Genomic DNA, 144,179 nt, shown 5'->3' with positions numbered 1-144,179 from the left:
TTGGGTCTGCAATAGTAATTAGGAAATGGTATGTAATAATTAATGCATTGCATGCATGATTTGGATAAAAGCTTAGTAATGACCATAAACTGACCATAGAGGGCCACAGAACCTTAGGGATCAGGTCGACCGACGCCGAATTTTTTAAGGTATATGCTCAAAAGACCTAGACTAACCTTAGGACTCCCTATTCTTCATAAAAATATGCCCTGTTGTCTTAAAATTAATCATCATATGTATAGGGACAGTCTCATTAGAAGAAAAAGGCTGAAATGCCCAAATTGGCATGTTCAGTTGACCGAACTTCTACACACAGAACTCTTCAGTCAACCGAACCCCCACCAAGACAACAAGTTGAGCCCTAGGTCAATCGACCAAATATATATAGGCAACGTCCTGGTCGATCGAACTCCCATGTGGGAAATGCCAACTGTACGGTCAACCGAACCATGTAGTTCAAATTGACTTGGTCGACTGAACCACGTGGATTTGGAAAATTGCCTTTGAAACCTTCAAGTCCGGTCAACCATTCTTCTAGTTCAAATTTCTCCTAGTCGACCGAACCCAACCACTCGGTCAACCGAACCTTAAGTTCGGTCAACCGGTGATCTCGGGTTGTTGAGAATTATCAAGGTTAAAATGCAGTTAAAATTTATTATCCTCAGTTAAACTTTTCAAAAATGACTAATATGTCCTGAACAGTTATAATTTTGGGGAATTCTATATATATCCCCTCATTTGCAAAAATTAGTCAATAATTAGCAATCTTAATTAGCAAAAATCCGATGAAATTCGAAAAATCCTACTTCCATTTTTAAGCCTCCTACACTCATTCTTACTCACTTTTATTACTTAAATCTCTTTGTAAGTGTGTTTGAGTGTTCTTCTCATAGGCTTAAGCTCTCTCTTGTTCTTTATTGATTGAAATTATTTTATTAGAGAGCAAAACTTCAAGTTTCCTAGGAGACTTTGTTAATAAATCTTCCTTAGGAATACTTCATTGAGCTTTTGGGTTTTGCATTGTCATTACAATACTCAAGGAGTTCAAATTCGATTTTGATTGCTAAAAATATTTTACACATCATTTTCAAAAATATCTCTTGTGCTTGGCCTTGAGAAATACATTTTGAGATATTTGCTAGAGTGCTAAAAAATCTTTGTTGCTATATCGTTTGTTTGATATCATCATCTTGACACAAAAAAAATAACTTTTTACAAATCATATTTAAATATCTCTTGTGGTTTATATTGAGAAAAACATTTGTTGAGATATTTGAAGCATACTTATGATCTTTGTTGCTACACTGTGATTGAGAATATTATTTTGACACAAAGATCCTATCACTTACACTCTCACATATTGATTACAATATTTGCATTAATCTTTGAGAGTACACACTAAGGTTACACTGATCTTATCTTATCATATTATTCGGTAGTGTATTGATTACATTAGTACATAATCTGCTTAGTTGAGAAGCATATTGGTTGTATGCAAATTTTATTGTGAAATCTATTGTATTCCAGGCGTGGCCTGAGGGGGCAGTAATCCAGCCCGGTAAGGATTGGTTGTTAAAGGTTGAGGTTAGGCCTATGTTAATTTGACCTGATTGTAAAGGTTGAGGTCAGCCCTGTGCTAATTGACCTGGTTGTTTAGGTGTCATTCCATCCGTTAAGTGAGCTTATAGTGGTAATCCTTGTGCTTATTAGTCAAGGCAGGGACGTAGGCAATTTTCCGAACCTCAATAACATTTCTAGTGTCGTCTCCTTTACTGCTTTATTGTGCATGCTTAGTTAAATTTCTATTGCAGTTTAAATTTCGCTGTAAATTTACATTGACTTATTTTACATGCACTAGAGTAACCTTAGTCTTGTGTAATACTGTTGTTAGTGGATTGACCTAGGGGATAAAATTTTTAAATACCAATTCACCCCCCTCTCTTGGGATTGCACCAAAGCTAACATATATTCCCTCTCTTGTCCTTCAAGTCTATTGCTCCAAAAGGGAAAACTTTTTCAATTGCATAAGGACCTATCCATCTTGACCTCAACTTACCCTGGAAGAGTTTTAATCTTGAGTTGAAGAGTAGAACCTGTTGTCCTAGAACAAACTCATGCCTAAGAATCTGTTTGTCATGCCACTTCTTCGTACACTCTTTGTATATTTTTGCATTTTCATACGCATCACCTGAGAACGCATAGCGAAGATGCTCAGCGAATTGTTTCAACTCTAGAGATATAGGTTGTTGCATCTTTTATCTAGAAAGTATAGAATCCGTCCTTACTACCATAGGTTCTAGCCTCCCCATATGTTGTTTTGTTGTAATCTGCCTGAAGGATCATTCTAGGTGATTAGCCGGTACATCTTTTTGAAAGGCTTTTTCTACACCTTGTTGAATGACATCTACCCAAAAGCAGGTGCTTGGATCTTTAGGGAATCTCATGGCCTAGTAGATGTTGAACATGACGTCTTCCTTGTTTATTCTCAGTGTTAGCTCACCCTTTTGAACATCAATTAAAGCCCTTCCAGCGGCCAAGAATTAGTGGGACTTCTTAGTCTTCTTCCACATCTAACACCACAAAATTAGCAAGAAAAATAAATTTATCCACATTTACCAATACGTCTTCTATGATTCCACGTGGATACTTGATGGATCGTTCTGCTAGTTGCAAAGAAATGATTGCTTGTTTCATCTCTCCAAGTCCCAATTTCCTGCAAATAGAAAGTGGCATAAGATTAATGCTAGCACCAAGGTCATATAAAACTTTATCAAAAAATGAATTTCCAATAGTGCATGGCAAAGTGAAACTCCTTGGATCTTTTAATTTTTTAGGCAATTTCTTCTGAAGAATAGTGTTGCATTCTTCAATAAGCTTCACTGTTTTGAACTCCTCCAACCTTCTTTTCTTGGAAATGATGTCTTTCAGGAATTTGACATAGTTTGGCATTTGTTCCAAGGCATTTGCAAAAGGAATGTTTATGTGAATTTTCTTAAAAATATTCAAAAACTTAGAAAATTGCTTATCTTGCAAAAGGAATGTTTATGTGCATTTTCTTAAAAATATTCAAAAACTTAGAAAATTGCTTATCTAATTTTTATTTTTGAAAACGTTGAGGATAAGGAAGTGGAGTAGAGAGAATAGAAGGATTGTCTGGAAAGGAAATTACTGGAGGCATGCCCGTATCTCTTGGTGTGTCATCCACAATCTCGTCTTCTTCCACTTTATTCTTACCTTGGCCATTATTTTTAGATGTAGGTGTGGACATGGTTTCCTTTGATGGTGACTTCTCAATTTCTCTTCTACTCCTAAGTGTGATGGCCTTGCACTGTTCCTTTGGATTCACTTCTGTGTTGCTAGGAAAAGTTCCTCTCTATTGGGTATTAATGGTCGTGGCCTGTTGCCCAATTTGCATTTCAAGATTCTTCATAGTGGCTCCCATATTGCTACAATGAGTCTCAATGTTGTCCAACCGTGAATCGGTCTTTTTAAACCTTGCTTTCGTCTCCTCAACAAATGATATTATGGCATCCTCAAGTGACATCTTCTTCTCACCTTGATGACTATCAAGTCCTGGAGGAGGTTACAGCACATTCCTTGTATTTCCATAAGACAAATTCTCATGATTTCAAAGCCCTAGATGGTAATATTGTCACAAAGGATCACCATGATAATTGTAGTTCTGATTGTTGATGTATTGAACCTGTTCTTGACTCGCTCCATTGCTCGGATCTTTTCTACTTGTAGCTGCCACATATTCTACACTTTGTGGTATCCTCTGAGTTGTCAAAGCTGAAATCTGATGGGATAGAGAAGCAACTTAAGCTGAAAGGGTAGCAAACGGCTCCAATTCATGAATCCCAACAACCTTCATAGCCATAGTTCTTTCGGTTGGCCATTTATAGTAATTTAAGGCCATTTCTTCCAAAAGAGCAGTAGCACCCGCAAGTGTCTTTGACATCAAAGTTCCCCCAAACGCAGCATCAACTAAAGCCCGATTTTTCCCATTTAACCCATTATAGAACATTTGAATTTGTAACCAATCCGGAAATCCACATTGTGGGCAACATCGAATCAAATCCTTATACCTTTCCCAAGCTTCATAGAGTGATTCAAAGTCATATTGCTTGAATTGACTAATCTCACTCCTAAGTTGAGCTATTTTTGTAGGTGGAAAGAATTTAGCCAGAAATTTTTCTACCATTGTCTTGTGTTGGAATTGGTGTGATCCCAAGAGGGGGGGTGAATTGGGTTTTAAAACATTTTTCGCTAATTTAAACAATTACGCCAGTTCATCACAGTTCATATCCCATTCAATATTGAAAACGTGTACATACAACGATTAAGTTATCAGTGTGTGCGTACATACATGTGTGCTGCATATATCATTTAAATTAGTTTTGTATGCATGCAAGATGGTTATAACAAAACATGAACAAGCATACACATGTTGAAATTTAAGTGCAGGAATTTAAATAAGATAGAGAGAGAATGACACACAGATTTGTTAATGAGGTTCGGCCAATACTGCCTACGTCCCCGCCTTGGGCATACCCCCCAAGGATTCCACTAAACCTACTCACTTAATCGGGCAGAGCAAAATCCATTTACATCCTCTCCTTACGGGGCGAGGAAAACCCCAACTCAATTACTAGGCTAAGCCAAACTAGTATCACTTATAGGGCTGAAGCTCCCCAGTTCAATTTTTTGGCTGAACCGAATCGGTCTCACTTACGGGTCTGAGACTCCCCAGTTCAATTCCGGGTTGAACCCAACTGTTACAATAAAAGCATTTTTTTTACAAATAAAAAAAGCTTCTAAATACAAGCATGGATGTACACATTAAGCTCATAAAAATGTTTGCACTCTCTTATGATATGATTTCAGCTCTGTAGAGTAAAGGGTGTTTATCTAAATAATTAATGCACAAATAAAACATATGAACAAATAAAATGATTATTATGTTCTCCAACAAAATAGTTGCAAATAAAAGTAGTTGGAGAATTTGGAGTTTAAGTTCAAAAGGATTTGTGCAATAAATAATTTCTCCCAAAAAAAATGTTTATCTAGAAAATTAAATGCTTTTCTTCTTATGCGCATCGCTCCTTTGTGTTGCATGGCTGAGTCATATCAAATTGGCCTCTTCTCTCTCTTTTTTTTTTTTTTTATTTCTATGTTGCTCCAACCCTCCCTAAAAGCCCACACGCATGGCCTTTTCTTTTCTTATTCTCTTTATTGTTAACACAAATCTGGCCCACCATTGCTAACTATTCAATTTTGAATTTCCAACCCAAAGCCACTAATTTTGACTTTTCAAAATTGAATTTCCATCTAAATGCCTTCTCAGCCCACGCTGCACTCTCACGGCCACCTTGATTTAACTTTGAAGCTCGCTCTTTGCACAATATATATTTACATATGTGTGTGTGTGTGTGTGTGTGTGTGTGTCTATATATATATATATATATATATATTCATAAATATATATTTTTTAAAATGTCCAAGAGAGCTTTTGGCGCATACTTTTGGTGCTCACGTATACGGCACCTCTTCATGATTACGACCCGCGTAGTGCATGCGACGTCTCCTTGTGTAGAGCACAACCTCTCCCACATTTTTTTAATTTCCAGATTTAATTTCCAAAAATTTTCTTCCTTTTCTTCAAATCTGCAATAAAATCAAATGACCGTAATGAGACCTAAAATTGGAAAAAATTAAATAAAATTAGGTCAAAGTTTAAAGTTAAGAAATGTTAAATTATTCTAATTTATGCCCCTCATCAAAAACAAAACCACCAATTTTAAAGGAAGATTTTTTATGGAATTTTATTTCAATAACAAATGCAATCAATAGGGAAGGTATTTATTTGAAGCATGCAAATCACAAGGCATGCAAAAAAAATACACATAAATCATGGAGTCTAATAGAATCACTATTGTGCAAAATCGAAGTAATTTTCGTAGACTCCTCGCCCCTCAGGCGATATCTGGGGATTACATAATCCCAATTCATCTTGTTCCTTCTCATGGGGGTGTGCACACACATGCAGATATAGGCACGCACACACACAAAATAAAGCGAAAAGAAAGGTGTATTCCCCAGAGGGGGGGTGAATTGGGATTTTAAAATTTCTTCGATTGATTCTTTAAATTATTTTAATACAAACAAAGGAGGTTTTCAATTTTAAGTTCAGTAGAAAATTAACTTTGTTAAAACCTTTATAAATGAATATAATAAGTTGAATATCTTATTCGGCACCTCAACACAATCCAACCAACACAATCCACACTAGAGAAAGAATTCAGCAATGCTATCAAAGTTTCAGCACTTTAGTAACTCAAAGTAGAGTTTGAGAATGTATGCTTACTGATAAAAAGCTTTATGTTCATGAACATGTTTTCTCAATATAAACCACAATTCAAACTTCCAACAATCTTCCAAAAACTCAGAATTTAAATAAACTTTCAGTTAATTAGTCTTGGGTGTTAACCAATCAACGTACTCCCTTTAAGGTTTCCGCAATTTATATTGATCAACCAACGTACTCGCATTCGATTTCTACAATCCCAAAATCAAATTAAACCTTAGTTTATTTAATTTCTAATTCACATAGTGTATATGATCAAAAAATTAAAATCCAACCACGCAGTTAATATAAATAGGAAATTAAATAAGAGTAGGGAAGAAAGTGAGATGAGAGTTTTTACAAGGTTCAGTTTTACCCGCCTACATCCTCGCCTTAGGCTAGACCACCCAAGGATTCCACTATAACCACTCCTTTACGGGCAGGAGCAACCTTACAATCTCTCCTTCAATAGGCTAGAGTACACCTCTCTAAACGATACCCCATGCTTGGTCCAACAATGATTCAAGAACCTGAACCATTTACAAAACAAGAACAAGTTTTGGTTTACAAAGACACTCTCAACAAGAGCAGATTAGTGCAATAATTAAGCACTGAAATATACTTCAATTCAAAATAATAATTTAAAGAGTTTGAAGCCTTTAGAAGTATATCACCACGAGTTTTCTTTCAAGATTGAAAGAATTCAATATAGGCTCAGAATTTTGTAAGAGATTCCTAACAAACCTCGGTGGAGAATTTCAGAAAGTAATTGCACAAGAGAGCTTTTGAGAGTTTTGAGAGCAAGAAAGCTTGATTGTTGTAATTGCTTGGCGTGTTGAAATCCTTAGGTTTAAGGGGTATTTATAGAGTATATAAAGTGTATTTCATATTCCCCAAGTGTCTTGGAGTGTTTCCCAAGTTTTCATAACGTTTAGAATTCAAAAAATCAAATTTGGAAACTTCCCGTTATTTTTAAAATTTGAAATCTCAAAGAGTCGGTCAACTGGAAACAGAGAGTCAACTGCCTGGATAGTTAAAAACACAGAGAATTTAAAGTCAGAAAGGAGTCAGTTGACTAGGAAATAGGAGTCAGTCACTTGGATCTATTTAAAACACTGAGATTTTCAAACCCAAAATGAGTTAGTCGACTAGGAACACACGAGTCTATCTACTGGGTCCTCTCGGGTTGTTTCAAAATTAGTTCAAATATTTGTCAGTCAACTGGGAGAACCTTGTCAGTCGTCTTGAAAGACCAAAAACTGATTTTTTCAATTTTGTTTCCAAATTCTTTTTGCTCTTTTTCTTTCCCCAAAATAATTTAAGACTTTTGAAAAGTATTTTCCGGGGTTTTTCAAAACATGGTGTCTAAGTCAATAAATTTTCTAATGAGCTTCAAACCCAATCAAATCATCATTTGAATCAAGTACTTACACAGAGACTCTTTTAAGACATTAAAACATTTCAAGCTTTGGAGTCTTCATGCTTGTTATTTGTTGAGTCATTTTAGTATTTGAGCTTTAAATCTCTAAGCTTTTAGAAAGTCCTCTTTGATATTCATGCTGTCATGATCTTCAAGCTTTCATATTCCTTTCCCATGGAGTCTTGCAATCAGCTTTTGTATTCATTTGGTTCATTTGAACTTGAGCTTAATGACTTGATTCCTAAAGTTTCATCACTTGCAACAAAACATGTTAAGTGACCTTTTATTTGTTAGCATCAAAAAAAGATTAGTAAGCCATGTTAGGCCAACAATCTCCCCCTTTTTGATGATGACAAATAAGGAGCAAATGTGAGTGAACCTTGATAAGGCTCCCCCTTACAATAAGCATATTTTTAACATTGTTTTGCAAGTACAATATATTCAATAGTATCAACTTCAGTTTTATTTATTTCATATCATAATTATTTCAATATAACATCATATTTCATAAAGCCAATTTTGCTTTCAAGTTTTGCTAAATATCTCCATTTTGCTCAATCCTTCTCCCCCTTTTAACATCAATCAAAAAGAGAAAAATAGCAATTTAAGGTCCAAGTAGACACAAAGGCAAACACACAAAATGATATTCATAGAAAGTCATAGGTGTACATAGTATCATAGGCAACTTGAGATACATACCAAAAGGCAAACTAAAATACAATCCGAGAAACATAAACAAAAATGAATACATATATAAAAAGTAACAAAAACATTGATAAAGTTATGAAATTGATAGCATAACAAGATCATCAAACATTAGCAGCAGCAACATCATCATCATTATCACCAGCACTATCATCATTTCCTTCATATTTTTCTTCCTCGAATTCCTCATCTAATGCATCATCACTTGGATAACGTGAGGAACTAGCTTGATAATGTTCTAAAAGGCTAAGTCTTTGATCGATGGAGGAAATATGAGATTGAAGGTAGGAATGACTTTCTTGAAGAGATTGAAGTCTTGAACGTACATCACTACTAAAAGTGGTGAACTAATGATGGAATGGCATGAACCATAAAGGAGCATCAGGTTGTGGTTTAGGTTGCTGTTCAGGAAGTGGAGCTTGCTCAGGAGTTGGCCTAGGTGGTCTTCATCCTCTCAGAAACCAACCCTGGTCATGGTTCTCATATCTCATCTATTTAAAAGTTGTAGAATTTAAAAAATCATACCGAGTTCTTTTGATGAACAACTCATTCAGACTGATGATACTAAGATGAGAAAACTACATATTGAGGATGCCTCCATAAGGAAGAGTGACCCAATGAACTTCCAACCTTGTCCACATCCATTTTAAAAGCAAACTGGACAAGTCAAGCTTCTTCCCTTTTAAAAGGCGCCACATGATGAAATAATCCACATATGACATGTAATCATGTGGTCCGATATGAGGTGTGATATTGTAGGTTATGATTTTCTAAAGAATGTGAGCTTGAAGGTTCAGCTGAGTGTATTTTGGAGGAGTTCTGAATTGATCGAGTGCTTCTACTATGATCAAAGGTAAGAATTCCTTGAGTGTGAAGCCTTCGTCCATAATCCAAGTACGAGAAAGTGCAGGACACTGAAAGTCACCTCGGTCAATATGAAGAGTGGAGGGCAAGGTTTGAGGAGTTAAGAGAATTTTAATGCCTCTAACTTCGGTGGAAAGAACCAATTTATTTTGAGCCATGTTGGCATAGAAAATCTTAAAAAGATTAGGGTATATCCCTTTGCTTGATAGACTACAAGATTTTTCCAACCTATAGCCCTGAACATTGGTAAAATATTTGGAAAATCAGCTATAAAGAAAACGATGTCGAATACCTTAACAAGTATCAGATCAGTTGCTCAAATATGGATACGATACCTTTGCTTGGCTTAAGGAGTAACCAGCCATTGATCAAGGTTATCTTCTTCTTGGCCGAAGATAGAACCTCGATTGGTAGCCCATTTAGTTCTCGACATATTTATGAATGAATATCGATAGAAACCCTAGAAATTTGAAGGAGAAGAAGTGGGAAGATGATTTTCAATCATTTGGAGGAAGGATTTTGGGTTTAGAATCAAAGGGGAGAGAAGAGAAAGGTTTCAGGTGAGTGGAGGAATAGAGTCCAGTTGACTGGAAAAAATAAACTTAGGGTTTTCGTGCTAAAATTTTATAAACCATGATGATCCAGTCGATTGGGTCTCTTGAAGTTAGTCATTTGACTCACAAATAGAATGAAATTCAGTAGCATAGGGGCTTGTCAGTCGACTAGGAATTCAAACTCAGTCGCCTGACTCCCTAAAATTTTCAATTTTTCTCCTTTTCCCTTCTTGTATTCTTTCTAAACCAATTCCCTATTGTGTAATAGTCCTAGTTCTCTTCTAATTGATATAAGTCTTTCTTCTGGAAGAGGTTTCGTGAAAATGTTTGCCCATTGCTCGTTTGTATTTATAAATTCAAGCATTATATCTTCTTTTTGCATGTGATCTCTTAGGAAGTGATGTCTTATGTCAATATGTTTAGTTCTTAAGTGTGATATTGGATTTTTAGAAATGTTTATTGCACTTGTGTAATGACTCGGAAATTATAATAATTAAATAAAAGACAAGAAGGAAATTTAAAGGGGTCAAATAGGGTTCATCAACGAATGCCCTGGTTTCGTCGACGAACTCCTTGAAAGATTTTTGGAAGAATTTCAGTGTTCGTCGACGAAGAGAAACCAAGAGGAGGTGTTTCAGACCCATTGGTTCATCGATGAGATCCTTATCTTCTTCGACAAACTCCCTTCTTCACCTCGTCGACGAGGCCACATGTCTTGTCGATGAAGCCATGTGGCCAGCCATCTATAAATATGCAAAAGTCAAGTTTTGGACGAAAATATCAATTCCTCTTCTTTCTCTCTCTCTCTATAATTCGGCTGCTCTGACTTCTCTCTACGTTTCGGCTCTGTTTCCCCTTGGTTCGATGATTAGAAACTACCATGATGATCTTGGGGAGATTCCCTACAACTTAGTCGGAGTAAAATTTCGATTTAAGAAGCTTGAGCACCTTCCCAAAATCAGCGTAAGTAGGTTATTTAAGGGTTATTTGGCTTATAGGTTTTCCTGAACCCAGATTTGGTTTTATATGTTGTTATACTGATGTTTGGGAGGATTAAATTTGGGTATTGTGAATTCGAAATTTTGAGGCTTATATTACAGGCAAGTTAGGGAACCTAGAGGGTGTTCCCAAGAACTCAGGCAAGATGATGAACAGTTTATAATTCAGGAAATATAAGTATGAAAATTATTTTGGGTTTTTAGTTGATTGACAAGGAAATATATAAGTGTAAAATTTCAGGATTCTGGAATTATGAACACCATGGGTGTGAATTAGAATTAGCAGACGAGCTTAGTTTGCCAAGTAAGGGAAATATGCTATGCCAACTGATTTATAAATACTTACCAGTAAAATATGATATATGATTATGGGTGTTTTCAAAGTAAGAAAATTATATAGTTTTATAGATTTCAGTATATGTGTTTTATTTAATTAATTGTGTGGCGTGAAAAATTATTAGTACAATACAGAATTTATACAACTTTTATGTTATCGGGATTTATATAGTTTTACAGAGTTAAAATATTCAGTTTTCTTAGTTCTATGAATATACAGTTTATACAGAAAACATGAGACGCATTATTAAGCAGAATTATGATTTATGCAAATTTATGATTTTTACAGCTCATACAAAAATAGGAAATTCAGTTCGAGTAAACCATGATATACAGATTTTGAACCATAACATACAGATACTTCAGTTTATTCAGATCAGTTAATTATAGCGTTATGGTTATTTCAGTTAAATAGAATCATGGTTAAATAGTATATAGAAATATCAGTTATATAAATATATATAGTATCAGACCCTGATGGACCAGGTCAGTTTTCATAGCACAATACCATTTCTATTTCAATTCAGAGTGCAACCACATATCTCAGATAGTATGTGGATTTTCAGCAGTCGATCGTGCCTTTGTTGTGGACAGGCTCCCCGTCATTTAGGGTTGAGGTGGCCAATCAGGCTAACGGAGTTTAGTTGACTTATCCTGGTAGGCCAACCAATGTTAAGTCCTGCCTACCGGCCGCACAACCCTATCATGAGGGGTTAATTTATGACTTTCAGTTATCCATCTAGGGTAGTTTCTCAGTTACAAAAACCATAGTCATACCTATAGATATTAAAAGTATTTTGAATAGAATATTCAAGAAAATAGTTTATGTTAAGCAACATAGGTGTGAGTTATACTATGTTTTATTTATATGTGTTTTCTCTGACTCAATTGTTTACAGCACACTGTACTTTTAAATAAGATATTACAGTTATGCAAACTCATCTGCCACACATTGGTAATAGCATTTCATCTTACTGAGAGTTATCTTATCCCCGTAATTTATCACTTTTCAGGTAATCCAGGTAGGTGAACAAATTAGGCATAAAGATAAAGGGGATCTTGTGCCGCCCATTCTGTAGGATGAGTATTTTTGGAGAGACATTTTTTAGCAGTCCCTAGGTGATTGGGTGGGGCATTTTTGGTAAGATTTTGTATGTATATTTTGGGGAAGTACTGACATCTGGTATTGTATATAATGTGGTTATATGCATTTTTGTATTCCACTGCATAGGTAAAATATGGATATACAGGTTCCACGGTCCCCACTTGGACCGTGATGATGTTATGGATTATATTACAGGGTATCAAAATAGTGAAACTTTACAATATATATATATATATATATATAATAAAATGGCATGAAAAATCAAGTCGTTACAATTTGGTATCAGAGTTTAGGTTGTTAGGTTCTGTAGACTTTAGAGTACAGCGGAAACAATGCTAGAGTATTTGAAAAAGGATTTGAGGTTTTGTTCTATGGTCTGGGTACAGGATTTTCGTAGTGGTTTCTATGTCTTTCCTAGGGTGATGATTTTAGGAAAGTCATAGCAAACTATTGTCGGGTCGTGTGTCTAGGTTGCAGGATTGAATTTTGAATTAAGATCAAGGAGGGCAAGTTAATTGGAAATATGAGATTTCATTTAGATGAAATATATTAGATATGTATGGGAGAAAGGGTCCTTAAACTACGTTAATTGTCTTTTCAGGATGGACCCTAGGAATAGCAGTGCCCAAGCTAGTGGTAATGAGGGCGCAAGATCCTCGAAGGTAGGTGGAGATGATTCAAACGTTGTTTTGCACAACGTGGCTCAGCAGGTTATGTTTGGGATCGTTAGGAACTCTAGGGTGCAATAAGGCCCATCTGCAGGCCCAGGTTGTACTATAGAAAAGTTCATGGAGATAAATCCTCTAGCATTTACAGGAGGAGCTGATCCTTCAGTTGTTGAGAATTGGATACAGGATATCAAGAAAATTCTGATGGTGCTCCAATGCACAGATGAGCAGCAAGTCATGTATGCTACATATAAATTAACCGGCGAGGCCAAGAGATGGTGGACAGCTACGAGGTTATTGGAGGAGCAGAGACCCATACCTGTGGCTATGACCTAGAGCTAGTTTAGAGAGATATTTTTTTATAGATATTTTCCCACCACTATCATAGATGCTAAAGTACAGGAGTTTCTGAATTTGTCCTAGGGACAGATGACAGTTCAGAGGTATTCGGAAAAATTTATCGAGTTGTCGCGCTTTTGCCCTTATATCATCCTAGATGAAGCTAAGAAGGTCAGGATGTTCGAGAGGGGTTTGAGGCGGGACATTTATAAACAAGTGGTAGTTCTTAAGGTATAGGATTTCTCTGAGTTAGTAGATATGGCCACCATCGTAGAGGAGAGCAATCAAGGAGATGCAGGAACATTGTGCATAAAGAAGAGGTCTATTCCCTCAGGTTTTCAGATCGATTCTAGCCGGGGCCCATGGAGAGGAGACCAATATAATGGAGGTCAGAGGCAGATGACAGGACATCGCAAGAATCAGGGTGTGCAGACCTACCTTATGTGTCAAACATGCGGGAAGAAACATCTGGGAGAGTTCCGAATAGGGAAAGACGTCTGCTATCGTTGTGGGAGACCCGGCCATATGGAACGAGCATGTCATGGACCACCGATCCACGAACCAGCTTCCAGACCATTTCGAAGTGATTATCAGGCGCCCCGTGGAGGCCAGCAGAGGAACACAGCTCTGGCGAGGGTTTATGCTTTAATGCCAGGAGACACCGAGGCTGCCGAAGATGTTATTACAAGTACATTTATTGATTTACCATATAAAGCTGTTGTTTTATTTGACTCAAGTGCCACCCATTCCTTTGTGTCGTCGAGATATGTTAGAGTATCTGGGGTCGAGGCACAGTTATTAGATGTTGAGTTGTCAGTACCTACACTGACTAGATCAGCAGTGAGATTTAGGAGGGTACTTAAAAACTATCTAGTGGGTATTCAGGGAAAAGGGTTACCAGTCGATCTTGTGGTCTTAGACATGCAGAGGTTTGATGTGATATTGGGTATGGACTAGCTGGCAACTAATTACACCAGCATTGATTGTTATCAGAAAGAAGTGATCGTCAGACCCCCAAGTGAGCAATAATTCAGGTTCGTGGGTTTGCATGTGCATGCCTCGCCACAGTTAGTGTCATCTATTCAGGTAAAGAGGCTACTTCAGGATAGTTTCTAGGGGTATATTGCTTACATTAAGGAAATGTCAATGGAAGAATTAAAGCTTGCTGATATTACAATGGTCAAAGAATTTCCAGATGTTTTTCCAAAAAAATTACCTGGTTTACCACCCGATCGGGAGATTGAATTAGCAGTGGATTTACTTCCTGGTACGACGCCAATATCCAAAGCACCTATCAAATGGCTCTAGTTGAATTGAAAGACCAGTTGTGAGATCTGTTGGATAAAGGGTTGATTAGACCTAGCATGTCGCCCTAGGGAGCCTTGGTACTGTTTGTAAAGAAGAAAGACGGGACTATGAGGATGTACATAGATTATAGACAAATAAATGAACTGATGGTCAAGAATAAATATCCTCTTCCCATAATTGATGATTTATTTGATCAATTTCAGGGAATCCAGGTCTATTTCAAGATTGACCTTCGGTCGGGTTATCACGAGGTGAAGGCTAGAGCAGAGGACATCTCGAAGATAGCTTTTCGAACCAGGTATGGGCACTACAAGTTTTTGGTGATGCCGTTCGGATTTACTAATGCACCGGTAGTGTTTATGGACCTAATGAATCAGATGTTCCACCAGTACTTAGACTAGTTGGTTGTGGTATTTATTGATGATATAGTGGTCTACTTGAGGAGTTTTAAAGAGCACGAGAGTTATCTGAGATTAGTTTTGCAGATATTAAGAGAAAGGAAATTGTTCGCTAAATTCAAGAAATGTGAATTCTGGTTTAGGCAAGTCACCTACCTTGGGCATGTGATCTCTAGACACGGCATATCAGTTGATCCGAGCAAGACAAAAGAAATAGTGAATTGGGTGAGACCGAGAAATGTTCAGGAGGTTAGGAGTTTTCTTGGTTTAGTAGGGTACTATAGGCATTTTGTAGATGGCTTTTCCAGATTGTTGGGTCCTTTGACACGACTCACGAGGAAAAATGTGAAGTTTGAATGGACCAATGATTGTGAGCAGAGTTTCTAGGAGTTGAAGCGGCGATTGGTTACTACACCGGTGTTGTCTATTCCATCAAGAGAGGATGGATTTGTTATATATAGTGGTGTGTCCCAGAAAAGACTCGGTTGCATGCTGATGCAGCACGAGAGGGTTATTGCCTGCGCATCTCGGCATCTTAAAGAATATGAAAAGAACTACCCGATGCATGATTTAGAATTAGCTACAGTGGTGTACGCTCTAAAGATCTAGAGGCACTATCTTTATGGTGGGAGATGTGAAATCTTCACTAACCATAAAAGCTTGAAGTGTTTCTTCACTCATAAAGAATTGTGTTGACTCTACGAGTCCAATCCACGTTTTGATAATGACAAATCACTTGGTATTTGATTTGTGCATTGAGTTTTTGAACATGAACTATATTAAGCATGCACGGAAGGACAACAAGTCATGGAAACCATAAAGTAAAGCATACATATTTTTGCAAGATCCATGGAACTCAAAGAGTACGAGAATCAATATGCAAGTGGCAAAGTTCAAGAACATCATGGGAATGGTTACTTAGAACTCATGTATTTACATTTTCGTATGATTTAATTTGAGCCTCAACATATACCCTAGAATGAATTTAGGACTCATGCATTTCATGAACATCATTAGAGGACTTTCATGGACTTAGAAATATTCTTAAAACCCTGAAAAGTATTTTTATAAACGACCCAAGAATGAGAGCAAAGCAAAATTTTAAATTAGAAAATAAAAATTTAAGAAATGGCCACTTCGGTAGCCTGAACTCAACCTCAGTCGCCTGAAGAATTTCTTTAGGAGCCTGAAGATTAAGTTTGGTAGCCTAAAGAATTAATGGGAAACACAGAAACTGTCCGAGGAACTTTGGTCGCCTGAACTTGGAACTTCAAGTGCCTGAACTTTTCACTTCAAGAGCCTAAACCCCACTTCGATTGCCTGAACTTGCCGGAAAACTTAAAATCTGATTTTTATTATAAGGACTCACGAGCTATTTCCTTGATCCAATGGTTAATATCAATTCTAAGGGTAAGACACTATATATACTGAATATCTAAACCCTAGCATGTAAGAAAAAGAGAGCCAAGATCAAATAGAAGAGAAGAGAACTTTGCTTGAAAGAGAATTAAGAAATCTGAGCGTAAAGCTATACGATTGCCTGCACTCTAGCTTATATTCATCAAGCTTAGGCAAATCTACTCCGGAAATCAAAAAGGGGATTCATTTACACAACTTTATTTCTTCTTGGTATTGAGGTTTGGTTGATTCATTTAGCATTTCCAAGAGATTCTCATATCAACATCTGTTATTGAATACCTTTAGAGAAGTTTGGTATTGAGTTTTTTCATATTCATATAAAGATTGTTTTTGACAAATTGAATACTTGAGAAAGTTTTTATTTGGATATTATTTAAAGAGTAATCATTCAAGTGTGTTCAAAGTTAAAGACGTGATATTTTGGTTACTTCTAAACTAGTTGATTAGATATCCTAAGAAGTGCATAACTATATCTATACATATTGAAGGTAGTTTCTAAAAATCATATATTAAGTTTTTGATCCTTGGTATTCTCATCATATAGATACACACACACACACACACACACACACACACATATATATATATATATATGGGAAAATACTACCAAGAGATCATTGAGAATGAAATCTTGAGAGAAATATTACTTTTGACAAAGTGTGTGTCAAATCTTTGCAATCTTCAAAGTTGTTTTTGTATTCAAAGATTTAAACTAAGTTCTCCAAAGTAATGATTTATATAAATATTTTTGGGAGATTTGATAAAAAGAATTTTGTGTGTGGAAGCATATCATACATAAATGATTACATCATTTCATTCATTTTGAGCTTCAAGTTTAATCATATGTTAATGTATTAAGAATTTGAATTGCACTCACTGGCTTTTGTTGGAAGCAATTTTGAGTGTTTTATAGATTCATTATATTCACAGTTCGGCTTTTGAATCGGGGCTTGAGGAGAGAGTTATATCTCTTGTAAGCAGCGGAGTAGGAGGGAGTTGTACCTCTTGTAAGTAGCGGATTATAAGGGAAGCTCCATCCCAATTTAAGGAGCAGGGTTTTTAGTGAAATCCTTGAGTGGGTTGCTCAAGGCGAGGACGTAAGTCGAGTTGGTTGAACCTCAGAAAAACTGTGTTTGTCTTCTCTTTTCCCTTAACTCTTTACTTTCTGCACTGCATTATATTATTTGCATTGCATGTGGATGTTGAATTACTTTACACACAATTAATTGGGTAAAAAGAACTTATTGATAAAATCAATTTAAGTTAGTTATAAATCCCAGCAATTGATTTGGTAAATATACAAATAGGGATTAAGTGGTAAATAGGTTCAAAGAATTTTAAAATTCCCAATTCACCCCCCTCTTGGGATTACACGTTAATCAACATTTGGTATCAGAGCAGGTTTACATAGACTTAATAGTCAATTTGTAAAAAGATCACTTGGCATATATCGGTGTAACTCCATTCGATGAGGGACACTCATCCACTAGACCACCCATTTTCTGTGGTGTAAATTACACCTATTGGAAACGTACGATGAGCATATATCTATTGAACGTAGATTGGAAGGTTTGGAAAATAGTGACTAAGGGTAATCATATTCCCATGAAAGTAATTGATAAGATTAATGTACCTAAAACAGAAGATGAGTATACTAAGGAAGACTAGAAATCAGTACAAATCAATGCTACTGCCATGAACTTGCTTTTCTGTGCAATAGACGTAAATGAATTTAATGGGGCAATGGCATGTAACTCGGCTAAATAAATTTGGGAAAAGTTAGAAGTTACATATGAAGGCACTAAGGAAGTCAAAGATAGTAGGATAGACATGCTCACCCGTGAATATGAAGCATTTAATATGATTGTAGATGAATCTATTCAATCCATGTATACTAAATTCACACACATCATTAACTCTTTAAATGCTCTTGGAAAAACTTACCCTACTTATGAGTTGATCAAGAAAATACTCAGGGGACTACCTCCAGTGTGGGAAGCGAAAGCTACGGAAATAGCAGAAGGAAGAAATCTCAAGGAGATGTCGATGGACGAACTCATTGGATCGCTCATCACCTATGAGCTGGCAATAAATGAGAGGAAGAATGAGCAAAGCAAAGCTAAGAAAGTCACAGCACTTAAGGCATCATCAAGCTACTCAAGTAAAGGAAGTGATTCCAATACAGATGATGACATGGGCTTGCTAACGAAGAAGTTCGTAAAGTCCTTGAAAAAGAATAAGAAGTCCAACAAAACTCTAAATCGGAAAAGGGAAAATCTAGCATGAAGAAAAAGAAGGAGGATCCGCCAACATGCTACAGCTGCCGAGAGGTTGGACACATCAAGCCTGAGTGCCCTAAACTAGGGAGAGCCTCAAAGAAAAAGACGAAGGCGCGGAAAGTTGGTTGGGATACACATAGTACTAGTTGTTCAGAATCTAAAACCAGTGATGACGAGGTTGCCAATCTGTGTCTAATGGAACATGATGACCTTGAGGTACAATCATCATTTTCATCATATTTGTATTATTATAGTGATTGTGAAAATGAAAATGATATGATTTCATATGATGAACTGAAACAAGAATACTTGTACTCTATTAAAATGCTTGAGAAGAAAACAAAAAAAATTCTTAGTTGAAAAGTAAAGTCAAAGAACTTGCAAGCTTACTTGAACGTCAAAATGAATCTCATATATCTTTCATAAGAAATAAAGATTTGAAAATTGAGGAGTTAGAAAAGGATTTGAAAGATAAATCTGAAATTATTTGTAAATTTACGGAGGGACAAAAAAATTTTGAAAAGCTCCTAGGATCTCAAAGAAATTCCCTAGAAAAGGAAGGGTTTGGTTTTAATGAGAAGGAAAATCTAAAGAAGAGACATCTTTACATGGGTTATTTTATAAGAGAGTCAAAGTCATTTGTTCCAACTAAAAATTATCATAGAAATACTACATGCTTTAAATGTAAAAGGTTGGGCCACATACAATTTGACTATCCTTTCAAAAATAAAGATGTTAAAATTAAGAAAGTATGGAAGGTAAAAGGAGAATCTAGCACTAACCCCCCTGGACCCAAGAAAATATGGGTACCAAAGTTAGTTGTTTGATTGTGTCTTACAGATATGTTTAAGGCCAGCGTGCTCAAAAGATAAATGGCATATGGATAGCGGATGTTCACGTCATATCACCGGGGATAAAGCGAAGTTCACATCCATCACACCCAAGGATGAAGGGTTTGTCACTTTTGGAGATAATGCTAAGGAAAGGATCACAGGTGTAGGTAAAGTTGGTAATAACTAATTATTAATTATAGATGATGTTTTATTAGTTGAAGGTTTAAAGCACAACTTATTGAGCATAAGCCAACTATGTGATAAAGGTTACAAAGTATCTTTTGAACATGACAAGTGCATAGTTGAACACGAAACTGATAATAAGATATTGTTCACTGCTAAACATCATGAAAACATATATACCACAAGCTTTGATAACTTAACTTCATAGAGTGTGACATGCTTATCTACTATAAATGAAATTAGCTAGATTTGGCATAGGAGACTAGGACACGTAAACATGGATTTAATCTCAAAACTTGTTAAGAAAGAATTAGTTAAGGGACTGCCTAAGACTAAATTCGTGAAAGATAAAATCTATGATGCATGTCAACTGGGAAAACAAGCAAGAACAAGCTTTAAGAAGAAGAAATAAATCTGCACTACTAGGCTACTCCAAATGCTTCACTTAGACTTATTTGGTCCAAACCCAATTCAGAGCTTAGGAGGAAAATCATATGCCTTTGTCATAGTTGATGACTTTTCTAGATATATATGGGTACTATTCTTAGGCCACAAAGATGAAGCATGTGAAAAATTCATAAACCTGTGCAAGAATATCCAAAATGAAAAGGGATATGCAATCACTAAAATTAGAAGTGATAGGGGTAGAGAATTCAAAAATCAAGGCATGGAAGACTATTTTAATTCATTAGGAATTGCCTATAATTTTTCAGCTCCTAGAACACCACAACAGAATGGTGTAGTTGAAAGGAAGAATAGGTCTATACAAGAAATGGCCAGAACTATGCTTAACAAACATAAATTACCTAAGTACTTCTAGGCTGAGGCAGTGAATACCACCTGCCATGTTCTAAACAGAGTATTGATTAGACCATCTCTTAATAAGACCCCTTATGAATTATGGAATGGCCATAGACCAAACATATCATATTTTCATGTCTTTGGCTGTAAATGTTTTGTGCTTAGAGACAATGAGCATCTAGGAAAGTTTGATGTGAAATCTGATGAAGGAATCTTCCTAGGGTATGCCTTAGATAGTAAAGCCTATAGAGTATATAACAAATGAACATTGAGAGTTATAAAATCTATTCATGTAGTGTTCGATGAGTCAAATCCCTTCTCTAAAAGAACTAATGAAGATGAAATTGAATTAAACAAGGAATTTGAAGAACTATCCATTAAGATTGATTCAGAAAAGAAAAATGAATTTAACCATTCGTTGAAATTGATCAAACTGAAAATGAGGTTAGTAAACCACCTAGAGAATGGAAATATATAAAGAATTATCTCATAGATCAAATAATAGGTGAATCATTACATGGAGTAGCCACTCGATTCACTTAGGAATATGATTTATCACATTGCATTTCTATCTTAAGAAGAACCTAAAAATGTGGGTGAAGCTATAGAGGATAAATCATGGGTGTTGTCTATGCAAGAAGAGTTAAATCAGTTTAAGAGAAACAAAGTATGGACACTAGTTCCCAAACCTGAGGATAAATCAATCATTGGAACCAAATGGATATATAAGAATAAGAAAGATGAACATGGAATAGTTGTGAGAAATAAGGCTAGATTAGTAGCTCAGGGATATAATCAAGAAGAAGGTATAAATTTTGAAGAAACATTTGCACCTGTAGCTAGAATGGAAGTCATTCGAATGCTTTTAGCATATGCAGCTTTTAAGGATTTCAAATTATATCAAATGGACGTTAAGAGCGCATTCTTAAATGGTTACATAAATGAAGAAGTGTATGTAGAACAACCCCCAGGTTTTGAAAACCACAAGAGTCCAAATCTTGTTTATAAACTAACAAAAGCCTTGTACGATTTAAAGCAAGCTCCTAGAGCTTGGTATGAAAGGCTAAGCGGTTTTCTATTAGAAAATGGATTCATGAGAGGAAAGATAGATACAACTCTGTTAATAAAGTCTATGAAAGATGACATTCTCCTAATTCAAGTATATGTAGACGACATCATATGTGGGGCTACGAATAAAGAATTATGTGATGAATTTGCCAATACCATACAAAATGAATTTGAGATGAGCATGATGGGTGAATTAAATTTCTTCCTAGGACTTCAGATCAAACAAACAAAACATGGAATATTCATAAATCAATTGAAGTATATTCAAGACTTACTCAAAAAGTTTAATATAGAAGATGGAAAAATACTAGGTACACCTATGAGCACTTCATTGAAATTAAATAAAGATGAATAAGGTATACCAGTAGATGTCAAACTTTATCGTGGAATGATTGGTAGCTTATTATACCTGACTGCCAATAGACCTGATATAATGTTTAGTGTATGTTTATGCGCAAGATTTCAGTCTGTACCGAAAGAGTCACACTTGTTAGCTGTTAAACGAATACTTAGATACCTAATAGGAACCGTGGAAATTGGATTATGATATCCTAAGTACACATCTTTTGATATTATCAGCTATTCAGATGCTGATTTTGTGGGTAGCAAAGTGGATAGGAAGAGCACTAGTGGTACTTATCAAACCTCATATTATTTCTCGTGAGTAGTGCCAGTGGACCTGATAGTTTAGAAAAACCTACTACAAACTGGTGGTAATATCCTACTAGACCTAAGAAACTTATGATCTTATGTACGTTCTTCAGGCTCACCTAATCAACTACCGCTTCTATCTTGCTCAGGTCCACTGATATCCTTCTCTGGACATTACATGCTCCAAAAATGGCACCTGCTCTAACCAGAATTTGCATTTCTTAAACTTCACAAATAGCTTCTTCTCCTTAAGTACCTGAAGTACCAACCTCAAATGAGTTGCATGCTCCTCAGGACTCCTTAAATAAACTAGGATCTCATCAATGAATACCACCACGAATAGATTTAGATACTCGTGGAACACCCTGTTCATCAAGTCCATAAATGTTGTAGGAGCATTGGTCAGTCCGAAAGGCGTAACCAGAAATTCATAATGGTCATACCTAGTACGGAATGTAGTCTTCGGTACATCTTCTGATTTCACCTTCAGCTGATGATACCTAATTCACAGATCGATCTTGGAGAAGACCTATATGCCTTGTAATTGGTCAAACAGATCATCAATTCGTGGTAACGAGTATTTATTCTTCACTGTTACTTTATTAACCTCCCTGTAATCGATGCACATCCTCATTGACCCATCCTTCTTCACGAATAACACTGGTGCTCCCCAAGGTGATACACTCAGCTGGATAAAACCCTTGTCAAGTAACTCCTGTAATTGCTCCTTTAACTCCTTCAGTTCTGCTGGGGCCATTCGGTATGGAGCTTTTGAAATCGGTGTCATCCGTGCAGTCAACTCAATAGCTAACTCCACCTCACAATTAGGAGGCAATCTCGGTAAGTCTTCTAGAAATACATATGAGAACTCCCTTACTACAGGAATATCCTCCAATTTAAGCTCTTCCCTTGGCGCTTCTTTCACAAATGCAAGGTACCCCTAGCATCCCTCCAAAAGTAACCTCCTCGCCTGAATAGCTGAAAGGATCCATGGTGCAAAGTGCACACACGATCCTACAAACTTGAATTCTTGCTCCCCGAGAGGTCTGAATACTACCTCCTTTCTATGACAATCGATACTTGCATAACTGGTCTCTAGCCAGTCCATTCCAAGAATGATCTCGAAGTCGTGCATATCAAAAACAATTAAACTAACCGGTAGCACTCTCCCCTGAATCGCCACTGGAAAATCTCTAATCACCCTACTACAAACTACTACTGACCTTGACGGTGTAGCCACTGCTAACTCGGCACCTAATTACTGTGCCTCTACCCCACATAATTTGACAAACACCCGGGAAATGAACGAATGCGTCACTCCTGAATCAAATAATACAACAGCTTTATTTGAAAGCATGTAAATGTTACCTATCACTACATATCCTGCATTCTCAGCGTTGCCAATAGTTAAGGAATAGACCCTCATCTAGGTTGTACCCCTCTGATATCCACCTCACGGTGCCTGACTACCTCCCTAATATGGCTGTTGTGGGGGTGCTTTGCATTACGGCGAGCAGCAGTCTCGTGCCATATGCTCAGGTTGACCACACCAGTAGTAGACACCTGATCCAACCATGCACTTCCCTAAATGCCGCTTGACATAAGTAGGACAAGCAAGGTATGATGTGGTGCCGTGAGATGCACCACCACCCATCTCTCATTATTAGCCTTCGCCACCACCATACCTCTTCCAAGGACCCTGCCTTGCACCTATATAAGAACTAGATGGCATTGGCCTCTTCTTTGAAATCTAAGCCTCTACATCCGCCTACAAGATCGACTCTGCCAATCTCATATTCCCGTTCTAATTTTCAAGTTCCTGCCCCTTCCACTTAGAAACAAAACCATCAATGGATTGTCGTGGTTTTTTGAACCCGTCGACTGATCCAAAAAAACATAGAAGTTTGTGAAGGAATTTCCGCCTCCAAGCTTATGAAGCAAGACTCAACATTCCTATTCTACCCGTTCCTATCTTCATATACTCTGGTATAACCTCCAAACTTCGTCTAACCAAGTCAACAACACCTAACAACCTAGTTAGCTCTAATACCACTTGTAACGCTCCAACCCTCTACATGGGCCCGGAGTGCTACTAAAACATAACATACACGTCTCTCTGATACCATACATATACAACCCGCCCAAATAAGGGGAAACGGGTGTTCCATACTGATCATCATACACATACACAACGAAAATTACATACTAATACATCCAACACTTACCAGAGTTCTAACTATTTCCCACATACATACATAACTAATTTCATATTCTGTTATTATAATCCCCAAAATAATAAAACTACTGTCTATGTCTCACCAGCTCTAACAATATCTATCAACTGTCTAATACCAGCCTGGCAATACGCTAGACTCGATCCCTCGAACGACCTAAAACATGATTTGTATAATAGGGTGAGACACCTCTCAGTAAGATGGATTATATTACTATCAGTGTGTGGCTAGCATGGGTTGTCGTGTACACATATTACTGTTAACTTTTAACTAGCATTCTAAAAACAGTACTGCAATATATTTGTTTGGCAAACCCATAATTTCATAATAAAATATTTTTGGCTCAATATAGCCCATTCTATAGTAAATATGCTCATATATGCCTAGAAGATACAACCCGGACTACTGAAATAGTGTCGTCACTCGTTCACATACTACTATGACTTGCTTCCCCCTATGACGGGTTATGCAGCCCATAGGCTGGACATAGCATATAGTCGGCCGACTATAGCTAAGTCAAACTACGTAGTAAGTATGATTGTGCCTACCATATACCCAAAATTCTGCATCGGAAGGGTCACCCGGAATTCTGCACTGGATGGGGCCCTAGAATTCTGCATCGGGGAGTACTAGCCAGGTCTCCAATCGACTATCCAATACCAACACTCTCTCTAAGATGTATGGTTGCTCTATCTCCCAATATATAGCTATGGTACCGTGCTCATAACATAACATCATATTCACAGGGTTCCAAAATCATATATGGCAATTTACATCATAAAATTGAAATTATAATTCATTTTCATAAAACTGTATAAAACATAAATTGTTCATAATTCTATGGAATATTTGTCATATACTGTTTACTAATGTCGGCCCTCATCTGTCAATCATAACCTAGCCCCTGACCGTCATATCTAATCTCGGCTCATAGTCGTTACAATTCAGTATTACACAAAATCTGTTCATTCATGCCAATTAAAATTGTACTCATACCACACTATTTTTCACCTGGTAAATCATAAATAAAATAACTGCTTGAGAAAATAGACACTATGCTGAAAATAGGGGTATGAGTATCTCCAATTTGTTATTTTACTAAAATATAGATAAGTAGTTAAGTACAGGAAAAACAGAGATAATCAACCCTACCGCCTTTCGTTCGTATTAAAACACGCCTACGGTTTGAAACCCCAAAATTTCAATTGGTGAAAACGTTCAGAAATTCCAGTACTTTAATCCAAAAATATTATATTTAAATTTAATTAGTTGATTTCGAAAATAAAGTCTTTTAACCGAACCCTAGGCTCGAAAACCTAGGAAAAGCCGTAACTATATATATATAAACTTATCCAGTATTTCAATCGGTTAAAACTTGCAAAAGTAACTAACATAATATAATCCCCTTACCTGTTTTTGAAAAAGAAACTAAAATGGACGGAAAACCGAAACCCTAACTTTTTCCAACCGGCCAAAAGACAAGAACCCACTAGCCTTGAGGAAGGAGAGCCAACCGGGAGTAAGAAAGAGCCCGAACAAGCTTTTTAGTGACAAAAAGTTGAAACCCTAGCAGAGCAAAAAGAGAGGAATTTGAATTTTCTAAAAAAAATGAGCTCACATCTATTTATAGGTGAGTAGCACAGGAGAAAATCGTCAACGGTTTTCCTGAGATGGACAAAACCGTCGACGGTTTGGTAGTTGACTCGCCCATTTGATTGAAAATCGTCAACGGTTTTTCTCACATTCCGTGAAACCGTCGACAGTTTGGGTTCTACTAAACCAAAATCCCTCCTTTTCTTTGATTTTCCTTTATTTCTCTCTTTTATATTTATTTCCTTTTATTTTCCAGGTTCAGGTTACTATAGATTTGAACATCAAATTAACTAGGGCAAAGACACATTTTTTTATTAATTGTTAAAAAATTATTTATTTGTTTTAGATTATTAAGATTATGTACAATTTTTAAAATCATGTAATTGGTTTTCATGTCATAAAAATTTATACACTTATTTGAAAATCTAATATTACAAGTATAAAAATGTATTAAAACAAGTTGATTATATAAATTTGAATAAGCTCATCAAATTTAGGTCCTATCTAATTAAAAATGGAGTTAGATCGTGTTGGCTTCACAAGGCTTAGAATCTTGTTTTGATGATTACAAAGCGAAAGAACTTAACATATTTGGTTAAGTGATGATTTAAGACTCAAGTGTTCAAGAACAAGTACTTGACAAAGTCCTTCAAACTTAATGCTACAAGATCTTATGAAGCTAAAGACTATTGAAGCTTAAAGTCAAGTCAAACATGAAGGAAGTCAAAGCAAATACGTGAAGATACTAAGAGTAAAGTAAATACATGAAGACTTAGCGCTTAGAAAGTTATAGTCTTTTAAGAAATCTCATGTAAGTACTTCAAACAATTTCAATATAAATACATGAAACTTTTAGGTTAATTACTTGGACATAGATACCTTTTTAAATACTTGGAAAATATTTTTATAAGGTCAAAAATTATTTCAAAAAGGTTAAAATTATTTTTGGAATGCAAAACACCAAAACAAGATTCTCCAAATTCTCTTTTTTTTTTTTTTTTCTATATCTGCATTTATGTGCACATTTCTCTATAAATGGTTTCTTATCTTCACAAATGATCAACATGAAAGTTGTAGGATTTTTTATTAGCTTTCTTTTGATACTAATATCATATTATTTGGAGTTTTATAGTGAATTTATACCCAAAATACTAAAGGATGGTTGAAGTTGATAGCATCAGGCGACTAACCAAATCTAATCAATTGACTAACAACTGACAGAACTAGGTCAGGCGACTGACCTCTCAGGATTAGGCGACTGACCCTATACTGTGTTCCAAAATATGCTAGCTTAAAAGGCACAGGCAATTGACCTTTGGGATCAAGCGACTGACCTTTGTAAATTTAAATTTAAAATAGCAAGGGAATGTTTCCAAAATAGATTTCTTGGCCACCAAACTTTGTGAAAATTTAGGAAACACTCCAAGTAACTTGGGGAATACGTTTAATCACTTTTTAACTCTACAAATACATGATTAACCCAAGAATTAAATCACCAACAAGCAGTAATCAAGCTATATACTCTACTTCTCTAAGCTATTGTGCTACTACTCTTGCTGATCAACCTACTGAGAATTTGCTTATTAAAGCCTACGGTTCTTTGCGTTTCTACTGAGTTTCTCAATCTAAGAAAGAACCCCGATGATAAATTATTGAGCTTCATCTTTCTATATTGATTTTGATTGAAGTATATTTGTTTTAAATTGTACTAATTTGCTCTTGCTCAGAGAGTGCCTTTTGTACACAAGAATTGTTCTTGTTCTTCTTATTGTTTTTTTACGATTCAAGATTGTTGAATCGTTGGACTACGAACGTGGGGTATCGCTTGGAGAGGTGGGCCCCATCCTACTTGAAGGAGTTTGTAAATGGTTTGCTTCACCTGATTAAGGGAGTGGTATAGTGAAATCCTTGGGTGGTTTGCCTAAGGCGAGGACGTAGGTGGTTATAGCCGAATCTCGTAAAATCTCGATGTCTTTCTCTTCTCTACTCTCTTTAATTTTCCGCATATATAAATTGCGTGGATGTTTACTTATTTACTGGAAATTAAATAAGTTATTGGGAATTGCAGTAACCTTGATTAAAGAAAGTACGTTGATTGCGGAAATCTTGAATAAAAGAAGTACGTTGATAAATATCAAAAGTTCGTTAAAATACTTAAATTCAAGTAATTTGTTTTATATCAAAATCTAATTTTTTGGAAGCTTACTGAAATTTTTATTTTGTTTCATATTGTGAATCAAGCTTACCTTACTAATTGAATTGATATATTGAAAAGCTGAATTCTAAATATTGAAGTTCTAACCTTTATCATCATTCAACAATAAATACTAAATCTTGGATTGTGTGTTGGTCATTGCAAATCAATTATACTTGTGTGATTGTAATTAATTTAATCTGAAAAGGGTTATAGTTTCCAAATAAATTTTAAAAACTCAATCCACCCCCCTCTTAAGAGTACACCTTACTTCTCAGATCGAAATAGTGGAATAACATTATCTGTTCAAAAATTTTAGGTCAATTTTAGAAACTTGACAATTTTTTTGGATACTCCTATGAGAAAGTGACAACAAATTTATAAAAAATTTGAATTGGAGGACTTTAAGTAAATGAACAATAAGTTATATTAATGTACCATATAAACAAAATTAAGACATAGATGTTAAAGGTTTTAGATTCTAACCTTAAAAGGAGGTGGATAGGGGAATGAAATAAGAGGCCTATCAATGGGCCAAAAAATCTATATAATTTATTTTTTGGACATAAATATTTCTTCAAAAAATATTTAAAATATTACTTTTTTTTATTGGAGGATTGAGCCTAGACTACACAATAGGATGTAGTCCATAACTCATCTAACATCCTCCAACATGAAAGTCCCAAGCTATAACCCGATTCTTTTTATTCTTTGTTTGTTTCTCCTTTTCTTTTGGTCCGTATTTGACACTAGTTACTTTGAAATGTGATTATTAAGTTGGAAAATAATATGTATGTGAGCATATTTTTAATAAAATTAAAAATATTATTGTAATGAACCAAAAAATATATATTATCATGCAATCTTAACTTCTAAAATTTACTTATTATTTAATTTATTTGTATATTTAATATTCCTTTTATGCATCAAAATAATAATAGTAATCTAAGAAATATTTGGATAAATAATACAATAATATTATTCCAATTTAATAATTATATGCATTTTTTTTTTTTTTTTGGCATCTTCACATACACAACAACACACATAACAACTCCAAAAAAAAGAAAAAAAAAATTATCTTATTTATTATCAATTTGTTTTCTATTTTGATTCAATATGTGCTACTTTTTAAAATATTAGTAGTTATAAATCTTCTTGGAGCAATAGCTTTCCCAATAATAGTTATGAAATCATCAGTCATAATTTAAAACTTAGAGTGAGTTTGGTCTCCTTTGCCTCAACGTGTCCTTTTTGAAAGTCAAAAAATTAGGTCTATCATGTTTGATAAATAATTTTTTAACTTTTAAAAGCTAACTTTTGACTTTTTTAAGAAATTTTAAAAAGTAACAATTTGAAACTTTTAACATCAAAAAGCTAATTTTTCATTAGAAAATAATTTTCTTTCAGGAATATCCTTAATAATTTTTTAAATATTACAAAATTACCCACTCATCTCTCCTGCATGTATTTCTTCCTTTCTTTTTTATAACCGAGTCAAAAACTTAAAGTCACATTGGTAATGATATTGTTTTATACAAATAATTCTTTTGATAGATAATTTAATAGCCTTTTTAAATCATATAGTTTCTAAAATTTCTGTTATTAATATATTATTTTATATTTAATAAATAATTTAACAAAAACACTAATAAACTATTGCACGTATTTTAGTTATTTCAAACAATTCAATCACTTATAATTTTTTTTTTTTTTTTATCAAACACTACTCTTACTTTTCGAAAAAGGGTCAAGCAACTTTTGCAATTATTTGAAAAACTCATTTTGATCCACTCATTTTAAAATTCCTTTCAAAAAGTTGTAGTGAGGCTAAGCTAAGCTTTAATGGTGTCCTTGAAATCTAACCCACGAATAAATTATTTCAAATAATGGAAATACATTATGAACAATGAAAGAGATGGAGATATTAAATATGAAATTCACTAACTTCTTGGTTTTCATATTTTAGTCTCATACATCAATGTCTAAATCAGCATTGATTTGCTCAAAATCTTCTAAAAATTCAATGACTTTGATACTATGGGACTCATTTTTTCACATAGTTCTTTGGCTAAATCCAAAGAATAATGCACAAATCTATGTTTTCCTCTAAACTTAGAGATCATACTTTAAAACTAAAGATTAATAAAATAAAATATTTCATGTGCAATGCCCGAGTTTCCACTAGTAATGGTAAAAACACAAATAGCAAAGAGCTGGGAAGTAGAAGATGCTTTATATAGTCATAAGATGCTTCAAAGAAAACAACTTATCAAAAATTAAGGAACATACATTTTTTTTTTTTCACAGTTCCATTACTGCCATCATTTTATCGGAACCAATTAAAGAAACATCTTTATCTGTACGAGTTAGTGGACTAATCAACAGAAATAATAAGCATGAAAACCTAACTGAAAAGTTTCTGGGGAGATGTCCCAAATTAAAAGTTGACTCTCATGTTGGTCATAGGTTCCAATTTTAGAAAAGTGACAAGAGATTTGAGTTGGGAAACTATTGTGCAGCCCAAACCCAATGTAAGCTTGCAATTGACTCAAAAAGATAAGATAAAATCAAAGTAGAGAAACAAAAGGAGTAATAAATACAAAAGAATAAAAAGGACGTACATGTTACATGGCATTGCAATTGACTTGAGACACTGGCTTTTTTTCACCTAAAAGCTAGCCCTTTCTAGTTAATTATGAAAACCAAAACAAAAGAACACCTAAGACCCCAATGCCCAAGTTTTTCTCACTGCGGATTAGGGAAGCCCAAGGGGTCAAAAAAAAAATCGTCCACAAAATATATCACCACATAAAAAGTTGGCGGGTTCTTATCCAGACACCTGTAGCACCAGCCACATGGATCAAGAAAACATTCGGAGAAAGTTGTTGGCATATGCCATTGGCTTAACATCAGGATGTGGCTGCAATTTAACCAGGACAGGGAACAAATGGTGTTAGATTTACGATCTTCTCTCCCTCTAAGTACACACCGTCAAGAGGGGGAAAAAAAAAATAACAGAAGCATCTTTCAAAAAAAAACAAAAAGAAGATATTACTAACCACTGCAGAGAATGTGACAATGTTAGGCTTTAGATCAGGGGCTTCAAAACGAATAAAAGCACCCTTGTTTCCCATCTGCAATATGAAAATTAGCACCAAATTCAAAACATGGAAACAAAAGATGACAGAGAGAGAGAGAATTGCATGCTTAGAAAACTTTTATTAACATTCAGCTTCCAACAGCCCCCTCTCCCCACCCTCTATTTCTTCTTTTTCCACCCAAGGCAAGCCTGAACAAGGACTACTGGTAGAAACAACTGGAAAGATGTTTTTTAAGATAATTAAGACAAGCTGAGGCATGCAGCTCCTCAGAGGCCTGCCTAAATTGGAAGAAGGGTTGGGGTGTGCAAGGGGAATCCAAGTCCAAAGATTACCATTCAAAAGAGAGAAGGGGGGAAAAAATGCACAACTCAAGTACCTGGTCACAATAGTTTGGAGCAGAAAATACAGTGATAAGCTTGCCATCATGCTCAATCTCATAGCCTTCATCTTTTACTTCATGGGAACGCACAACCAAATCTGTCCATCAGATGGTTCTAATGAAGTCACTAACTTAAATGGATATTTTATCATTTAACTATCAAAACAAACAGCTAAGTACCCAGATTGTTTTCATGCAAAAATCGTTTCGTCACATCAGCACCAAAGGAAAGACCTACACCCCGCTTGCTAGGGCCTCTTCCAGGGTGGGGTTGAGGATCACTCCACAGCAGTTCACACATCAATCCTGATAAAATCCAAAAGCAGAAAAATAAAGCCTATGAATGACAAAATATATAAGAATAACTAAATAAATATCAGTTATATAGACACAGATTCCCTATCTACAAATGAATTAGGCTAATTAAAAATAAGGGAACTACACTTACACTACCTGAAATATAGTCCTTGTTACAAATGTCCTAAACTTTTAAAAATGTGTTCAAACCCACCAAACTATCTTTTTAATTACAAAGTACTCACTTCGCCCAAAAATTAGCTGTTCAATTAAACAGATTAGTCATGCTGATGTGCATGACACGTGAGTAATTAAAAGATTTATTTGGGTAAAATTATGCCAATACGTCTAGCAAACAAAGTTGCAGTGAGTCTCCCATTAAATTAAATTCCAAATCATGAGATTGTCTTCAAGAAACATGATGATATCCTAGGAAGAAGCCTATGGGTCATGCTGGCCTTTCCATCAAATTATAAATTCAGCATAAACTACATGTTTGGCTGTATATAGATTACGGACAAGCAGACCCTTTAAGATGTAAAATAAATTTGTTACCATATCTACCTCATAAGCATTTTATTATTTTAAGTTCTCATAAATCATGTTACAGGCCCTTTGAAGATGAGTTGCTCACCATTTTCTCTGCTTATCAGACAGACATATAGTGTGATTTTGTCTAAAAAACTATTAATTGCTCATGTATAATGCACATGGACTATTGTTTAAAAGAGGGGTTGTTTGTAACCAAAAAGATCATTGAAGGGGCTTAAGTGTCACTTTTAAAAGGTTGGGTAGCAGAGGGGTAGTTTGGGGGGTGTAATTGTATTTCTTCCTTCTTAATATTGAAATGACAAACTTTTTCTTGTTATACTACATCATATAGAAATTGGTGACAACTTCGAGTCGTTTGGTACTACTGTCAAAAATTAGAGAAACGAAAATCAGAAACGAAAACCAAAAATCAGAAATAGAAATTAAAAACTAGAAACCAGCAACCTGTTCGGTTAACTTTTATAAAACTAATACAAATTAAAAAAAAAACTAATCAAATCATGCTCATTTTCATCTTTAAATCAAATAATATTATAAAAATATGATTAAAATAATAAAATTACAAATAATATGCATTAAAAATTTTATTATAATTATTTTACTTAATTGTTCTACTTTCAAAATTTACTTTACAATAAAAAAATTATTGAACATGACAATTGAAAAGCAGTAAAAGCATTTTGAAATTGGATTTATTATTATTTTTTGAAATTTATGTATATTTCTCTTAATCATATTTAAATTCATATGATCATTTAATTTTGATTTTAATTTAAGTGTATAAAATGAATAATTTAATCCAAAAAAATTATTAATGGATATTAAAATTAATGCCAAAACAACTAAAAACCATAAAATTTGGTTTTCAATTTTTCGGCAAACAAAAAACCAGCAATAGAAACAGAAAACTAACAAAAACAAACGTGTTTTTATAATTTGTTTCTTCACTATAGACAAACAGAAACAGAAACAAAAAACAAAAAACAGCAACACCAAATAGGCCCTTAAATTACTAATTAATATTAGGTATAGAGGAAAAAATTTGTTGACTATCAATGGCAGGAGCGTACAAGATTTCATCCAGGAATTAATACAAGCTAGACAAAATGATCACACGTCAAACATCAAAAGTAGCTTACCTTCCTCAGGTGGCTCACAAAAGCGGTCAATTTCTCGTACGTCTGAGAGCTTTACCCCATCAACACTAAAAAGGCCTCCATGCACCACAAAGATCTTTTCATTTATTACATGAGCCAAAGGTAAACAGCAGAATACTTCCGCAAAGAGTTCCACAAATGTTTCACTTAACTTGGACCTAACTTCACCCTCAAAACCATATATCTTGTTCATATTCTTGCTCTCATGATTTCCTCGAGAAAGATACATAGCTGAGCATTTTTTGAAGTTAGTTAAGGAGAAGCACATTACAATGGAACTAGATGCTACAATTACATATAACAGCAACAAAACAGGCAATGGAATGTGCATTATAGAAAGAAAATGGGCAAGAAGTGTTCTTTATTCACAATAAACACCACTAAAATAGAAAAGTTGAATTAAGACATTTACAAAGTAAATTCCCAAGCATGAATGCTAATTTTGAAATCAACTCACCCTGTGTTTGAGAGCATGGATTTCGGGTCTTGAATATTTTATATTAAGTTTCGACGAAATCCACATAAATCCATATCCAAAACCAAAAATCAATGCTCCCAAGTGCATATATTGAGAGCTTTTTTTTTTTTTTTTTTAACTCCAAAGAAATGATTAATAGGCACAAAGGAGGGCACCAACTCGAAATAGAAACTCATATACAGGTTAAGCAGTTGGCACAATCTAGAAAAGCCTGCACATCCATCTTAGTTAGGGAAGTAAATGCATTGAGGCAGATGGATATCCTGCCCTCAACACACCCCAATAAGAGCAGACTTGACGGTCCCTGGCAATAAATAATTGGGACTTCTTCAGGGATTGAGGCAGATTTGAGGGCAATAAGCAGGGATTGTGCTGCCCTGTCCTGGAACCACTCCATCCCAAACACCATCCTGCTTAACCTACAATCCGACTCGACTATAGATAATTAATTACTTAATTTATATATGTACATGTGTATCCATATTTGCATATATAAATATAGGCTATCAAAGTTTATGAAAGCAAAAACTAGCGACATCAATTGAAAACTATAAACAAAATCTAAAAATTTGCAACCTACTTGGTTATATTCCCAAATTGAAACAAATTTAAAACATGCTTGAATGCATGCTTATTTTTTGTCCTTGGATCAAATAACAGTAAAATATCATCATCCTCCGAACACCATAAAATTTATTGTCAAAGGCGATTTAATGGTACCACTATCAAATCTTAATATAAACTAAATATTAGAAATAACTTCTAGCTTGAATTAATAAAGATATGATTAGAATAATGAAAATTGCAAAGTAATAGAAATTGAAATATATTATAAAAGAAAAAATATATAAATTGCTTAATAATTATATTTCTAAACTCAGTAGAACTTCAATAACAACCTATTGTTTATGAGGGTGAACATTGGTGAAAATATTTTTTGATGATTTTTTCCTATATTTTTAAGTTCTTATAACTTTTAAGGAAAAATTATTTTAGTCTTATTCTAATTTTTATTCATTAAAAAACTGTGCACATAATGATTTCATCCACAAAAGAAAATTATGTATATTAAAGTACGATGGAAAACTTGTTGTGATGAGAAGTGAATAGGAAAATCTAATTTTTACCCCCTATTTGGTTTGCATAATGAAATTGAAACAGGAAAGGAATCAAGGGAAGAACGGACTTGCTTTTGGAATACAATTATTGCGCTTGTATAGTTAGTAACATGGAATGATGGCAGGAATCCAGTTTCTATTTCTTTCCAACATTTCTTATTCTTCAATGGTTTCTACAATGGAATGAAAAATAAGTTTTTTTTTTTTTTATATGAAAACGCCAAATACATAATCATTTAATTTTTTTATAATTATTTTTATTTATAATAGTGATTTTTATTAGCAATAATATTATTTTTTCTGTTTTTTACAGCAATTATTATTCTTAAAATAATTATTGTTATTTTTCCTTTATATTAATTTTATTGTTCTTTTTGTTATTATTATTTTCATAGCAATAAATATTAGTGCCATTGTAATTATTATTAATTTTTATTAATAATTATTGTCCTTACTACTTAGAATTATTATTATTATTGCATTTTTATTATTTATTTTAATAGTAGTCAAAATATTATTATTAGTTGATATTATTGTTATTGTAATTATTAATTTTTGTTATTTTTTTATAATAATAATAATAATAATAACAATTAGTATTATTATTTGTCGTTGTTTTTGTTTGATTATTATTTTTTTCCATAATATTAGTGTAATTAGTATTTTTTTTATTTTTTTTATACTAATTATTATCCTTAAAATAAAATTACTTAATATTTTTACCTTTTCTTATTATAATTGTTCTTGTTGTTACTATTATTTTCCAATAATAAATATTATTTTTTATTGAAATTATTATTAGTTATTATTTTTATAACAATTATTATCCTTAAAATAATAATTATTATTATTTTGGTTTTTTATTATTAATATTGTTCTTCTCATTGTTACTATTTTTATAAAAATAAATACTATCGTTATTGGAGTTATAATTAGTTGTTACTATTTTTATTATAGTAGTAATAATAATTAGTATTATTAGTATTTTTTTTTAATTTTAAAATGAATTTAATTCCATAGAATGAAGATCGCTTCCAGCCTATCTACATTGGAATCATGATTCCACCCCCCCCCCCCACCATTCGTAGAACCGTATTCTGACCAAAATACAATTTTGCCTTTAATTCCGCAAACCAACGTAGGAATGCGATTCCATTCCTGAAATTTGATTTCATTCCAGACTTGATTTCGCAAAACAAATGGGGGGTTAATTGCTTCCAAAATAGTTGAAAACCAAGACAAAAAATGAAAACTAGTAATGCATAAGCGTGTTGTTGCCATGGTCTTAAATTTCCACAAAATTGTCAAAATTTTCGTAATTGTCAAAATTTTCATCGAAAATATCATTTTTCGTCACCCTCAAAAAGAAGAATTATAGTTGATTTCCATCTTACATAATTTCTATCAAAATTTTGCATGAATCATCTTAAATTTATTACGACAATAGCAACAAGCCTTAAGTCCCACTAGGTGGGGTTGGCTACATGAATCCTTTTTCGCCAATTCACCCGATCTAGAACATTTTCCTCTTAGATTACACGCTATTAAATCCTTCCTCATTACCTCATTCCAAGTAATTTTAGGCCTACTCCTACCCCTTTACATGCTAGAAACTATAACTAACTCACTCCTCCTCACAAGAGCTCTATTAGGCTTGCATTTTAAATGCCCTAACCATCTAAGCCGCCCCCTCCATTATCTTGTTTCTAACCGATGTTATGCCTCAATTTTTGTGTATATGTTCATTTCTTCCTTTATCTTTTAATGTTAAACCACTCATCCACCTTAGCATACGCATCTCAGCAACTTTCATTCTTTGTATATGTTCATCAATCTTCTCTCTATTGCTACTCCTTACATTACTGAAATTACATTTCATATATTCAATCCTACTTATCCAAAACCCTTTAGACTCTAATGTAGCTCTCCAAAGTTCTAGCTTAGATTCCACTCTGCTCCTACTATCATCAATCAACACGATATCATCTACAAACAACATACACCAAGGGATCTCATCTTGGATATTCCTAGTGATCTCATCAATTACTAAAGTAAAAAAGGTAAGGACTCAATGTAGAACCTTGATGAACACCTATTGAGATTGGGAACTCTCTAGACTCTCATCCTAAGTCTTGACGCTAGTCACTACTCTATCATACATATCCTTAATGACTTCCATATTGTTAGAGATTTATATTGAAAGACATGCTTTATGTAATAAGTTTTATTGTTTATTAATAACTTCAGTTTTTCCATTTTAATGAGAATCTTTGTGAGCAATGTTTTCCTGACATTATCTATTTAATGATTATGCATGTGTCTTTTATTCTATATAGTAGGTGATCTAGTGTGTAGAGTACGGCTTACACACAAAAGATAAGATCATCAGCTTTTATAGAATATAAGTTTATTATTCAGTCTTAAATGGAATTGGACACACCATTGATAGGACTGTAGCACAAGATTTTAATAGGTTTATCTTGACTATGGGGAATGGTATAGTTCCAACTCCTTGTGCTTGTACACTTTGTGTGTATTGAACAATCCCATCTTGGGGTAATTGTTTTTATACTGACTATATAAAACAATTAATACCTTATGATTATTAGGAGTGTTTATGCTCTTAATCCTGATATGATTATTGGACACATGCATGCAGTGTTTATTACTTTGATTCATAAAAGAGTGAGATTCTTTATGGGTCAATAAACTCAGTGAGTTGGGTAATGACATTATGTGTATGGTGAACATTAATTATTGATGGAATCCACGTTTCAGTATCGAGATTGATGATACCCCCTTAAGGAAGCTTGTAAGTTTTGATTGTGTCAAACCCTGTAGGTGGATTTTGAATCCGACACATCAAATAAGTTAAGTGGAAGGTCTCAGGGAATTAATATGTCAATTAATTAAATTTTTAATAATTTAATTTAATTGATGGGTATCTGTAATCTTTAGGTGGGGAGATAAATAAGTATTTAATAAGAGGAGCTCAAAATTTAATTTCGAATATGACTGGGAGTGCAATTATAATTCTTTACTGGTATGAATTGTAATTAACGTAATTTAGGATTAATCCGAGTCCGATTAGGAACTCGTAATTACGTTGGACGTCCTAGTCATATTTGCACAGAGGTCCCTATTGTAGCCTATATACACGCGCCCCATTCAGCGGCGAGGGTTAGACAAAAATGCACACACAGAGGCAGACATCTTTGTGAGAAGCAAACCCTAACCGCCGCTGACGAACCCACTCTTTAAGGAGCAAGGCGTGTTCGAGGAATACAGTAAAAGATACCTAGTCGTCATCAAAAGTTCTCCTTCGATCTCCTAGATTCGGGAGTTCCTCTTCGTGCATGCAGATTCAGGAGTTCTTCATGCTTGTAGATTCAAGATCAAACCAGAGAGATCTCGCAGGTATGATCCTAATCACGTAATTAGGATTTGCAAGATCGAATTTTTATTGTGATCCGAGTTTGAAAGATCGAATTTTTGTTTAACCCAGATATGCAAGATCGTTTTTTTTTTTTTGTTATCCGTATGCACTACAGCCAAATCTTAGGGCTATTCTGTAGCAGGCCCCTTCAATTGGTATCAAAGCCTCGTCTATTACTGTATACGGATTATAATACCATGCTCTTCAATTTTCGAACCAGTGCATGCATAGGGTAGAACGTGTGGATGCGCTAACTTCTGGTTTGCAGTGTTTTGTCTAGTTATTATGGTCACACAAATGTATGGTTTATGATTGCGATTGTTTAAAAATTCATAGCATGTGAACTCCGGTCATGGAGGCATAGGATTCTTTAATTTGATGCAGCTTCATCCGAGAAGGAGGCACCGTTGCGGCGTGTGCATAGCAGTGGCAAAATAGGAAAAACCCTAGAATAATGATGCGGTTTTTCGTTCCAATATGAATTTGAATTTGAATTTGAATTTGAATTTACTTGGACCCCTACAAGTCTGCAACTTGACTGGGCAGGTCGAATCCCGCCGGGGGCGTTGCCCCGGGACCCCGCCGACTTCCGGCACTCCGTAATGGCAAGCAAGGAATCACGATTTTATGACGCGAGCTGCTAGACCATAATAGCCAGAATTTTTATTATATCATATTTCTTGTTTATATATGCTTGCTTGGCGTTTTTTTTGTTCTTACGTTATGTCATTAGCATGTAAGATTTAATATTTCAATATTGGTTTATGCATGTGTAACTAGAGAACAAAATTAATTCCCAAATTATAAAATTTTTTTAATAAATAATTTAAGGGAATTTGGAATTTTATTTGTTGCGTGTATTTTAGTTACTAGTATTGGAATATTAAATTTATTGGAATATTAAACACGTGCAAATTTGCATCCCTCGTGAATTAAATAACTAAGTGGGGGAATTATTACGTATAAATCCCATGGTCTCCATCACTATATATAGGTGATGTAATTAATTTTATGAGTTGATATCAGTATCTTCCTCCCCATCGGATGGAATTAATTACAAACTCACCAAGTATAAACTCTAGTAATTGTTAGTATTGGGTCACCTCTCCATCTGGAGGATTCACTACGGGACAATAAGTCTAGTGTTATGTGATGGTATACACTTAGCTATGAATAACAGTATTCTCACCATTTGAGTCACTGCTATTGTTTATAGGACTAAAGCAAAGTCAACAGTTTAATTTTGCTTGGCATAGTCACTTGCCTAGATAGTAAAATTAATACGTCCTCACCTGTCTACACAAATATTCAGTAAAAGACGACCTTCCCATCGAGGCATATTACTCACGGTGTGCTAGGTTGCTGATAGATTCTTTAAAAAAAAAATATTGATAGAGGGAACCATATTCTTTTAATTGAATTAAAAGTTTATTATTGCTCATCATATTTTATTATAATATGTGGTTCTCAGGATTAAAATGACTTTCAATCCCCTGACTGTTATTCTCAAAGAAAACAAACTGGTTGGACCTAATTATTTTGACTGGAAAAGGAACTTGGACATTGTACTGATTGGGCAACTGATGAGGAAGCCCAGGCTTACCATAAGTGGATTCAAACTAATCAGATGGTGCGGTGTTACATTTTGGCATATATGTCGAATGTTTTGCAACATCAGCATCAGTTTATGCCTTCTACTTATGATATAATGCAGAACCTCAAAGAAATGTTTGGGGTTGAGAAGGCCCTGGACCACCCAAGACATATATCTCATTCACTAGTAGTTGAAACATGTTTAGCAGTGCCAGTAGCAGGTGTGTAGATACAGGAGCCACTAATCATATTTGCAATTCTTTGTAGGGGTTCCAGCAAACCCGCCAACTGAGTGATGAGGAGATTTACATATTTCTAGGAGATGGCACGAGAGTGTCAACAGTTGCAGTAGGAGATATTCGCATTTCTTTTGGTAAAGATAGGATTTTAATATTGAAAGACTATCTTTATGTACCTTCCATTAGAAGGAATTTGGTTTCAGTTTCCAAGTTGGTGGATAATGAATATTCCATTTATTTTAATGACTCAGTTGTTATTAAGTTAAATAAATGTTTTATCTGTTCTGGTACATTGGTGGATGGTCTTTATATTATTAAACATGCTTCTCCTACAGTGCAACTAAATGAATTGAATAACACTGATAAACAACCATGTAAGAGAAAGAAACCTTTGGAATTGAACCAAACTTATCTTTAGCACTTACGCCTAGGTCATATTAATCTGAGACGGATTTCAAGGCTAGTTCAGAATGGATCATTAAGTTCATTAGAAGTAGAGGCACTACCAGTCTATGAATCCTGCTTAGAAGGTAAGATGACCAAGCGGCCCTTTTCGGCCAAAGGCTATAGAGCAAAAGAGGCATTAGAACTGGTTCACTCTGATTTGTGTGGCCCCATGAATATCCAAGCTAAAGGTGGCTTTAAGTATTTCGTTACTTTCATTGATGATTACTCAAGGTATGGGTATATTTATTTGATGCACTGTAAGTCTGAATGCTTTGAAAAATTCAAGGTATTTAAGATAGAAACAGATAAGCGTCAGGGTAAATGTATCAAGACACTACGATCTGATCGTGGTGGCAAGTACATCTTAGGAGAATTTTTGGATTACTTATCAGAAGAGGGAATTGAATTACAGTTGTCTGCATCTGGTATGCCACAACAGAATGGTGTAGCAGAAAGAAGGAATAGGACTCTTATGGACATGATCAGATCTATGATGAGTTATTCAAATTTTCCTAATTCATTTTGGGGGCACACACTAGAAACAACAACCTATATTCTGAACTTGGTCTCATCTAAGTCAGTACCTACTACACCCAAAGAATTGTGGACTAGGCGTAAACCTAGTCTGCGCCATGTTCGAATATGGGGTAGTCCAACACACGTGCTAAAAGGGAAAACAGATAAGTTGGGAATCAATGACAGATGTCTGTTTATTTGTTGGCTACCCTAAACGAACAAAAGATGGTTTATTTTTTTGTCCTAAGGATCAGAAGGTCATTGTTAGCACCAATGCTCGATTCTTAGAAGAGAACTATGTAATGAACCACAAACCCAGAAGTAGGATTGTTCTATAAGAGTTGAGAGGAGATATACCAACTATACCAATAGTCCAAGAAGAATCACCACAAGACAGAACTATTGACATCTCATTGCCTCGTTGTAGTGGGAGGAATGTTGTAACTCGAGCTGAGTTTGACCCATCACGTGTAGCTACCATCAATACGCCGGTTGTACAACCAGGGCCAAATGATGGTGCACAAGGATCAGGATCAACACAGCAAAACATGCCTCGTCGTACTGGGAGGGTTGTACGCCAGTCTGATCAGTATATGTTCTTAGGAGAGTCTTATGACAGGATCCTTGATGAACTGGATACCAATTCCAGTAACTATTGTGAAGCACTTCAAGATAAAGATGCAGAACTTTGGCTTAAGGCTATGAAATCAAAGATGGAGTCCATGTACTCTAACCAAGTCTAGGATCTTGTAGAGCCACCCGAAGGGTTAAAACCCATTAGATGCAAGTGGACCTATAAGAAGAAGAGAGGAGCAGACGAGAGGGTGGAAACCTTCAAGGCTTAGCTTGTTGCGAAAGGGTTTACTCAGAAAGAGGGAATCGAATATGAGGAAACTTTCTCGCTGGTAACAATGCTAAAGTCTATCCAGATTCTCTTATCCATTGCAGCTCATTTCGATTATGAAATTTGGCAAATGGATGTCAAGACAGCTTTCCTTAATGAAAGTCTTGATGAGTGCATCTATATAGTGCAACCAGATGGTTTTGTAGCAGTAGGCCAACAACACATGTTGTGCAAGCTTAAGAAGTTCATTTATGGACTTTAACAGGCGTCTAGGTCTTAGAACATCCGTTTTGATCAAGCCATTAAATCTTATGGTTTTGATTAATGCCCTAATGAATCATGTGTATACAAAAAGCATGATGGAAATGTGGTGGTATTCTTGGTGATATATGTGAATGATATCTTACTCATCGGAAACGATGTGGGGGTATTATCTTCGGTTAAGGTATGGTTATCCGGACAGTTCGACATGAAGGAGTTGGGAGAAGCCAGTTACATCATGGGATCAAGCTTTTGCGAGATCACAAGCAAAGGATGTTGGGCATATCACAAGCTACTTATAACAATATGATTCTTACCCGTTTTAGCATGTAGGACTCCAAGAAAGGGTTACTCCCCTTCAGACATGGAATCTCTCTATGCAAGGATCACTGTCCTAAAACACCAATTGAGGTAGAGAACATGAAGGCAGTTCCTTATGCATCAGTAGGAAGCCTCATGTATGTTATGCTTTGCGCTAGACTTGACATCTGCTTTGCCGTAGGCATAGTCAGCAGATATCAGTCTAACCCAGGACGGGAACACTGGACTACGGTAAAACATATAATCAAGTACCTGAAAAGGACTAGGGATTATATGTTGGTTTATTAGCCAGATCGTCTAGTACCCATTGGGTACACAGACTCTAATTTTCAGTCATAAGGATTCCAAAAAATCACCCTTAGCAAATGTGTTTACCCTAGAAGGAGGAACCATTAGTTAGAAAAGTATCAAGCAATCATGTGTTGATGATTCCACTATGGAGGCCGAATATATGGCAGCCTCTGAGGCAAGCAAGGAGGCCGTTTGGCTCAGGAACTTTCTATTGGATCTAGGAGTAGTGCCTTCGGTACAATCGCCTATTACACTTTACTGTGATAATAGTAGGGCGGTCGCTAACTCAAAGGAACCTAAGACCCACAAGAGGGCAAAACACATCAAGTGTATGTATCACCTGATACGAGATATCGGGCAGAGAGGTGATGTGATGGTGACCAAGATTGCATCAGCAAGCAACTTGGCAGACCCATTTACAAAGGGCTTACAAGCTAGTACTTTTGATAGTCATGTAGAGGGAATTACGAGTAAGATGTATGGCAGCATGACTATAAGCGGGAGATTGTTAGAGATTTATACTGAAAGATCTCTGGTCATCATCAAGAATTCTTCTTCGATCTCGCAAATCCGAGAGTTTCTCTTCGTCCTTGCAGATTCAGGAGTTCGTCTTCGTGTTTGCAGATTCGAGATCAAACCAGAGAAATCTCGCAGGAATGATCCTAATCACGTAATTAGGATTTGCAAGATCAAATTTTTATTGTGATCCGGGTTTGAAAGATCGAATTTTTGTTTAACCCAGGTATGCAAGATCGTTTTTTTTTTTGTTATCCGTATGCACTACAACCAGATCTTTTAGGGCTATTCCGCAGTAGGCCCCTTCACATATATCTACTGCAAACTCCCTTCTTTTCTAATACCCGCCAAAGCACTTCCCTAGGTACTCTATCATAAGCTTTCTCTAGATCAATTAAAACCATATGCAATTCCTTCTTTTACCTAAACTTTTTCATTAAACTTTTTAAAAAATATATAGCTTCTATTGTTGATTTCCTAGGCATAAAACCAAATTGATTTTCTGAAATCTTCATTTCTAATCTTATTCTATGTCCAATTACCCTTTCTCATAATTTCATCGTATGGCTCATAATCTTAATTCCACAATAATTATTACAATTTGAATGTCGCCTTTGTTTTTATACAGATGTACTAACATACTTTTCCTCCATTCTTCTAGCATTTTCTTGATTTTTTTTTTATAATAAATTGAATAGATTAGTTAACAAAATAGTTCCTTTGTCCCCTACACATTTCCAAACTTCAATTGGAATTTTATCTGATCCTATAGATTTCTCACTTTTCATCCTTTTTAAAATCATCTTAACTTCAAGGACTTTAATTTTACGAATAAATCTCCTATTTTTAATCTTCTCTTCATTTGTCGCTTCCAAGCTCAATATTTCATTTTAGTTTTCATTGACCAACTTATCAAAACATCTCTACCACCTTTCTTTTGTCTTTTTCTCTAATTTGCAAAACCTAAATCTTTGCATTTTCTTTCTAACTCTTAACAATTCTATAAACGTCTTTTTCTCCTTCTCTCGTATCTAGCTTAGTATATAAAGTATCATAAATCTCTATGTTTAGCTTCATTGATAATCTTTTTGCATTTTTTCTTACTTCTTTATATTTTTCAAGATTTTCTATATTTCTACAATTTTTCCATATCTTATACCAATTTCCTTTTGTCTTAACTGCTTTTTGGACTTCTTGATCCCACCACCAACTTTCTTTACTACCCAAGTATCTTCCTCTGGACTCACCTAAAACCTTTTGTTATCCTTACAATAGAATTCGCCATTTTATTCCAAACAGTATTTGCATCAACCTGTCCAAACACACTCTTTGTTCATTTTATCTTTGAATTTTACTATAATATCTCCCTTCAAGTTCCACCACCTACTCCTTGTGTGTTGATTTATGCTACTCCTTTTCTTCTATTCTTTAATATGTATATTTAATATTAAAACTTCATGTTGTGGAGTCAAAACTTTCACCCAAGATAAATTTACATCCTTACAAGATAGACTATCCCTGTTCTTAGTTAAAAATAAATCTATTCGACTCTTATTGTACCCACTCTTGAAAGTGACCATTCAAATCAGCTCCTATGAATGTCTTTTCAGACATCGGAATCCCTAGTAAAATACTATCCATATCTTCCCAAAATTTTCTTTTCATATTTTCTGCTAAGCCTATTTGGGGAGCATATGCACTAATAGCATTCACTATCTCTAGGCCTAGAACTAACTTGATTGTAATGATCCTATCTTATATTCTTTTAACATCTACTACATTATCTTTTAAGTATCTATCTACAATAATACCCACCCCGTTTTTATGTTTCTCTTTGCCAGTGTACCAAAGTTTAGATCCTAATTTTTCAGTTTCCCTAGTTTTCTCTCCAACCCATTTCGTCACTTGAAGGTAGTCTAAATTAATTTTCCTTCTAAATACTATTTCCACTATTTCCATACTTTTTTCCCATAAGAGTGCCCATATTTCAAGCTTCTAATCTTATCTTAGTTTTTTGTAGTAACTTATTAACCCTCTCCCTTTTATATTAACCCGATCTACTCCCTTGATCTAGGTGATTTTGATAAGAATTCATGATAAAAAGATCTAACAAAGTTTTACGTTGGCTGTTAGCTACAAAACACAACCCTACTCCTCTATCCGAGCTTGGGACAGGCTGTGTATACGAATCATCTTAAATTTATTGAAATCTCAAAATTTTAGCAAAAAATGCTGAAATTTTAACTATAGAATAAAATTTCCTAGGAATTCAAACGTGAGGCTTAGACACAATGAAATGTCTCACTTAATTTATCTTCTTTTTTTTTTTTTTTTTGCAGAAACAAAAGATTATTACAAGTGCATTTGAAATTATATGAAAAATTGAAATTACAATATTTTTTTTAACCATTTGTGTCTAAATTATCTATATTTGTATAATAAATTATATTTAATTGAATTATGAATTTCATTTATATTAACCAAACAAGTATGATACACATTATATTACAAATATGTTCAATACACATTATATTACAACCATTGCACCTCATACACAACATAAATGTATTTAATTTGTAATATATTACTCCTAAACTTACATTATTATGTCTACTAACCATTTCAGCAGCTTCAAAAAAGAATTGCATGCTTTAATACTAATTTCCATCATTTTTTTGAAATCGAAATTTCCGTACTTTTCAAGCTTAAAATTTTAGCCGAAATCAAAAATTTGCCACTTGTCCACCTGTTGATTTGGTTTACATTCTATTATTGAGGTTAATTTTTGGATAGTATAATTTTATTAAAGTAGGAGAACTAACAATATAATGATTTATCTACTGTTTTTTCATATTTTAATTTTATAAATTTTATAATAGTTCCCGACAGATTTTGATCCTCAATGGGGAGGGGATCTGATAATAGATCAAGGATGGTGCAATTCTTTGAGAAAGATTCGAGGCAATAGGCAAGGGTAGTATGAGTCACAACCCTCTCCCTCCAAATCCACCCCCTTTACAATTTAATCTTGGTATATACCCTCTGAACAAGCATGTTGCTTTTAACCATCATCTTTAAGCATCAAGAAAGACATTCTCGCTCGCTCAAAAAGATAATTTTTTCATGCAAAATTATTCATATAAAAAAAAAAAATTGATGCTGAACTTGCCCCCCAGAAAATCTGAAAATATGCCCAAGCACAAGTTTCTACCAAAAAGGTATCCAAACCACCAAAGAATCACAGGCCTTAAAAATATTTTGTTAGATTCTTTTCTAGATGTCTACCAAAATAATATGCATGCAAATTTTCTAAAATGCATTTCAGACCAATACACATGAGCCAAGTACTAAACTGAGTCTTAGAGAGAGACTGCACTGCCTTACCTGATGGCGACATACACTTGAATGCAAACAGTGTGAGGATGACCTCCAACGAAAAGGAACCCCTATCAACAAAGTCTCCATTAAAGAGGTACGGATTCTCTTCTGAGGGTAGCCCATTAAGCTCAAAAATATTCAGTAGATCAAAAAACTGCAGACATTTGGCGGGGAAAATAATCAGGGGCTCAAAAACTAACATAGCAAGACTCAAAAAAAAATATAAAATAAAATAAAATAAAAAAGCACCAGGTAATAACACTTAGCTTGGAGCCCTCCCAAAAAAAAGGGAAGGGAAGGGAAACCATTCTAGTAACACTACTGAATGACACCAAAAGACCATAACAGGAGAGGTAGAAGACTATACTGCAATAATTTGGAAAGATGATAAAACAGCTAGATGGATATATTCATCATTATGCAAGAGAAGAATTCAATTGTAGTATATAATAGATCATAAAATTGGGTCCACTCTAAAGAAATATTTCAGTTGCTCATTAACTTTCCATATGGTTATTTTTTATCAAATCAGTTGTTGGGTCCAATAATCTGAGTACACACATCATGCATGTAAATTTTCAACTGACATTTGCAACCAATCCAATCAAAACTGCCTTCTACTGTAAATATCAATTCCATTATTCCATATTTGTATTAATAATGTTAAGGGTGAAATTTCTAAGTCAGGTTATATCCTATTTACATACTGAAATTTTTACAAGGCAAAACAGTGACAATCAAATGGAGATTTTGCATGAACGATCCACATAAATCTTATCTAATGAATGCCTGCATTAATGCGTATACATTAATTTTATATATATACATATATAAAGAGGATGTTAAACATGCTTGTTCTAACAGCAGTGTTGTGTAAGTTGATATGTACACTTTATGCATACACAAAAAGAAATATGGGTTGAGGGAGGGGGTGGAGGGAGATAATGCAGTGTTTGTCAACATGTCACTAGGATCTAAAAAAAAAAACATTCATATGAGCTGATTTGAATGGACATTGGAAAGGACAATAAAGGTTATGAGAGGATACATGGAGGCCGTGAATATGGAGATAAAATAAGTCCATGGTTTTAAAGTATCTAAGGAAGTTCTATGGTGGATTTTACGAAAGGAGTATGCAGTAGGTATATTGATGTCATTAAGGATATGTATGATAGAGCAACGACTAGCATTAGGACTACAACAGGACAGTCTAGAGAATTTCCAATTAAAATAGGTGCACATCAAGGTTCTACTTTGAGCCCTTATCTTTTTGCTTTAGTGATTGATGAACTCACTAGAATATCCCAAATGAGATCTCATGATGCATATTGCTTGTAGATGATATTGTTTTGATTGATGAAAATTAGAGTGGAGTAGAATCTAAGTTCAAACTTTAGAGAGCAACTTTGAAGTTTAAAGGTTTTAGGATAAATAGAAATAAGACAAAATATATGAAATGTAATTTCAGCCATGTATGGAGGAATATTTGAGAGAAGATTAAACTTGATGGTTAAGAAATTCATAGCACTAGTAAATTTGGATCTATTATGCAAGCATAAGTAGAAATTAAAGAGGTTGTAATACATAGAGTTAAAGCAAATTGAGTAAAAAGAAGGAGTGCTTCAAGCATGTTGTTAGATCATAGAATACCCTTAAGACCAACCATGCTTTAAGGATTACAATGTTCAACAACTAAGAAACAACATATCCAAAGAGCAAAAGTTGGCGAAATGCAAATGCGTGGATGAGTGGTATAACACTAATTGATAAATTAAGGAATGAACATATTCATAATAAGTTAGGCGCAGCAACAGTTGAAGATAAGATTTGGGAGGGATGGTTTAGATGGATTAGCCATTTGAAATGCAACCCAAATAATGCACCAATGAAGAGGAGCGAGCTAGTTAATGTTACTAGTATTAGAAGGGGTAAGGGTAGACTTAAAATAACATTGAATGAGATAGTAAGGAAGATTTTAATAGCAAAGGATTCATGTAGCCAACCCACCTAATGGGACTTCAGGCCTCCTGTTATTTTTTTTTTTTGTTATTTGTAAACACGGATTGAAGCTTGGGTTTTGACTTATACGGATTTGGATATACCCAATAGAACTTTGTAATTGGATTTTGTTTAAAATACACAATTTCAAATCCAAAGCTCCAAATCCATGATCCAAAAACAACATAAAAGAATTTTGAGAAAATTAAGCAATAGAGACTGCTGAAAGTAGGGAATTTTAAGGCCTACAAACCATGTACTCTAAAATCATGTTAACAAGAGATTCGACAAGTTCCAATTGATCTTTTCAAAGGATCTTTTGGAATTACAGCAAAGATTAGCTGAACTTGGATGGGTCCCCCTATGGGTGGACCACCATGTCAATAGACCCATGGGCTCAAGGGAATTAAAAAATAATAAAAAAATGCTATAATGTCTAACAATACTCCTCTTCCTAAAAATCAACAGTTCGCAGTAATAAATATAATAGAATATTTATTGATAAGGATAAAAGCACGTAAAATGAAGATATAAGAATGAGTAGAGGGAAAAGAGAGATGACGCCCAAAAATAGCTGGTAAGGGCTATCAAGAGGTTTGTAGATTCTTCTATGAAAAATCCCATGACAAATATTTAATGTGCAGCTGAACAAGTTGAATATGATGCTTTCAGAAGCTGAATGTGATTGGAGAAATCAACAAAATACACATAATCTATTCTTTCGGGTTATTCTTATCATGATAGTTGGGGTTTGTGAGAAAGAGCATAGAAGAATATCTGATCAAGAAGCTCTCAAGTTCTCTCATGGTTTGAAGCGAGATGCACGTGAGAATGAAATAGAATGAGTCGGGCAAGGGAATCAAAAGTCTCTCCCTTGAGTGCTAGAATTTTGTTGGAAGAAGACCTCCTTTTCATGGACAGGATGTGGTTATATATAGAAAATAAAAGGGTTGTCTTCTGTCTATTGGGTAAGAGTCAAAACTCCTTTTCAACTTGGAATCTTTGCTTGGGAGAAGATACAGTAGAATCTTCCCTTTCATGTTCAAGTGTTGACTTTTTTTACACTGGAAAGGACTCAAAATCTCTTTTTAGCGAGGAGCCATTGCTTGAGCAATGATAACGGTAGAATCTTTCCCTTCATTTGTACGTGTCAAGTTTGACTCTTTTATGGAATAAGTATGCGAGAGGAATGTCTGAAAGCCATTGCCATAATTTCCTACTGGCAAGCAAGCAGGCAAGCAGTCTGGCAGGGTCAACATAAATTTGCAGTAGTAGTATGAGCTAGAGTGCCATTATAAACATGTGTGGTTAGTTTGAACTATCAGGCCAGCAAGAACCAACAAGTCATGAAGCACACCAGCATGAACAAGCAATTCATCACAACATCATGAAACTCGACGCAAAATGTGTAGGAAGATAACCAAGACCAAGTCTTAAGAAACTGGAGGCAAAGCCTTACCTTTCTCCAACTTTAGTATTTGGTGTCACATCACGCCATTAAAGCATTCCTTATACTTACCAAGGCATGGACATGATTGGGATCCTTGAATGTCAGCCCTACATCTTACATGATTTGAATGTCAATTTGGCCCCACCCATATTCATACAGACATTACCAATATTCAATAGAACATCTTAGTATTCAGCTGACCTTAACATGATTGTCATTCGCAAGAGACTTGCTTCTCTTTATACAGGCATGGCCAAAAGGCATGCCAATCTACATAAGTTCTTAGGCAATGTGTACACGACATTGTCTTGTTAGGCTTCGAATACTGAACATCAACATTTAGCCCCCTGAATCTGTGGCAAGCAAGAATGAGCCATGGATTCTATAGGCCAAACAGAATCCCCATTTCTAATATATTCAATAATATGTTCTGCATGTGACAAATGGTGACTAAAGATTGGATTATGGCATGGAGAACTAGCAATTGTAGCTAACTTGCAGTGGGAACTGAAGAACTAGTAGCAGTGGAGGAATGACTGCAAGGCAAGGTATCATAGTCTTAACAATTTCGTTTGTCATGGAAGCCTTGAAAAGGTGCCAGAGCACACTCTATATTATGAATTACATGCAGATGAAAGATGGATTCAGCCATGGAAATTGTGATTAGGACACCTGTCATATCTAGTCCAATCCACCTACGAAATGCAGGCCTATTCTAAGATCTGGATTTACCAAAATTTTACTTTTGGAGGCTAAACCATCTTCCTGTGACAGACTACACATTTTCTGATAAGATGAAAGTGTTATTCAGATATGAAACTATGAGTCTGCAAATAGATATGTAAAGAATTAAAAACATAAAAAGTGAATCTTGACGAGGCCACTAGAGTGAAATTTGTAGGTTATAATTTTGTTGGAAGGAGCTCACTCATACAGGGAAGGTGGGGGTCTTCTAGTAAGCATGCTAGGGTTTTGGCAATAGCGTGTAGGGGATCTATTACAACATAGCACTGCTCACTAATAGATGGTATTATGGAATATGGATCCACTAGTAAAATATTTGCATCTCACAAGGCTCATGGTTTGCCAGTAATATGCTGGGGATCCATGGATAACGCAAGTGTTTGTCCCTAGTAATCACCCATGGTCCGCTGATAGTGTGCTGAGAGCTATCAGTAGCATGAGTGTTTCTTGCCAATAGACACCCATGATCGGCTAGTAATATGTTGAGATCACCAATAACTTGGCCATTATTGACTTGCCAGTATGTTGCTATCTTAAAAGTCAATCTTGGTGAGGCCACTGAAATAGAATTTGTAAGTTAGCCTGCAATAATTTTGTTGAACTTGTTTGCCTATATAAAGATGGTAGTTCTGCTAGTATGCACACTGGTGTTTCACTCATGGTGAGTAATACATGCTAGTACCATAAGTACAACTTGCTAATAGTTGATAAAGATCTGCTGGTAATGCTGGCATCTGTCAGCAATATAAGTAATTCTAGCATGTTCCTACAGTTTTCCAGAAGCAGGTCTCAATCTGTGAGTGCTACTGACCAGTAGATGCACCCCTTCATCTTCCAATATTGTGATATGGATCCCCGGGCAACATAATTGCTTCGTGTCAGTAGATCCACATGGTTTGCCAGTAAGGTGCTAGCAATCCGCAAGTAACACAAGTACTTCTCATTGATAAACACCCATGCTTTTGCCAATATTGTGCTGGAACATATCAGTAACGTAAGTATTTCTTGTTGATAGACACCCATGTTCCACAACCAATATGCTAGGAGTCTGCTTGTAACATAAACGCTTTCGCCTGTAACTGCCCATGACTATAACAATATGAATTTATGGCTTGTTAGTTGGAAATTTCTGGTCAATTTTTTTCTTAAAACACAAGCTTTGGTGAGAGGTAGTGATCTTGGACGAGGGGATGTTTTCTTTATTAAAAGAATATATATATATATATATATATATATATATATTAAGATAGGGAGAGAATATACAAACTGGGCGAGGATATGAAATCCTCACAAAGAAAACAGAAAAAAAAAAAATTAGAAAAAAAAAAAGTAAATTAAAAAGAAAATTAGGTGGTGAAAAAAATAAACTAAAATTAACCAAGAAAAGCCCCCCTTTAATCCCTTCCCATCATAATTCACCAGCCATTTCAAATTAGCTAATGCCCTCCAACCCTTCTTCGCCTTTAGATTTACCACCATCATTTCCCCCACAAGCAGACAACTGAAGGTCCAATTTATCCAACAAAATCTGAGCCTGAAGGTCCTTCACAGAAATCTCTGAAACTGGGGTGGGCAATATTCCAGCACTACCCTTTTGCTCTTTTACCATACCATCATCTTCAAAAATACTAATCCCCTTCAATCATTCCACTGCAGGTGGCTGCAAATAAGTAAAATCCCCATGATGATCCCAAATCTCATCCAAAAGTAAACCCCTATCACATTCAAAATAACTATTTCCCAAATTATAAATGTCAAAGACATCCCCCCACCTCTTTTATCCTTGCAAATGCTAGCCCTTTCACCATTTGGGTACTCTGCTATACTTCAAACACCATATGAATTTCTCTTATGATTCTTTTTTCTTAAATTTCTCTAGAGAAGAATCTCAATTTTATTCAAAATATTTCCCCATTTCGAAACCCATTTTCACCTCCTTTTAGTGAGCATGCACCCTTTGACTCCTCAAATTATCAGAATTTACTTACCTTCCAAGTGTATTTCCCTCCAAAGGAGGGATAACACCCTAAGTTTCATCCTCACAAGCATTATGATTCTTAGGAAACTTCCCTTTTTCATCCCCAATATACAGCCCACCAACAACCCTCCCTCTAGAATACAAGTTGAATTTTTAGAAACTAACTATTCTAAATATTCCCTCTTCTGTTTCCAGAGCAGCTCCTTCTATCCTCTTTGGCCACCGTGGATGAGGGGATGTTTATCCAATGTGTTCCTCTCAGTGATAATTAATCGGAACCTAAGTCGAGGATTAGGATAGTGAGGAAGGATTCAATAGCTTTTAAGTTAAATAAAACGCCCTCAATCGAGCAAATTGGCAAAAGAAAATTCATATATCCTACCCCTCATAGTGGGACTTAAGGCTTGTTATTATTGTTGTCGTTGATCTTGTTAAGTCAAGGATTAGGGATTTGAGAGTGTTATGCAAGGGCATCCACCATCTCCATTTTTGTTAATTCTTGTGATAGATTGCTGGACAGGACCATTATAGAGGGCTCGTGAGAGGGTGTGCACTGGGCAGTGAGGGGTTGGAAGTATCTGCTATACAGTTTGCAGATGATACTATTATTTTCTTAGCTGCTCATAGAGTGTCCTTGAATGTCCTATGTGTTCTTTCATAATTGAGAATATATATAGGTCAAGAATTAATTTAGGGAAGAGTAGGATTTGAGCTATTAATCCTATGGTTCTATGGAGTTATGGAGTTGGCTTTTTTAGATGGGAGTAGTATTTTAGATTGGCCACTGACCCATTTAGGTGCTCATTTGGGTGGTAATCCTAGATCTTTAGTTTTTTGGGGTTCTATGGTGGCTAAGGTGACTAAGCAACTAGATGGATGAAAGGGGGCATTTACTCTCTCTATGTGGATGTATCATCCTCATTCAATGTGTCTCGCTACCATTCCTCTCTCTCACTTGTCCATATCTAGAATTCTTGTTAGGGTGGCTAATAAAATTGAAAAGCTGGCAAGGGATTTTCTTTGGTCAAGGGTAGAACAGAAGCTAGATCATTTTGCTAGTTGGGAGTGAGTTTGTAAGTCTAGGAAGGGGGTTTGGGTCTTGGAAATTTGGTGTCTAAAAGCACAGATCTTATGAATTAATGGTTATGCCAGTTACACTAAAGAGGGAAATTCTCTATGGAAGAAAGTTATTAAATGTAGCTTGGCTTGCCGGTAGATGATTGGGATGATGCTAATTTGGGCACTAGATGTCCTTCTACATCCCTTGGAGGTTTATTGTGCAAATTTACCCTTTATTCATCCCTTCTACAAAGTAAATTGAGTGATAATTCTAATATTCAATTAGAATCCAATGCAAAGTGAAAATTGATATTTTTTAATCCCAAGAATTCTATAATTTTAGGATATTAGGCATTTTTAACAACTGGCTTTCTTTATGCTTTTCATATTAGATATGTTTTTCAAATTAGAGCATACACAGTCCATGTTTGTTAGCTTACGCACCAGTCCTGTTACCAGATTTTTTCGAAAACAGAAGTACATGCATAAGCTTCTGTCAAATTTTCAGTACACATATACAACATTTATTCACTAATGTGTATTGTTCTTCGTTAGATGGATACTTATACTCCGCCTGGGTGGCACTAATTGCCCTAAATATCTCTACACACAACCAGTCTCAAGCCTGGATAAAGGAGGGCTGCATTAAGTAGCTGACAACGAGCAGAAAATTTGTCGGATCTTTATGATATGTGTCCTTGCCAAATGTTCACTGGGGCATCCCTCATGACCAAGACATTGCACTTATACCGCCCGAGTGTAGTGAAAACTGGAGAAGGGTGGACTAGGCCAGGCCATTCTAGATGAGAAAGAGTCCAAAAAGTAGTTCAAAAGTCAGGGTTAGATTAGCAACTTGGAACATAGGGACACTTATGGGAAAAAAACTTGGAGCGATCGATACAATGATTACGGAAAAAAAAAAACTAATGTAATATTCCTCCAAGAGACTAAGTGGGTAGGGGAGAAAGCTAGAGAAATCAGAAAACCAGCATTTAAACTTTGGCACATTGGAAAAGAAAAACAAATAAATGTGGTGGGAATCATTGTACACAAAGACCTAAAAGACAATGTGTCCGTCCTCTCACAATCTCCATATGCATGGCTTCTATGTATCTTCTCATAGCCCTATATTATCCTTTCCAATATGTCCATTCAAATCAGCTCCTATGAATTGTCTTTTTAGATGTTGGTAACTTGGTATCCTTTGTAAAAAAATACTAAACAAATCTTTCCAAAATTGTATTTTAATATTTTCTGCTAAGCCTATTTGGGAAGCATATGCGCTAATGACATTCACTATCTCTAGGCCTAGAGCTATCCTAACTTTAATGATCCTATCCCCTATCCTTTTAACATCTACTACATTATCTTTTTGGTCTTTTTCTACAATAATTTCCACCCCGTTTTTATGTTTCTCTTTTCCAGTATACCAAAGTTTAAATTCTAATTTTTCAATTTCTATAGCTTTTTCTCCTACCCATTTTGTCTCTTGAAGGCAAATTAAGTTTATTTTCCTTCTAAACATAATTTCTACTATTTCCATACTTTTGCCCATAAAAGTACCTATATTCCAAGTTGCTAATCTAGTCCTAGTTTTTTGTGCTAACTTCTTAGCCCTCTCCCTTCTATACTAAATCTATTCTCTTGACCTAGATGGATTTGGTAAGAATTCATGATACAAGGATTTGACAATGTTCACTGGTGAAATCAGAATAGGTGTATTTCTTGAATGAATAATTTGTACAAGCCAATACATTATACTTATAATACAATCGGATATGCTAAAGATGGAAACAATCTCTTAAAATAATCTCTCTCAATAATAGACAATTCTCTACATAAATATCCCTTAAATCACCCCAAGACACTCGGGATTTCTACACTCCCCTCAAGTTGGATCATACATATTGATCATATCCAACTTGCAGATGAAATCATCAAAACTCTGTCAAGCTACCCCTATGGTAAAGATATCTACTGTTTGTTCCTTGGTAGGAACATAGGCCATACAAATGGTTCCTTCTTCAACCTCTTGTTTGATAAAGTGTCGGTCGACTTCTAGATGCTTAGTCCTGTCATGTTGAACTAGATTGACAGAGATGCTGATGGCTGCTTTGTTATCACGGTAGAGTTTGATAGGAAATTTCATCGTGATTTGTAGTTCTTCCAAAAGTTTCCGTAACCACAGTCCTTCACATATCCCTAGTGCAACTGCCCTAAACTCAACTTCGGCACTATTTCGAGCCACTACATTTTATTTTTTACTCATCCAAGTCCCCAAATTTCCCCATATAAAGGTGCAATATCCGGTGGTAGACCTTCTATCTTCCACTAATCCTGCCTAATCAACATCTGTGAAAACTTCTACTTCCTTACTTTCACACTTCTTGAAGAAGAGTCATTTGCCCGGAGAACCCTTGAGATACCTGAGAATCTTGTACACAGCCTCTAGGTGAGTCTCTTTTGGTGAATGCATGTGTTGGCTTACCACACTTACTGCAAATGCGATGTCGAGTCTAGTATGAGATAGATAGATTAGTTTACCAACCAATCTTTGATACCTCACCTTTTCAACCGATATTCCACAATCTTCAGCTCTCTTTACCGCTTCAATGGGTGTTTCACTAGGTTTGCATATAAGCATGCCAGTTTCGGTTAGGAAATCAAGGATATACTTTCACTGAGAGACATTGATACCTTTTTTTGATTTACCAACTTCCATTCCCAAGAAGTACCGCATTTGTCCTAGGTCTTTAACTTCAAACTCAGCAGCTAGGACTTTTTTCAATATTTCCATCTCCATTGTATCATCTCCAGTTAAGATTATATCATCAACATACACAATCAGAATTGTTTTCTTCCCACTTTCAGACTGTTGGAAAAACATAGTGTGATATGATTGCCCTTGTTGATATCCTTGGTTCTTTATCACCTTCGCAAATCTGTCGAACCATGCTCTAGGAGATTGCTTGAGTCCATACAAGGACTTCTTGAGTTTACATACTCTGTTTTCTTCACCTTTCTTGCTGAAACCCGACAATATTGTCATGTAGACTTCTTCTTCTAACTCGCCATTTAAAAATGCATTCTTAATGTCGAGTTGCTGAAGTGGCTGATCCAAGTTGGCTGCCAAGGATAGGAGAACCCAAACTATATTCAATTTTGCCACCGGTACAAACGTCTCCGTGTAGTCAATGTCATAGGTTTGTGTAAACCCTTTAGCAACAAGATGGGCTTTATACCATTCAATTGTCCCATCAGCTCTATATTTCACCATGAAGACCCATTTGCAGCCTACTGACTTCTTCCCTCTTGGCAAATTCATAACATCCCAAGTTCCATTCTTTTCCAGGGCCCGCATTTCCTCCATGACGGTTTCCCTCTATTCAGGAATTTCCAAGGCTTCCTGGATATTCTTTGGAATTTTTATCTTGTCAAAGTTAGAGGTAAAAGCACGACACCCTGTAGACAGAGTTTTATAAGACATGAATTTTGAAATGGGATGAGTACATGACCTAGTTTTTTTTCTGAGAGCAATGGATAAATTGATGTCATCAGGTGTAGACTTATCAGAAGGAAGCTCATGGCCATTTGGATCTGTTACCTGATCGGGATTGGGCGTGGACTCATGGTTGCTCAGAGCTATCACCGGTTTCAACTCTCTTGGCGCCTCAAGTATAAGATTCTCTCTGTTCTTTGATTTTGGTTTCCTTGAGTAAACAAGTATCTCCTTGTTATTTTGTTTTTCTGCATCTCCCCTTGAGTTTAAATGGTCTTTTGTACATAACGGATCAAGGAATGGTGTAATGACAGTGGTGTTAACAAACTCGGTGTATGACACAGATTCATTAATAGAGAAATCAAAGAACCGATCTTCACTCCAATTCTCCCCTTGAAGAGAGGGCTTTTGAAAGTAAGGAGTGGTTTCAAAGAATGTGACATCAAGGCTAACAAACAATTTTTTTGTGACAAGATCATAACTTTTGTAGTCTTTCTGAGTAGGAGAGTAACCAAGAAAAATGCACTTAAAGGCGTGAGGTTCCAATTTATCCCTAATGTGAGCATGAACATGTACAAATGCAGTATACCCAAAAATTTTTAGGGAGAGATTGGAGTTGACCCGAGAGTTGGGAAAACATTCTTGAAATTTTTGGAGAGGAGTGGCAAAAGAAAGAACCCGACTAGGCATTCTATTAATGAGATATGTAGCTATTAAAATGGCATCGCCCCAAAAGTATTTTTTCCATATTTGTAGTAAACATCGATGCCCGAGCTATTTCAAAAATATGCCTATTTTTGCATTTGGCAACCCCATTTTGTTGAGGGGTATCCACACAAGACTTTGATGGATGATTCCATTTTCTTAAAGATAATTTCCAAAAATATTATTGAAATATTATGTATCATTATCAGTACGCAAGATTTGAATGTGAGTTTGCAAGTGTTTGAATCATGGAGTGGAAATTGATAAAAATAGAATGGACTTCAATTTTATCTTTCAACAAGTAAACCCAACAAATACGAGTGTGATCATCAATTAAAGTGAGTGCAATTAAGAGAGCATGAGGGCGCCCATAAATCACTGTAAATCATAGTAAAAGGTCTAGATGGTTTGTACGTGGATTTTGGAAAGGAATTATGTTAGTGTTTTGCAAGTTCACAAATCTCACACTGAAAATCAGAAGACGTCTTATTTGAACAAATGGAAGGAAATAAACGTCTTAAGTATTGAAAACTTGGATGGCCCATCATAGAATGCCATAACAAAATTTCACTATCCCTAGAAACAGATGCAGAATCATAAATAACAGTTTGACATTGTTCACTCATATTCGCCTCCTCAAAGTAGTAAAGTCCCTCACACTCCTTAGCACTATCAATCGTCTTCCCCGATGATAGGTCTTGGAAAACACAGTGAGAGGAAACGAATTTAGCAGAGCAATTGGAATCTTTTGTCAACTAGCTAATGGATAAAAAATTGCAAGACAACCTAAGGACGTGTAGGACAGATTCTAGAGTTCTAGAGTCAGAGATTCAAATACTCCCTTCGCCTGCAACAGATGAGAGTGATCCATCTGCAATTTTAACTTTCAAATTTCCAACACAAGGTGAATAGGATGAGAACAAATGATAGGAATCGGTCATATGATCAGAGGCACCAGAATCAATTATCCATGGTGATTTGTAATGAGAGATGGTATTTAAGGCTATCAAAAAATTACCTCGGTGGGCTAAAGAACCAAAAGGAATACGTGTGGAAGACTAAACCAATGCTTGAAAGGTAGAGAACATTTTATAGAGTTCCTCCAACTGTTCTAGATTGAATGCGCCACTTGAAGTGGAATTATTATTTTTCTCACTTTGTGGTTGCTCGGGTGGGTTATCAATAGCAGCTTGGTAGCCACGATTTTTGGGATTCTATCTCGGTTTCCAATCTGCGGGCTTCCCATGTATTTCCCAGCAATTATCTTTTGAGTGGCCCGGCTTGCGGCAGTGCTCACACCAGGGTCTTCCTTTCTGCGTTTTTTGGTTTGTCCCAGCAGGAGTTCCTCTTGAAATGAGAGTAGACATTTCGGGCCCATTGTTTCCGATCAGAATCGGCTCCTTCAACATCACTTTGCGCCGATTCTCCTCTTGCCTCACCTCCGAGAAAACTTCCCGAGTTGAAGGCAGAGGACATCGGCCGAGAATCCTCCCTCGCACCTTGTCCAAGTCTCGGTTGAGTTTGGCCAAAAATTCGAAGACTCGTTCATTCTCGAGTCTTTTCTTGTATCGAGCACTGTCTCCATGGCATTCCCATTCTTCCTCAACGCTCAGGTCGAGTTCTTGCTAGAGATTCGTCATCTCCATATAGTAGTATGTGACTTTTCTTTCTCCTTGCCGCATCTGCCACAACCGAGTTTTGACCTCAAAGATTTGAGAGTAGCTTTCAACGTCTGCGTATGTCTCACGAACAGCATCCTAGACGTCCTTCGTCGACAGTAGGAACAAATAGGTCATGCTGATTGAAGGTTTCATGGAGCTCACTAGCCACGCAGTCACCATGGAGTTCTCCGACTTCCCATTCTACAGAGCTGCAGCGTCGGTTGAGGCGGGCTTCTTCTTCTTGCTGGTAAGGTAGCCTAACTTTCCTTTGCCGTCAATCACAAGTTTGATTGACTGAGCCCATCATGGAAATTATTTTTGTTCAGTCTCTCCATCGAAAATGGGAAGGACGAGTTGTCTAGCCCATTTGAATTCAAGGTGGTGGTGGCTTCAATCTCGCCGTCGAAAGCTTCAGAGGTGCTCAACCCTCTGCTGTTGACGGCTCCTTCTACCATCATTAACTAGGATTATAGAAACCCTAGCTCTGATACCATGAAATCAGAATAGGTTTTCTGTATTTCTTAAATGAATAATTTGTACAAGCCAATACATTATACTTATAATACAATCGAGTATGCTAAAGATGGAAACAATCTCCAAAAATAATCTCTCTCAATAATAGACAATTCTCTACATAAATATCTCTAAATCACTCCAAGACACTCAGGATTTCCAAAACTGGGAATCAGCTACCTAACAAAACCCTACTCCTTTATCCAGGCTTGGGACCAACTGTGTGTACAAAGATAATTTGTGTTACACATACAAGTTTTTTTTTTTCCAAATGCAATCTTATTTCACATAGAGCTGAATTCTCTCATCTATTGTTCTACTCATCACTTTGAAGCCTTCAAGCTAGCATAAAGACCTCAAGAAGATCAAAATTATTACATTTGGAATGTGTTATTGTGTTTTTTAGGTATATTTGTAAAAGAGGGTTTATTACCAAGTTCAACTATTGCCCACACATAGCTACACCAGCATGTTTGAAACGTACATATAACATAACTTTGAATCATGTCACCCCAATATTGTTTTCATCCAACCATTTTACTGCCAGAAGTGGGTTTCCTACTATTATAATTTTATAATTTTGATAGGCAGATGCAAAGTTGGATGCCAGCCACCAAAAATGTTAAGTTGTGTTGGAGTTTTGAATGGCAGGCAAATTCCACAGCAAAAGGGCTAGGGTGGCTCCTTGCTCCTTGTAAAAATCCAAGAAATTGCCAGTCCATGCCCACGGAGGAGATCACATGCTAACAGGTTACCTTGCTTACATCCCTAGTGCCCAAATCAATGACTCACACTCACTATGTAAGACCCATGCTGCAGCAGCCTTGAAACAGACGACAGTGCTGAGTGCCCTAGGTACCACCTAGTACCATCACCAGCTTATTCCCAAAAAGGCTAGCAAACATCTGGGTCTCCTGCTCCTGCTTATAAAGCCCACGCATCCCAAGACATACTGACCATTAAATTAAAAGATGTGCATTATGCTGCACTGTCATGACTGAAACTGATATCTCAAACTAGAAAATCTATTAAAATTTACAGCCTCTAAACTAAGTTTAATATATACTCTTGAAAAAACATATATTGTTAATAAAAAACATAAAACTCTTGAGGGCTGCATCAGAATTAGCATAAAAAATTAAATATAGAACCTAAATTTAGGACAGAAAAACCAAGTGCAAAAGTAAAATCTTACACAACAGACCACAAAACAACAATGTCAAGCATAAAGTACTTACCTGCCCATGGACATCACCACAAACAGTGAAGTGATTCTCATCAGGAATATTTATATCAACAAGAGATGGTAGTGCTCGCAACATTTCTCTTGTTTGCAATACAATCTGGAATGCATATCTATGGCATGGAATAGTAAGATTTAGTGTGAAACAAATAAAATCATAAATTTTCAGAACTATATGTATAACATTATTGTGGTTGACTACATATATACCGTTTATGTAAGCACTTCTGATTTTTGAAGTCATCCATCATTTTCTTCACAAAATCCAAAGTTACAACATCTCCCTCTATCCTTGCACCAGAATATTGTGGCTCCACATCTATATAGAATGAAAATATCCACTTCAGTATCGCCAGGGCAACATATATATAAACTGTCTAAAGCTCTTTCTAATTATATCTCCAAGAACAAAGAATGGATCAAAAACAATTTTCAAAATAGTACAAGCAAAGAATCGATGCATGTAATCTAGAAAATGCATGAAGCAAAAGCATGGCATACAAAGCCAAAACCTAATTCTCCTGATTGCAAACAAATCATCAAAATAAATTAGAATATGCAAAATCCTAAAAAAATAATATTAAGAAATCCACATGTGAGAGGAGGCATACACCCTATTCAAGCATCATACAAGAAACAGTATCAGTGAGACCGGAAATTTTGGTCAAATCTGTCCCTGCCAGCTGCATCAACAAAGATTATCGGGGAACAAATAATGTACATGTCAAATCATTTAAATAAACATTCCTTAAGATTTAACAAAAACACAACCCCCACCCAAAGAAGATTAAAAAAAAAAATTGAGACAAATATATCAAACTCAACCATTCAAGAATAAAATTGAAAATTTTCATGCCAATTCTGATCTTCCTATTTCAAGTTTAGGAATATCCCCCTTAAAGCCAAGGCTCTAGAAAATAAACTTTAGTCTCAAAATGATTAGAATTTAAAATACCAGGACATTATTTCAGAAGTTCTAAATTTTCAAAGCTTTGGTTAAAATTAACATACAGGGTTAAGGTTCCGACAAATTCTGGACTGTACAAACCCTATATAAACTTAACCAGTCTAAAGCTTCCCCAAATATTTCAAGATATGAAAGCGAAAAAATCATGCAAAGAATTTTTTTCAAGCCAACAAATAATATAATTAAATTCTAATTCAAGAGAGTAATATAGAGTTGATCGAAGAACAAAATTGGGTGCTTACAATGAAAAGTTCATGTAGTTGTTAGACAGATTATATAGCCGAAATAGATGTTAGAAAGGTCATAAGCCCAAAGTTTCAGGTTTGAGGGGAGGAGATGGATTAAGTGGAGGCAGAGGCAACAGAACTTCAATTGTTCACAAAAAATGTAAGGCAGATCATAGGCCAAAATCTGTAGGAGAAAGTTCCTTTCAAACAATCCAATGTAGCCTTTGCAAGTCCTAAAATTTAAAGAATGGGGATAAAATGGAACAAGGGGAAGAAGAAAAAGAAAGAAGAAAAGGAGCCACAAAACTTCCAAAACTCTTGCTCGCATTGGTGGTGGTGGTGGGGGTTGGTTAAGAGCTGAGAAAACAAAGCCAGGAAACTGTGTGTCGCCCAATCCTTTCTTTCATAAGATGTGAGAGTTGAAGGCAGAAATGGATGAGAGATGAAAGACAGAATGGGGAGGACAACAAGCATAGCCAGTAAAAGCTTGCCCTTTGTCCAAAAATTCATTCATCCCTCTCATTTTCCCCACAAGTAAGCATATAGCATTAAAGAAAACCACATACTGCCATATAATATCAAACTAACCATACCCAACAGAGAAAATTGCATGATAAAATTACTATAATTATTAAATTCCTAAAAGTTCATAAAACAAGAAAATACAGTAATAAATGAAAATCTTTATATAGGATGAAGCACATTGTTGGAAAGGGCAATGGCATGCAAGAAACAGTTCAAAATCAGAAAGTGGTCAGATTTAAAACAGCAGAAACAGCCATTATTGGGATTTAACTTCAGCTTATGGCCCTGCAAGCAACTAAATTATGATGCTGTTGGAAGTAATGCCAAGCAGAAAGTGGTGAAAAAGATAAAGTTTCAAGTAATGAATTGTTTTGTGCATTATCGAAGTTGCTGAGCAGGCACAGGCATTTCAATACTGAAACCAATATCATTCCCTAATTCCATAATAGTTGAACAAGAATTTAAAAATCACATTAACTTTTAAGCCAAACGTAAGAGGAAGGATGCAGAAGGTGTCGGAGACAAAAAAAAAAAAAACATCAGTTAGATAGTTATTAGGACACCAACTCTGTGGGACTTGAGGCTTTGTTGGTTTTTTTGTTGTTGTATTATGTGTCCATTGGGACAGAACCACAGAAGTGTCAGTTCTTGATCCATTCAAACTTTTACTCATTCAAATGTGTATGACATGGCAATAAATGCAATGGCAGGACCATTTATTATGCGACTATTAAGTAATAGTGGATAAAATAGAAGAATCAGGAGGAATAAAATAAGCACGACACTCTTTATTCATCGCATCAAAATTTTTTAATGAGAAGCCATCTTCAAATGTATCTGTAAGAATTTCATTTAAGGGCAAAGCAATGCAGAGGGAAAACAGAAACCTGACTCCCTGACTCCCAACTCCATTTACGTACTCAATTGAAATTAGTTGGAAAAAATAAACAGCAAAAACAAAGCAACATCTTTTCTTTCTTCAATAAGTAGCAATTAAACATATAAACCCACAACCCCTCCCATTAAAACAAAATATATAAACAATAATAAAAAGGGCATGAGGGGAATTAAGTTTTTATGTTCACAGAAATCTATGGATGACTTTTTTAAAAAAAAAATGTATTAGATAATTCAATATATTTTTAAAACTAAACAGGAAATTCATGAGGTGACCAAAAAATCCTCTCAGGGACTATTTCATTCATGACCATTATTTAAATTAAAAACTCAAACAGAACAATATAGGAGACTTTGGCCCTCTGATTAGTAATTCCTTTGGAAAATCCATGGACGTACAAATCTTTAAAAGTCCTTAAAAGTTATTGTTTATTAGAAAGTTGTGTGGATATTAATCATAGGAGAAGAGAAGGTATAAATAGTTTATATTTCTTTTATTTGTGCATGTTTGCAGGGAAAAAATAAAATTGAAGTGTGCCCAAACTTTTACAAGGAATCTGTATCCGGGAATAAGGTAGCAGATACTAATCATAGGGCAAGAAAAGGTATAAATAGTTTATATTTGTTTTATTCTTTTATTTTCTGTATGTTTACCCAAAAAAAAAATTAAAGTGTGCCTGGACTTTTATAAGGCAATTGTATTGGGGATGAGGCAGCGGATACTAATCAGAGGGCAAGAGAAGATAAAAATAGTTTATATTCCTTTTATTTGTGCATGTTTGCAACAAAAAAAAAGGTGCCTGGACTTTTATGCAGGAACTGTATTGGGGATGGGCATCCCAGCACTTATCACAGGACAACATATCAGGGTTTCCTTGATTCACAACCACAACAGTTATTACAGTACAATGACCATTACAATCCGTTATTACCATCACAGGTCATTGTGGCCATTGCACCTCTGACTTGCTGTGATTTCCCTAAAAGAACTTTTCAATCTTATGTATGACCTTTTGTATTTTTTTTTTCAATAATTTCAAGATTTTAAAGTTTGAAAAATATAATTTTGAAACTAAATATAAGACATTTTTTGCAACTTAACAAATTAGATTGACGTGATTTACAGTTAAAAGTTCTTCTTTCTTGGAAGAAATTAAAAAGCATATTCTCATATAGTTTTTTCTTCAATTTTCAGTTTATTAAGGCTAGAGACTATGGCTTCTAATTTTTTGTTTAAGACAAAATAAAAAAGGAAGAAAACAACATCCTTTTATTGCTTTTAAAAAAAAAAAGGGCCGCGGGGGGGGGGGGGGTGGTGTGGAATCACGGGATTAAAGCTTAATTTTGAGGTCAGATAATCTACATTAGTTCTCACTCCTTAAGTCCTTATTCATCAACTAAATGAGTTACTCACTCGTGTGATCATACTACAAACCATGAACATGTTTTATATTTATTATTTCTTACTTAAATTACATCCATTATCAATAAAACAGTGAAATCTAACATATAAAAAGCCTTTCTCGCTAATAGAAACCAAGGAATCAGTAAAACATTCAATAAAATGTAGTATATGCTAATAAGTAATAAGTAAATATATCAAAATTCCTAGCAAAAAGAAAGTAAACATATCAAAATTTTAAGCACAGTTCTAGGATAAAAACATGTGAATCCAAATGAAGTCTTGTCAATAAGCAAAATCATGGCTGCAGTCTCTGTCACCCATTCTGTAGCAACTACAATGGCCACATCCATTACAATACAACCATTACTCCAACATGGACCATTACTGTCCTTAAAAGTATACTTCCAACTAAAATTCACAATCAGATGTACCAATTTCTTTTGCATGCATCATCTTTTACACCATTATCAATTGTCACCTTCACCACTGAGCCTTCGCTCCCTCTTTCACTTCAACTTTTCCACCTCTTACATACCATATTTATTCAACCTATCATCTTCTAATGTTCAACTGCATTAATTTCATTTGAATATCAACAAATTGTTCTCAAATTTTTAAATAAGTAATAGCAGCAATATCTAAAACCAGATTCCTCTTAGAAAACATTCTTAATGCCCATGCATTGCGCATGTCAACACCAGTAAAGAGGGAAAAAAAACAGACTACCTAAACACCAGTAAAGAAAGCAAAACAAAATATCCCAAGTCTTGCGCTAATTGTCCCACAAAAAATGTAGCAAAAGAAATTCTCCATCCACAATCCCCCTGCTTTAAGATAAGCAATGTGTCAGCCACAAAATGTGATGCCTGTCATTTGCCTTTTTCATTCAAACTCTATCAAAAGTTAGTTCATCAATAATTACCTTGCAACAATTTTTTAGTGAATCATAAAAATCAACAAATGCATTATCATATAAAGATTGAACATAGTGTATGAGCATTGACGAATGTATTGGCCAAAAGAAAACTAATTTTCATGATTTCCTAAAGTAAGGATCCTGTAAGTAATCTTAAAACTTCTAGGAATAATGAGAATGACTTAGTCCATCTTTTGTTCATGCCAAAATAACTTTGAAAGGTTCAAACCTAGGTCAAGTATTTGACTCTTTGTAAAAACACCACCACCAAAGCCACCCAACCAATATGCCCCTATGACCACCACTGTCAAAGCCACTACAGCTGCAACTACTAGAGTTGATGTCGTCCACACCAACACCACCACTATCGCCACAGCTGCCACTACCACTGCCGATGTTGTTACCTCAGGAGGCACATATGATGAGCCTTGGCCTGACCCTATTATAATAAAATAAATAAAAAAATTATAAGAATAATACTAATTAAGCTTATGCATATCCATAGCCATTATACAAGTAATCATAAAATTAGTTACCAAGCACTTATCGTATATTGTTAGGCCCCCTAGATTGAATCTTATGGCTCACTTGAAACTAAAAGGCAACATAGGCTTAAACCAGGGAAAAAACAAAACAGAAAAAAAAAAAACAAAAACAAAACAAAACAAAACAAAAAAACTGAAGGCCTGTTTAGTTGTGGAAAATAATTTTCATTTTCCATTTCAGTTTTCCAAAAATTTACGAAAATGTTGGCTAATTTTTCATTTTTAAAACATTTGTATGAAATAAATGAACAACAATAAAAAGTTTTAGCACTATTTGCTTGTGGAAGTAGTTTTCTTTTCATTTCTAATTATTTAAATAATTACTAAAATGACATCTTGCTTTCCAATTTTCTAAACTTATATAGAAAAGTTCGAAAACATTTTTTTATTATTTTTTAGATTTCTAACTCTTATAATTTGAGTATGGGAGCATGTAATCTGGATCTTGGACTTTAATTTGTGTGGATTATGAACCCAAATCCAAATTCAAACCCCAAAATGCAAAAATAAATGATCCCAAACACTACCTTATATAATTTTTGGAAATCTAAAACAAGTTCTTTTTTGTAACTATTTTGAAATCTAGAAATAAAACTGTTTTTCACATTTTTAAACAAACTCTTCATTTAATACCATTTTAATATGAATCTTGAAAAACTAAAAAATGTATAATTCTTTGGAAAACTAAAAAATGGAAAATGAAAAATATTTTCCACAGCTAAACAGGCCTTAAAGAACTTCATGAGCCAATATATTTTATTACCAAACCTATGGTACTCAAACTGGGAATTTGAGATGATTACCTTTATTCATAACCACCCCACAAGCAACTACTACTTCTATAATTAAATATTATACAAGATGTACAATAACCAAGCATGGATACGCCTGTCATACAAGAGTAGAACCAAGGTCTAATCATGCATGCACTAAATAAAGGACAGATCCTCACCAAACACTTAAATGAACAACAAAATATAATGTACATTACTTGAAAAGCATCCCATTAATTGAAAACCTAGAATATCCTTCAAAATTACGCGCGAAATTACTCCAGAACCCGAGGCTAAGGTAGTAAAAAATTATATTCCAAAACTTTATTCAAAATCTTAAAACACAGAGAAACCAAGACCTCCCAACTATGGGAGGGAAAACAAAAGAGCAGTCAACCTCTTTAGATGAAAACCCATGTGAAGAAATCAAAAAACCATGAATCAACAAATGATTCATAGAGACCGATTTCACTCCAACACAATTAGGCACAGTGAGGCCACTAAAAATAAAAGAGAATAACAGAACTTCATGAAAAATCCCCCCACCCCACCCCACACCAAAAAAAAAAAAAAATTGTGAAAGGAGTCTCAAAGCTCCAAGATATTTGAAAAACAAAACCCCCAATTCAGACCTGTCCCAAACTTTTCTTTACATTTTCCCAGTCAAAAAATGCATCCAAACTGTGAATGGGTTCATTACACCCAACTACAAAACTTGCACCCTCCAAATCAGAAGAAGTACCTCTCCGGACCTGGAAGGAAAGATATAGGCAACAAGTCGTTATTTTTGGTAAGAAGGTTTATTTAGCGGATGATATGAATTTTGTTTAAAGATTGTACATTGGATTAAAAAGATGCCTACCTGTGCATTTTTTTAACGACAGCTATACAAATTGGCTGGTTTTATATATAAAGAACACCTCATTAAAGAAATTTCCATGTAATCAAGACCTCAGTGAAACAATATAGCCATAAAAAAAAATGCCAATACATAGAAAGCATACAAGGCTGCCACACTACAATCAATTCTACTGCTAACAACCCCACAGCTTTTAACACTATTAAAGCAACCATCATTACTGCCACAATCATAACACTAGCTCCAGCACTAGTGCTGCAACCATCAAAATCAAGCAATCACTACACTATCACCAACAAATTTTTAGAATGTACCCAAAATTAATAAAACACAGCTCAAATTTTCTAGGAGAAACGATGATGATTATCTTTGCAAAATGTCACCTACGAAATGAAATACATAATTTTGTTTAAGAATGAATGATTTAAAAAAAGAGAAAGAAGGAAAAAACTTATTAGTTGAAAATAAGAATAAAGTAAAAATGAAGAATGAAGATATTCCAAACAGAAAGGAACAAGAAATAAAGATCCCAGTGCGCGCGCGCGCGTGTGAGAGAGAGAGAGATTGAGAGAGAGGTGGGAACTGCATAGCACAAACTTAAGACCCAAGCTCTAAATGCAGATGATGAAATAAAGGGGCGATGTCCAAAGGACAAACAAGTCAATCCAAGATGCTAGAAGCCTATAACTAATTCATCCTAAAAGGAAAAAGCCAAAGGATTTGTAATCTCAATGCTTCTTCAGCATACCACAAATCCCTGAGAAAAAAGGTTCACCCAATGTCCCTAGCATGGAAGATTTCATCAGTATTAACCTTCTCACAAAAAAACTTTGAAAGAAACACAACCTTAATTTTATAGCATAACAATTTTGTTATTCGTTCAACTACATAATATACTAAAATAACTAAGTTCATAACTCATTCTACACTAAAAAACCAAAACTTTAATTTTATCAAATAATATTTTCTTAATTCTTTCAACTACATACAACAACAACAAACCAAGCCTTAAGTCCCAATAGGTGGGGTCGGCTACACGACTCCTTTTCCGCAAATTTATGCAATCATAGACAATTTCTTTCGACAAATTCAGGGAATCCTTATCTCATTCCAAGTCATTTTAGGTCTACCCCTACCCATTCAACTGCCCCTCACGATAACAATTCTTTCAGCTACATGATATAATAAAATAACTATGCTCATAACTACTCTTATCTAGGAATACTTTCTTGCTGCAATCATAGAATGAGTATGCAAATCCAATATTATTATTGGATTGGATCTGCAACCAAATCAACTCAATCTAGTCAAAGAAATCACCAAACTCCTTATCTTCTCATGTATTTTCTATTTGAACCATTTCTAAAAATTGAATTGGATAATTGTGTGCAATGAGTGACAGCAAGAAAAAGGAAGCACTTTATTCACAACCCAATGAAATAACCACTCCAATAACAATTATGGAAATGCACCTCAAAAACTGCCACCTATCCCTTGGAAGACATAAACCCAGTTATAAGTCTCCCCTTTTATTTATAATATATGTCAAGTACATCACAATGGCCACAATACCCTCCACTAAGTCTCAATTACTACAATAGATGGTAATACTAACTAATAACCAATAACACTCCACATCAAGCTAGAGTATAGATATCATATGCTCCTACCTTGTTACAAATCGATTCAACCCGAGCACCCTCTAGAGCTTACTGAACAAATCAGCAAGTTGGTGTTCAGACTTCACAAGAGTGGCTTCAATGAGCTTCTGCACAAGTTTTTCCTGAACAAAATGATAGTCAACTTCGATATTCTCTCACAAAAGACTGGATTGGAGGCAATGTCAATAGCAGCCTAACTATCACATATCAACTCCATAGATTGAGAGTGCGGAGGATTAAGTTATTCCGACATGTTCTTTCACCAAAACAATTCACAAGTAGTGTGTACCATGGACCTATATTCGAACTTAAAACTCGATTGAGCCACAATAGTTTATTTCCTCCTCTTTCATGATACTAGGATGCCATCGAAAAACACAAAATACTCAGCTGTGGATCTCCCATCACAAGGTGACCCAACCTAATTTGCTTTTGTATAAAACCCTGAATATAAGTCTTACCCCAATCCTAATACAAGAGGTTGATTCATGGTGCACCTTTAGTTATCGCAAGACATGAAGATGACATCCCCTTGGCTCATTCAGGGTGAACCAAGGGAAGTGGCTCACAACACTTTATGTGAAAGATGTCTCATTGTGCGACTATGAGGTAGTTTAATTGCCCAACAAGTCTGTGAGATCACCCAAAGTTGGTCAATAAACAAAAAAAAGTGTGCCTCAGCCACAAGGCTCCCTGCTTTGTGAGGGTAGAGGAAGGGTCATCATAGTGTCTACAACCTTACCCCTATTTTTATGCACAGAGGTTGTTTCCTTGGATCCAAATCCATGGCTAACAAATCATAAACATCTCATAATAATTTTCTATTACAAAAGTGATCTACTGAACAACATTGAAGGCCAAACTCAAGCACAATTGCATTGCATCTGCCAAAACATGCTCTAGGAGATTGCTTCAAACCATGAAAGGATTGTTTTAGATGACACACGAATGTTGACTCCCCCTTAGCAAAACACCCAAGTGGTTGCTCCATATAGATTTCTCCTTGAAGATCACCATGTATAAAAGAATTCCTCACATCTAACCGATGCATCGGCCCAATGACGTGGTGGCTAGGGAGATGAACAAATGAACGAAGACTAGCTGTGGTGACCAAGGACAATGTGCCAAAACAACTCAATTACAAGATAGGCTTTCAAGCAAGCCACAAAACCATCAAGATTGACCTTCACGGTATACACCCAGCAACAACCAACCAGCTTATCACTAGATCCCAAGTGTCATTATCTTGTAATGCAAGCATCTTTTCAATCATTGCAATCCTCAATACAAATTGGGATAAGGCTTTAGAGACAAATTAAGGAAGTACATTACTTGATAGACCTTTGACAAAATATTAATGCAAGGGTGACAAGAAAACATAGAAAATCAAACTAGAGATTGGATAAGATGCGTTCACCTTTCTGGATAGCAATAAGATGATCAACATCTTAGGAAACAAGATCATCATACAAAGAAATCAAAGGTGATAGAGGCTCAAGGAGGCTCTCCTCCCTTGAGGAGTTGTCATGTGTACGCTTGCAAATGAGCATGATCCAAGCGACTAAAAGGACTCAAAATAGATGAAGATGCAAGAGGATGACTTGAGAGAGATAATAAGACAAAATTTGAAAGACTATTAGAGGACGGGACTCATCAAGTCAGAAGGGTTCAAGGATTCAAAATAATATACCATGGACTCAAGGAAGGTAACACTACACTGACCAAAAACAAAAAAGCAATGCAAGGTTGGACTATAACAGCAATATCCCTTTCAAGTACATAAGTAGCCTAGAAAAAATTTTCACAGCACAAGGATCCAACTTATCCACCCCCAGAGAACTAATGAACAATAGGCACACACTCAAATGCACGAGGTAAAAGGAGTAACGAAGCATCCAGGAAGAGAACAGAATAGGGTATTTCACCACCAAGTATAGAGAATGGCATTTTGTTGATAAAAGAAGAGTAGGCAATGAGCACAAAATCATTCCAAAACACTTGAGGGATATTCATCTCACACAACAAGGATATGGTTATTTTTCCTCTTTACAGCTCCACTTTGTTGCGGAGTTAGGGCACTGACCAATGAATCATATAAGACTTGGTTATAGGTAGTGAATTGAGTATAGAAGTACTCCTTAGCATTATCACAGAAAGTATCTAGGTAAATCAAATTGAGTCTATCTTATAGCAAAAAGCACAATAAATATTAAATAACTCAAAACAGCCCTTTACTAAATAAAGCAAAGCCAAGTCATCTTAGAGTACTCATCTAAAGTTACAAAATATTGGAAACCCAACTTTGACAAAACCCCACTAGGATGCCCAAACATCATAGTGGACTAACATTGTCCCCACCAGGCTTGGATGGCCTACATGGAAGCCAACATGTTTGGTGACCATTTTGAAAATGAGTAAAGTATGGAAAAACTGAACCATCGATTCCCTTACTCTTTCATTTTAAAAACAGGGTCACCACTTTATTTTAGTTTTGAAAACACAAAATAAAGGAAAACCTTTTCTAAAAGAGTCTTAAGTTTGGGAGTACCTTTGCGAATAGGGAAGGTAACCCATTAAGTTTGGGCGGGGCGAAGGGTCGTGGGGCTTCGAAGGGTCGAAGAGGGCTAGGGCTCTTGTTGGTTTGAGTCGAATAAGGGCTAGGGCTCTGGCCTCCAGCTATTTCTTTATTTAATAGGCTCAAAGATTTCAAGGCGCACCACACGTCACCTGACGCCCCTCTGCGCCTCATCGCGCCTCTTACAAGTCGCCTCGCCTCACATGGGGTGAGGCGCTGGCCTCCTCGCCTCTTTGCGCCTCGCGCCTAGGCGCACCTTAGGTGCGCTTTTAACAACTATGGTCCACTACTCTCATCTCCTCTACCAAACATCTTCGTCTTCTTCAAATCCTAAATAAAAGAATGCTAAGGAACAATTCATGTATTTTGTAATCTTGCTACATAAGATTAAAATGCAACATAGGCATATATAAAAATAGAAGAATGAGAGACATAGGAAGAGAGATTTACTTCCTAGCAGCACAAGCTAAGCTTTCAAAATATTTGATGGTTGAGAAAGAAATTGGTTATACCTGCCATATGGTCAAAGGCAGTCAAATCTATAACCCAAGGACCAACGGAAGAAATAATAGATGACATGCAAGTTGTGGAGTTACCTATTTGAGCAAGAAATACAGTAGGAAGTGAAGCTTCTTGGATACTAATTATATAGGAACTTTGAATACTCTTCCTCTGAAACTGACACTACTCCCCATTTGTTGAATCAAGAAGAATGGAATCTTTAGAGGTTGTGGTTTCATTGGCAATGCATTAGGATTTTAGTTTTCTCAAAGGCAAATGTTCAAACACTAAAACAAGGGGTTGAAGAACAGGTGATGGAGGAAGAACGAAGGACACAAGAATAAACATAAGCAAAGAATGGCAACTTTGAACCACCAAGAATCTTGGACTAGACTACCTTCAACTCTGGTTTCAAACCCGCTAGGACCCAAATGACGCTGCATGCATGCTGGAAATACAATGTAAGATACATCAAAATAGATATTTGATAGATTAGGGATAATTACTTGGAGATATAGTGACAAAAAGAAATTGACTCATGAGTAAACATAATGGTGGAGGCTATGGAAGGAGGCACTTAGTGAATCCTCAATCCACACTTCCTAATTCTCAGGAAAATTCTAAACAAATCATAATTGACAACCAAATTGAAAAGGGAAATTTCTGCACAATGCTTCTAGATTATATGGACTAGGATAAATTTTAAGTAACTATAGGGAGATATTATGGCAAAAGAGAGATCCTCTTGTGAAGAAATGCTGCAGTATAGGCAATGGAAGGAGCTATGAATCCTGACCCACACCTCCAGAGCTGAGGAAAACTCTAAGCAGATTAGAATTGATAGGCAAAATGGAAAGGGGAAATTCTGGGCTAATATAAATACAAGTGCATGACAACTTTTGGAATTAAAGGTGCCCAAGAAACCACTATTGCTGCTTAGAGTCAAAGGACCTCAAAAAAACCATTGGAACTACACTAAAAAAATGAATTTTGTAAACAATAAACTTAAGCTCAGAAAATCACACACGACTGGATCGTAACAATGACACCTAAATAACAGCAATAAATATGATAACTAACAACATTAACTATGCTTGTTTGATTTCTTTAGAGTAAAAAAACCTTTTAATGAACTTTGGAACTTGACTCGTCCATTAATTTGGTAAATGAAGTTGGATTTAAGAAATGACACATTTTGACAAATTGATTAGACCATTATAATGACATCTAGAAAACAACAACAAATAAATATTATAGCAAATGACAATATTAACTATACTAGTGCAGCAGCCCCACATAATTTCCCCCCTAGTTAGAAAAAACTCTGTTGTTGTGCAAGCTATCTTTGATGGTCCAGTATTTGCCTATCCAAGACTTCCAATGGTCGGGCTTTCCTCTCCACATGATCAGAAATCAAATATGAGTATCATGTTTTCTTTAATTTCCTACATCCTGATTGCCTTTTTTGCCACATCTTCTTCCATGTAGGTAATCATTCTAGAGATTTTCCCTAATAGGAACTCATCTTTGTGAATGCAATTCACAGCCAAGTCCTCACCTGATCCTTTCTAAATGTGCAATGGTGATTAGCACATTATTCTTTGTTCGAACTTGCAGATTTCCCTTGTGCTTGTTGAACATTCTGCTTTCAAAACTTGTTTTGTTGCAGCCTCACTCTTGATTGGCTTTGGTAGCAGCAACTACTACATCAATTTCTTGTTGCTGATCGTCAAAAAGCCTTTTTTTTGTGGCAACTATTCATAGGAACTATGTCAATAGTAGTCAAACATCTTACTTTTGTGGTAACAAAACTTGTATCTGTCATATGGATAAATGGACCAAAAGCAATGAAACAGCTTACTTTTGTTGTAAAACAACTTATATCTGTAGGGAGAATGAATGTACCAAGAGCTTCATCCACTATATTTTGTTTTCAATTAAGGAAGCATTGGCTAGCTTTTTTTTATTTTGATAAACAAAGATATTTATTAAAGGAGACACAAAAGTACAAAAAAAGAAGGTGAGATATGTTTTTTTTGTGATAGAAAAAGAAGAAATTTCATTAATAGGTTAAGAATATACAAAAAAGAACTAGGGGTACTGAATGCCCAAGCAGCCTCCCACTGCTCCCAGCTTTCTTCACCCTGTTCGCAAGACAACTCAGGCTTACGATGATCTTGGCAAGGCTCAAAGACTTATCTCTGTCGAAGGGTCAAACCGAAGCTCTTCTCTAAATCCACACAAAGGTCCATAGTATTTGGGTCTTTGCTCAGCTGCAAGGTAACTTCGATGGGAGGGATGTCTCACTTTCTCTCTATCATTCTCGCTCTTCCCCTCTCACGAAACAATCTGCATACATTTCTATGAAGCCTACTGCTATAGGATATTTTGAATCGAATGTTACAGATCTAAGGAAAATCCTTCAATCTGCGCTTGGACAATGTAGGGTGATTTTGTCTTTGCTCATGGTCGAGAATAATGTTGTTCGAAATAGGTGGGTTAGGTTTTTCGCATGAGGCTGTGTCCTGGTTCACTAATGGATTGTTGGTTTTCAGTCGGATGGAAAGGGGATTTTGATGTACGCGCAAGGGTATCACACAGTATTGGCTGTCGATTAGGTGGACAACGGCGGAAAGTTTTTGTAGTTAGGGTTGGGGTGGAATGGCAAGAAATGTTCAGTATTTTTCCTGATGATGCAAAGGGCGACAGGTGGCAAAACTTCACCAGTGATCTTTAAGGAATTTTCGGAAGGATTTTGAAGGTGTAGCTGCAGATGGTTCTTCACATCCCAAATCATGGAGTCAAGTGGTGCTGGAAGGTTAAAAAAAGGCGAAGGTGATGGTCACAGAATTCAAGATCTTTCTAGAAATCAGGGTATGAAAGCCAGAAGGGAAGAGCAGTTATGTAGGGGTGGAGGTGCACTACAGCAGAAAGATTATGGAATTTCAAAGACAGCTTCCAGCACTTACCAAACAGGATCAACCAACCAAAATGCGAAGGAAGCTAGGTTCCAATGGAGCTGCGCTTCTCTTTGAGGCAGCTAGGGTTGCTTTAAGGGAGGAGATTGTGAGGAGTGGGCGCATGATTTTTTCTTATGTTGGACCAGGCCCAAATGATTTTAAAAAGAGATACGTCTCTCTCTTGTCCAAACTGGGCCACTTATGTGAGCAGGCCCAATGTTTAGGCAAGTCTAACGTGGGCCGTAACATGGAATTTAAGGGAAGACCTCATGTTTTGAGCTCCATGCTGAAGGAACAAGGCGTTTCAGGTACTTCCTTGCTGGACCCAATAATGGGCAGGCCCAAACTACAGTTCCTAGTACTCAGGAGACAAACAGAGGGAAGAAGGGCTCTATACCTTTTGATAATGGACTCATCCTACAGGCTCCAGCTCCCCAAGTTACAAATCAAACTGAACAAGCTTCAGAACAAGACCAGACTATTAGCCGGTTAGTTTCGAAACAAGATTGGTGGTGTTAAAGATGAGACATCATACATGTGTCAAAGAGAGATTAAAAAGTGGGGTGGAAACGAGTACAAATTTAGAAGCTGCCTTGGGAGGAAATTCTGATGTTTCTTTTTTTCCAAATTCTGATAGATTTGAGGGAAACAAGGTGTTTGAGATAACAGAGAAAAATCTGGTGAGTCAGTGGCAAAGATATTAAGGGGAGATTCTAATTGATAATTTACCATAGTGGAAGACTCTCATGCAAAGGAGGAGATTGAGGGTAGCAATTGGGGCGAGTAAAGGAAAGGAAATAAATGGAGGGATTTTTCAGATTCAGAGTGATTAGTGACTTCGACTGTGACTTTTGGGTGGGGAGGGGGAGTGGGGGGTGACGGGTTGGTTGTTGGATGAGATTCAAGAACAATATGGGTATGTTTCTGATTCTTGTGACGAATTAGGGGATTTATCCTTGTGTTCATCCTCCAACACTGGAAGGTTTGGAGGGAGTGTCTAGTTTTAAAATGATGGGCTGGTTAATAACTTACAATATAGGGATGAAAATTTGCCTACACCTGTGGAGGAGATTCCTAAGGAGTTAGAGAAGCTAAAGTCTTTTTGGATAAAATGGATTTAAAGTAGACTGATTTTGAAAGAAATGAGTTCCCCCTTGATATCTCCTCTTTCCTCTCTTCTATTTCTTCTAAATTCTTCCATGGCTGCAGAACCTTGATGCTGCCGCCCCTGCATTACATCTAACTTGTGACATCGACACATTCAAGGACGTTTTTGTCCCTAATCTCGTAACATCTTATGCATTTTCCTAGTGTCGCACTGAGCAATGATCTGTACATTTCCATGAAAATAGTATTCATTTTAAATCTTCACCAAAGCATATGGCAGCAACATTGCATGTGCACATGCAGAGAGAGGGGGCGTTGAGAGATTAGGGGGAAAAAAAAAGATAAAAATGGATCAAGGGAGATAAATGATACCTATGGAATGAAAATCAATTGAATCAGCCACGGAACGCCTTTCAGAATCAGGTACAGCTATTGCTTCTTCAAATTTAAGCTTCATTACAGCTTTCTCGCATTCCTTTAGTTTCCTAGATGCGTCAAGATCATTTGGACAGATTTTCTTGACCTAAGTTACATAATTGAAACAAATTGTATACATTAGTACATCACCAACAAAATTTGGAGTACCAACAAGAGATCACATGATCATTACGCAAAAGGGGAAATATAATGCAGAGGAGCATTTAGTGCATCACCAACCTATATAGATAAATTACCAACATCGCTCATGAAGGATAAAAAATTCACACAAAAGCATTAGAGGTAAAGGTGATTCTCTTGCTAATAAAAAAATTAATTTAATTGAAGAAATGTCCAGGATCTCAAGAGAAGATGTCCTAAGAACAAGAAAAACCCGCAATAAGACAAAACAGCCCAGCAACAAATGAAAAACTAGAAGGATCAATGCCCCTACCCCCTCCAGCCTGTTGTCCTTAAATTTTTTTCAAATATTACAAACTATCAATGCATTAATTATATTCCCTAAAAATATATATCTATTTTAGTCATTTTAAATGTTGTTCGGCACTTTACAACCTTTTTACCAAACACTTAAGCCAGCTTTTTCTTTCTAACAGCTCCTTTTTTGCAGGGCCAAACATTTTTAAAACAATATCAAAAAGCTCCTTTTCATCAGCTCCTTTTTAAAAGGTCCTTTTAAAAAGTCACAGGGGACCAAACTAAGCCTTACTACTTCCTATTTTTTGAAATCATGGCCATGGAAAAAAAGAATAAGGAAAGAGACAGATGTTACTTGGGAGCATTGTATGAAACCAAGAACATTGACAATACTCAGGATGCGGATAAGTGTAATTATTGTTCCAAAAAATATTGCGGTGGTGCAATTCAAACAAAATTGTTCGCGTAGAACAGATAGACTGATGGAGAAACTGGATCACTCACTAGTCAATACTTCAAGTTACATTGTATTCCAAGTCCATTCATGCTCCCAATGTGACTAATGATGCCCAAAAATTGTTTCAAGTTGCTTGACAGTATGATAAAGGAGATGGTGGAGGAACATGTAGTGCAAATGATATGATGCCTATGCTTATGAAGCCACCAGTAGGATATTGGAAGAGAACAGGAAGAATTTATTTTGGTCCCCTCATACAGCCCATTTTCTTGGCTAGATTCTTGCTGACATTGGAGACTCTAATTTTCAATGACACAGTAGCATAGGCAGCAATATCTGCTTATAAGGATGATTATTCCGTATAGAAAGAATGCTAAGGCCAAAGAGTTAGCCAGACACATGGCAACAAGATTGTACATCACTTAACTCACCTTGATGTGCAAGTTGGGAAAAAGGCTGCTCTAATCAATGCTTACATTGGAGGCAAGAGCTAAAAGTTCATATGCAAGTAGCTATGAGGGAAACAATGTGCAGAGATGGTGTTGCCAGTGTTCAGTGATCAAAGGTTTTAGAAATCTATGACATCTTGCTTAAAGCATAGGACTCTGCTTACTGAAGTGCTACAGCTTGTATATGGTGATGCAAATATATCTATGAGGTATTTATATACAGCTATGGAGCTAAAAAGTAAATTCCTAAAATTTTCAAAGGCATAGCAGCTCAACATGAATGGATATAGGAGATCAATGACAGTCATTGGGATTTACAACTCCACAAATCCCTCCATGCAATGGCATAGAGTTGGTAAGGTCATTATGGTCATTGGTGTGTATTAAGACATACATTATAGAGGGAGCGACCTATCATTGCGATAAGGTTTTCCATTTACCCAATTATTCAACACGGTATCAGAGCAAGATCTGACCTAAACCCTGATTGCAGAAAATCAATTTTTAAGCATCATAATACCACATAACCTGCTGCTGTAGAAAGGTCATCAACATCACCAAAGTCCAGGAGCAAGTTCAGCAGTTTCTGGAAAAAGCTGCAGTCGCGGGAAAAATCCTGGATGTTGCTATCATCTCCAACACCTCAAGAAATACCTCATATTTTGCAAAACTAACCACGTAGCAAGCAACAGAACCTGCCAATCTGCCAGCCCTCAAAATTTCATAGACAGAGGAGCCTCCACATGCTGCCATGCACCACCAGCCAAGGTCCGGAAGTGGCGACCCAAAGCACTGGCGCATGAGACACTTTTGAGCAGCCATTTTGCTCCAATTTCCTCCAAAATGTCTTGAGTACTTCCTGAGACCATTATACCAAGTTGTTTGTCATCTTTTTTGTCCAAAGATATCACCTATTTTTGTTGCTTATGTGTGGCATTTCGGGAATGAATGAATGATTGCTTGCTAATGCCTCAAGCTGTTGGTCAATGTTTATAGAGTTCATTGAGGCCTGAAACAGTAGCATTGCTGTGTTCTTGATTCGTTTTTATCTTTCTTGTTCATTGCGTGCTAGTGGTATGCTCCAGTTGTCAAACGTTGTGTGTATGGTGTCCATGAATTCCGGGAGGATGTTGTTCTGTGTACTTCTGATTTCCTACTGTATAGAGGCTGTTTGGTACTGTTAGAGCTGTGTGTTGGTTTCTTGGGGCTGTGTCTAAGTCCCTTGGAGCAGTGGCAGCATTTATACATTGATTTTGTAGGGTTGTGGCAGTGCTATGTCCAGTTGTTGGTGACACATTCATGGTTGAACCAGAAATTGACTTGTTTGTGTTTGGTTCAATTGGACTAGAAGTTCACTTGTGGTTGTTTCGGTTGGTCCAAAAGTACACTTTTGGAATCCCAAGAGCTTTTTTTTTCGCCATGTATTTCAGATTTGCTGCTGTATCGAGGTTTGTGCATGTGTTGGGATGGCATCCTCAAATCCCAAAAGTGTGTTTCCATCATCAAGCATCTGCCCGGTGAATAGTGTACTATAACTATCTCGGAGGAAGAGTATTCAAGGTTCCAACAATATCAAACATCCCAACAAGCATCTCATTACATGGCATCTTTTGCTCAGAAGGGTAATCCTACAATTGGTATGTCATTTGGCATTTCTTCCTCTAGTCCTTGGATTATCGACTATGTTACTACTGATCATAAGACAGGTGTAACCAACTTCTTTTCTGTCCTCCAGTATCCTAAAAATCTACCTCAAGCTACCCTCGTTGATGGGTCCACAACTACAATTAAGGGGATAGGAGCAATAAATCCTGCTCCCTCCATCTCTCCTTCTGTTTTATACATTCCTAAATCCCCTTTCAATCTCATGTTAGTAAGCTTACAAAGGCACTAAGTTGTTCCATAACCTCCTTTTCTGATTATGTGATTATTCAAGATTTGAAGACAAGGAAGACAATTGGTACAGGATGTGAGGCTTCTGGACTCTACTACTTTGAGTCCTTCTCTTCTCCCATTGCTTGCACAGCCGCTGCTACGCCGCTTCAAATCCATTGTGGCCTTGGTCATCCATCTTTGGAAAAATTAAAACATCTAGTTCCTACCTGAGATCATTGTCTAATCTTGAGTGTAAGCCTTGTCAATTGGCAAAACATCATTGTGTTCCTTTTGCTTCCCAAGTCAACAAACAGGAAAATAGTCCTTTCATGCTCGTCTTGGGATCCTAGTCATGTCATCTTGAAATTCGGATTTCGGTACATTGTTACATTTGTCAATGACTACTCCAAGATGACTTGGTTGTATTTAATGAAAGATCACTTTGAGTTGTTAAATATCTTTTGTGCCTTTGTTCTCAAATAAAGACTTAGTTTGATATGCCAGTCAAGATACTTCGTATTGGTAACGCTAAGGAGTACTTCAGTACCTAATCCAGTACCTATATGACTAATTCTGGTACGATCCATCAATCATCTTGTGCCCACGCTCCACAACAAAATGGAGTTGCAAGACGAAAAAAATAGACATTCTCGAAGTCACTTGTACCCTATTGTATCAAATGAATGTCCCAAAAATTTTTTGGAGTGATGTCATGCTCACTGCTTGCACTCTCATTCATAAAATGCCATCCTCTGTCCTTGGTGGTAAAATCCCATATTCAATTATCTTCCTTAAGGCTCCTTTATTCTCCCTTCCTCCACGTACAATTGGTGTCTCTTTTATCCATCAGTTAACTCCAGGGACCGATAAGTTGGATCTACACACTGTCAAATGTACTTTTCTAGGGTATTCCTATACTCAAAAGAGATATCGATGTTATAGCCCTTCTGTACATTGATTATGTGTCTCTACTGATGTCACCTTTTCTAAGGTTACACCATACTACTTTGATTCCTTGAGTTTTGTTGACCATGATGAGTGTCTTCCTTTGCCTAGCCTTCCCGAACCTAACTTATTTCCTTTGTCCAGTCTTCTTGCATCTTCATCTAGTTTGAGTCCACATCACCTGGATCATCCCAATCTGCAATTGTATAGGCGACAACTCAAGAGAAAAGAGCCTCCTCTAGCTTCCACTTCTACACCTCCAGTTCCCTCATCAGATGATCCTCTTCCCTAAGTGGTTGATCCTCCTATTGTTGCTCGAAAAGGTAAACGAACTTGTACCCAACATCCAATCTCTAATTTTGTTTCTTAAGATTTCTGGTCACCCTCATACTACTATTTTGTTAATACCCTACCTTCTATTGCTCTTCCCAAATCTATTTCTAAAGCCCTATCCCATTCTAGGTGGAGGAATGCAATGATAGAAGAGATGCATGCTCTACGGGGCAATGATACTTGGGACTTGGTAAGCCTTGCTTCTAATAAGTTTGTGGTTAGTTGTCGTTGGGTGTACACTGTGAAGGTTAATTCAAATAGTTCCTAGCTCGATTGAAGGCCTACGCTATTGCTAAAGGATATACTCAGGTGTATGGCCTAGACTATTCAAACATGTTCTCCCCTGCAGCCAAACTTGCCTCAATACGTTTGTTCATCTCCTTGGCCACCAACTATCACTGGCCTCTACACCAATTAAACGTGAAGAATGCTTTCCTTACATGGGGATCTTCAAGAGGAGGTCTATGGAGTAACCACCTAGGTTTGTTACTCAAAGAAAATCAAGCTTCATGTGTTAGCTCAAGAATTCACTATATGGTTTAAAACAATCTTCATGGGCATGGTTTGGTCGTCTCAATGTTGTAGCACATAAGTTTGGCCTTCAACAATGTGCAGTAGATCATTCTAGATTATATCGTCATGCTCCATCTAAAAGGATTTTGCTAGTTGTGTATGTGGATGATATTGTGATTACTAGTGATGATGACCAAGGTATTCAAAGCCTAAAGCATTTCTTACAGACTATGCTTCAAACAAAAGATTTGGGACCATTGAAGTACTTCTTGGGTATAGAAGTATCAAGATCTCGTACCAAAACTGCTTTGTCAAAAAGGGAGTATGTTTTTTATCTTTTAGATGAGACTGGACTATTAGGATCCAAACCCGTTGATACACCTATGGATCCTAACAGTAAGCTAGTGTCAAAGAGGGGTGATTTGTTGCCCAACATAGGACAATATCAGAGACTTGTTGGAAAATTAAATTATCTCATGGTCACTCAGTCGGAAATAACTTTCGCAACAAGTGCAGTGAGTCAGTTTCTTAATTCTCCGAGAATAAGTCAATGGAATGCAATAATTCGAATCTTGAGATATCTCAAAAGTGCACCTAAGAGAGGTCTCTTACATTAGGGTCAAGGTCACACTCATATTCAAGGATATGCTAATGCAAATTGGGTCGAGTCACCTTCCAATAGAAGATCCACATCCAAGTACTGTATCCTTGTTGGTAGAAATTTGGTTCCTTAGAGTAAGAAACAAACTATGGTGGCTAGGACAAGTGTTGAGTCAGAGTATAGGGCCATGACTTCACACTACATGTGAACTTGTTTGGTTGAAAATGTTAAAAGAACTGGTTTTCCACATTCTCAGTCTATGGAGTTGATGTGTGATAATCATGCTGCCATTCATATTGCCTCCAACCCAATCTTCCATAAGTAGACAAAATGCATTGAAGTTGATTGCCACTTTGTTTGGAGAAACTTGTGTAGAAGCTCATTACCACCACTTATGTGAAGTCTGATTTGCAGCTTGCTGATTTATTTACTAAAGCCTTTGGGGGGTTGGGGGGGGGGGGGGGGGGGGTGGGTGGATATTGCTCATGTTAAACTCATTTGTAACATGCTAGGAGCATAGGATATATATGCTCCAGCTTTGAGGAGTGTTGATGGTTATCTTAGTCATTAAGCATTATTTGTGTGTGATTGTTATGTTAACAAGTGAGTGTTAGTAACGGGATTATGGTCATTAGTGATGGGGATCAGCAGGCCTTACCCCTTTCCTTCGCTGACATGGTGACACATGGACGGCCTCCAGATGTCCACCTTAGTTCAGAACTGTTTTTGCAGGAACCCATGGGATTAATGGAAAATCATACTTGAAGACTTTTGGTACAAGAAGATCCAAGTGAAGTATTAAAGCAAGAAGACCCATGTGGGCCCCACACGGTCTTGTGGGCCTCACACAGCTCCAATGGGCCCCACATGGATTGGGCATCCTTTTTATCTTATATTATATTTAATTTGCAATCATGCAAGACAACTTGCTTGCTTGCATGTGCATGTCTTAGTAAGTTGTGTGTATTGTGAGTTGTGTTAGTATTTATTATGTCTAGAAAGTTGGAGCATTTATTTTGTGAGTAACTTGTAAAAGTAATTAATGTGTCTAGTAAGTTGTTGTCTTTATTATTTGTCTCCCATGCTTGTGTGGGAATTGTTAGTTGTTTAATATCTTTGTTCCCCCATGTCATGCTAGCTAAACTTTTTAATGCTTTGTCCCCCCCCCCCCACCAAATGCTAGCTATATATATCCCTTCATTATAAGAACAAAAGCTAAGTTTGAATATTGAAATATTGAAAGGAAATTCCTTTGCTAAAGCTTCTAGCTTTGTCCAATCATTTTGATTGTGTAGTGTGAGGCTACGCATTCTCTCCGGAGATCAGGTGGAGAGAGACCACTATCTATCAAGCGACTCTATCTCCATCACCTCCCTCTTACCCCACACGACCTCCACCCAAATACACCCATACGGCCAGCACCTTCATATCCCCACACAGCCACCATCACTCCATTGCATTGCTGCTTTCATTGGTATTTCAAAGCTTGTACGAAAAACTTAAGGCGTTGACTACTTGTGTTGAAAAGCGCCAAAATCATCCAAACAACTCCCTTGGTAATCTCATAACTTATTTGAACCCTTATTTTATATTGTAAGCCTTGCTGGAAATCTGAAATTCCATATTTAATAAGCCCTTTGAATCCATCGATTGCAATATTGATACTTACTAGTTTAAAATCAATTGTGAGAATATTGCTTTCTAACAATAGAATTTAAATTCTTGAAATTTTGAATAACATCTTATAGCATATAACTTGATTCCTTTGTGAGAGAACTCTTGGGACTTATTTCTGAACAGCATCATACACCTTTTCAAAATCCTTCAACGTGTGAAATATAGCATGATTTATTGTGTTTATGTTTGAGTAATTAAATTCTTAATTTAAAGTGTTTCGAATGTATGTGCTTATGAGGGTTGAACCGTAGGTCTAGACCACCCTTACCCGTCCTACATCATCTTGGTATCAGAGCATAGGTTAGTTTGGCGAACCCTCAAAGTCCACTAGTCCTGGCCTAATTGGTCCTCCCAAAAATACCCTTCCTTAGCTGTGAGCCTTTTGCCCTTGAGTTGTTATGTTTGATGGCAACCAGAACTGGGAACTGCTATCAAGGTCGTAGGACTGATATGGACCGTAATACCCTTTTAGATGACCTTCAAGCCCAAATTCAAGTCTTAACTCAAGACTTCACTAATGCCCTTGCCAGAATTGAGAGGCTGGAAGCCAATATAGTTCCTGACACACCTCCTGAAAATCCAGGACAGCCCCTTGAGGTTGACAATGAGCTTGCTTCCCACCATTCTAGGGAACAAAACAACCTTCCAAAAGAAAGGACACCACCTCTAGAATGACCTCCCGTTCATCCCCCACCAAGACCAAATGCTCCCAGAAGATTCCAGCATCATGACCCTTATGTTCCATATTGGAATGAAGAGGATTATGGTGAAGAGGAATTCCAACAAAGGAGACCATGCCGTAGGGACAATCAAGATCTAGAAATGGATGTAATGAAGAGAATAAAAATTGAAACCCTTACATATGATGGTCAAATGGATCCAAAAATTTTTTAGGATTGGTTAGCTGAAATAGATTCAAACTTTGATTGGAATAAGATGCATGACCCACACCGAGTGAGGTTTGCAAAAATGAGACTAACCGGGCAAGCTAAGTTTCATTGGGTAAATGTCAAAAGACAAGAAGCTCACCTAGGTCATAGACCCATATAACATTGAGACTTGATGAAAGAAAGACTGACAGAAAAATATGTCCCAATTTCTTATAGGGAACGTCTCATGGATCAGCTCTATAGCCTTAGACAAGATAGTATGAGTGTGACTGAGTATATGAGCAAGTTTGATGAGCTATCTATTAGATGTGGAGTAGAAGAGAGCATTAGCCAACAGATTTCTAGGTTTAGGATTGGCTTGAAACCTGAACTTAGGAAAGAATTGTTTCCTCATCACATTGACTCCCTTGAGCATGCATTTAACTTAGCACATGATTATCAGCAGATGAGTAAAACTCAAATGGGAAGAAAATTTGGAAACACCTCCAATGACACTTACAGAGAAAAGCCACATCTTATGAGAGGATTAAACCTACCAACACGGGTCAAGTCACTTCAAGAGGTAGCAATCCCACTATCTAGCAACCTTTAGACAAAGGAAAGGCTCCCATTAATGGGTCCTCTAAACAAATTTCTGGAAATAATATGTGCTACAAGTGTCATAAAAAAGGTCACTTTGCTAAGCAATGCCCTACTAGGAACTTAGCAATTGAAAGAGAGGATGAAGAAGAGAGTCAAGAGAGGAACATCCTTATATCCCCGAAGAAGTAGCTAGTGAGGATGAGTTATCCATGGAAAAGGAAGAAAATGCAACTATAAATGTTATGCGATGTATCATGGTGACCCCTCGAGAACAAGAGGATTGGCACCGAACTTCTACCTTTCATACTTACATCAAGTGTGGAAATAGGAGTTGCAAGATGATCATCGATGGTGGAAGTTGCATGAACGTGATCTCAAAATCAGCTTCAGAAAAACTGGGATTGAAAGTTGAAGCTTATCCCAATCCATATAAGGTTGCTTGGGTAAATGCAACAACCACACCTGTAAGCCATAGGTGTCTAGTCCCTATCAAGATTGCGGACTATGAAGCCAAAATCTGGTGTGACGTCCTTCCCATGGATGTTGCTTATATTCTATTAGGAAGACCTTGGCTGTATGATCTTGATGTATCACACAATGGTAGAGCCAACACCTATACTTTTAGGTGCAATGGAAAGAAGATTGTCTAGAGTCCTCTAGAGCCCAAGAAGGACAACAAGACGAGGAAAAGAAAAACTTGAAAAGAAGAGAGAAGGTTGGAACTTCTTTGCATGTTCTAAGCAAGAAGCAATTTGAGCAAGAGAGTAAGGAGACACAGGTTGTCTATGTCGTGGTAACCAAGGAAAATGACTCCTCTACTCTTGAACATGAGACACCACATTAAGTGTCACCTATACTTGCTGAATTTAATGATGTTATCTCTGAACCTCCGAATGAATTACCTCCGATGAGAGATATTCAACATGCTATATATCTTGTTACAGGATCATCTTTACCCAAATTGCCTCACTATAGGATGAATCCTAAAGAACATGAGGAATTGAAGAGGCAAGTTGAAGAGTTGAGAAGTGATGGATTTATTCAGGAAAGCATAAGCCCATGTGCATGTCCCGCCCTTCTTACTCCAAAGAAAGAGGGAACTTAGAGAATGTGCATTGACAGTCGAGTCAACAATAAAATCACAGTCAAATATAGATTTCCTATACCCAGGTTGGATGACATGTTGGATCAAATGATTGGTTCCAAGATTTTTTCTAAAATTGATCTTAAGAGTGGATACCAACATATTAGAATCAGACCTGGAGATAAATGGAATACTGCATTTAAGACTAAAGATGGCTTGTACAAATGGTTAGTAATGTCATTTGGTCATACCAATGTACCAAGCACCTTCATGAGAGTGATGACTCAGATTTTGAGACCCTTCATTGAGCATTTCCTTGTTGTCTACTTTGACGACATCATGATTTATAGTAGAACAAGGAAAGAGCACCTAGATCACTTAAGAAGCGTGTCTGAAGTTCTAAGAGAACAAAAGTTGTATGCAAATTTGAAAAAGTGCACCTTCATGACTCCTCAGATAACCTTTCTAGTATATGTTGTATCTGAGAGCGGTATTTATGTTGACCCTAAGAAAGTCAAGGCTATCCAAAATTGGCCTACTCCTAGAAATATTCATTAAGCACGAAGTTTTCATGGGTTAGCCACATTCTATAGAAGATTCAATAGGAATTTCGGTGCTATCATGGCACCCATTACAAATTGTCTTAAAAAAGGAGAGTTTGTGTGGCCCAAAGCTACAACCAAAGCCTTCTTAGACATTAAGGACCAGATGACGAAAGCCCCTATGCTATACCTCTCTGATTTTCAAAAACCATTTGAAGTAGCTTGTGATGCTTTCGGTGTTGGCATAGGAGGAGTGCTGAGTCAAGAGGGTCATCCTGTTGCCTTCTTCAGCGAAAAGTTGAATGATGCTAAGCAGCGTTACTCTACCTATGATAAAGAATTCTATGTTGTGGTCCAATCCTTAAGGCACTAGAGACATTACTTACTCCCACAGAAGTTTGTACTCTTTTTTTATCACCAAGCCCTTAGGTACCTAAGCACTCAAAAGAACTAAATCATAGGCATGTAAAGTGGATTAAGTATATTCAATAGTACACTTTTGTGCTCAAACACTGCGCCGGTGTTGAAAATAAAGCTGCTCATGCTTTAAGCCGAGTAGTGGCCACTTTACAAACTTTGGAAGTGAGAGTAATAGACTTTGAGAGTATCAAGAAATAATATTCTCAATGTCCAGATTTTTGTGACATCTTTTCTGATATGTTACAAGGACTACCCGGATCCCATCCAAATTTTGCGATTCATGGAGGATTCCTATTCAAAGGAACTAGGTTGTGTATCCCCTCTACGTCTCTGCGTGACTAATTGATATGGGAATTGCACACAAGCAATGTTGCAGGTCACTTTGGTAGGGATAAAACCGTTGCTATGGTAGAGGATAGGTTCTTTTGGCCTAGTCTGAAAAGGGATGTCGTGAGAGTTGTATCTCATTGTGGAACATGTCAATCTGCAAAGGGTAGAAAGCAGAACACTGGTCTATACACTCCTTTACTAGTACCCCATACCCCTTGACAAGATATTAGCATGGATTTTGTTTTAGGACTCCCTAGGACTGCTAGGAAGAATGATTTTATGTTTGTTGTCGTGTATAGATTTTCCAAAATGTCCCATTTTATTCCATGTAACAAAACACGTGATGCCTCAAAAATTGCATCCATCTTTTTCAGAGAAATTGTGAGATTGCATGGTCTTCCCAAGACCATTGTTTCTAATCGGGATGTAAAGTTTGTCAATTACTTCTAGAAAACTTTGTGGGCAATGTTAGGTACTAAACTTCAGTTTTCTAGTGCTTATCATCCCCAAACTGATGGCCAAACCAGGTTGTCAATACGAGTTTGGGAGACCTATTAAGATGACTAGTAGGTGAGAACATAGGTTCATGGGATTTGTGTCCTCCGATGGCTGAATTTGCATTCAATAGCTCAGTAAATAGAACCACAGGCCTCAGCCCATTTTAGGTTGTCACTGGTTATCAACCTAGGAAGCCGACAGATCTTGTCCCATTACCTCCACAGGTTAAAGTCAGTGAACAAGCCAATGCTTTTGCTAAGCACATACATGACCTACACTCCGAAATAAGAATGAAGATTAACCTAAACAATGAACATTATAAATCTAGTGCTGATATTCATCGCAGGTTACAAGAATTTTCAAAGGGTGATATGGTTAGGATCCATATTCGTCCCGAATGGATTCCTGTAAGGAAAGGTAAGAAAGTTGCATGCTAAGAAAATAGGTCCTTTCAAAATTTTAAAGAAAATAAGTTCTAATGCTTACATTTTTGATATTCTTGTTGATTTTGGCATAAGCAATGTTTTTAATGTTGAGGATCTAACTCTATTTCTTGAAGCATCTTCTTTTGTGGAGCCCTCCAGTTCTAACCCTACAGGTGGTCCCACCCCGTTCTCCACTCTTCATTAACCCGAAACCCCTAAATTGCCTTTGCCCCCACCTTTGCACATACCTAAGAATCGCGATGAAATTGAAGAAATCTTGGATTACAAGACAATGTTCACACGAGCAAGTTCATACCAAAAATTCTTAGTCAAGTGGAGAGGTAAACAACTTTCTGAGGGTAGCTAGATTTTGAAAGAAGACCTCCTTCGTCTTAACCCGGAATTGTACTCCCAGTGCTTCGCTTTCCATTTTACGGAGAAGAATTCTTTTGGGCCCAGGAGAGATGATGGGGATCAGCAGGCCTTACCCCTTTCCTTCGCCGACATGGTGACACGTGGACGGCCTCCAGATGTCCACTTTAGTTCATAACTATCTTTGCAGGAACCCATGATATTATGGAAAATCATACTTGAAGACTTTCAGTACAAGAAGATCCAAGTGAAGTATTAAAACAAAAAGACCCATGTGGGCCCCCACACAGCTCCAATGGGCCCCACACGGATTGGGGCTCCTTTTTATCTTTTGTTATATTTAATTTGTAATCATACAAGACAACTTGTTTGCTTGCATGTGCATGTCTTAGTAAGTTGTGTGTGTTGTACGTTGTGTTAGTATTTATTATGTCTAGAAACTTGGAGCATTTATTTTGTTAGTAACTTGTAAGAGTAATTAATGTGTCTAGTAAGTTGGTGTCCTTATTATTTGTGTCTCCCATGCTTGTGTGGGAATTGTTAGTTGTTTAATATCTTTATCCCCCCATGCTAGCTAAGCTTCTTAATGCTTTGTCCCCCCCCCCCCCCCCCAAAAAAATGCTAGCTATATGTATCCCTTCATTGTACGAACAAAAGCTGTTTGAATATTGAAATATTGAAAGGAAATTCCTTTGCTAAAGCTTGTTAGCTTTATCCAATCATTTTGAATGTGTAGTGTGAGGCTACGCATTCTCTCCGGAGATCAGGTGGTAAGAGACCACTATCTATCCAGCGACTCCATCTCCATCACCTCCCTCTTACCCCACACGACCTCCACCCAAATACACCCATACGGCCAGCACCTTCATATCCCCACACAGCCACCATCACTCCATTGCATTGCTGCGTTCGTTGGTATTTCAAAGCTTGTACAAAGAACTTAAGGCGTTGACTACTTGTGTTGAAAAGCGTCACAATCATCCAAACAACTCTCTTGGTAATCTCAACACTTATTTGAACCCCTATTTTATATTGTAATCCTTTTCTGGAAATCTGAAATTCCATATTTAATAAGCCCTTTGAATCCATAGATTGCAATATTGATATTTTCTAGTTTAAAATCAATTGTGAGAATATTGCTTGCTAACAAATGAACTTAAATTCTTGAAATTTTGAATAACATCTTTATTGCATATAACTTGATTCCTTTGTGAAAGAACTCTTGGGACTTATTTCTGAATAGCATCATACACCTTTTCAAAATCCTTGAACATGTGAAATATAGCATGATTTATGGTGTTTATGTTTGAGTAATTAAATTCTTAATTTAAAGTGTTTCGAATGTATGTGCTTATGAGGGTTGAACTGTAGGACTAGGCCACCCTTACCCGTCCTACATCAATTAGTATGTAGTTTCACATATATTATAAATGGAGGGAAAGACCTATCATTGGGATAAGGTCTTCCATTTTACCCAATTATTCAACAGTAGCTTTATGGTGGGAGAAGAAAAAAGGTAAGCAAGTAAGCCATACGTGTCATAAGCCTCACAAGTAGTGCTACAGGATGTAAAATGAATTGAAGGACTTTTGAATGTATGCACTCTAAAGGAAGAAACTACTTGGAGCAACAAAAGGTCAAATGCACTTGCATTTATAGAATACAACATTCAACTTGAAAGATTAGGCAAGAGAGGTGGGATTTATATGATCCACTTTGTTTATCAAAATTTGAAATCAGATCATGAGTGGATTACCATGAGAGGAAAGACCACCAAAGATAACTTGTGGGTTGATGTTCAAGAATGCTTCAATATCGATGATGGAGCACCAAGCAAAAAAAATGAAACAATTGTGTATTTTTATCACTATAATCACACAAGTAACTCTGCCTATGATGCACTCAATATCCTAATCTTTTCACACACATTTGATAGCAAGCCCAAGTAAAGGAGGAAGGTTGTGTTAGGTAGCTAACAGCCAACATAAAACTTGTCTGATCTCTATGATATGAATCCTTACCAATTATTCATTGTGGCGTCTCTACAAGCAACATGTTGCACTTATACCACCTGGATGAAGCAAAAAATGGGCAAGGGTGGTCTACGTCATGGCCCAAAGACATGTCATGTTGGCACTCGGGTATAGTGTCAAATATGCAAAGGTTCCCGCATCATTCTAGGTGTGGTCAAATAAAGAAGTTAGTGCAGGAGACTAGGATTAGGTTAGCAACTTGGAATATAGAGACTTATAGGTAAAAGCATGGAGATAGTGGACGCAATGATTAGAATAAAAATTAATATAATTTGCCTTTAAGAAACTAAGTGGACAAGGGAGAAAGCTAGATATATTAAAAAAACAAGATTCAACTACTTTGGTACAGTGGAAAAGAAGAACATAAGAATGGCATAGGAATCATTGTAGACAAAGACTTTAAAGATAGTGTTGTAGATGTCAAAATAGTAAGGGATAGAAGCATAAAAATAAAGATAGTCTTGGGTCAAAATATATAAATGTCATTAGTGCTTATGCTCTTCAAATAGGCTTAGCAAAAAACCTAAAGAAACAATTATGGGAAGCTGAGGATAGTATCATACAAGGGATATCAAGGATTGATAAAACATGCTTCGGAGTTGATTTGGATGGACAAATTAGACAAGATAATAAAGGTTATGACAGAATACATGGAGGCCAAGGATATGGAGTTAAAATTGAGTTTGGGATATGATCATAAACTTCACCATGTCATATGATTTTATTACAATGCATACTTACTTTAAGAAGAAAGATGAACACTTAATACCCTTCAAAAGTGGACAAAATAAAAGTTCACCAATTTTTTTCTAATCTAGGTAGATTATTTAACATGTAAGGACTATAAGGTTATCCCAAGTAGAAGCTTAACTAAGCAACATAGAGTTTTTAGCATTAGATTTATGTATTTAAATGGGAAGAGAAAGGATAATATAAATCAGTGCAAAAGAACTAGGTGCTGGAACCCAAAGAGAGAAAAAATAATAAAATTTAAAGATAAAATTATCGAAAATGATGATTGGACAATAGGGGTTGATGAAGATACAAACACTCTTTGGGAGTAGGAAAGCTAGATCTATTAAAAAGATAGCAAAAGAGATTTTAGGTGAATCAAGAGAAGATTCTTGGATAGCAAAGAAAGTTGGTAGTGGGATCAAGATGTTCAAAAACCATAAAACTGAGAATTTGGTGTAAATAATGGCAAAAATGTAGAAACATGGAAAGCTTTCAAGGCTAAACCATCTAGCTACTCTCTCACAAAACCATCTTTTCTCTTTCATTTTTTATTGTGCTATGGAATTGTTACAAAATGGCAGTTGATTTACGCAAGCATTCCACTCAGATCGAAGGAAAGATCTCTAATTTGAGGTTGCACAGAGTGGGGGAGAAGCTATATATATTCGTGCTCGAACACAATCAAAAATTGAAGCAGGTGGGTGAGGTTTTCTTCAGATGCCACAATGATTTTCTAATGGTTTGTCTATTCTTAATCGGCTGGGGGGAGGATTTTGTATGGTGCATTTGGCAGCATACAATATTGGTTGAAGATTCATCAAACAAAGGTGGGGAAATTTCTAAATCAAGGTTGGGGTGGAAAGAGAAGGAGGGGAAAGACAAGAAAAATCTGCTTGTAAACAATTCAATGAGGTCAAACTAGCAAGGAGGAAAATTTTTAAAAATAGATGATGATGGGAATTTTTATGTTGAGAAATCTCAAAAATGTTCTATGGTTGATATGGAGAGATGTGAAAAAAATTACGGGGAGAAAAAATGGGAGGTTGTCTCAGATAAGGGCAGTGATTTTGAAAGTGATTTTGCTTGTGATAGTGGTTTATTGTTGGATGAGATACACAAAAATCTAGATTATGGGTCCGATTCACCAGATGTGTGAAGAAATATTTCTCATGTGCCCCCTTCTCCACTTGAAGGTTTAGAGGATGTTTTTATCTTTGAGAAGGGGGGTCTAGGTCAGAATTTGGTTGTGAGTAATCAGCGTAAGGATGGGGTACTACCTATTCCTGTGGAGAAGATTAGTGAGCAGAATGTTGGTGAATAATCAGAGCGTAAGGACGGGCTACTTCCTAGTCCTATGGAGAAGATCAGTTAACAAGATGTTGCTGTTCAAAATCTTTTGGATAGAATGGGATTGTGGATGACTGATCATGCAGGGAATGAAATTCGATTGGATGGAGCTACTAGAAGTAAGCTAATAAAGTTCAGCGGGAATTAGCAAGGCTTCAAAGTTCTATCAATTACAAAAGGAAGGGTTTTAATAGGGGTTTTCTTAATTAGGATTTTTTTTGTTTTTTATTTTTTTTTATTTTTCTTTTTTATGATTTTCCACTTTTATTGTTTGTTCTTTGTTTTTTGGGTTTTGGGGATATCTTGTCCTGCCCTAGCTTAGTAACTTTCTCTATTCTCATTCTTAATATATTCCTTTTGCTAAAAAAAAATAATAATAAAGAGGCGAGAAAAGCTGCAAAAAAAAGTCATTAGTGACGCAAACATAGATTATATAATAATTTATATTCTAGATTAGATAAAAAAGAAGGAGAAAGAGACATTTAAACTTGCGAGAGCTAGAGAAAGAAAGAGAAAGAACTTAGATAATGTAGAATGTATAAATGGTGAGAATAATATTGTCTTGGTTAAGGAAGAAGACATAAAAGAAAGATGGCGAAGTCACTTTAATAAGCTATTTAATGAAAATTAAATAGAATTAAACTTAGAGTTGATAAATAAGGAAAAGGCTAAAAATATGAAAAAATTTTGCAAAATTGGAGTTAATGGAGTTAAGCTTGCATTTAAAAAGATGAAAAATGGAAGAACTATATGACTGGATAGCATCCAATTGAAGTTTGGAAATGCCTGGGTAATAACACCATTATATGGTTAACTAATTTATTTATACAATTATAAAAACTAAGAAAATGTCAGACGAATGGAGGAAAAGCAATTTAATATCTATATACAAAAATAAAAAAGATATTCAAAATTGAAATAACTATCATGGAATAAACTTATGAGTCATACAATGAAACTGTGGGAAGGTTAAATATAAGGGTCACAAAAAATCAATTTGGTTTTATGCTTGGGAGATCTACTACAAAAGTTATATATCTTTTAAGAAGATCGGTGGAAAAGTTTAGGGAAAAGAAGAGGGACTTGCATATGGTTGTTTCTTGACTAAGAGAAACAATATAATAGGGTGCCTAAGAAAGTTCTATGGTAGGTATTAGGGGAAAAAAGAAGCGTTTGTTGTAGGTACGCTAACATCATTAAGGATATGTACGATGGAGTAAAGAAATGGAGAAGTGCTTCAAGTGTGCTATGTGATCATAGAATACGCTTAAAATTAGAAGCGAAGTTCTATGGGACAGCTGTAAGATCAGCTATGATATATGGATTAGAATGTTGGGCAACTAAAAAAACAACATATCCAGAAAGTAAAAGTTGCCGAGATGAGAATGCTAAGCTGGATGATATAACGATAAAGGATAAATTAAGGAATGAACACACTAGCGATAAGTTATGCGTAGTTCCTGTAAAAGATAAGATAAGGGAGGAGCAACTAAAATGGTTTGGTCATGTGCAACGTAGGTCAAAAAGTGCACTAGTGAGGAAGAAGGATCTAGCTACTGTGAGGGACAATAGAAGAGGTAAAGGTAGACCTAAAGTAACTTGAAATGGGATAGTAAAAATTTGACAGCCAGAATTGTCAAAGGAAATTACCCACAACCTTGTAAATTGGCGAAAGAAAACTCATGTAGCCCACCCCACCTAGTGGGATTTAAAACTTGGTTTGTTGTTATATAATCACACAAGTGAAATTTTTATTAATTATTTAATTGCATTATTATTATTATTATTATGATTATTATCTTTGCCTATATGACCCAGAAACTTACAAGCTAGCACGAGTAGGAAAGGAGAAAGTACTTGTTGATGAAGAGATTTAAGCAATTGCAGATGATGGTGAGGAAAAAAAAAAAGGAAGAAGAAGAAGGGATGGTTATGGTAGATGATGATGATGATGATAGTAATGGTGGTGGTGGTGACACTGATATTAAACATGATGATTCTGGTTGATATTTGGATATATGGATACATTTTGATTTTTGTTGAATGTTGATCGCGAGATTTATGTCCCTAAACTTGCTCTTATGCTATTTTCTTAATTCTGAAAATAGATTTTTATAGTAAGTATTAATCTGTTTCAAGCTATTCTCTAATTCATCACTGATAATTCACAATTAAAAAAATAGGGTTAACAATTCACATTTTGAAATCATAATATAATAATGTAATAATGCCTAGTACAAATGGGGGGCAGACACATGTTTGTGCAACATTCACACCAGGAAGGAAATATTGTGGAGAAGTCGAATAAACACAGAATAGGAATATACAATTTTACATAAATTTAAACATATCAACTAATGAAATTCTTTCAGCAAAAAATGCCGTCACCCAGCATATATCACACTGACTCTTAATGGAATAGTCTTGCATTTGATAGGCAACTAGTTGAGCGCAGAAGAATAAAGTTGAACAATCCTCATTTAATTACTCAAGAGTCAAGACAGACAACTGAAGACAGTGTAGACACAAGTGAAAATGAAACAAGGATTTTCAGGTAGCTCAAAAAGCCTCCTCGATAGAAATACCTGTTGAAAATCCTTTAATGCTTCTTTAAACTTTCCCATGGCAAGATATGCTGCACCTCGCCTGTAATAACCCTGAAATTAAAATAAACAATCAGAACAAAATCACCTGAAGCATAGATACAAGAAAAGTCAGAATTTGAAGCATGCCTTTGAATATTTGGGGTCAAATTCAATCGCCTTTGATGCATCCTGTATTGCACTACCATATTCTTCCAATTTTGTGTGGGCAAATGCACGGTTTGCCCAGTACACAGCATTCTGACCATTTACTTGAATTGCTTGTGTATACAATTCAATAGCCCGTGAATATTTATGAGCTGAAAAACAGATTTACAGAGCCAGAACAATTGAATAAGCAGAAAGCAGCATTGATGCAATGCCAGCAAAGGAGTAATACTTCTCTTTATAATAATAAGTCCATAAAAATGTGAATAAACAATGATTCTCCAATCAGGCAAAAAAGAAGTATTGCAGTGTCATTATTACATTCAGACTATTTAACCTCAATGTTGGCATTAAAAAGCTAGTAAAGAAGGACGGAAGAAGGGGTGTGCAAAAATACCAAAAAACCAAGAAAACTGGACCGAACAGAACCTTTTGACATTTCGACTTGGTTTTTCGGTTTCAGTATGTTAAACTTTTAAATTTGGTTTTTGGTTTTAAGTTTCATTTTCAGTTTTACAAATGAACCAAGCTGGAAAAAACTGAAAACCGAAAAAAATATGTATTACTTTAATTTATTTCTTTCTATGTTAATTCTGAAAATTATATTTACTCAAATAATTTAGTAAACTTCATTTTTATTTAGATTAGATTCAAATAATGACTTTGAAATAGGGATGGAGTATTTATAAATGCGGGTGCGGGCTATTTCCTACTCCATAAACAATGTGGGACAACTTCCATAATTCTTCATTCCCGTGTTCCTTCACACCTCAGAAGGCAGTGCAGAAGCTGTCTGTTTGTCCCACATTTGAATGCACACAAAACTTGAGAGCCTTATTCCCCTTGTGAAATGGAAGCTGGACTCCTTCTGCTTCATCACCAAGGGCTTGGGCCAAAGCAGCAATTACAGTAGGCTTTGGGCTTGCTTTCAATGGGCAGTAAGCATGCAGCTGCAGCCCAAAGTATAAGTTGTAAATGTTCATTAACCAATGAAAAACCAAAACATTGAACCGCCAGTCACCATTTCAACCAAACTGCAGTTTTCAGTTTGGTAACAGTTTCGTATCATCAGAAACCAAGAATTACAGTTCAGTCATCCGTTTAGGATGAAACCGAACCATTTAGAACCAATTGCACCCCTAGGTAGAAGAAAACCTTCTGAGTCGTTTCTGTAAATTGGAATCAAGCTGAATAATTACTTTTGGCTTTGGTATACTACCTTCTACCAAATGAAATTTTGATAAACACAGAACAGATTCCATTTGCAAGTGTGTGTGTGTGTGTGTGTGTGTGTGAGAGAGAGAGAGAGAGAGAGAGAGAGAGAGCAAAAAATAAAAAGAGGTAATAATGGATGTCTACAAAGAAACATTCAGAAGCAAAAAATCATTACCTTTAAATGCTTCATTTGCTCGGAGTTTGATTTCTTCAGCTTGGGAGGAATTCGAATTTTCAATTTCCATCTTGATCACAACCTTTAAGAAACTATCACTTCGGTAAAATCAGTTCAAATAGTTTCCACGTAAAATGTCCATTATCACTCAAATGTCCTCCTATGCACACCACTTACCTGTCCCATTAGAAGAATAAGGTACAAAAAATATAACCAGCACCCATGATTATCAGTGCAGGACAAGAGGGGCGCAAGAAGTGGGCAAATGATCGATGATAATGGCTGCTCATATCAAATTTCATCAGAACTTCAAAATGCTTTTCTGGTTACATTCAATGGTTGGCTAACAATTTGTCAAAAGTAAATAATACTAGATCAAAAGATTTAAAAACAAGAATTATCAATAGTTCAACTATTGATGCATCTACAGAGGCATGAATATCATAGAAGCTGCATCTCTACACCAAAAAAAAATCATATTTTACCAGGTAACTATGAAACATAAGCATGCAAGCAAACTGCTGCAAACATGGGCAACATTTAACAACATTTCAATCATTGCTATATGCAGCACCTCTTCAGTGCAGTGTTTTTATCAACATAATTGGAATCTACCATGTGTAAATTTTATACAAATAAACAGATAACAATAATCAAACTACATAATGTTGACTAATTCAATGCAGGAGCTTCAATTTTTTTCTATGAACAGAAACTGAAATTTAACAATAAAGTTGATAAAAAAGATATAAATAATTAAATGAAGGCCTCACTTCCTGAAAACATACAATACTAAAAATTCAAATAAATGAATAAAGTCATTAGTTTTAGTAGATTTGATTTTGAACATTCAAGATGCGGACATGTAGCTCTTGAATTCTACCCACCCGGCCACCATGCAAGAGCTACAATTTTTTTCTATGAACTGAAACTGAAATTTAACAACAAAGTTAATAAAAAAAAGACATATAAATAATTAAATGAAGGCATCAGTTCCTGACAACATGCAATGCTAAATATTCAAATATATAAATCATTGATTTCAGTAGATTTGAATCTTGAACATTCAAGATGCGAACATGTTGCTCTTCAATTCTACCCACCGTGTATGTCTCACTACAAAGGAAAAAGAAACAACCTCTAAAGATGCCCACGAATGTAGTTTTTGCTGATATTTCAGCAAAAAAAAAATTGACTCCCCCTCCCCCACCAAAGGCTATGCTAACACTATCCCCATAATCTTTACGACACCAACACAGTAGGATCAGCATTTTGAAAGTTCTATTTCTTTCAAAAGAAAAAACTGTATCGAATTTAGATCCTAAAAGCAAGAAGTTCTTTCAAAATGCTAAACAAAAAAAAAAAAATTACACTACTTGAACCCACCGGACTAAAGAAATTCTGTTATGCCCGTTTGACAGCAGAGAAAATGAAGGATTCTAGCACAGAAGGATCAGGATCTTCAAATATTCTTTGACGCCCGAGAAAGCATACAATGACCACATGGGTAAGTTTCAACAAGAAGTTTCAACAACGGCCTTTTATTTTTCTTTTTTTTTAATAACCGCAATATTCAATGGTTCAATTTTCTTTCCTTTTTTAATATGTTTTCTCAGCAACCAAACAAAATATGGAACGATAACAATCCGAGGTAGATAAGAGACAAGGCACAGCTACGGATGGTACAGTGGCAGGAGAAGTGAGGCACAAAGGTCAGAAGAGAAAGTACCTGAGGCAATCCTCCTGCGTTCGCTGTATCACGCACGCGGGGAGGGACGAATGAAAAGAGAGAGCGAAAATAGAAACCCTAGTTGAAGACGGTCGCTATGTACATGTATCTGATTATATGCATTGAGCCGCGGAGGCTGCTGCGAACACTGAAAATAGTATAGTAGGTAAGAATCTGGAGACGAGAGGAGGGAGGGAGGGAGGAGGCGTGTTTATCTTATCTTTTTTATATTTTTCCTCTTAAATAAATACTTATAAGGCCGCGTGAGAGCACTTATTTTAAACACTATTACAAAAAAAAGACAAAAAAACAAAATTACTTTTTTGAAAATTATTTAGGTCAATTAAACAATCTCACATTGTTTTTTAACCATTTATAAGTTATAAGAGAGGTTAATTTTATAAATATAAAAAAAGTTAATGACCATTTTATTATATATTTTAATATATTAATTATTAATGAAACATAATTTAATTTTATAATTAAAAAATTATTTATTAATTTAAATTAATATTAAAATTAATAACGTTATTTTAACATAAAGTAATAGGATAAAATTCAACAACACCCCTCAATTTTCTTGAAATGACACTCTACCCACTATATTTTTGAAAACTAACAAAAAAAATCCTCTCAAGTGACAAGATAAACTTTTCGCTAATTGACTGCTAGTCAAGGTCAAGTATATATGAAAAAATGAATCAAATGATAATTTTATCATTCTTGATTCACTTGTGATTAGATAGTTTAAAAATGACATTAGTTTAATAAATAAAGTCAAAAAAGTTATTCAATTAAGTACATTACGTCTTGAAAATTGATCTCGTAAGTAAATTGGATACATAGTTCTCGAGTTAACCACCTGATTGGTTTGAGTCAACTAATTGATGTAAGTATAATAACATAATTAAATTATTATTTTAAAAAAATTAAAAATATATCTAAAATAAATAATTTAATAATTCAGGAAAAAAAAATACTTTAATAGTTTTATTGGTCCAAAAATTACTATATACAATTTACATGCAAATTAAATGACTAAATATATCTTTAAAATTAAATTTTAGTTTAAAAATCGAGTCGTATCAACCGGTTAGTCGAATTGTCACTCGTTTTCTGAGTCGAGTTAGAATCCATATTTAATAAGATAGCAACTTGATTAAAATTTAAAAAAATTGGTGAATTGGTTAAATCAAAGATTAACCAATTAATATAAATTTAGATGTTCTTTATCTATTTAGCACTCATATTTTACACAATGAACAACTAACATTCAATTTTATAATTTTCATTTATTAAGTTTGAATTTTGAAATTTTAGTTTATGTTTTTTTAGCATTATGGTTAATAGGTTGCTTAAATTTAAAAATATTAAATTATGTTTTATTTGTTTTATAATGTGTAAGCCATTAAATTTTATGAAATTACATCTAGCAAGCATTTTGTAATATTATAATTACTAGACATTTTTATGACTTATTATTATTTTTTATTTTTAGATATTTTTAAAATAATAATAAAATTATTTTTTCATACTTATATCAATTGATTGATCCAAAACGATCAGCTAGCAAGCTGTTCAATTAGAGAATCGCTTAAGTTTTCAATTCGTTTATTCAGTTTTCAAGGTATTATATTGACCAATTTTTAATTTAATTTATTTAATTTGGTATCATTTTATTTTTTATTTTTTATTTTTTATATATTTTTTATAAATAATAAAATAATAATAAAATTATTTTTTTATACTTATGTCAATTAATTTATCCAAAACAATTAGACCAATAAATCATTCAATTCGAGAATAGGTTAAGTTTCCAATTCATTTATATAGTTTTCAAGATATTACATTGACCAATTTTTTCAATTTAACTTATTTAAGTCAATATAATTTTAAAATATTATTTTATTAAGAGTAAAAATTTATTTTTTAAAATATACTTAATGGTTGACTAACGATCAACTAGCGGAAGGTCCAATGTTGTCAATAGATTTAAATCTTAGAGGGCTATCGGGTAATTTTGAAAAATACAGGGCGTGAAGTGTCATATTTGAAAAACTCAAGGGGTGTTGTTAGAGTTTATCCAAATTAATATGACAATCATATGTTATAAATATAAATTAAGGACAAAATTATTGTTTATCAAAAAATAATATTATGTTATTTTAATTTAAGTCGAATATTTAAACATTTGTTAAAAATAACAATTGACATAATTATTAATTAAATTAGTTTGGTCAGCCTAGGAGTTAGGGTGGTCCCGTTTAGGTTTTTGAATAAGTGATAGTCCAGTAAAACTTAGGAATAATGAAAAATTTAGTTCGAAATATCTTGAAGAAAGGAAAGTTTTTAGGAGAAAGTTCAAACTCTATAACTGATCAAGATAAATCAAAAAAGAAAGAAATTCAAATTTCAATAAGTAAAGTTGAGAGAAGATTAGCAAATTGGAAAGGTAAAGATTTACCTAAACGGGGCTGCTAGAATTGGTGTATTCCCAAGAGGGGGGTGAATTGGAATTTTAAAATTTTTACCTAAGTTAAATCAGATATCAGTAATCCACAACTTAGGGTCTTTCTAAGTACATACCAATTGCGTAGATAAAAGTAATATGCGGAAATTAAATCATGCACAACATTCATAATATATCAAATATAACATACATATGCAGAAGTATAAAGTGCTGGAAATTAACAGTAGACACACAATATGTTATCGGGGTTTGGCCAATACTGCCTACGTCCCCGTCTCAACTCGTAAGCCCGAGGATTCCACTAATGCTCACTTAACAAGTAGAGCGGCACCGGATACAATATCAAGTCAAATTACCAAGGCTGACCTCAACCTTAACAACCTCTCCTTAACAGGGGCGGAGAAGACCCACCTCAGGCCACATCTGAATTACAACCGATCCTTATGGGCTATATCAACACTTCCTTAGGCCACGTCTGGAATTACAATAATAAATATAAAATTGCGTACAATTCAAATGTTTCTCAACTAAACAAATATGTACCAATACGCACAAACAATAATCGATTCACTCACAGATAATAGTATTTATGCTCAAGTGAGATCTTGAAAAATTTAATTCAAGATAATATATTCAACGAGTGAATATTCAATGTTACCTCAAAACCCTAATCAAGTATCACACAAATATTTTATCAAATATAATCACAACAAATACTTGAAGTTTAAGCTTGCAAAAGATTTATCAAATAAAGTATGCAAGCTCTCAAGTCTTGCAATTTGAATGCAAAGATTAGGAAACTAAAAACAAGTTATTCCCAATCAAATATTTATATACGAAATATTAAGGGAATAAATAATCAAGCAAAACTCTCAAAAAGGGTTTTCAAATTTGTATGAATATGAGAGAGTAATACCAAGGAAATGATTTGAAATATGCACGCAATAAAACAAACAAATCTTCCTACATTTTGCAATTGATTTGCAAGCGAGGAGAAATAGAAAAACAAACTTTCTATTTCAAAATGATATTTTCTAATAAATATGTAAGAGAGTATGAAAAATATGCTTGGAATATTGAGTATATAGTAAAAGAGGTATAAAAAGATTTGAGAGAATTTTTCCTAATTACTTTTTTTAATCTAGTTACTAATCAAGGCAAATGAGGGGGTATATATAGATATCCCTCAAATTTTGACCGTTGGGGACCTATTGGGTGTTTTGGAATTGTTAAATTAAAGTTTAACCCAAAATATCCTTAATTAACCACAGTAAAAATAAGGTCACCTGAGAGTTTCGGTCACACAGTCCTTAGGAATGGTCGCCCAAACAGACACATGGAGAAAAGAGACTTTTTCAAGTTCGGGTGGCTGAGCCAAGGTGTTTTTCCCAAACGTTCGAGGTTCTTTAGCCCGGTGGTCAGTTCGGTCTGCCGAACTTCATAATTTGATTGCTTGGGGCTATTTTGAACTTAGAGTTCGGGCGCTCGGGGAAGGTGAAAAGTGATCGTTCTTATGTTCAGTTGACTGTGGACATTCTGTTCAAATTAGGTTTGGTCGCCCAAGCCATGGTCAACTATTAACCCTTTACACATTTGTTCACCCGAACCATTTTTAGCACTCAAGGTTCGGTCTCCTGAAGTCCTATTTTTGACCTAGAACTTATTCAACCATGTGTGAATAAGTTATAGCATTTGGTGCTAAGGTTTTAGGGTCCTAGTGGTTAGTCTATGGTCTTTTGAGAGTTAACACCAAAAATTCGACGTCGTGATCCCTAAGGTCAATCTATGGTCTTGAGCATATAAACTTATTTATACATGATATGCAAATTATTACAGACCATAAAAAAACTTATTACAATTACTGCAGTGACCCAAATAATTATAATATTTAAATAATATTAGAGAGGGAGGAAATAGAAATTGGAAGGGATAAAGAAAGAGGCCGCAAGCCTCGTCGACGAAGTTACAATTAGGCTCGTCAACGAGTGTACGTTTCGTCGACGAGAAAATATCGAAGAGCAAACCTCTCATTCCTGAATTTCGTCGATGAGAAAAAGAGTTTGTCGATGAACTTCCTTCATGACCTCGTCGACGAGGTGACGTGGCTCGTCAACGAAGACCGCAGTATAAATAGTTCTAAATGCGATTTTTTGATAGAATTTCGGCGTAGAAACCTACCTTCTCTCTCCCTTTGGTTCCCCAACCTTCTTTCTAGTTTTATAGGTCCATTCTTCACCAAATCGACGATCCGAAACCACCACGACACTCCTGGGGAAGTTCTCCACATATCTGCTAGAGTAGATTGTTAGTGGGTCGAGTTCGGAATTCATCCCAGATCCAGGGTAAGGCTTTCTACTCAATATTTGACTTCTTGACAGTTGTAGAAAGCGTAGTACGTGTAGAAATACTGAAGTTTAGTTATGGAAAATATCATTTTCAGGGTGTTGAGCGGAGAACCCTGCAGGTGCAAGAGTATTTCTCTTAGAGACTTTTCAGGAATCAGGTAAGGGGATAAACCAAGCTAGTTATTTTATGAAAATGTATGTTTGTTATTACAATATCTAATTTCAGGAAAATAAATATATATATTTATATATGGTTTATATTTGAGAAATACTTCTGAAAATGATGGTATGTTAAATATACAAAAAGCCTAATTTGTGTGGCATGAGTAAAAATTATAATGAAATACAGTTTTCTAGGAATATGATAAAGATATGGATTTTTATAATGAAAAACCGGCGTACGGGCCGAGATTTTTATATGATTTTTTGGCATACGGGCTGAGCTATGGATATGTTTTTCGGCGTACGGGATGAGCTATGTATATGATTTGCCGGCGTACAGGCCGAGCTATGGATATGTTTGCCAGCGTACAGGCCGAGCTATGGATATGTTTTGCAGGCGTACAGGCCGTGCTATGTATATGATTTTTCGACGTACGGGGCGAGCTATGAATATGATTTGGCAGCATACGGGCTGAGCTATAGATATGATTTGCCGGCATACGAGCCGAGCTATGGTAAAATGTGAAATATCAGCGTATGGACCGATGATTTTCATGATATACGTATATATGCAAAACGACATGATGATATTGATTTGACTATTAATAGTATGAAATATCCATGTATCACAGTTTCATTATATGTTATGTTGGCCTTACAAGGTCTAATACTCTATTTTGATGCTAACAAACACGTAGGACATAACATGCTTCTGTTTAGTGTTGTGTTTTCTCAGGAATCAATGTTGAAAGTACTTATATAGCATGGATCAAAGTCTGAAGACCATAAGAGCATGATGATTAAAGAAGATTAACATGAGAGCTCAAAGTCTGAATCAATGAAGAAATATCAAGAGGGTTTAAAGAGATGAAAGATCAGATACTTCTGAGTGATCAGAGACTAGCAACAAAGAAAGTTCAGAGGAAAGAAGAATTTTTAAGTATTTAGGAAAAGTTTTTGTAAGTACTTTAAGTTTATTCAAATATGAAGTTTTCATTTTGAAGCTCATTAAGAAAAGAGACTTAGGGACCTTAAGATAAAACTTGGAATATGTTTTTAAAGTTAAAACAAATCTATATTCCAAGCAACGGTGAGAGAGAAATCAAAAATTGACCAGAAAAGAAAAACATTCAGGGGACAGACAACTGTTTGTAAATCGACAGATGACTGGCCAAATTAACAAGACTTAAAACTCAAACACAGAAGCCTGACAGACGACTGTCAAGGCTCTGACATACAACTGCCAGTGAAAAGTGAGAAGACTGTGAAGGCTTCACCAGACGACTGTCCACTTTTTATGTTATTGAAAGGCTTAAAATTATACATGGACAGACTGTCACCATATGGACAGAAGACTATCACCTCATATTCTAGTGACAGACGACTGCCACCTTTCTGCCTATGTTTTTATAGTTATATTAAATGGACAGACAACTGCCAGGACTTCACAGTCGTCTGCCTCGCGGCATTTTTCTGTTTTCCAATGGATATAATTTTTGAAATTCAAATATTTAGAAACTCAAATAAGTATTATATAAGGAAACAACTCTGAGTATTCTTGGGGAATAAGCAATAAGGTTTTCTACATTTATAAATACCCCTAAGACACATTGATTTCTACATCAAGATCATTAAGAAATCATATTCTACTGTCATACTCTCTCTCATTATGAATTTCTGAAAGTGCTTCAAATTGCTCTCATCCTTGCTCGAAATTAAGAAAAGTTTTGCTGAATCTCTTGCTGTGTTTGATCATTGAGTTGCTGATTCTTTCATTGAAAGATACCTACAGTGATAAGTTTCTAAGAGCTTCATTCTGAAATTCATATTCTGAATTTACTGAAATGCATAAGTGTTTCAAATTTGTACTAATCAGCTCTTTGAGGAGCAAGTTCTTGTACATCTTGTTTTCTATCTTTGTAACAGGATTTGTTGACGATTTAAGTATGGAATCGTTGGACTAAACAATGGGAGATTGTTTGGACAAGGCGGGCTCTAGCCTTACCCAAGGAGTGCTTGTAACTGGTTTTGTTCCGGCTGATAAAGGAACGGTAATAGTTAATCCTTTGGTGGTTTTGCCAAGGGCGAGGACGTAGGCTGTGTTGAAGTCGAACCTCGTAAAAATCTCTGTGTTCTTCTTTCTCTACTCTACTATTTATTTTTTAAGGATATAATCTGTGTGGTTACTTTAAATTTCAATTCTGAATGTTTGGTTATTAAATGGACCGGAAGGTAATTCGTTTGGATAAATCAGCATTAATTGCGGAAACCAAAAGGGACTACGTTGGTTGATTATCCTTGATCTATTAATCTGAAAGTTTATTTAAAAACTAAACATTGGGAAGAAGAATAATTGTGATACATGGCTTATACTGAGTGCAGCAAATTTTCACATATATTGTTACATGAATTGAGTGTTTAATCTTGCTGTGTTGATTGTGATTGTTTCTAAGATTTATAACTTAAAAGAACTAATCTTAAAGGGACTATTATTTTTTAAAAAAATCCAATTCACCCTCCCCTCTTAGGAAGCTGTTCCTAATTTCAATTGGTATCAGAGCCTAGTTATAGTAATTTCTAACAAGAAACTATAAAAAGATCAAATGAAAAATATAGGAGTAACACCCTTCGGTAAAGGCCAATCCTCAACTCGTCCACCAATTTTTTGTGGACATAATTATACGTTTTGAAAAAAGAGAATGCAAATCTATCTCCAACACATGGATTGGAAAGCATGGGAAGTAGTTATGGATGGAGACCTTATTTCCACTAAAATAGTTGATGGAAAACAGATTCCAAAAGAAAAAAAAGGGATATGATCGATTCAGACTATAAAATGCTTCAAATCAATTCAAGCGCTATAAATGCTTTATACTGTGCCTTAGATGCTAACGAATTTAATAAGGTTATGGCATGCAAGACGGCTAAAGAAATATGGGACAAATTAGAAGTGACATATGAAGGAACTATTGATGTTAAAGACAATAGGATAGACATGTTAACAAGCGAATATGAAGCATTCAAGATGAATTCTAATGAAACAATATCAAGTATGTACACCAGATTTACCCACATAATTAATTCCTTAAGTGCCTTAGGGAAAACTTATACTACCTACGAAATGATCAGAAAAATCCTAAGATGCCTTCCCTCAATATGGGAACCAAAGGCTACAGCTATCACTGAAGGTAGAAACCTTAAGACTACCTCTTTAGGTGAACTCATAGGTTCACTTCTTACCTATGAAATGACCTTAAAAAAAAGGAATCCTGAACCAAAGCATAAAAGATCTATTACACTAAAAGCGTCTAGCCACAGCTCTAGTGAAGAGGAAAGTAAGACAAGTGACTAAGATCAAGATGAATTAGCATTCATCACTAAGAGACTAGGTAAGTTCTATAGAAGAAATAAGAGATTTCCTAGGAAGTTCAATAAAAAGAAACTTGAAAAAGGAGAGACAAGTAGGAAGGAAAATAAAAGTAAGAATGAACCTCCAATATGTTATCACTGCAAGAAACCAGGGCATATCAAACCAGACTGTCCGTTGCTCAAGAAAGACAAGAAGAAAAAGAAGGAAGCTATGAAAGCTACATTAGATGATTCAAGCTCTAGCGAGACAGAAAATGAATTAAACGGACAAGAGATGGCAAACATATGTTTCATGGCGAATGAAGAAAAGGTAAACTCCTACTATTCCTCTACAGAATCTTACAATGAGTCATGTGACAACATGCCTTCCTATAAGGAATTGCAAGCTGAGTTGTTTTCTTTGCATAAGAGATTCATAAAAATTTCTAAGAGAAATATAACTTTGAAAGATCAAAATAAAGAACTATTAAAGCAACTTGAATCATTCAAAATCATTGAAAAAGAAAAAGACACTTGTATTGAGAAGTTAGAAGAGAAAGTAAATAAAGTAACTCAAAACTCATAAAGATAGTTTGAATAAAAAAGATTTAGAAGTAAATGAACTTAAGATATTACTAGAGGATAAATAGAAAATTATATATAACTTTACCAAACGTAAAGATAATTTTGAAAAGATGATTGGACAGCAAAGGCTACATGGAAATAAAGAAGAGATAGGTTATAATGGTAAGACAAATAAAAAGAATAAGAAATTATACATGGGATACTTTGTCAAGGAGGCCAAGCACTATGTTAGCACTTCCTCAAACAACAAACATGAACACACCACTTGTTATATGTGCGAGACTAAAGGTCACGTAATGTTCAATTGCCCACTAAAGAGAAAGTATGTTAAAGTGCAAGGGGAGTGGAAAGTCAATAATGGAACTAACAACAAAACAAAGAAAATTAAAAGAATTTGGGTTCCAAAGACTAACACAAAAAAATCCTCCATTGTAGGTATGATTTAGGACAACACCATCAACGGATAAGTGGTACTTAGACAGTGGATGTTCAAGGCACATGACCGGCGATAAGAGCAAGTTTACCTCTCTAAGACAAAAGGATGGAGGATATGTTACTTTCAGCGACAATGCCAAGGGCAAAATTATTGGCATTGGAAAAATAGGTAAAGAACCTTCTCTCACTATTAACAATGTGCTCTTAGTAGAAGGATTGAAACACAACCTTTTAAGCATTAGCCAATTAAGTGACAAAGAGTTTGAAATAACCTTTAAGAAAGAAAAATGTGTTATTCAAAATCTTAAGAACAATGAAACCTTGTTTATAGCTCATAGGATAAATAATGTCTATTGTATAAATTTTGAGAACTTAGTAAATCAGAATGTAACTTATTTGGCAGCAATGAATGAAATAAGTTGGCTATGGCATAGGAAACTAGGAAATGCTAGCATGGACCTATTATCCAAATTATCAAAGAAAAATCTTGTCAAAGGACTACCTAATACAAAATTCATAAAAGACAAGATATGTGATGCATGCCCAAAGGGAAAAGCAAGCTAAAACAAGTTTCAAAAATAAAAAATACATATCTATAAAAAGACCCCTAGAATTGCTGCACCTAGACTTATTTGGTCCAACTAGAACCTTAAGCCTCGGAGCTAAACAATATGCTTTTGTAATAGTGGATGATTATTCAAGATTCACTTGGGTATTATTCCTAACAAACAAAGATGAAGCATGTGACATGCTTATTACATTATGTAAGAAATTACAAAATGAAAAGGGCTATAATATAACAAACTTTAGGAGTAATCAAGGCAGGGAATTTAAAAACAAAAATGTTGAAAAATTCTGTACTGAATATGGAATAAACTATAATTTTTCCGCACCTAGGACTACACAACAAAATGGAGTTGTTGAAAGAAAAAATAGGACCCTACAAGAAATGGCAATAACCATGCTAAACGCAAATGATTTACGTAAGTATTTTTGGGCAGAAACAGTAAATATAGTGTGTTACATAATAAATAAAGTATCCATACGATCTAGTATAGACAAAACACTATATGAATTATGGAAAGGAAGAAAACCCAATATCTCTTACTTTCATGTATTCGGTTGCAAATGTTTTATCCTTAATACTAAAGATGATCTAGGAAAATTTGATGCAAAATCTGATGAAGGAACTTTCTCAGGTTACTCATCAAATAGTAAAACTTATAAGGTTTACAATAAAAGAACTTTTACAATTATTGAATCAATACACATAACATTTGATGAATCAAATGATCATGTTAACAAAATTAAAATTGATGAAAGAGAAAATATTTCACATAAAGAAGAAGATATTGAAATGAAAGAAGAAAATAATAATGAAATCTTAAAAGAAAACAAAATTGAAAATCTAGAACTACCTAAAGAATGGAGATATGCTAAAAGTCACCCAAAAGACCAAATTCTTGGAGAACCATCAAAAGGAATAACCACTAGAGCCTCATTAAAAAACTTTTGTAATTATTATGCTTTCTTGTCTTAAGATGAACCCAAGAATATAGAAGAAGCCTTAAAAGATGACTCTTGAATCATAGCTATGCAGGAGGAACTAAATCAATTTGAAAGAAGTCAAGTATGAAAACTTATACCTAAACCCAAAGACAAGTCAATCATAGGAACTAAATGGGTGTTTAGAAATAAAAAGGATGAAACTGGGGTAGTTGTAAGAAATAAAGTTAGGCTTGTAGCACAAGGTTAGAATCAAGAAGAAGGCATTGATTATGAAGAAACATTTGCTCCTGTAGCAAGAATGGAAGCAATAAGGATGCTTCTTGCCTATGCAGCCTATAAAGACTTCAAATTATACCAAATGGATGTAAAAAGTGCATTTCTAAATGGCTATATTAATAAAAAAGTTTATGTTAAACAACCTCCAGGTTTTGAAGACTCTAAAAATCCAAATCATGTATTTAAGCTAACTAAGGCCCTATATGGATTGAAACAAGCTCCTAGAGCTTGGTATGATAGGCTAAGCAAATTTCTATTCCAAAATAATTTTTCAAGAGGAAAGATAGACAACACTTTATTTATAAAAACCACAGATAATAATATGCTTATAGTACAAATTTATGTTGATGATATTATATTTGGAGCTACTCAAGAAGACTTGTGTAATGAATTTGCTATAACTATGCAGAGAGAGTTTGAAATGAGCAGGATGGGAGAATTAAATTACTTTATAGGTTTGCAAATCAAACAAGCTAAAAATGGAACTTTCATAAATCAAACTAAGTATATTAAAGACGTGTTAAAGAAGTATGATATGGAAGAAAGTAAACCCATAGGAACTCCCATGAGCACTTCAACTAGTCTAGATAAGGATGAAAAAGGGAAACAAGTTGATACCAAGCATTATCGAGGTATGATAGGAAGCTTACTTTACTTAACAGCAAGTAGACCAGCTATAATGTTCAGTGTGTGTATGTGTGCTAGGCTCCAATCGGCTCCTAAGGAATGACATCAAACAGCATAAAACAGATCCTTAGATATTTGCTAGGCACACTAGATTTAAGGTTATGGTATCCAAAAGAAACTGATTTCGAAATGATGAGTTATTCTGATGCAGATTATGCATGATGTAAAATAGATAGAAAAATCACTAATGCGACTTGCCACTTTTTAGGACACTCAATAGTTTCATGGTTTTCAAAGAAACAAAATTCTGTAGCATTATCTACAACTGAAGCAGAATACATAGCAGCTGGGAGCTGTTGTGCTCAAATTTTATACATGAAACAACAATTAAGGGACTTCAAAATTCAATACCAAACAATCCCATGAAATGCGATAATACAAGCGCGATAAATATTTCAAAGAATCCGGTATCACATTCAAGAACTAAACATATTGATATACGTCATCATTTTTTAAGAGATAATGTAGACAAGAAAGAAATAGTTCTTAAATTTGTCAATACTCATGCTCAATTAGCTGATATATTTACCAAACCATTAGCTGAGGATCAATTTGTATTTATTCGACGAGAATTAGGCATGTTACATATAAGAGAAGTTAACTAAAAAGGAAGAAGTTTAGTTGGTCAGGGCAAACGATTGCCAATGAGCTAGCAGATGACTGGCAGGCTACTGTCTGTGGACAGACGACTGTCCAATTAGTGACAGACGACTGTCACGCGGTGGGTGGTGTTTATTTCACTTAAAAACATGATTTTTAAACCCTACAGACGTCTGTCCATTCGTCTTCCTTTCTCTAAAACATCTTCTCTTCTCTTTCTTCACAGTTCTTTCTCTCCCAAGCTATACACAACGATCATCCATCACACACCTACTCCATACATATCTAGTGTTTTTGCATTTCAATTGGTATCATCAAGATGGTTTGTACCAAAACTGTGGGAAAGAAGGACAAAGTCTCCTCGTCTTCTTCAAAGCCTACAAGCAACGATGACATAGAAAAATGGCTGGTCTCATCACATGCGAAATCATTTTATCAGAATTATACTAGCTTTAGTTCTGAAATACGAGAAAACTTTGCTTCTCTTCAAGATAAACTCTCAACCATTGATGACAAGTATACTTCGTTGGACAATTGTATTGCTAAGATAGAGCATCATGTCATTACACATGACATTGATTCAGATAATGAGGGTAATGAAAATACTGATGAGGAAGAAGCTGAAAATGAAGAAGGTGAAGGAGAAGAGGAAGAAAAAGAAGCAGAAGAAGATGCAGGAGATGATGAAGAAGCAACTGAAGAAGAAGAAGAAGAAGGCTCACAGCAATCCAAAGGAAAAGGAATTGTTGCAGATAGTGACACTAACTCTGAAACATAGACTTTTGATAGTGTTTTTGCTATGTTGTATGCTACACATACTCAAATTCTGAATGTTTTTTTTTTTTTTGTAAAAAGGGGGAGTATATGTAAGCAAAGATTATGAGTTTTTATATGTATTTGTTTCTAACTCTGAAATCCTAAATCTTTGAAATGCTTTGTTTTCAATCTGATATATTATAAGTTCTAATGTTAATAATAACTCTGAAAACTTTGAAACTTCTGACCTTGACTTGAAAGAAATTATTGAGTATGCTGATTGGCAGGGGGAGTATTATGATTTATCATTTGTGCATAATCATTAATCAACTGATGTTACTACATTATATTTTAACACTGGTATCACATATACTCAAAATGAAATTTGCACTTGATCATCTTATTTTTTTATCGATGTCAAAGGGGGAGAAGTGTTTTGCAAAAATTGAGCTTGAACATAAGATATATTTCCAAGGTTTATTTGTTATTAATTGATATACTTGAACTTGTATGATGAATGATTTTATAATTGATGAAATTACTATTGATTCTAATGAAATTACTTTTGATTCTATTAAGATGAAGCTTATTGAAAGGGGGAGTCTATTTAAGCCTCACTCAAATTTTTGCTTCTTGTTTGTCATCATTAAAAAGGGGGAGATTGTTGGCCTTGTAAGGTCTAATACTCTATTTTGATGCTAACAAACAAGTAGGACTTAACATGCTTCGGTTAAGTGTTGTGTTTTCTTAGGAATCAATGTTGAAAGTACTTATATAGCATGGATCAAAGTGTGATAGTATGGATCAAAGTCTAGAGACCATAAGAGCATGATGATTAAAGAAGATTAACATGAGAGCTCAAAGTCTGAATCAATGAAGAAATATCAAGAGGGTTTAAAGAGATAAAAGATCAAATACTTATGTGTGATCAGAGACTAGCAACGAAGAAAGTTCAGAGTAAAGAAGAATTTTTAAGTACTTAGGAAAAGTTTTTGTAAGTACTTTAAGTTTATTCAAATATGAAGTTTTCATTTTGAAGCTCATTAAGCAAAGAGACTTAGGGACCTTAAGATAAAACTTGGAATATGTTTTTAAAGTTAAAACAAATCTATATTCCAAGCAACAATAAAAGAGAAATCAAAAATTGACCAGAAAAGAAAAACATTCAGTGGACAGACGACTAGCCAAATTAACAAGACTTAAAACTCAAACACAGAAGCCTGACAGATGACTTTCAAGGCTCTGACAGACGACTGCCAGTGAAAAGTGAGAAGATTGTGAAGGTTTCACCAGACGAATGTCACTTTCTATGTTATTGAAAGGCTTAAAATTACACATGGATAGACGACTGTCACCATATGGATAGACGACTGTCACCTCATATTCTAGTGATAGACGACTGCCACTCAAGGGACAAACGACTGCCACCTTTCTACCTATGTTTTTATAGTTATATTAAATGGACAGACGACTGCCAGGACTTCACAGTCGTCTACCTCGTGACATTTTTCTGTTTTCCAACGGATATAATTTTTGAAATTCAAATATTTGGAAACTCAAATAAGTTTTATATAAGGAAACAACGCTGAGTATTCTTGGGGAATAAGCAAGAAGGTTTTCTACATCTATAAATACCCCTAAGACACATTGATTTCTACATCAAAATCATTAAGAAATCATATTCTGCTGTCATACTCTCTCTCATTCTGAATTTGTGAAAGTGCTTCAAATTGCTCTCATCCTTGCTCGAAATTAAGAAAAGTTTTGCTGAATCTCTCACTGTGTTTGATCATTGAGTTGCTGATTCTTTCATTGAAAGATACCTATAGTGATAAGTTTCTAAGAGCTTCATTCTGAAATTCATATTCTGAATTTACTAAAGGGCATAAGTGTTTCAAATTTGTACTAATCAGCTCTTTGAGGAGCAAGTTCTTGTACGTCTTGTTTTCTATCTTTGTAACAGGATTTGTTGACGATTTGAGTATTGAATCGTTGGACCAAATAAGGAGAGATTGTTTGGAGAAGGCGGGCTCTAGCCTTACCCAAGGAGTGCTTGTAACTGGTTTTGTTCCGGCTGATAAAGGAACGATAATAGTGAATCCTTTGGCGGTTTTACGAAGGGCGAGGACGTAGGCTGTGTTGAAGCCGAACCTCGTAAAAATCTCTATGTTCTTGTTTCTCCACTCTACTTTTATTTTTTAAGGATATAATCTGCGTGGTTGCTTTAAATTTCAATTCTGAATGTTTGGTTGTTAAATAGACCAGAAGGTAATTCGTTTTGGATAAATCAGCATTGATTGTCGAAACCGAAAGGGACTACGTCGGTTAATTGTCCTTGACCTATTAATTTGAAATTTTATTTAAAAACTGAACATTGGGAAGAAGAATAATTGTAATATAGTACTTATACTGAGTGCAGCAAATTTTCACATATATTGTTACATGAATTAAGTGTTTGATCTCGCTGTGTTGATTGTGATTGTTTCTAAGATTTACAATCTAAAAGAACTAATCTTAAAGGGACTATTATTTTTTAAAAAAATTCAATTCACCCCTCCCTCTTGGGAAGCTATTCATAATTTCATTTTATATGTTATCAGAACCTGGTTGGCTTGGTTTAGGCTAGCACTTGCATAGTACCACTGCTATGTGTTCATGATTTATCATGATATTTGTGTTAACGCTGCTATACGGAGTGACGTGAGGTTGGATGGTCGATGTGGTTTTAAGAAGTGTGAACACTCCTGATGTACGGACCAGGTCTGGCAGACCCATTAAATTTATAGAATGTACTTTTGACTTGACAGTGGTCGGTCAACCATTGTCAGGTCCCACGTTTGGGCCACACAACCCAATCATGTGGGGGGTAATACATAAAAATAGTCAGCTAACCTATCCGGATTGGTTTTGTATTATTATTATTATTATTATTATTATTATTATTATTATTATTATTATTATTATTATTATTATTATTATTATTATTATTATTATATGAGATGATTTATGCCATTATAAATCCTTTATGTTCTGCTTTTGAATGAGTATATATGTTTTCCCATATATGATACATACAGTTTTACTGGTTATGTTCATATATGATTATATGTATAACAAAAAAATGATCATCTTGCCACACACTAGTATTAGTTTATTTCCCTTACCGAAAGGTGTCTCACCCCAAAATTTTATAAACATTTCAGGAGCCACTGATAGAAGAGCGAGTAAAGCTACGCTGATTTAGTACTGTTGATCAGCCCTCTTTGAAGGGTAAGTTTTGGTGGGGATGGTTGGATTTTGTGGGAAATGTCCCTAGGTCTTTCTTTTTGGGATGTATATACTTAAATACAGCGGATGTAGTAACTCTAGTATTGTGATGGATGGTATTGTATATGGTTTTATGATTTTATGTTTCCTACTGCTTATGCTTCCGTTTTGTATTTCTGTTATATCCTTAGTACCCACGGGTTCAGGTGGATTATGTTTTTATTATTATAAAAAAGATCTATGGAAATTAAGCAAGTCAGTACAATTACAACACAACTTGAAAGAAAAATAAACGAACTTCATGCTCTGCTCCTTTGTAATATCATGGATTGCGCCAAATGATGTGCTCATTTAAGTGCTTCTCGACTTCCATATCGCATCTATAATTCGTGCTTAGAAAAGTAAACATGTTCATACATTTAACACACATATGAGATACTGTGGTTTGTCATTATCAAAATAGGAGACGAACTCAAAAAGTCAACAGGGACAACCTATTAGGACCACCTTAACTCCTGGGCTGACCAAACGGATTTAACAGGCTGACCAAGCGCTTAGCGAAATTGAACATACTAAAACAGAAAACAAAGAAATAATGAAAATTTGGCTCTGATACCAGAATACGTAGGATCGTTTTTTGAAGGAAATTAAACTCTAATAATTATTAAACAGATAGTATCAAAAGAGGAATAAAATAAACAAAGTAGTAAAACTTATAGACAAACCTTTAAGAGAGACTAAATCTCAGACAAAACAGAGTAATCGGATCGTCAGATAAGGAAAATACTTTTCTTTATTTAGAAACAAAATAACTTACAAGATACACCTTTTGAATAATAGAAACCACTTTTGCCAAATTACACTTGAATAATACTCTAAACTTCTAAGTTTAGAGGTAGATGCATGCTTTGAGAGGGTTGAGGTTTGGATAACACTCAAGGTCACATTTCAAACATCTAAGTATTTTCCTTGAAGTAATCAAGATGGTTTCACAACATAAGATCAAATTATTTCAAGTTGATATAAGATTTTTAGGTCATAATATCTATCAAAATACAACTACACCAATATACAGAGCATTAGAATTTGCTGATAAATTTCCAAATGAAATTAAAGATAAAAATCAACTACAAAGATTTCTATGATGCCTAAACTACATGGTAGATTTTATTCCAAACCTTAGGATTATACTCAAACCATTATTCAAAAGATTAAAAAAGAATCTGCTAGCATGGACGGATGAACACACCCAAATAATCATAAAGGTCAAAGCCTTAGTCAAAACATTGCCCTGCCTTAGTATTCCTAACCCAAAAGCCTTTATTATTATTGAAACAGATGCCTCTGATGCTGGTTTCGGAGGTATTCTCAAGCAACGGTTAGGATCAAAAGAAACTTTAGTTAGATTTCATTTAGGAGCTTGGTCAGGTCCATAATTAAACTATTCCACAATCAAAAAAGAGATTTTATCATTAGTTCTGTGCATTCAAAAATTTCAAGATGATTTATTTAATAAGGAGTTTTTACTAATGGAAACTCTATTCATTACATAGCATACGGTATTTACCGCTTCAGCCCAAAAATATTTAGATAACTTATGTTCATTGAGTATGGTCCTCCTAGCCATTTCTTGAAGAGATCTATTCTTTCTTTCTACAACTCCATTTTGTTGAGGAGTTAAAGGTACTGAAAAGTTGTGATTTATTCCATGTTCATTACAAAATTTCTCAACTTCTTTATTGTTAAATTCTCTTCCTTGATCACTTTTTATATTTAAAACACTATATCCTTTTTTCATTTTGAAGTCTTCTGCATAAGTTAATTAGCATCTTGCAAGCTTCATCTTTGGAGGCTAAGAAGAGTACCCAGGTAAACCTAGAGTAGTCATTAACTATGACAAAAGCATATTGCTTTCCCTCTATACCTTGTATTCTAGTAAGACCAAATTAATCTAAATGGATAAGTTCTAAAGGTTTACTTGTAATACCCTATCCCCGAAGGATCTAGGATATTTACCTTTTTTTCATTGATTTACAGCGGAAGTAAATAAACTCAATTATTATTAATCGTATTATAATCATTTATTCTAAAAGAAGAAAAATTACACAATGCATAATTATCTGGCATCATACTAATATTTCTAATCAGTCTTTATTTTTCTATCCCCACTTGCATGCTTGCTATGCCTGATTTCCGATATGTCCTTTAAAGTTATCTAAAATGTAAAATGTGATTGGGGTGAGACGACGTTCAGTAAATAAATAAGATTATTGTTAGTGTGTGGCCAAAATAAGCTTTTAAAATTTCGTAAAACAATATTTAATACTATAATTTCAAAACTACTTCTTAAAATAAATTTAAAAATTTATGCATAAAATTTTTACCATCAACTATAACAATAAAATTTAATAACCATATACTGTGACTGTTAAATTAAACTTTTAACTTTAAAACTGTAAAAATATTTAATTATATACATATATATACTTTTCCTTTAGATCATCATTTAGGCACAAGAAAGATCCTTTTCATGTAAACATTTACTTTTCCTTCAAAACATCAATAAATTTGTATACGTAATTAAATATGTATAAACGTATATTGTAAAAATCACCATTATGCATGTTAGCCGTAAGTCATGTTTACCCCCATGACTGAGTTGTGCGGTCCGAAGACTGGACTTAACTGGCTGGCCGACTAAACTAAATCAATATACATAATCATTAAGTGAGATTTTCCTTATTAAGTCTTGATCCGGAACCAGGTGTGCACTCAAGAGAAATCCATTAATATATAAAACCACTTTTTAAACAGTGTGGGTGCACTTTGATCTATTTAAACTTTAAGTTACGGTACCGAACATTTGTAACTTTGAACTTCCTTTGCCATAAGGGGTTTTAAAACCATTTTATTATAATTTATGCAATTTAAAATAATATCATGAAAATCTCAATTTTACTCATATTTTCATGAAACATGCAAAGTAAAAATAAACTCATGCCGCATAATTTTTTCGTTAAATATATATATATATATATTTTGAATAGAAAGAAATGTTGAAAATTATCCGAGTGGATTAGAACATTTCTTAATCCAAAAATAAATGCAAGAATAATAAAGATTAAAACTGATATAATTAAATATGCGTAAAAATAAACTCAGGGGAATTTTATGAAACTAAGTAACATAATAAAAAATTTACTTACAAATAAACTCAGGTATAAATTTTAAATGAAAATATAACATAATCAAATTTACTTATCTCTTCCTTTACCTTGAACACAACAAATATCTCTAAAAAATGAGATCGGAAAGAATGGGTGAGTGAGAATTTAATTATAACCAAAATTCTCTCTCCACCACTAATTCTTTCACTCACTAATCCTTCTCTTCCTTGGAAATTTTTTGTGAAAAATGAAGGTTAAGAGCTTCCTATTTATAGGAAAATTTTGGGAAAGAAATGGAATTTGTAAAAGTATGGGGAGAGGGGTGAAATTATAATTTTTTTAAAATTAAGAAATGGGCATGAGATGGGTTAGGTATGGGCTAAGTATGAGATGGGGATAGGGATCATGTGGGGGAAATGAGAGTGCTTACTGACACTCCCATTTAATTAATTTACTTAATTAATTAATTACTTAATTAATTTTTTAAATATTTTTTTCAAATCATTATTATTATCATTGTTATTATTTTTAAGCTATGTTTTAGTATTTATTTATTTATTTATTAAAAAAAGAATTAAGTTCGAATTTCAAAAATTCATGTGGGCGGCACATGGTCTTGTGGGCCCCACACAACTTTGAGACCCAAGTGGGTTCTACGTAACTCCAATAGTCTTCATATGGTTTTATGAGCCCTACACTGCTTCGAGACTCATGTGGACCCCCACACATCTTCGAGACTCATGTGGGCCCCACACGGTCTTGTGGGCCCCGCATAAAATACCTATATTATTATTATTTTATCATATATTTCTACAAATTATGTGAGTCAAAACATTATTTTATGTACTTATTTACGTATACAAACAGTGTCTACCCTATTTATTCTATGAAATTCCATTTTGACCAAGCCGACCTCCAAGGAACAACTGAGCCGCAATGGTCTCTGAGCACTCGCTTAGACAAGGTATTTCTTAGGCATCAAATATGAAATTAAGGATCCTAACAGATAAACACTTTCATTTTGATACAAACTAAATGACCATTATTCTACACATATTTTTTTTTTGGTTATTACATCCTCCCCTCTTTATAAAAATTTCGTCCTCGAAATTTACTAAAATTAAAATGAGTACCTTGTATAATGTTGTGCTTTTATCTGATCCTGCTATCGTCGAAAAGATGTGGATATTTCTGGCGCATTTCTTCTTCTAGTTCCCATGATGCTTCCTCAATGTCATGGTTGTGCCAGAGCACTTTTACCTACGAAATCTTCTTTGTGTGTAACTCCTGATCCTTCTTGTCTAAAATTTGGATTGGTACTTTTTCATATGATAGAGTGTCACTAACTTTTAATAATTCATAACTTATCACATGAGAAGGGTCTAGAACATACTTCTTCAACATTGAGACATGGAATACATTATGAATTCTTGATAGTGCAGGAGGTAGGGCAGTTCTGTAAGCTACTGGACCAATCTTCTCCAATACCTCGAATGGTCCAATATACCTGGGGCTTAGTTTGTCCTTTTTCCCAAACCTCATTATTCTTTTCATTGGAGTGACTTCCAAAAATATATTATCCCCCACTTCAAACTCCAACTCACGCCGTCGGGTATTCGCATAACTCCTTTGCCGACTTTGAGTGGTTTTTATTTTGTCCCGGATGAGTTTAGTTTTCTCAGAGGTCCTTTGTATGATCTCGGGACCTAAAATTCGTTGTTCGCCAACCTCATCCCAATATAATGGGGATAGACACTTTCGGCTATATAACGCTTCATATGGTGTCATCTTTATGCTGAACTGATAATTGTTGTTATAGGCGAACTCAACTAACGGCAGATACTGAATCCAACTTCGTTTGAAATCCAGTAGACAAGCTCTCATCATATTCTCCAATATCTGAATGGTTCTCTCCAATTGACTATCAGTTTGAGGATGAAATGTTGTGCTGAAAGTAAGTCGTGATCCCAAGGCTCTTTGCAAACTCTTCCAGAATTTTGATGTGAATCGTGGATCTCGATCTAATACGATAGACATGGGTATTCCATGTAGTCTAACTATCTCTTGAACATACAACTTTACAAGATTAGTCATAAAGTAGTTAACTCTGATCGAAATAAAGTGAGCTGTCTTTCGTTAGACGATCAACAACTACCCAGATAACGTTTTGTCCATGTAGTGCTGGAGGTAGCCCTATTACAAAATCTATGGAGATGTGCTCCCATTTCCACTAGGGAATGTGGAGTGGTTGCAGTGGTCCTTCTGGTCTCTGATGTTCAGCCTTTACTTGCTGACAAGTAAGATACTGTTCCACGAATTGTGCAATCTCCCTTTTCATGTTATTCCACCAAAAAGACTCTCTCAAGTCCTGATACATCTTCGTGCTTCTCGGATGCACTGTATAAAGAGATCAATGAGCTTATTCCAAGATTGTTCTTTTGATATCTTAGTCATTGGGCACACACAATCTAGCTTGGAATCTCAAAAATCCATCATCAAAGATGTTAAAGTCTCCCTTCAGTCCACTCTGTACCTTACCCATAATCTTCACTAGCTCTGCATCTTCCATCTGTGTAGCCTTAATCTTTTTTGATAAGGTCTATTGGATTACCAGATTAGCAATGAGAGCTTGATGATTTCCTTCCACTATTTCCACACCAAATCTTTCCAGGTCCATCATGATTTGATGTTGGGTCACCATTGCCAAGACTGACGCATTCATTGACTTTCTACTTAATGCATTTGCTACCACGTTGGCTTTTCCCGGGTGATAGTTGATGGTACAATCATAATCTTTGATAAATTCTAACTATCTTCTCTGTCTCATGTTCAATTCCTTTTGCGTGAAAAAGTATTTGAGACTTTTATGGTCTGTAAAAATCTCACACCTTTCACCATACAGATAGCGTCTCCAAATCTTTAGTGCGAATACCATAGCTGCCAGTTCCAAATCGTGTGTTGGATAATTCTTCTCGTACTCCTTGAGTTGTTGAGAAACATATGCAATGACCTTCCCCTATTGCATTAATACACACTCGAGCCTTTTCCGAGATGCATCACTATAAATCACAAAACCATCTTCTCCTGATGGAATTGTCAATACCGGGGTAGTGAAAAGTCGTTGCTTTAATTCTTGTAAGCTTTGCTCACATTCATTTGTCCACTCATACTTTACATTCTTTCTTGTTAATCTCGTCAGAGGACCAGATATTTTAGAAAACCCTTCCACAAATCGACGATAATATCCTGCTAGACCTAAGAAACTCCTAATCTCATGAATATTCTTCGGTCTCACCCAATCCACTACTGCCTCGATTTTACTTGGGTCCACAGAAATACCATCCTTGGATATCACGTGCCTTAAAAATGCAACTCTTTCTAGTCAGAACTCACATTTCTTAAGTTTGACATAAAGTTTCTTTTCTCTTAGTACTTTGAGTACTAGCCTCAAATGGTTCTCATGTTCATGGGGGCTTTTTGAACAAATCAAAATATCATCAATGAAGACCACCACAAATTGATCTAGATATTCACGAAAGACCCTGTTCATAAGGTCCATAAATACAGCAGGAACATTAGTCAGTTCTAATGGCATGACTAAGAATTCATAGTGACCCTATCTTGTTTGAAATGCAATCTTTGGAACATCTTCTGATTTGATTTTCACTTGATAGTATCCTGATCGGAGGTAAATTTTAGAGAAGACTTGTGTTCCTTGGAGTTGATCAAACAAGTCATCTATGCGAGATATTGGGTTCTTGTTCTTAATAGTTACTTTATTTATTTCGCGATAATCAATACACATTCTCATCGATCCATCTTTCTTTTTAACGAATAGTACTGGTGCTCCCCATGGTGTCACGCTGGGTCTGATGAATCCTTTGTCCAACAACTCTTGTAATTGTTCCTTCAGTTCTTTCAATTCTACCAGTGCCATTCTGTATGGAACTTTGGATATCGGTGTCATCCCTGGTAGTAGGTCGATAAAAAACTCGATCTCGCAGTCAGGAGGTAGCCCAGGTAAATCCTCAGGGAATACATCTGAGAATTCCCTTACTATTGGGATATCCTCAAACTTTAATTCTTCCCTTAGCGCCTCCATCATGGATGCTAGGTATCCCTGACATCCATTCATAAGTAATCTCTTTGCCTAGATAGCCGAAAATATTTGTGGTGAAGGGCATACACGAGTTCCATTGAACTTGTATTCTTGCTCTCTTCCTTATTATAGCAATTTATACTAGCATAGCTAGAAGCTAGCCAGTCCATCCCAAGAATTATGTCAAACCCGTGCATGCTAAATACTACCAAGTTAGCCGGTAGTATTCTTTCCTCGACACAAATTGGGTAACCTTTAAGTATTTTTCTACATACTACCGAGGTTCCCGTTGGTGTAACCACAGATAACTCAGTTCTACCCCACATATTTTAACATAGCTGTAGATATAAAGGAGTGTGTGGCTCCAAAATCAAATAATACTACTGCTTTCTTAGAGAATATGGGAATAATATGTGTCACTTTTTTGCATCTCCTGGAGTGAGAGCATAGACACGCGCCTGAGTGGTGTTTTGTTGATTATTGTTTCGAGGTGCTTGGTTGCCTCCTCTTTGTTGATTTGGGTTGTAGGAGTTGTTTTTTGGGCATTCTCATTGTATGTGACCAAGTTTACCGCACCGATAACAGACCCCTAATCTAGACCGACACTCCCCCCCATGTATTTTGTTACATTTTGGACAAGGGGTGCTTTGTGCATTATTTGGATTTCTCACTGCTCGCCCTTGCCCCACATTATTGTTGTTGTTGTTGCTCCTTTTCCAAGGTCTTTGATTTCTACAAGAGTGAAACCTTTGTGGCATGGCCCTCTTTCTCTGGTCGGATATTTCCGCACTCCTTTGTAGACTTTCTTCTGCCTTCGTTGTTTTGTTTATCAATTTGGAGAAGTCTTCGAGCTTGAATATTGTTACCATTTCATAAATCCTTGAGTTCAAACCTTCTTCAAATTTTTGGGCTTTCTTTGATTCATCCGGAACCAAATATGATGCAAATCAAGATAATTCAATGAATTTTGCTGCATATTGTTGTACGGTTATATTTCCTTGTTTTAACTCCAAAAACTCCCTAGACTTAGCATCTCTAGTGGTTTTGGGGAAAACTTGTTCAAAGAAGACTTCCTTAAAACACTCCCACGTAAGGATTGTTGGATTTGGTCCTTCCTCTAGGAGTAACTTTTTCGGGTTCCACCAGCGTTTGGCCTCACCAGTTATTTTATAGGTAGCATATAACACCTTTTGTTCGTCCGTGCAATAAAGGACTCGTAGTATTTCTTCCATTGCTTGCATCCAATCTTCTGCAGCAATTGGATCAGCTATTCCCTCAAAAGTCGGAGGGTGCATTCGATTGAACTGTTCAACTGTACAACCTTCCTGGGTTGGTGGATCATTCCATTCCTCGGAGTTCCATAGTAATTCCGCTATGACTTGTGCCATATCACGCAACACCATTGTAGCATTGATGTCTTCTCCATTACAAGTCCCCATATTATTCTCGTTTCCTTCAACACTCACGTTGTTGTTCTTCGGGTCCATTCTGAGGGAAAGGACTAGAGTTATTTTAAAATCATAATCTTATCTTTAAAGTTTAATCAAAGTTATAGGCAAAATGAAAACATCATAGTTTACCCGATCTTACCCATATCATGCTTTATGCCTATGCTCTGGTAAAATTATTTCTTAAAGTCTATAGAACCTATAACCTATTGCTTTGATACCAAATGTAATACCCCAACCCTGAAGAATGTGGGATATTTGCTTTTTTCCGTTGATTTATAGCGGAAGTAAATAAACTCAATTATTATTAAACGAGAGCGCTAATTAATCGTATTACAATCATTTATTTTAAAAGAAGAAAAATTACACAATACATAATCATCTAGCATCATACTAATATTTCTAATTAATCGTTGTTTTTGTATCCCCACCCGCATGCTTGCTATGCCTGATTTCCGATATGCCATTCAGAGTTATCTGAAATGTAAAATATGATTGGGGTGAGACGACACTCACTAAGTAAATAAGATTATTATTAGTGTGTGGCCAAAATGAGATTTTAAAATTTCGTAAAACAATATTTAATACTATAATTTCAAAACTACTTCTTAAAATAAATTTAAAAATTTCTACATAAAACTTTTACCATCAACTATAACAATAAAATTTAATAACCACATACTGTGACTGTTAAATTAAACTTTTAACTTTAAAACTGTAAAAATATTTAATTATATACATATATATACTTTTCTTATACGTTTCCAATAGATCATCATTTAGGCACAAGAATGACCCTTTTCATGTAAACATATACTTTTTCTTCAAATAATTAATAAATCTGCACACGTAATTAAATATGTATAAACATATATTGTAAAATTCACCATTAGGCCTGTTAGCTGTAAGTTATGTCTACCCCCATGATTGGGTTGTGCGGTTTGAAGACTGGACTTAGCTCGCTGGCCGACCAAACTAAATCAACGTACATAATCATTAAGTGAGATTTTCCTCATTAAGTCTTGGTCCGGAACCAGATGTGCACTTAGGAGAAATCTACTAACATATAAAACCACTCTGTAAACAATGTGGGTGCACTCTGATTCGTTTAAACTTTAAGTTACGATACTGAGCATCTGTAACTTTGAACTTCTTTTGCCATAAGGGGTTTTAAAACAATCTTATTATAATTTATGTAATTTAAAATAATATCGTGAAAATCTCAACTTTACTCATATTTTCATGAAACATGCAACGAAGAAATAAACTCATGCCACACAATTTTTGTGTTAAATATATATATGTATGTATTTTGAATAGAAAGAAATGCTGAAAATTACCCGAGTGGATTAGAATATTTCTTAATCTGAAAATAAATGTAAGAATATTAAAGATTAAAACTTGTATAATTAAATATGCATAAAAATAAACTTAGGGGAATTTTATGAAACTAAATCAAAATTTATTTACAAATAAACTCTGGTATAAATTTTAAATGAAAATCTAATATAATCAAATTTACTTACCTCTTCCTTTACCTTGAACACAACGAATATCTCTAAAAAATGAGATTGGAAAGAGAGGGTGAGTGAGAATTTAATTATAACCAAAATTCTCCCTCCACTGCTAATTCTTTCACTCACTAATCCTTCTCTTCCTTGGAAAATTTTTATGAAAAATGAAGGTTGAGAGCTTCTTATTTATAGGAAAATTTTGGGGAAGAAATGAAATTTGTAAAAGTGTGGGGAGAGGGGTGCAATTATAATTTTTTTTAAAATTAAGGAATGGGCATGGAATGGGTTAGGTATGGGCTAAGTATGGGATGGGGATAGAGATCATATGGGAGAAATGGGAGTGCTTGCCGACACTCCTATTTAATTAATTTTTAATTAATTTACTTAATTAATTAATTACTTAATTAATTTTTTAATATTTTTTTAAATCATTATTATTATTATTGTTATTATTTTTAAGTTATGTTTTAGTATTTATTTATTTTTTAAAAAAAGAATTGAGTTCGAATTTCTAAAACTCATGTGGGTCCCACATGGTCTTGTGGGCCCCACACAACTTTGAGACCCAAGTGGGTCTTACGTAACTCTAATAGTCCTCATACGATTTTGTGAGCCCTACACAGCTTCGAAACTCATGTGGACCCCACACGGCTTTAGGACTCATGTGGGCCCCACATGGTCTTGTGGGCCCCGTATAGGATACCTATATTATTATTATTATTATTATTATTATTATTATTATTATTATTATTTCATATTTCTACAAATTATGTCAGTCAAAATATTAATGTACTTATTTACATATACAAATAGTGTCTACCCTGTTTATCCTATGAAATTCCATTTTGACCAGGCCGATCTTCAGGGAGTGACTGAACTGCAATGGTCTCTGAGCACTCACTTAGACAAGGTCTTTCTTAGGCATCAAACATGGAATCAAGGATCCTAACAGAGAAACACTTTCGTTTTGATACTAACTAAATGACCATTATTCTACACATTTTTTTTTGGCTATTACATTACTAGTTGAAATATGCTTCTTTTTTTTAAAGCTTGTCTTGGTTTGCTTCCTAAGTTGGTAAGCATCACAGATTTTCTCTTTTATGAATTTTGTGTTGGGTAGGCCTTTGACTAACTTCTTTTTAGATAATTTTGATAACAAATCCATACTTGCATGTCCTAATCGTCTATGTCATAGCCAACTGGCTTTATTCATGACTGCTAAGCATGTGACCTCTTGAGAAATTAGATTTTCAAAGTTTATACAATATACATTATTAACTCTATAAGCAGTGAATAGAACATCCTGTTTTTTTGGATTTTCAACTAAGCATTTGTCTTGTTTAAAGATTATGTCAAACCCTTTATGACTTAACTGATTTATACTTAATAAATTATGTTTTAGTCCTTCTGCTAACAACACATTATCAATGGTTAAGGAAGGTTCTTTACTTATTTTTCCAATTCCAATAATTTTACCTTTAGCGTTGTCGCCGAAGGTGACATATCCTCCATCTTTTTTCATTAGGGTGGTGAATTTTGTTTTATCCTCGGTCATGTGTCTTGAACACCCACTGTCCAAGTATCACTTGTCCTTTGATGGAGAGGTCCTAAAGCACACCTACAAGAATGATTCAAGGTTGTTACTTCTAGTACCCAAACCTTCTTAATCCCTTTTAAGTCATGTTTTTTTTGTGTTGATTTTCCATTCATTCTTGATTTTGACATATTTCTTTTTAAGTGGACATTCAAATTTTATATGTCTATTTTTCTTACACAAGGAGCAAGTAGTGTGTTCATAAGCATTTGTTGAAGAAGTGCTTGCATAGTATTTTGATTCTTTTATGAAATATCCCATGTATAAGTTCTTCTTCTATTTTTATTTAAATTCCATTGAACCCAATTCCTTCTTTATCATAAATCATCTTTTGATGTCCAACCATTTTTTCAAAATTTTCTTTTCCTCTAGTAAAATTGTGGATGATTTTTTCTTTATCCTCAACTTTACTTTTAAGGTTACTTATTTCTAAGTCCTTCTTGCTTTCACTATTCACTTGTAACTTTACTAAATCTTGAGACATTTCATTTATTTTCTTCATAAGATCATCAATATGTGTCTTTTTCTTTTTTAGTAGATATTGAGGTTTCTAGTTGGTTTTTTAGTTTTTCATTTTGTTCTTTCAAGGCTATGTTTCTTTTGGATACTCTTATGAACCTTTTATGTAGAGAAAATAGTTCAACTTTCATTTCTCTATATGAAGACATACTATCACACGAATCACTACAAGATTCATCACCAGATCCTTCAAATGAACTAGTGCAAGAGTTTACCTCAACATCTCTTATCATGAAGTAGATGTTTGCCACTTCCTTATCACTTGATTCATCCTCTAATTCACTTGAGTTAGTGTCATCTCATGTAGCTTTTATTGCTTTCTTATTCTTCTTCTTGTCTTTTTTCAGCAATGGACAATCTGGTTTAATATGTCCAACCTTTTTGCAATTATAACAAATAGGAGGTTCATTCTTAGTTTCCCTTTTACTTGTTTCTCCTTTGTCAGGTTTTGATCCTTTAAACTTTCAAGTGAAGTTTTTATTCTTTTTGAAAAACTTTCCAAGTCTTCTAGTGATGAAGGCTATATCATCATCATTTAATTCATTGTCTTCTTCATCTTCACTAGAGTTTTCTTTAACACCCTTAAGTGCTATTGATTTCTTGTTCTTGTTATTTTCAGAATTTCTTTCGTTTATAGTCATCTCATATGTAAGGAGCGATCCTATCAATTCATCTAGGGAAGTATTTTTCAAGTTTCTTCCTTTCGTTATTGCAACTGCTTTAGGTTCCCATATTGGAGGAAGTCCTCTAAGGATTTTCCGAATCATCTCATAAGTTGAATAGTTTTTCCCTAAAGCATTGAGGGAGTTTATTATATGGGTGAACCTAGTGTACATACTAGTGATAATCTCATCTGGATTCATCCTAAAGGCCTCATACTCGCTTGTGTGCATGTCGATTCTACTATCTCTAACATCAACCGTTCCTTCATAGGTTACTTCATGTTTATCCCAGATTTATTTAGCTGATTTACATGCCATGACCCTATTGAATTCATTTACACCAAGAGCACAATATAAAGCATTCATAGGACTTGAATTTATTTGTAACATTTTAAGTTCATTGTTGGTCATCTCTTTTTCTTCTTTAGGCATTTCTTTACCGTCTACTGTTTTAGTGGAGATAAGGTCACCATGTGTGACAACTTTCTATGCTTTCCAATCCATAGTTTGTAAGTAGATTCTCATTTTTTGTTTCCAAAAGGTTTAGTTTATACCGCAAAAAATAGGTGGTCTAGATGAGGATTGACCCTCAGCAAAGGGAGATAGACCTAGGTGTGCCATATAGATCTTTATGTAGCTTCTAATTTAAGATTTACTGCAAGTCCGCTCTGATACCAATTGAAAAGTCAGGTGTATTCCAGAGAGGGGGGGGGGGTGAATTAGGATTTAAAAATTTCTTTTCAGATTCTTTTTATAAGTTCCTTTAGTTAATTTTGAATCCCAGATATGTTCCTTTTCAGTTGTCACACACAAACACAATGATTAAGAAACCTTCGAACTTTAATTAACTCAATCACACAAGTATAGTTGGTTTGCAATGACCAACACTCAATCCAATCAATAAGATAAGCTTGATTTCACAATAAAATAGAAATTTCAACAAGCCTTCAAAATTCAGATTTTGATATCAAACAAGTTACTTGAGTTTAAATTTGTTAATGAACTTTGATATTTATCAACGTACTTCCTTTAATCAAGATTTCTACAATCAACGTACTTTCTTTAATCAAGGTTTCAGCAATTACCAAAGTCAAATGAATTTCCAGCTATTAACTAAGCATCCACACAATTTATAAATGCAAAAAATTAAAGAGAGTAGGGTAAGGAGAGTGACACCATATTTTTACAAGGTTTGGTCCAAGACCTATGTCCTTGCCCCAAGCTAACCATTGCGAGGATTTTCATTTCCAACTTTTTTATTAGGCCAAAGTTGCAACCTCTCTAACAAGAATCCCCTCTCGTTAGTACAACGATCCAATCCCCTAAACCATCAACAAATCTCCCTAGCTAGAATCCCCTCTTACTAGTCCAACAATTCAACAACCTGAACCATCAAAATTAACAAGATACAATTTGTGTACAATGATGCTCTCAAAAGAGTTGATTAGTACAATTGAATGCACAACAAAGATACTTCAATTAAATATCAATATAGAAAGAATTGAAGCTCGAAAATTTATCACCGGGTTCTCTTTGGGATTTGAATTTCTCAGTAAGTGAGCAAGGAACCATGTGATTTGATCAACAAGAATTTCTACAGAGCGTTTGCAATAAGAGTTTTCGAAGATTGTAAACAATATAGCTTGAATGCCGTTTGTAATTTGTTGGTATGTAAAATCTGTAGGTTTCCCATGTATTTACAGATGGAAAAAGCTTTTATTTTGTATTCCCTAAGTTACCTGGAGTGTTTCCCAAGTTTTCATAAAGTTTGGGGGTCAAATAATCTAATTTGGAAACTTTTCTTCACTGTTTAAATTTGAATTTTACGAAGTACAGTCGACTGGATTATTGGGGTCAGTCGCTTGCTCTTTTAAAAACTAGCGAAATTTAAAACTCAGAATGGGGTCGATGGCCTAAACTCATGGGCTCAGTCAACTGAACCTATTTTGTGTTCCCAATTTATTTCAGCAAAAAAAGTACAGTCTCCTTACCAAACTAGGTCAATCGCCTGAACGTGCAACAACACATGCTTTTTTCAATTTTGTTTCCAAAAACTTTTATTAACTTTTTTACTTGCCATATTACTTTGAGACTTTTGAAAATATTTTCCGAGGTTTTCAAAATTTGGTCTCTAAGTCAATAATGAAACCTAAGAGCTTCAATACATCCATATCAACATTAAATGAAGTACTTACATAAGACTCTTTAAGATTTAAACGTTCTAAGCACCGAGTCTTCATGCTTGTCTTTCTTTGAGTTCATTTTGTCTTTAAGTTTCAATATACTTTAAGCTTTATTAGATTTTTCTATCTTTGAGCCCACGCTTTAAATATACTTTAAGCTTTCATTTGACCACTTGTATTTGGAGTATAAACTTTCAACAAAGCTTGTGTGCACTTGATCTTGAACTTATATGCTTGATTCTTGAAATATCGTCATTTAACCAAAATATGTTAAGTTTCCTTGATTTGTTATCATCAAAATAAGATTCGTAAGCCTTGTTAGGCCAACAGGCAAGAATGTTGTTAATGTGCCAAATAGTGTTGAAGTTATATGCTTATTTAGTAAGAAATGGATCATTAAAAAAGATAATCTTATGTCTTTGTGTGTTGTCAATCTAATTTTGTTAGTGTCTCTAATAATACTTGGCGGATTGATTCAAGTCTAGTTGTGTAGTTCAAATTACCAATACCATGCAAGGATTCTTAGTTTAAGTAACCTGAAAATAGGAGAAAAAGACATCTACTCAACAAATGACATGTGTTCACTAGTGAAGGATGATGGAACCAGTAGGCTTGTATGAAAATATGGATACATTTTGGATTTAGAAAAACTATATTTTTCATCATTTTCTCAAATTTTGGGTCTCTTGGATCTTCTTTTGACTTTTTTGGATCAAATTTTAGCTTATTAAAAAAGATATTACAAATGGCAGTGGAATTTTAATTAATGGTTTATATAAAAATTCAACTTATAGAAGTACACTTACCACTCAATCCTTTCCCAGTAGGATGTTTATAAGACTAAGGATCTTCAAGGTTTGTAGAAGATAGTGGGCAACATCTCAAGCATCATGTCCTTAAACTTCCCCAATCCTAGCTCGTACTTGGGAGTCCTTCCCTAATTCTTGAAGTCTATGAGATCTGTGTTCAAAGGATGCAGTTAGAGGCCTAGGGGTTGATATAATCATAATAAGCAAGAAAAAAAAAAGACAATAGAAGTTAGGATGATTGATTTCTTCAAGAAGCACCTTATTCTGATCTTGTTCAAGAGTTCTATAGTTTTTTTTTTTTTTTATTTAAAATAATTTATCTAAGCTGCTAATTTTTCACATTTTTTCATCTTCATGTTTCTTTTCTTTTTTGAGGATCTTCTTAAATGATTCACATTCTTGAAAAATTTTAGAAATTCTTGATTCGTAAGTACACAAGCGAACAAGATTTTTGGGGGACTCCTTAACCCTCTCTCTCTCTCTCTCTCTCTCTAGGATCTTCTTAAATGATTGACATTCTTGAAAAATTTTGGAAATTCTTGACCCATAAGTACAGAAGCGAACAAGATTTTTGGGGGACTCCTCAACTCTCTCTCTCTCTTAGATTTGTTTAGTGAGCATCCATAGTTGACTACATCTGTAATGACCTGCCTATTTTACCATAATTTGTTTTCCTCACATACATAAATATCATTTTTAATAATAACCCTGATACCAATATAACATCTGATATACATAGCGGACACCTAAATAGCAGAAAACATAGATTACATTCACAACCAACAGTACCAGAGTTTCACTACAATCCATAACATTTCTGTAAATATAAATATACAATCCTTTAAAAGATCAAAAGGAAAAACTAGGATCATAATCCAAAAACCATCTAACCCTAGCTCAGTAACTCACCCTCCTACCAGGGTGGTATGAACTGCCTCTACTAACGCGGAGCTCGATCCACCTGTCTATCTGAATTCCCTAAAATTTTTTGTAAGCTGGGGTGAGACTCCTCTTAGTAATAGAAATAAACTAATATTAGTTGTGTGGCGGTATGAGTATATTCGTACTATAATAGATAAATAATGCATAACACTTGTCTGGATTAAAACTGGTGACATAATACTAGATAAAACATACATAATCATGATCATGTTAAATCATACTGAATTTCAGTTATTATAAAATAATCTACTATAACTGATAGTACTGAAATATTACTCAGGATGGATAGCTAGCTGATGTCATGTATTACCCCCCATGACTGGGTTGTGCAGCCCGAAGGCGAGACCTGATAATGGCTAGCTGACCACTGCCAAGTCAAATGTGTCTGTAATTACGATGGGCCTGCCCCATCCTGGACCAGATTGCCAGGGGGACGTCTACAACACTACATTGAAGCCACATTGACTATCCATCTCCCACACTCTCTATTGGCAAGTGTGGTAGCACTAGTCTAAACTGAACTGAATAGCTACGATACCAAGCCCTGAATACTGATCTAAACTAAACCATCAGAGTTCTGATAACATATAGTTTGTTTACATAAACTGATTAACATGAAATTAGATTGGTAGCATTTTTTTAAATTTTGACATATCATACATAATCACAGCCTTGCGCCGAATAACATACATAATTACGGCCTTGTGCTGGCTATCAATTGTGGCCTTGTGTTGAGCATATTATAACATATTGAATTGAAATTTATATTGTTTATCATAAAATTTTGAAACCATAATTTTCTGTATTATTTATGGTTTTACTAAAAAATTGTTGTAAACATGCTTTTTTTAAAAATCTGACATAACATAATATTCGTAAAATGATACTCATGCCACACAGTTTTAAATAATATTAAAACTGAATACCTAAGCTGAATATATTTCCGGTTAAACATTTTAAAACCGTTTTCCTGTTCAACAACAGTATTCCCAAATATTTTGATATAACATACATAATTACTGCAAATACATGTTGTTTAAAAATAATAAATTTTCATAAAAATAAACTGACTTAATTTATACCCTTACCTGGCTACTGAAAAGCCCACAAATTTAACTAAATCTACACCTGTGGTGTTCTCAGCTCAACACCCTAAAATTCATATTTTTCCCTAACAAAACTTCAGTATTATTTCATCTACTACACCTCCTCAATCTAGAAATACAAAATACCTTATAAAACTTAAAATAATTGACTTACCCAAATTTTGGGATGGTGCCCAAGTTGGCCTAACCAACGATCTACTCCAGCAGATATGAAGAGAATCTTCCCCGGAGTAGCATGGCGGCTTCGGATCGTCGAACCAACGTGAAATGAGGCCGAATTTCTAGAGAGAAAGAAAGGGAAATGAAGTTAGAGAGAGAGAGAGAGAGAGAGAGAGAGAGAGAGAGAGAGAGAGAGAGAGGATTTCTGCATGTTCCTCTCGCCAAAAAGGAGTTCTTGGCCTTTTATAGAAATGTTTGTCCACGTGGCCTCGTCGACGAGCCACATCTCCTCATTGATGAGTTCAAGAAGGAGTTTCATCGACGAACGCCTACCCCTCGTCAATGAAATTCAGTCCCTGGGAAACAGTCTCTTGGTAAGTTCTCATCGATGAGACGCATGTCCCCGTTGATGAGCCCAAGAAGCCCCGTTCGTTGACGAACATGTTGCATTTGTCAACGAGAGCCTGCTGAATTTCCCCTTTAAAATTTCCTTTCTTTCCTCTCCTTTTATTATTTAATTGATATAATTCACTGGGTCTCTACATTCTACCCTCCTTATAAAAATTTTGTCCTCGAAATTTACTATCTATATTGAACACCATCCTTTAAAGAAAAATGAGCTACTTATTTTATTACTTACCCTCACTTGTGGCGGAGGAATATCGTGGTTATATTCAGGGTCCTAGGAGATTGCAAATATATAAACTAAAATTCTTCCAAAACCAAAATACCACCTACTACCCAAAAGATTATTACATGCATTGATTAACCTGAAAAAAGGGACATTACATACTTATTTGCATCTTTTCCTAATTACTGCTGGACCCCACTAAATAAATGCGGGTGTTTCTGTTGTATCTGCTCCTCAAGCTCCCATAAACCTTCCTTTACCATATTATTTCTCCACAGGACTTCTACTAAAGGAATCTTCTTATTGCGCAATTCCTGATCTTTCCTATCCAGAATCTGCATTGGTACCTCCTCATACGTCAGAGTATCGTTGAGCTCGATCTCACCAAAACTGATCACATGAGAAGGGTTTGAGACGTATTTCCTTAACATAGAAACATGGAATATGTCGTGTATTCTGGACAAAACGGGTGGTAAGGTTAGCCTGTAGGCAACTGACCCCACTCTCTTAAGGTTCTCAAACGGGCCTATAAACCTAGGGCTAAGCTTACCCTTCCTTCCAAATCTCATAATTCCTTTTAATTGAGCTATTTTTAGAAACACGTGATCTCCCATATCAATTCCAATTTCCTACGGCGAGTATCTGCGTAACTCTTTTGTCAGCTTTGAGCTGCATTGATCCCGTCTTTGATGAGGCAAACTTTATCATATGCCCATTGCACTAGCTCTAACTTCACAACTCGCCACTCACCCATCTCAACCCAATCCATTCCTTCTTCTATACAACACTTCATAAGGTGTCATCCTAATGTTGGTCTGGTAGCTATTATTGTATGCAAACTCAACCAGTGGCATATACTGAGTCCAACCACCCCTAAATTCCAGCACGTAAGCTCGTAGCATATCTTCAAGAATTTGGATGATCCTTTCGGTCTGCCCATCTATCTGAGGATGAAAGGCAGTGCTGAAAGATAACTGAGATTCTAGAGCCTCCTGCAAGCTCTTCCAAAACTGTGACGTGAAACGTGGGTCCCAGTTTGATACTATAGACATTGACACACCATATGATCGTACTATCTCTTGAATATATATTTCTACCAGTCTGTCCATGGAGTAGTTGATTTTAATGGGAAGAAAATAGGCTGTCTTTGTTAGACGATCCACGATCACCCAAATTGCATACTGATCATGCAATGCCGATGGCAGCCCCGTAACAAAATCCATAGATATGTGATCCCACTTCCACTCTGGAATGAAAAGTGGCTGCAACTGACCCTCCGATCTCTGGTGCTCAGCCTTAAGCTGCTGGCACGTCAAGCACTGTGCTACAAACTCGGTAATCTCCCCCTTCATCCCACTCCACCAGAAAAATTTTCGAAGGTCCCTATACATTTTCGTATTGCTAGGATGAACCGTGTATAGAGATTTGTGAGCCTCCTCTAAAATCGTTCTCCTGATATCAACATCTGTAGGCACACATAATGTCACGCCCCAAACCCGCACATGAGTCTCAGGTGTGAATATAGTAACCTAATCTGTCTCTATATTAATTCAAACATACATGATACGATATAATAAGAGGGTCCGACCCCGTGGGGTACACGGATGCCCTAAACACATACACATATACATCCATACTCATCAGTTACGCAGCGGAAAATGCTTCATCTATTTATATACATACCATACTAGAGTCTGTACAAAACTAGGATACACAAACTCATACAATACTAAGGTATACTATCCCATGAAAACCATATATACTCCGGGTGTTTACTAAAAACCATCACGACAACCCGGTTACAAAATCTCGTACCTAATCAGGTACTAACAGCAGCTAAAGACACCCCCACTTCCAATTGCTACGATGCTAAATACGGCTACCTGATGGACCAAAAAACATTGTACGTGCATTCGGGGTGAGACACCTCTCAGTAAGGAAGAAAGCAGGTTATATCAGTGTGTGACATACCAGTGTTATTTTACGCAAAACATAACACTATACAATATGATACAGTTCAAAAATATTTCCATACAGTTCCATTCAGTCCCATACAGTTCCACTATTTTCACAAATGCATTCCAGTACATACGATACCCAAAACATACATTCAGTGTCGTCACACTATTACGCAACTACACTATGAAACTCGAAGCTTCACAGCGATTACATTGCCAATAGGATGTAGCTCACACTAGTATGCAACTACTCCATGAATTCGAAGTTTCACAGCGATTACATTGCCAACACGCAACTACTCCATGAAGCCTGAACTTCACAGTGATTACATTACCAATACTGTGTAGCTCACACCCCTCGGTGACCAGCCAAGATACGTAGTGATATTTCACACCCTCGGATATAGAGCCGGACACTCTCGCCTATGATTTTCACACCGGTACATGGTGCAACATACGGTAATTAGCCGCCACATAGCTGTTTCGGCGTATGGTAATTAGCCGCCCCTAGCCGATTTCACAAAACCTGGAATCATTTTGGAGCTCAAACTCTTATACATATCAGCATACGGTAATTAGCCGCCACATAGCTATTTTAAAAATACCTAGAATAATTACATACAACCATACATACCACACTTATTTGGTTTATGACTAATCATATCGTTTTCCAAATTCAAGTATACAGTTTATGCCAATATGGATAACATTCTTTTGGCCCGGTTGAGCATCTAGAGGGGGGTGAATAGATGTTTCTCGCCGATATGCAAATTTTCTACAAACACAAAAATCTTTCCAAGAACAAGTGTATAAAATCACAATGTAAAAAAGCATCAAATCGTAATAAGCAGTATAAAAGAGATAGGAGAGAAGAGAAACTTAACATGGAGATATTTACGTGGTTCGGCACCCCGCCTACGTCCATACCTTGAGACCAACTTAAGGATTCCCAAAATCCACTATATGATCCTCCTTCAGGCAGAGAAGCGGATACACACAATTGCTCACAAAGAGCTTTCAACAAGGTACTCACTTAGAGATACACTACAATAGTTCACAAAGAGCCTTTCTATACAAGTAGTTGATGAGAGGTGAATACAATATTAAATGCTTCCTCTGAGCTGAGTATCACCACAATATCCTCACATTATGTCCTCTTTTCAATGGAGTAAAACAAGAGCAAGAGCAGCAAGAAAAGGGCAAGTGAGTGTATGGGAAAACCCTAGAATGAAAGCACAATAAATGATCTTAATACAATATGAGCTTTCTTGGTGAGAAGTAAATGCAATAACCCTTATTTAAACACCAAATGGGCGAGCAGGGTGCTGGAGAGCCGTTGGGCATTTATTGATGCAAGACAAGTAAAAAACTAGCCGTTCTGCTGCATTTAATGAACCCTGCAGCCCGACATTCATCGACGAGCTCTTCCGTAAATTCGTCAACGAAGCCCTGTGTTCATCGATGAGTTGTTGGTTTTGAATTCAGACCGGTCTCGATTTATTTTCGTCAACGAGAACCCTGTGTTCGTCGACGAGTTCTTTAATATATTCGTCGACGAAACCCTGTGTTCGTCGACGAGGTCTGGTTTTGAATTTAGATAGGTCTCAATTTCTTTTCGTCGATGAGAACCCTGTGTTCGTCAATGAGGTCAGTGTTATACTCGTCGACGAGTCTCTTCTTATTTCTTTAGAAAAATTCTTTTAAGTTCTAAGAAAAGTCCTTGTCTATTTAAGGGTTTTTAGACACTTTAAGTAGCTTTACTTGTTTTTGTTGTGTGTGTGTGATATGCCCATTTCTTGCTCTTTATTTGAGTCACTCCATATACAAGGGATTTACAAAATGATCTCTCTCTCACTTTTATATTCAATCTTTAAGACACTTGTATATTATGTAGAGTCCATGAATGCTTTGAGTGGCTGGATTTTTGGTCATGTCATGAGTTGCTTCTGACTGATTTGAAACTTGTTTGCTCTGGCGCCGCTCTGTGCAGCTGAACATGACAAGAGAAAACGGTTAGTAGCCTTAAAGAACTGCTAATGGGTTGTTGTCATCAAAACATAGTTGGAATGAAAGACCCTTAACCATTTGGTCTAACAATCTCAATAATACAGTTTAAGCAAAACAAATGGTTTTCCGGACAAAACAGAGATGATACCCGAAATCCCCAAATTTTCTCGAAAACTGTAACCCAAAAATCCGGTTTTTTTACTCGATAGATTTCCCCAAATAAGTTACCAGAATATACATACGATCGTAGCCTACAAGCTTACCGATCCCGATTTCGAAAATAAACTAATATAAACTGAATCCCCTTACCTTAACCTGAATTCCAACTACGAACTCTTCGGTCCCCAAAACTACGAACCGAGACTCCAAAACTTACAAACCACAGTACAATACATGTTTACAATTTAAACTACTACACATATTCTCAATTAGAAACAAAAATCGAGCCTTACCTCGATTTTAGCCCGAAACCCAAAATCGCTCGAAACGAAATTTCGATCCACTAGAAACGTAGAGAATCCTTCCCTGATCCTCGTAGTAACATTTGATTTACGAATGAGGCGACGAACGGTGAAGAAATCAAGAGAGAGAGAGAGCTTTGAGTTCTAGAGAGGATATTTTGAGATTACTTAGCTCCAAAGTAATGGAAACTGATATTTATAGCCCTTTGACTCAGGTGGATTTGTCGACGAATTGGCGTTCTCATCGATGAGTCCGCCATTGCCTTCGTCGATGAGATGGTGGCCTCGTCGGCGAGTCGGATATTTCCAATTTTTTCGAACCTCTTGGAATTCCCTTGTCAACGAGCCTCTAAATTTCGTTGACGAGGAGCCACTAGCGTTCGTTGATGAATGATGGCCTCGTCGACAAAGTCTACACAATTACCTTTTTACCCCTATCTTAATCAATTTAATCCATTCATCACGAATTGGGTTTTTACAACCTCCCTTCCTTACAAAAATTTCGTCATCGAAATTTGCAATCTTTCATTACGAACACATTCATACTACTACATACATACACACTCTGAGGTGAAACGACGGCCATTTATACACAGCCCCTCGATACATACATACTCTAAAGAAAACAGCGGCCATTTATACGCAGCCCTGTCATGATATATACATACATACTCTAGAGAAAACGGCGGTCATTTATACACAACCCCGTTATGATACTTACATGCACACTCTATAGAAAATGGCGGCCATTTATACGCAGCCCCGTTACGATACATACATACATTCCCTCACTTATGGTGGAGGAATACTATGGTTACATACATACGTGGCCTTGGGAGCTTATAATACAACATGACTCTCCCAGAGACTAACTACCCAATACTAATACGATAACAGAGTATCACATACATACATACATACTCATACCACCCTGTTATCCAACTACTACTCAAAACAACTACTGATACTTCCGGCGTATTTCCGTTTTCAGTTCCCAAGAAGCTTCCCCAACCTCATGGTTTCGCCACAATACCTTCACTAACGGTATATCTTTAGTACGAAGCTTCTGAACTTTATGGTCCAGAACCTGAACAGGTATTTCCTCATACGCAAAAGTACCCTCAATTTCCAACTCATCATAACTGATAACATGTGATGGATCCAACATGTACCTTCTCAACATGGATACTTGAAACACATCGTGGACCCTCGAGAGTGCTGGGGGTAGTGCAACTTTGTAGGCTACTGGACCCACTTGCTCAATAACCTCGAATGGTCTGATGTACGTTGGGCTCAATTTGCCATTCCTCCCGAATCTCATCACTCCCTTCATCGGAGTGATTCTAATAAATACCTTACCCTCCACCTCGAACTCCAACTCACAGCAGCGAACATTCATGTAACTCTTCTGTCGACTCTAGGCCGATCTAATCTCTCCCGGATCAAACCTACCTCCTTAGATGCTTGCTGCACAAGTTCAGGTCCTAAAACCTGACATTTACCGACCTTATCCCAATACAAAGGAGATTGACACCTCCGACCATACAAAGCCTCGAACGGTGCCATCCCTATGCTAGCCTGGAAGCTACTGTTATAGGCACACTCCACTAGTGGCAGAAACTGGATCCAACTACCACCGAAGTCTATTACACAAGCCCGTAACATATCCTCCAAGATCTGTATCGTCCTCTCCAACCGTCCATCAGTCTGGTGGTGGAATGCTGCACTAAAAGTAAGCTTTGTCCCCAGTGCCTCTTGCAAGCTCTTACAGAATCAAGAAGTAAACCTCGGATCTCGATATGAAACAATGGACACCGGTACTCCGTGCATTCTCACTATCTCATACACATACAGGTCCGCTAGCCTACTTAAAGGGTAGTTAACCTTCGTTGGTACAAAGTGAGTAGATTTCGTCAACCTGTCCACGATTACCCAAATAGTATTCTGCTCGTGAAGTGCTGGCGGCAATCTGGTAACAAAGTCCATGGAAATGTGCTCCCATTTTCACACCGGAATAGGCAAAGGCTGCAACGGCCCTACCGGCCTCTGATGTTCAACTTTCACTTGCTGACACGTCTGAAACTGCTCCACAAACCAGGCAATATCCCTCTTCATACCGCTCCACTAGAAGGACTTGCGTAAATCCTGATACATCTTTGTACTATCCATGTAACGAACTGCTTATCTTAACATATATATATATATATATATATATATATACATAATAAATAAAATAGTCAACCTGAACCCATGGGTAATGGGGACACCTGTCATTCACAGCGAAAACCAAAGCAGCAGTTAGTATAAAATTACAACCATCCAACCATAAAACATAATACCAGAGTCTACTTACTCCAAAATAACATACATATATGTTCAATCTCCCATAACATTCCAAATACAACTAGGATCTCACAACAAAATAATCCTGATCCTAGTCCAAAAACTTACCCTCCTAGTAGGGTAACTTAACAAACTCAACAGTGGCCACGACCCGCCGGTCTCTCAGGGTCTCCTGAAAAATTAATTAAATTTGGGGGTGAGACACTTATCAGTAAGGGAAAATAAACTGAATATAGCTGTGTGGCAACATGAACATTTAATGCAATTATACATATACAGTACATTTTATATATCTGTAAACATTCATCATATCGTACTGAATAATCATATACTTTCATATTTGCTAATAAATCATATCGTTCATAAAATGTTTGTTATAACTGATAATACTGAAAACATAACTAGGATGAATAGCTAGCAGGTGTCATGTATTACCCCCCATGACGAGTTGTGCAGCTTGAAGACGGGACACGACAATGGCTGGCCGACCACTGCCGAGTCAAAAATGTCTGTAAGTACGATGGGCCCACCACACCTTGGTCCGAACTATCAGGTGGACTTCTACAACTCTACACTAAAAGCGACATCAACTATCCATCTGTCACCCCCTCGTGGGGTGGCTAGCACAAATCTGATCATAGATATCTAATCTATATAGCTATAGTACCGTGCTTCTGAATTGAACTAGACTAACATCCGGGTTATGATAACATATAATATATGATATTATAGAATTTTTCATCATTTCATAAATACGGCCTTGCGTGAAATCATTTCATATATGTACGGCCTCGCGCCGAAATCATTTCATACACATATACAACCTCGCGCTGAAATCATTTCATATATATATATGACCTTGCGCCGAAATCATTTCATACATATCATTCTAAAAATAAATCAATTATCATGTACTTATCAAAATCATCATAACATACTGTATCTTTTCATAACTCCTAAAAACATGCTTTATTCATAAAATTTGTCATATCATTACTTTTTATGAAAAATAACATTTATGCCACACAAGTTGAAAAATTCCGTACATTTCATTCTAAAATCACATTTTCCGAATAATAGCAGTATTCTCCCAATAACATACATTTTCTCAATAATATTCAAATATCATGCATGCTTTCTTGAAAATTAATTTACTGATAATAATACGCATGGAAAATCACTGCTTTAGTTTATTCTCTTACCTGACAACTAAAAAGCCCCTATGAATTCTTGGACTCAGACTCGTAGGATTTCCTGATCAATACCTTGAAAATGAAAACTCCTAGTACTAAACTGCAGTATTTTCACGTG

General features: G+C 35.5%; 1 protein-coding gene across 8 annotated transcripts; it reads right to left on the bottom strand.

Annotated features, from left to right (window-relative positions):
* Positions 1–30,704: 30,704 nt before the first annotated feature.
* Positions 30,705–101,038, bottom strand: LOC131147825 (serine/threonine-protein phosphatase 5). 8 transcript variants are annotated; one of them, XM_058097422.1, is made up of 15 exons: positions 100,824–101,038; positions 99,272–99,376; positions 99,095–99,186; positions 97,687–97,856; positions 97,540–97,611; positions 78,364–78,514; positions 67,240–67,449; positions 62,284–62,392; positions 62,069–62,186; positions 47,230–47,377; positions 33,768–34,016; positions 31,960–32,085; positions 31,777–31,877; positions 31,359–31,433; positions 30,705–31,219 (listed from the first exon to the last, which is right to left on the bottom strand). In XM_058097422.1, the coding sequence occupies exons 3-15, from the start codon at positions 99,162–99,164 to the stop codon at positions 31,160–31,162; spliced, it is 1,659 nt and encodes a 552-aa protein (XP_057953405.1). In that variant the 5' UTR covers positions 99,165–99,186; positions 99,272–99,376; positions 100,824–101,038; the 3' UTR covers positions 30,705–31,159. The 8 variants fall into 8 exon arrangements, with proteins under 8 accessions (XP_057953405.1, XP_057953402.1, XP_057953403.1 ...); XM_058097419.1 differs by having other exon boundaries at positions 99,095–99,176; XM_058097420.1 differs by lacking the exon at positions 99,272–99,376 and having other exon boundaries at positions 99,095–99,271.
* Positions 101,039–144,179: the final 43,141 nt, after the last annotated feature.

Source organism: Malania oleifera, chromosome 2 (assembly GCF_029873635.1).
Source record: "Malania oleifera isolate guangnan ecotype guangnan chromosome 2, ASM2987363v1, whole genome shotgun sequence".
Classification (NCBI taxonomy): Eukaryota; Viridiplantae; Streptophyta; class Magnoliopsida; order Santalales; family Ximeniaceae; genus Malania; species Malania oleifera.
The sequence above is the reverse complement of the archived record's forward strand: the minus strand, read 5'-3'. Positions and strand labels throughout refer to the sequence as shown.

Excerpts from the sequence above, each read along its gene's own strand:
- LOC131147825 (XM_058097419.1), bottom strand. Across the intron at positions 67,450-78,363 it reads AATTGATTTTCATTCCATAG|GGTCAGGCCAAGGCTCATCA; the intron begins GTATCATTTATC and ends TTATTATAATAG. Across the intron at positions 62,393-67,239 it reads GAGTCAAATACTTGACCTAG|ATGTGGAGCCACAATATTCT; the intron begins GTTTGAACCTTT and ends CATTCTATATAG.